Source organism: Lacerta agilis, chromosome 1 (genome assembly GCF_009819535.1).
Source record: "Lacerta agilis isolate rLacAgi1 chromosome 1, rLacAgi1.pri, whole genome shotgun sequence".
In the NCBI taxonomy this organism is placed as follows: domain Eukaryota; kingdom Metazoa; phylum Chordata; class Lepidosauria; order Squamata; family Lacertidae; genus Lacerta; species Lacerta agilis.
In genome coordinates, this window is record NC_046312.1 from 133,516,225 (window position 1) to 133,660,403 (window position 144,179).

At 43.7% G+C, this 144,179-nt stretch overlaps 2 protein-coding genes, 1 long non-coding RNA gene and 1 pseudogene across 3 annotated transcripts; 1 reads left to right on the forward strand and 3 right to left on the reverse strand.

Annotated features, from left to right (window-relative positions):
- Nucleotides 1-13,563: 13,563 nt before the first annotated feature.
- On the forward strand, nucleotides 13,564-73,249 carry TRPM8 (transient receptor potential cation channel subfamily M member 8). The gene is made up of 25 exons (XM_033172428.1): nucleotides 13,564-13,735; nucleotides 22,489-22,606; nucleotides 24,876-24,949; nucleotides 26,533-26,689; nucleotides 27,442-27,619; nucleotides 28,601-28,773; nucleotides 29,370-29,544; nucleotides 33,668-33,735; nucleotides 37,566-37,763; nucleotides 41,927-42,029; nucleotides 43,497-43,615; nucleotides 44,123-44,413; nucleotides 44,629-44,724; nucleotides 45,872-46,001; nucleotides 46,362-46,507; nucleotides 50,487-50,599; nucleotides 51,136-51,352; nucleotides 57,646-57,737; nucleotides 58,069-58,210; nucleotides 60,358-60,529; nucleotides 61,284-61,461; nucleotides 63,706-63,896; nucleotides 65,331-65,430; nucleotides 66,276-66,309; nucleotides 73,009-73,249. Exons 2-25 carry the CDS (start codon nucleotides 22,517-22,519, stop codon nucleotides 73,057-73,059), a joined length of 3,288 nt encoding a protein of 1,095 aa, XP_033028319.1. The 5' UTR covers nucleotides 13,564-13,735; nucleotides 22,489-22,516; the 3' UTR covers nucleotides 73,060-73,249.
- Nucleotides 73,250-82,399: 9,150 nt separating this feature from the next.
- On the reverse strand, nucleotides 82,400-83,882 carry LOC117061433 (protein S100-A11-like). Its single transcript, XM_033174259.1, is given in 3 exon segments — nucleotides 82,400-82,580; nucleotides 82,582-82,627; nucleotides 83,789-83,882. Coding segments are annotated over 3 exon segments (321 nt in total).
- A 29,381-nt stretch (nucleotides 83,883-113,263) lies between these two features.
- Nucleotides 113,264-113,624, reverse strand: LOC117061440. Its single transcript, XR_004428093.1, has 3 exons — nucleotides 113,595-113,624; nucleotides 113,430-113,494; nucleotides 113,264-113,316 (listed from the first exon to the last, which is right to left on the reverse strand). It is a non-coding gene; the product is annotated as an uncharacterized LOC117061440 (long non-coding RNA).
- Nucleotides 113,625-131,317: 17,693 nt separating this feature from the next.
- On the reverse strand, nucleotides 131,318-136,796 carry LOC117049400 (annotated as a pseudogene).
- Nucleotides 136,797-144,179: the final 7,383 nt, after the last annotated feature.

Below are 144,179 nucleotides of genomic sequence, written 5' to 3' on the forward strand. Positions count from 1 at the left end.
TTAGAAGGAGAGTTGAGTTAGTTGAGCAGCGTGAGTCAGGAGTGAGAGCTGGGAGTTTAAGAGTCTGAGGTGGAAGATAGCAGAGAGGATAAACAGATTGTGAAATGTGTTGTTATTGGTATTTAGTTAACTGTTAGAGGTAATAGGCCGGTATCATTTAGAGGTAATAGGCCGGTATAGGACAACTGTTATAAGCTTATCGAACATCCTTTTATTTATCAGCAACCACAAGCTTTTGTACTCAATAAACAACTTCTTTGTTCACATTATCCTCGTCGGTGGTATATGAAGCAAGCGGTTCCAGCTAGCAGTCTGGCAGCTGGGGACCGTTTGTCGTTGGTGCAGCACTCATAGACCATGAAACGTCCGGGGGTGGCTGTACAGGGTGGAAGGGCCCGCGACACAGATCAAGGGAAGTAATAGTACCACTCTATTCTGCTTTGGTCAGACCACACCTGGAATACTGTGTCCAGTTCTGAGTGCCACAATTTAAGAAGGATATTGACAAACTGGAGTGAGTGCAGAGGAGGGCAACCAAGATGATCAAGGGTCTGGAAGTCAAGCCTTATGTTTGAGGGAGCTGAGTATGTTTCACCTAAAGAAGAGGAGTATGAGAGGAGATAGGATTGCCATCTTCTAATATCTAAAGGGCTGTCCCATGGAGGATGGACCAAGCTTGTTTTTTCCTGCTCTGGAGGGTAGGATCAGAACCAATGGCTTCAAGTTACAAGAAAGGAGATTCCAACTAAACATTAGCAAGAATTTTCTGACAGTAATAACTGTTCAACAGTGGAACAGACTTCCTTGGAACATGATGGATTCTCCTTCCTTGGAGGTTTTTAAGAAGAGGTTAGATGGCCATCTGTCAGGGGTGCTTTAGCTGAGATTCCTGCATTTCTGGGGGTTGGAATAGATGACCCTTGGGGGTTCCTTCCAGCTCTATATTTCTATGATTGGGAAAATGGTGCTACGTGATTAAAGTAGCAAAGTAAGGCAGACAGCGGGGTGGAGAAAGGCTTATTGAATATTTTACAGTCATTTGTATTTGACCTCAAGGGTCCAAAACTTATTTTTAGGTTTCTAATCACCTTTCAAGTGATGGAAAATTGCTGGCCTTATGTTTCTGCATTGCTGTGTTGTAGCACAAGCACTTTTCCAAAGGTGATTGGACTCATTTTTAATGTGTGATAATGGAGAGCCAATTTAGAAAATCAATATGAAATGGCATGCTAAAAAAAGAGGGTTGATAGGCAATGTGGTATTAATTGTTTACCATAAATCCACATTGAAATTGAGAAACATTCTTCTCAAATTGTGTCTCATCAGTGTTGTGACCCAGTGGAACATGTACAGACACATACCACTTCCTGATCTGAGACAAAATATTTTGTACCTGAAGCATTCCTGAGATATACCACCTTGCTAAACTTCCAAACTTGTCTTGAAAATTTCCAAGGAAGGAAATTCAGTAGCTTTATATAATAGTCAACTTGTTTTGGTGGTGAATTTCTGCTTCTACTGTTAGAAAGTTCTTCCTTATTTTTGATGTCAGTGAATTTTTTCTTGGTTGCACCCCCCCCAAGAAATCCCAGTATATGAAATGAATAAATGACACCATTTGGAATATTTTAATCTTGTCTTAACCCTTAATCTAGGCTTTTCTCACTGAGTTTCCCTTTTAAACCCTTTGCCTCTGTTTTGAACTGAGATGCTCACCACTGAATCCAGAGAAGGTTGATTATTATTATTATTATTATTATTATTATTATTATTATTATTATTATTTCATTGTTTATATCCTGCCCATCTGTCTGGGTTTCCCCAGCCACTCTGGGCAGCTTCCAACAAAAGATTAAAAGTACATTAAAACATCAGTCATTAAAAACTTCCCTAAACAGGGCTGCCTTCAGATGTCTTCTAAAAGTCAGATAGTTGTTTATCTGATGGGAGGACATTCCACAGGGTGGGCACCACTACCGAGAAGGCCCTGTGCCTGGTTCCCTGTAACTTCACTTCTCGCCGTGAGGAAACTGCTAGAAGGCCCTCCGAGCTGGACCTCAGTGTCCGGGCAGATGGGGGTGGAGACGCTCCTTCAGGAATACAGGACCTAGGCCATTTAGGGCTTTAAAGGTCAGCACCAACACTGCTGAGGTACTACATCTCTGATCTCAGAAACAAGATTACTACAATTCAGAATTGTGTTGTGTCTTTTCCCACCACTCAATATGATAGCTGAAGGCATTCTTCATACTAAAAGCCTGCATCAGGGCCATGACGTGCATGTTATATTTTTGTGTGTTCATATTGTAAACTGCCCTGTCATCCTCAGGTGAAGGGTGATATAGAAGTTTATTTTTTTATTTTATTTTTTTTAATAATCTTTATTTCAAAATATTTTAAAAGAATACATTCACACACAAATATACAACAAAGAAAATGCAAATCATACAATACAAACACAATCACAAAAAAGATAACCAATAACCCCCCCCCAAAAAAACGAAAAAACAATGAAAAAAAATTAAAAACAATGACTCCCCGTCATTTGTATATCGTTTCCCTCTACGTTGTAACATTTCTTACTTTTCCTCACCATACAATACAATACCACCATCTAGCAAATGCATCAATCTGTCATATAATATACTATCCATCTATATATTCCCTTATGTGTCTCATTCTAGACAAATCACCAATTCTGTTTTCATACCTTCTTTAATCAAGTAATCCTCCACATATTTCCACTCACTTTTGATTTTTTGTTTTGGGACATTTCTAATTGCTGCTGTTATCTTTGCTAAATTCATATATTCTACTAATTTAATCTGCCAATCCTCAATTGTTGGGATCTTCTCCCCTTTCCAATTTTGAGCAATCAACATCCTCGCCGCTGCACATGCATATAGAAATACATTTCTCCTATCTTCCGGGATATTCTCAGGGATCAAGCTTAAAAGGAAGGCTTCTGGCTTTTTCTCAAACGTCACCTTCAACATTTTTTTCATTTTGTCATACACCTCGCTCCAGAATTTAGCAACCTTAATACATTTCCACCAACAGTGGAAATAACTACCTACCTTCTCCTGACATTTCCAACATTTATCCGAATTGTTTTTATAGATTTTTGCTAGTTTTTCTGGTGTCAGATGCCACCTGTATACTAGCTTCATCATATTTTCTCTAATTCCCATGCAAGCAGTGAATTTCATGTTTACCTTCCACAACCTATCCCACTGGATTCTATAAATTGTTCTTCCAAAATCCTGTGCCCATTTTATCCAAACACTTTTAACCTCTTCCTCTTTTAAATCCCATTCTAATAAAAATTTATAGATTTTTCCTAATATCTTATTAGAATTCTCAATCAATAACTCTTGTAATTTAGACTTCTCTTCTCTAATTCCTAGTTCCTTGTGCTTCCGAAATAGACTTTGAATTTGATAATATTGCAACCAGCTATCACAATGGCATTTAATTAGATGGTATGGTTTTAATACAAATTGATCATTCTCTTTCATTAGCAAATCTCTGTATGTTAGCCATCTTCCTTCCTTACTCCTGCTGTTAATTGATGTCATTTCTATTGGCGATGCCCACCACAGAAATTTGGTCTCCAATAAATTTTTATACTCCACCCAAATATTAAATAATGATTTTTTAAATATATGATCTCTAAAATTCTTACTATTTCCTTTCTTTTCCTCTAATAGATATGAATGCCATCCTCCTACATTCCTAAAACCTTCTACTTCTAGTAATTCCTGATCTTCTAATAGGATCCAGTCTTTCAGCCAGCATAGACAGGCGGCAGCGTGATATAATTTAAGGTTTGGAACTCCCCAACCGCCCCTTTCCTTTACATCCATTAACACTTTATATTGGATTCTCGGCTTTTCCCCCATCCAAATGAAATTACTAAAATCCCTTCTCCACAACTCAAATGTTTCTTTTTTCACCATAATTGGCAACATTTGAAATAGAAACAGGATTCTCGGTAATACAGCCATTTTTAATGCCGCTATTCTCCCTGATAAAGTCAGATTTAACCTCTTCCATCTTTCCAATTCTTCCTTAATTTCCTTCCATAATTTAGAATAATTGTTTTCAAACAAATTTATATTACTTGGGGTAACCCAAATCCCCAAATATTTAATCTTATTAACTATCTCCCATTCCAAATCTAACTTAAGTTTTTCCAATTCATTTTTCCTTATATTTTTAATAAGTATTTTGGTTTTCTTCCCATTTACTTTAAATCCCGCCAATTCACCATACTCTTGTAATTTAGTTTTCAAATTATCTATTGATACCCTTGGTTCCTCTAACATTAAGATAATATCATCTGCAAAGGCCTTATATTTATAAATATTTTTTCCTACTCTCATTCCTTTAATATTTCCATCCTCCTTAATCTCTCTCAATAGGAACTCTATCGATAAGATGAATAATAAAGGGGATAGCGGGCATCCTTGTCGGGTTCCTTTTGATATTTCAAATCCCTCTGTTATTTCTCCATTTATAATTAATTTGGCTGTTTGTTTACTATAGATTGCATTCACTCCCTTCAGAAATTTCCCCACTGCTCCTATTTTTTCCAGAGCTTTTTTCATAAACCCCCAAAGTAGATTGTCAAATGCCTTCTCGGCGTCTAAAAAGATGAATACCGCCTTTTCACTCGGGTGCCAATCCAAATATTCAAACAAATCTAAGAGGATTCTTATATTCCTGGACATTTTCCTTTTTGGCAAGAATCCCTGTTGGTCTTGTCCTATAATCCTATTCAAGACCCCTTTTAATCTATTAGCTAATATTTCAGCGAAGATTTTATAATCTACATTCAGCAGGGAGATTGGTCTGAAATTTTCCACTTGATCATTCTCTGCTTTCCCTTTTGGGATTAAAATTATAAATGCCTCCTGCCATGTTTTGGGGTATATTCCTTCCTCCATAATTTTATTCACCAGTTGTTGGTACACTCCTACTAGTTCCTCCTTGAATAATTTATAATGCTGGCTTGACAGGCCATCTGTACCTGGGGACTTCCCTAGTTTCAATTTGGCTATGGCTGTATATATTTCTTGTTTAGACACTGGTTTATTTAATAATTCTCTTTCCTCATCATTGATCTGGCTTATCTTATGATTCTTGAAATAATTCTCTAAGTTAACCTCATTTAATTTCCTACCTTTATATAATTTCTTATAGAATTTAACAAAACATTTTTGTATATCTTCCAGGTTTGTCCAACTAACCCCCCTTTAATACTCATAATTGTCATTTCACTTTGTCTTTTCCTTAATTGCCATGCCAAATATTTCCCTACCTTACTTCCAGATTCAAAGGTCCTTTGTTTTGCCCATTTAATTTTGTTTTCCATTTCCTGACTCACCAGAATATTTAATTCCTTTTGCAAAATTTTTAGTTGCATTGCTAATTTTGTGTCCTTTAGATTTTTTGCTAAATCTCTCTCCTTCTCCTCTATTTCTTTTTTTAATCTTTTCAACCTTTCTTTCCCTTTCCTTCCTTACTCTACTTCTTTGCTGAATATATATACCTCTGATGAAAGCTTTACTTGAATCCCAAACTGTTGTTAAGTCTACTTCCTCTGAAGCGTTATTGTCAAAAAACTCTTTCAATAATTCTTTAACCTTTACTATAAATAATTCATCATTGAAGATTCTTTCATCTAGGCGCCATCTTCTACTCTGCCCCGAATACTCTTTTACTCTGACCATAATTGGATTGTGGTCTGTTAAAGATCGTACCAGAATTTCACATTTTGTTGTCTTTGGCAACAATTTTGTTGACAGCCATATATGATCAATTCTTGCAGCAGATTTCTTAGCCCATGAGTAGTGTGTATATTTTCTCTCCTCCAGATTCCTTACCCTCCAAACATCCTTTAATTCATAATTTTTGACTATCTGGAAGAAAGTTTCCCTTCGCTTGACCGATCTAGTTCTGGTTTCGTTACCCCGTTGAAATCCCCTAATAAAATAATTTCTTCCCTTTTTTCCCTTCGCTTGACCAATCTAGTTCTGGTTTCGTTACCCCGTTGAAATCCCCTAATAAAATAATTTCTTCCTCATTCACATGTTCACCAATTAATTCCCCCAACTTCTTAAATTTTTTTACCTTACATCCATTTGGGGCGTAAACATTTATCACCACTATATCGCCTCTTGGTAGAGATATTCGTACTCCTACTACCCTCCCTTCTTCATCTTGAAATATTTTATCTGCTTTAATATTAGGTTTAACATATGTAACTACTCCCCTCTTCTTTCTCTTATCTGCTGATATGAATTCATTGCCCAATCTTTTATTGATTAATACTCTTTCATGTTTCTGTGGAACATGCGTCTCCTGGAGGCAGATTATATCCCAGGCATCTTTTTTCAATATATGTTCAATCTTATTTCTTTTAATTTTATTATTTAACCCATTAATGTTCCACGAAATGGTCTTAAGATCCATTACTTTATTTTATTACTTTATCTTTAATCTCTCAAAATCACCCTCGGGTTTGTCCCGATCAAAATCAAGCCAGTAATAAACAAAAAGGGAGAACGAACACAACGTAAAAGAGAAGCTAGAAAAAGGGTACAAGAATATCTAGTATGTCAACTTCTTATGCATTTGTCCACCTTTTACTCTACCAGTTGTCCCCGGTCTCCCTTGGTTTCTTCCTCTTCCCCAAACAGTTCTTTCTCAAATTTTTTGCTGAATTTTTCCGCCTCTTCTGTAGATCTTATGGTCTTCTTCTTCCCTTTAAAAATAAATGAAAGTCCTTCTGGGAACTCCCAAGTAAACCAAATCCCTTTCTTTCTCAGTGCATCCACTAACATCATATAATTCCGTCTCTTCAGCAACAACCTTTTCGGGACCTCTTTAAAAATGGCAATAGTTCTTCCTTCTATCATCAAATTTTCCTGCTTTTTCCTCTGCAAGATCTTGTCTCTGAGCAATCTTGAATTTAGAAAGATCATACAGTCTCCTAGTCCTTTGAAATTCTTTGTTCTCTCAGTCCTTATTCTGTATATCTTATCAATATCCAGCAGCAATTCATCCTCATTGACCTTTAGCCAGCTGGCCAACTCCTTCGATATCTTTGTCTCCAAATGCTCATTTGCCGCTTCTGGAACGCCTCTCAAGCGCAGCGTCAGCGATTTCTGTTTCATCTCCAGCAAAGCTAGTTGGTCCGCCAGCTCTTCTTGCATTCTCCTAATGTCCTGTCTCTCCTCCTCTTCCTTTTCTTGTATTCTTTTTGCCTCCTTGTTATCCGTCGATAATCTTTTAATATGGTCTTCTTGTTTAAGCACTTTAGAACTCAAATCTTTTATTGATTTATCCAACTCTTTGTTCTTGCCATACAGCTCCTTTATCTGTCCCGTCATTTCCAAAATTACTTTCGAATTACTTTCAATCTTGGCCTCCACCGAGTCCAGCTTCTCATTTAAAGATTTATTCATTTCAGTTATTAATTCTTTGATATCAGCTAAGGCATCATTGTCATTACATATTGATTGTCTTCTTGCTGCTGTTGCTTGTGTTTGTGCTCTTTTAGCCATCTTATTTTATTTAACACAGTCCAAATCTGATTAATCAGACCGTTGCTGGGATTTCAGCCTTCCACTGCACCTTTCTCTTATTTGTGGGAGCTCCCTTCTGTGTATATTCACTGGAGCATCAGCCTTGATTTATAAATGCTTTGGAGAAAAGTCACAATCTGGGGATACTTGCTACAGACAGGGTATTAAAGCCTCTATTTCCAAAGTATGCGTTAGATCTTCCTATGAGGTGAATCCCCCTTCGTCCAGTAGGTGTCACAGCAAAACAGTTCAGGAGGCTCTTCTGGGTGTCGTTATGCTTATCCTAACTTCCGTGAAGAAGCAGGAAGAGAGTACCTCTGTATGACACAGCTTAACCAGAATCCTCCATCTTAATTCCCCCTCTTTCTTAATTCCTCTGAGCTTCCTACTGTTATTATCTTTTCTTCCCCTTTTCTCCTAAAACGTTCTCTCCTTTAACTTTCCTTTCCCTTATTTCCTTCACTTTGAGTGAAAATGTCTTTGCTTTTGCTTTGGAGACGTTGGTTTCTCTTATCTCTCCTCCTCCACTCTCCTCTCCTCTCCTCCGTCCCCTCCGACCTCTTCCAACTATCAATCTCTATGTGATCTTTCGTCTCAGTCTCTCTGTTTCACAGGGACTCTCTATTAAGCAGTTCCTTCCCACGATAACAAATAACTCTTCGACTTAACTTCCCGCCTGGAGTCTGCAGTTTCCAGCTCTATACAAAGTTTCACCTTCCAAGTTTGCAAATTAAAACAGATCCTTTCTACTCACTCACAGGTCGGTAACAGGTTTCTCAGTCTCTTTTTGTCGAAGGGTCTCAGGTGCTTGCCAGTGCAGGCTCTTGGGCGTCTTGCCGGTGTGTAAATTGTTTAGTTTTGCGTCTGGCTCCTCTCTGTTGCCTCCACCATAAAAGGTGCCAGCTCAGAGTTCTGCCTTTTCCCCGCTGCTTTTCTCCTTTTCAGCAAAAGCCTCGTACTTACGCCTTTCCAGGGGGGTGTTAGACGCCTCTCCCCCCTGTAATTTACAACCGTCTGCAAGCTGCCTCACTGACTGTGAAGCTTGCTTTTAGCGACCTGCTCTCTAGCGCACCCAGACCGGAGTCTCCTGGTGATATAGAAGTTTAATAATTACCGCAAATAAATAAATAAATAAATAAATAAGAAAGAAAGAAAGAGGTGAGTCGAGGCAGCTGCCTCAGGCCGTGGAAGCCCACCAGCGGAAAATCAGTGCCAACAGTGGTGGAGGTTTCTGGCAAGATCTTGTGTTCTCTGTGAGTTCTTGTTGTCGCTGCCATTGTGGCTGCCACTTTGTTGGTGCTGCCACACAACTCAAGTAAGGGAAGCTTTGGGGTGGGGTGGGGGACAGTATTTTCCTATTTCACGTTAGGCGGTGAAATGGGATGTGCAGCACCGTGGCCTGCAGAAACATCAGTCTTTAATAATAATAATAATAATAATAATAATATTTATTATTTGTACCCCGCCCATCTGGCTGGATTTCCCCAGCCACTCTGGGCGGCTTCCAACAAAAATCAGATACAAAAATATCACACATTAAAAACTTCCCTGAAAAGGGCTGCCTTCAGGTTTTTTCTGAATGTCAGGTAGTTGTTTATCTCCTTGACCTGTGATGGGAGGGCGTTCCACAGGGCGGGCGCCACTACCGAGAAGGCTCTCTGCCTGGTTCCCTGTAGCTTTGCTTCTCGCAGTGAGGGAACCGCCAGAAGGCCCTCGGCACTGGATCTCAGTGTCCGGGCTGAACGATGGGGGTGGAGACGCTCCTTCAGGTATACAGGACCGAGGCCGTTTAGTAATCAAGCTTCACCAGGAAATTATCTGTCTATGAGAAAGGAGTCAAGGCAGATTCCTCACCCACAATTCTCTTTCTTTATGCACTATAGAGAACACCAAGCCTACTGTATGAACAGCAGCGTGTTGTGATATGTATTTGAAACAGGTGCACAATGGTTATGGCAATTAGGAGCTCCTGAGCTGCACCTGATAAGGCAGCCTCACCAGGGTTGTTGAAATCCATTGAGGGGAGCATCATTAATGTCTGCTAATAATGAAAGATGAGTATATAGAGGTTCCAGGTTCAGAGGCAATATGCTACTGAGGAGAAGTTGCTGAGCAGCAGCAAGGACAACCTGAGAGGTTATGACTGCCCTCCTGTCTTACTCATGGGCTTCCTGTAGGCATTGGTGGGTCAATGTGGGAAACAGGATGTGAACTAGATGGACCATTAGTCTGAGCATGGCCACTTTTTATATTTAACAATGACAACAAATATTTCAAACTACATTGTTTTCTTCACATTACATAACAGAAAAAAATTAAGTAAAAATTAAATCTAATGAAAAGAGCTCTGCTGGATTGGACCAAAAGCCTAACCACAGACTCTACAAGTATCCCCATTTTCCAGGGACAGTCCCAGATTTACAGAAGCCATCCTGGCTTCTGATTTCATGCTTTTCCTTAGGACATTCCTATTTTCATCAGAGAAATCATAGACTCATAGAATCAAATATTGGAGGGTATGGAGTTATCCAACCCCCAAGCTGGCTGAAGGGAAGTTTTTTTATACACGTGGAAGCCGCCCAGAGTGGTTGGGGCAACCTAGTCAGATGGGTGGGGTATAAATAGTAAAATAATGATGATGATGATGATGATGATAATAATAATAATAATAATAATAATAATGCCATCCCTATTTTCATCAGAGAAATGTTGGCGGACATGTAACCAGTCCCACATGCTGTTTCCCTGGTGGACAGCCAGATGACCATTGGAAGTCCATGAGTAGCACATGAAGACATTTATCTAATCCCATTTGAAGGCTGCCTAAATTGGTAACCATCAGCACACCTGGTAATTCCACAGTTTAACTATGTGATGTGTAAAGAGGTGTTTCAGTTTGTCTCTCCTACCACTCGGCTCCACTGGATACCCCCAGGGTCCACTATAAACATCTATCATTTTTTTTTTATAAAAAAAGTTACAACTTTTAAAAGTTGCACCGAGACCTGATAATTTAGCTTTTCTAAGCCTTTTGAGATATTAATCATTCATCAGATCAATCCAATTCTTTCTAATTTAGAGTTCTTACTATAGTACTGTAAAAATCTATCAAGGTGTTTCATCCTTTTACAATACTTATTTCTCTCCTTTCTCTCACCCTAATATCCAAGACCATCTCCTGGCTTCCCACTTAATAACCATTGGCGCCTCTGTTCTTTTACTGGACTGTCAGGACCCTTGCCACCATGAGTAATAATAGATTCACTCCATTTCTTGTTCTTAACACCAAGCTTGAGTCAGAAATAGCCCCTGTCCTATCCCTAGTTTCCAGCACCAAGTGTCCCCATGGATCAAAGGGCACATAGGATACCTGGCAAAGGGAATGGAATCCTTTTTGGAATCCCTGCTTCTCTGCATGCCTTCTCTCCCCCCGCCCCCCCCCTTTAAAATAAATTTTATTGATTTTCTTTTCTTATCACAAGCTTCATAGCTGGATGAAAAGGTCTTTGCTTTCAATGTGATTTTGTATTTTAAAACAACTTTTCTTTTTTCTACTTAAAAAAACCCTTTAAAAGCTGCTTCATGTGTTTATAAATCACCTTGGGATATGTGCAAATGCCAAAATAAATTAAAAACCCCCAAATCACTTAGGAAAAGCTATTTGCCAGCTTTACTAAAAATCCCTAAACTTAAGCAAACTGTTCAGATTTCTGACTAGATTTATTAAAAAAGAAAAAGGGAAGGTACAGGGTGCTGTCATGTTGCATACTGTGGTCATCAAGCATGATAAACCTGTTTAGATGGATAAGCAGGGGAGCAGGTTTCATGGGAAAGGAATTGAGGTGACAGAGAAGTTAGGTGTGGTTCCTGCATTGCAAGGGGCTGGAATACCCTTGGGAGTAATTTCCAACTCAACATTTCTATGATTCTACTAGCTGACCTGGCCACATGTTGCTTTGGCTGCTTTAGTGTAATGGGAAAGGAATATGCAGTATAAAAGAGAAATTGATGTCTTACCATAGGTCTTTGCGTTGAAGGTGAGGTTGTTTTGGTTTTCTTTTCTTGTTCGTTATTGTTTTTGTGTATATAACTCATTATTAGTATTGTTGTATTTTCTGATTCCTTTTTTTGAATTGTTTGTATGTCTTGGTTTGATGTTGTTGATGTGCATTGGAGGGCAGTGTATTTGTTTGTACAGTATCAGGTTAGGCTGCCTGAACCCGGAAATGGTGGACGGGACGTTTGCAGCTGGCCTGACTGTGCCGTTGCTCCGCTGTGTACCTGCCGCTTCTATCAGCAGGCTATCTTGGTGTTAGTGGGCGGCTTAGCTTTCCTATCGATCCGTCCACCCTCCCAAAAGGCGGACAGGACGTTTCCGGGTGGCGTGGCTATGGCACGGCTTCTCTCTATAGCTGCTGCAGGCAGCATCTAAAAGCCACCAACGCCAAACTCCGTCTTTGCCTGCGGGCTGCCTTTTGCGGGCGGTGTGCCTGTTGATTGGATGGTGGCAGTGATGTCGGGGGGGAGGAGGAGGGATCAGCAACGGGTGTTGTGTGCTGTGCTATTTAACGTCCACTGGAGGGCGCTGTTTTTTTGCACAAATTCACGGATTTACCTGGGAAAGGTGTGATATTTTTACAATCTAAGTACCTAAGATCCTTCCCATACAGCGAAGGCATGTTGTGTCCAAATCTGACGCCAATTGGTCAAGCAGTTACGGAGAAAGGCGAAAACAAACAAACATGCAGCTTGAAGGATTTTATGTATATAAATGAGGACTGAGGATAATTAACAAAGGACTTCCTGCTGCAGCCCTTTGTCCCCCAGCTATAGTCTGCAACTGGGAAGAAAAAACCTTCCCTGCCCAGTGCACATGAGGCATTAGGGAACCAATGCAAAATAATAACAATAATGAAGTAATTCTTAGAGCTGCAACCTTTTTTGACCTGTTACAAAAATAGCTACTTTCACTTATTAAAAATTTCACAGCTGAGCTTAGTTGCATAGCATTTTGAAACAACAGATAGCACTTAGCCTAAAAATATCAAGCTTCTGTGCATTTATGACCTAAGATGTTTGAAATGGGTTTAATTACTTAAGAGGCTATATAATGGATAATGGATCTCATCAAAAAAGACCCTTGCTGATGGAGTCAAAGGAAGTTCATAGGAACCATGTTCAGTCACAAACAAGAATGACTAATAGAGTGCATTTTCCATGTTGTTGAATAACATTTGCTTATTATTAGATCAAATAACTAATATTTGTATAATTCTACTTGCATGATTTTACCCACAGTGCTCTTGATTTTTCTTTGAGCTTCAGAACTTTGGCTTGGAGTAAATCCTTGGGAGCGTAGCGTCAGAAAAGGTACAGTGTCAATGAATGCACACTGCCAACAACTTCCTGCTGAGGGTTTTACTCTTATTCAGTTGAGCACAAGTAGAGATGATGCATATATAAAATCTACATGCTTTATGTAAATTCTAAATTCCACTCCAAATGTCAAAGCAGTGAAGCACACATGCACAACCCCCCCCCCAAAATCAACAATCCACAAAACTAATCAAAATATCTTGAGCCTAAGACTTTGAGAGTTAATTCTAATATTAAGCTTTGTAGTTACTGACTGTCAATCACCTATCAAGAGTCTCCCCCCCATACATTTTTTTAATGAGATGCTTCTCCAGTCAGTAGCAGGTTGCTGCTTTTTCATATCCGATTTTTTTAACAGCTTGATCAATATTAAGCAGGTGAGATGCCAGCTTGCAGTCATGCTAGCTTATTAATTTTCCTAAGGAATATTTTATATTTGTGGGGCTTGCAATTTTACTGGGAACAGCAAATATTATATCATAGCAGACTTCCACTTTTTAGATGTAAGAAAAGCAAATACTTTCCATTCTTATCAACATTGTTTGCAAATGTTCTCCTGCCATTAGTACTTATTACCAACATGATTTGTTGTGAACTCCTTATTTCCCCCCCTCTTACTTCAGCTCCTCCCACTTCTAAAAGGTGGAATGACACAAATGACCAGGCAGAGCAGTGGATAGTGGAAGTCTGTCAAAATCCTCCTGCTGCACACACTACTTTCCCAAGGCTGAGGAGCTTTTGCAGAGTGCTCTAATATTATCAAATAGGTATGTAATATTGTACTTTGCCTTCAGCTTCTTAGTAGTTATTCTTAGTTACTGCTGAACATTTCCTTTAATATCTGTGTTAATAAGCTTTTGTAGCCTGTTGTGTGCTTCCATTTATGTTTAGTTAGGAACAAAACATTACAGTTACTAAATACTGGCAAATATTGATATTAGGGGAAAATATGTACTCCCCTGCCTGGGGAGTGCTGCTGAGATACATTTATTTTTAGAGTATACCTGGCATTTTATAGTGATACAACTCAGCCGTATAAATCTTTGTGAACAGCTATGGCATGGGCTTGAGGTTGCCACTCTGTTCATTCACAAAACTTTTACAGCTCTCTATAATACATTTGTCTTTAAATAATTCATGTGGATGCTGAAATTATTTAAATCCTTTTGAGCTTTGAATGAATAATGAATCATTTTCACATCCAACTTAACTGAAGTACTGTCCACAGTTTCTTTTTTGGGTGTTAAGGCTATTAAATAAACCAGGCGGTGAAGCTAGTAATTATGACAGAGATAGACCAACAAATAATGTATGGACACTTTATCTAGAATAGTCATACTATGAAACTTACATTATGGTGGTAATTTTAAAAATAAAATGATGGAATAATTTGCTTTCCTTACTATGAGTGCAAATCAATTGTGTCAAGTCTATTGATTGTGGTCAGAATTCAGGACTATTTATGATTTAGGTGCGGGCAAATACAACTGGCTGTTTGGAATTTGTATTTTCCAAATGACCTATTTGCTCACTTGCTGAAATTGAATCTAAATCTTGGGACTGGAATTTCATTAGAAGCATGGAAGCAATATTTTACATGTATTTCTTAAATCCAAATGTGTTAAGCAGCCCTAAGTTCAAAATGCCCTGTAGCTTTGAAAGTTCTGGTAATCTTTTTGGAATCCCATCAAAATTATTTGTATTCAGCTCCTGGATTGGGACCCTCTACACAGGATTAAGGCCAGACCTAAGGTGAGTTGCAGTAGCAGCACTACTACCAGGTAAATTTATGACAAAAAGAAAAATATATTACTTGGGCCACATGTGGGTCCTGGGTCAAAAAAGGGTGGACTCTACACCCACCTAGAATGATTTGTTACCATTTTTAGGTGTAGGTGTGTGATTTCAGTTGGTTGAATATTTCTTTCTGTTATTCAATAGCGTGCCTGTGCTTTCTTCACTGAAATGTTCACTCCTGTGAGATATTGTTGGGTGGGTGCTAGTGCAGCTTATACTTATTATAGCAAAGAGTTCTCCCTATTTTGAAATTCAGTAGTTCTCATGGGGTGTGTACAAATGTATGCAGGCATTCCTACCGTTGAGTGAGCTTAGTTGTCCCCTGATTTTGGTGCTTGCCTTGGAGTCTTATCCTGATTTCTTCAGTGTGGTGTAGTGGTTAAGAGCGGTAGACTCGTAATCTGGGGAACTGGGTTCGTGTCTCCACTCCTCCACATGCAGCTGCTGGGTGACCTTGGGCTAGTCACACTTCTTTGAAGTCTCTCAGCCCCACTCACCTCACAGAGTGTTTGTTGTGGGGGGGGGGGAAGGGAAAGGAGAATGTTAGCCGCTTTGAGACTCCTTCGGGTAGTGAAAAGCGGAATATCAAATCCAAACTCTTCTTCTTCTTCTTCTTTCCTCTGTAAGTAGACAGTCTGTCATTAAAAAAACAAAACAAAACACCTTGTGATTTTATCCAAATAAATATTAATCAATATTTTGTTTGTTTGTTTAAACTGTCCTTTGCTGAAAACTAGCAGAACCATGTTCATTCATTCAGAAGCTTTCTTTGCCTGCCCTTCATGAAATGATTGCAGGGTGAGTTACAGTATTATTTAAAACAAATAACAAGCCAGGAAAAATGAGGTCAAGTAAAATAATCCAGAATTAAAAAATGAACATAAAAACCAGAAACAGTTACAGTAGTGAGCTTGCAAGCTGGGCAAACAGGTTTTAATCTGGTGCCAGAATATCAATACTTGCAGCATGAGGGGATTCCTCTAGCAGGTGCCATCACTGAGGAGATCCTATCCCTGGTAATGGGACAGAAATAAAGGTCTCCCCAACACTCGGGTCCTACGCAGGCTGATACAGTTCTTCTAGAATCAACACTGCAGGGAATACTGCACATCTGATCAAAATGACGTATGTGTGTACTGACTCACTTATAGAAAGTAGACCTGCTGTGCGTATACATCCTTTTGTTGTTGTTCAGTCGTTCAGTCGTGTCCGACTCTTCGTGACCCCATGGACCAGAGCACGCCAGGCACGCCTATCCTTCACTGCCTCCCGCAGTTTGGCCAAACTCATGTTACTAGCTTCGAGAACACTGTCCAACCATCTCATCCTCTGTGCCATCTCATTTTTTACCACATCCAGCTTTCCAAGGTTCATGGTTCTTACATTCCAGGTTCCTATGCAATACTTTTCTTTACAGCATTGGACTTTCCTTTCGCTTCCAGGCATATCAGCAACTGTGCGTCCTTTCGGCTTTGGCCCAGCCGCTTCATCAGCTCTGGATCTACTTGTACTTGTCCTCCGCTCTTCCCCAGTAGCATGTTGGACGCATTCCGACCTGAGGGGCTCATCTTCCAGCGTCATATCTTTTATATGCCTGTTGTCTTTGTCCATGAAGTTTTCTTGGCAGGGATACTGGAGTGGCTTGCCAGTTCCTACTCCAGGTGGATCACGTTTGGTCCAAACTCTCCACTATGACCTGTCCATCTTGACCTGTCCATAGCTTCCTGAGTAATTCAAGCCCCTTTGCCACGACAAGGCAGTGATCCATGAAGGGGCGTATACATCCTAAGTAACTGTAAAGCTCTTCAACCATTTTAGCAGCTTTAATATATACTTATTTTGTCAATGTTTCCACTGTGACAGTGGCCCTTAGGAATCCCACCCATACGGAAAAGACCTCCCCCCTTCTCTCTGCTTCAACACCATCAACAGTGTTCCGTAGCAAATCCTCCAGGCGACACTAGTGTTGCTATGGAAATGCTCATCTGAACCCCCCTTTGCAGTAATTCAGAGTGAAATCCATTGTAGATTATAATTGACTGCTACACAGGAGATAGTCAAATTGTAGTGCCATTTTTGATGGATTTTTAATGTTGTAGCCAATTAGAAAGGACTGGTGACATCAACTGGAAGATGCTTGTGTGAGCCAATTCTCAGAGGGTTCTGCTAGGGATATGGAGCACACAGGACAAATTGGTACATAATTACAGTAAGTTGACCCCCCCCCCGGCGTTGCTATGAAACATAGTGATTTCACAGTAGTGGCACCCAACGGTATCATTTCATGTACATTGGTAAGTGCTGTTGTTAAAATGCTGGAGAATGGAAATAGCTTAGATGTTTCAGGGGTGTCCTTTTTGGGTGTGTACAAATAGTTCCAGAAAAGGAGAGAGACAGAGAGGTTTTGTGGTCTCTGTTGATAGCAGAAGAGAAGTGAGATACTGTGTTCTGATGAATCAGACTATCAAAGCAGTCTGACAAATGAGCTATTTGTAAAGAGAGGTGAGACTGGAGTAGGAGTTGAAGGAAATGAAGGTATTCAATATTTGAAAGAAATGCCAGTTAATCTGATGACATGTTTTTATTGTCAAGGGATATGGCTGCTAGGGATCTTTGGGGTGTTTAGGTGCCTATCCTTCAAAATGAAAGAAAAATAAAGGACAGCCATACATACAGGTATATGTGTAGACTTCACAAAGGTGGGCCCATAAGCAAACACAGCTAGTAAGGACAGGGCTTCAATTGTGACCTTCTTCCTCACACAGCTCACCCTCTCTGTTTCACCCTCTCTTTACTTCCAGCAAACTCCACTGTCTTGAAGCAGCATTTTTGTTTTATTTTGCTTACTATACAGTACAGCTGAGAGGGGAAAAAATAAGCATTTTTATCTCACTTGTCAGCCAAAATATGCTTTCAGAGTGTCTTACAAAGATCAGTAACAAGATAAATCATCTTCATTAGAACAGTTAATTAAGAAAGTTGGGAATAGGTAAAATGTGCATGGAAGCAAAATTCTTTTGTGACAGTCTGTTCACATCATGAAATGTCTGTTTTGCTTTTGAGTCAGAAAGAAGACCAAATACTTCAAAAAGTCTGTTACTGAATTGATAGATTTATAGTGAGCAGTGTTAGTTCAGAGGACACAGCATGTGGGATAAACCCAGAAACAAGGGCATACCTCAAGACCAAGTTAAATAATTATTTTAGGGGTATTATTAATGATGCTGACTTTATGAAATCAGACACCCATATGTCCCTATTTTCCAGGGACATCCTGAATTTAATAAAGCCATCCCAGTTTTTTTATTTGATCACAGAAGGTCCCACTTTTCCTTTGTTGTTGTTCAGTCATTCAGTCGTGTCCGACTCTTCGTGACCCTATGGACCAGAGCACGCCAGGACCCCTATCCTTCACTGCCTCCCGCAGTTTGGCCAAACACATGCTAGTCACTTCGAGAATACTGTCCAACCATCTCATCCTCTGTCGTCCCCTTCTCCTTGTGCCCTCCATCTTTCCCAACATCAGGGTCTTTTCTAGGGAGTCTTTTCTTCTCATGAGGTGGTCAAAGTACTGGAGCCTCCACTTCAGGATCTGTCCTTCCAGTGAGCACTCAGGGCTGATTTCTTTAAGGATGGATAAGTTTGATCTTCTTGCAGTCCATGGGACTCTCAAGAGTCTCCTCCAGCACCATAATTCAAAAGCATCAATTCTTCGGTGATCAGACTTCTATATGGTCCAGCTCTCACTTCCATACATTACTCCTGGGAAAACCATAGCTTTAACTATACGGACCTTTGTCAGCAAGGTGATGTCTCTGCTTTTTAAGATGCTATCTAGGTTTGTCATTGCTTTCCTCCGAAGAAGCAGGAGTCTTTTAATTTTGTGACTGCTGTCACCATCTGTAGTGATCATGGAGCCCAAGAAAGTAAAATCTCTCACTGCCTCCTTTTCTTCCTCTTCTATCTGCCAGGAGGTGATGGGACCAGTGGCCATGATCTTAGTTTTTTTATGTTGAGCTTCAGACCATATTTTGCGCTCTCCTCTTTCACCCTCATTAAAAGGTTCTTTAATTCCTCCTCACTTTCTGCCATCAAGGTTGTGTCATCAGCATATCTGAGGCTGTTGATATTTCTTCCGGCAATCTTATTCTGGTTTGGGATTCATCCAGTCCAGCCTTTCGCATGATGAATTCTGCATATAAGTTAAATAAGCAGGGAGACAATATACAGCCTTGTCTTACTCCTTTCCCAATTTTGAACCAATCAGTTGTTCCATATCCAGTTCTAACTGTAGCTTCTCAGGAGACAAATGGGTTGATCCGGCACTCCCATTTCATTAAGAACTTGCCATAGTTTGCTGTGGTCGACACAGTCAAATGCTTTTGCGTAGTCAATGAAGCAGAAGTAGATGTTTTTCTGGAACTCTCTAGCTTTCTCCATAATCCAGCGCATGTTCGCAATTTGGTCTCTGGTTCCTCTGCCCCTTCGAAATCCAGCTTGCACATCTGGGAGTTCTTGCTCCACATACTGCTTAAACCTGCCTTGTAGAATTTTAAGCATAACCTTGCTAGCGTGTGAAATGAGCGCAATTGTGCGGTAGTTGGAGCATTCTCTGGCACTGCCCTTCTTTGGGATTGGGATGTTGACTGATCTTCTCCAGTCCTCTGGCCACTGCTGAGTTTTCCAAATTTGCTGGCATATTGAGTGTAGCACCTTAACAGCATCATCCTTTAAAATTTTAAATAATTCAGCTGGAATATCATCACTTCCACTGGCCTTGTTATTAGCAGTACTTTCTAAGGCCCATTTGACTTCACTCTCCAGGATGTCTGGCTCAAGGTCACCAACCACACTACTTAGGGTGTACAAGACCTCCATATCTTTCTGGTATAATTCCTCTGTGTATTCTTGCCACCTCTTCTTGATGTCTTCTGCTTCTGTTAGGTCCTTCCCACTTTTGTCCTTTATTATGGTAATCTTTGGACGAAATATTCCTTTCACATCTCCAATTTTCTTGAACAGATCTCTGGTTTTTTCCCATTCTGTTGTTTTCCTCTATTTCTTTGCATTGCTCGTTTAAGAAGGCCCTCTTGTCACTCCTTGCTATTTTTTGGAAATCTGCATTCAGTTTCCTGTATCTTTCACGATCTCCCTCGCATTTTGCTTGCCTTCTCCCCCCTGCTATTTTTAAGGCCTCATTGGACAGCCACTTTGCTTTCTTGCATCTCCTTTTCATTGGGATGGTTTTCATTGCTGCCTCCTGTATAATGTTACGAGCCTCCATCCATAGTTCTTCAGGCACTCTATCCACCAAATCTAAATCCTTTTCCTTAGGACGTCCCTATTTTCATTGAAGAAATGTTGGAAACCCATAGTAAACTGTTCAAACCCAGTACAGATCAGTTCCAAGTATAAAGCAGAGGTGAAGGTGCACTTAAGGGTACACACAGAGGAAAATCTGAAACCTTGCCCCCACCAGTCCATTTTCCTCCCACAACCTTTCTCCCCAGGCTCTTTTCTCCCACTTTCCCCCTCTAGTCAGCTGTGACTCCAGTTCTGGGGGCCATTATGGGGGAAAGAAGAACAGGCAGCCAAGGTCCAACAGTCTCTGCTCCAATAGGTCCATTCCCTGCTTCCACTTTGCATATGAAGGGGACAGATCCTCATACAGAGCTACTGCCATCACATGTGTTTTGAGTCTCAAGCACACTCTGTCACTGAACTAGAATATTGTTTATGTTTTCCAGATCCATTTACATTTTCCTGCTCCTGGTGGGTTTCCATTGAAAAAAATGCTTTCACATTTTTCAAATGTACAATTATTATTTTTATTGCATCATTTATCCATCAAATATTCAACCTGAGACCCTGTATTTAAATATCATTCATAGCAAAATGGTATAAAGAGAAGTATTCATCAGAAAAAAATGCAAAATGCCCAGGTAGCAGACAGGAATATGAGAAAATGATCTTTAGGGATGTTCCTTGCCAACTAAGAAGCATGAAGATACATTCAAGAAAGGGAAGGGAAATACTTGAAATAGAGCTAAACAAAGTGGAAGCAGTACTGGGACCCCTCCTTGCCACTTCTCATTACAATGCTGAATATGCAGTGGGAACCCCCCCCCCCCCATTCTAGTATGTGCTGACTGTTTTTGTAGGGAGTGGGGCTCCCACAAATCTATCATCTATCTAGCATCTATCTATCTATCTATCTATCTATCTATCTATCTATCTATCTATCCATCTATCCATCTATCTATCTATTTAACTGAAATATGAATAGCAACACTTAGAGTTTGTATAACAACTATGAGTGCACAAATAATTATAATAATAATTGTGTGTGTGTGTGTGTTATTACGCCTAGGGGAAGTGAGGTTCAGAAAGTGTAGCTTGCCTAAGGCTGTCTAGTGAATTCATGAGTAAGGTGAGGTCTGAACCATAGTCTTCCTAATTTGCTGCTTTTAGCTACTCTACTATATCCTCATAGGGGGTGTTAACTTTACTCATTGTTTTAAAATGCATTTCCTCACACATTCAAGGATAATTCAACAAACCCAAATGCTAATATCAACAGTAGCAGTTGTATGTGTTCATAGAATTGTAGAGTTGGAAGGGACCCCCACGGTCATCTAGTCCAGTCCCCTGCAATGCAGGAATCTCAGCTAAAGCATCCATGACAGATGGACACCCAACCTCTGCTTAAAAACATCCAATGAAGGGGAGTCTTCCATCTTCTCAGGAAGTCAATTCTGCTGTCAAACAGCTCTTACTGGCAGAAAGTTCTTTCTGGTGTTTATTTGGAATCTCATTCCTTACAACTTGAATTCATTGGTTTGGGTCCTAGCCTCCAGAGCAGGAGAAAACAAACTTGTTCCACCTTCCATTTGACAGCCATGTTGCTAACACTTGGTTAAATATTCCCTTTATGTGTAATTCCTAGTACCTTTTCTTCTTTTCCTTTTTATGGGTGTCTGCATAACCCTCTTCATCAGAGAAGAACCTTCACTTTATAGTTTTCAGTGAATGCTGAACATGCAGCTCTTCCCCCAGCCTTTGATGCCTGAAGTGTGTTTTTAGGACCCACCTGATACCTGTGGCTGTAATTTGTTTAAGCTGCTTTTAATATTGAATTTTACATTGTTACCCTAGGACCTACTGTTGAAGGGCGGAAAATAAATTTAATCATCTCCATCACTGTCATATCAAATAAAATATTCCTCAGTGGGGAGGTTACTGTATTCAGTAGGGGATGTGTGTCTGAATAGTGGTGACCTGTTTGCAGAGCAAACTGAAAAATGGACTGAAAAATGAATGAACCACAATGTGTCCCAACTACATTGGGTCTTTTAGGCTGTAATATGCTGCTGTGTTCAGAGATCACTATGCATTTCTGTCCGCGAAGGAAGCCATGGACAGTTTGAAGTAGCAGAACCTTTATTTAAAATAAAATGAAGAGATCATTATACTAAAGGAGACAGTTCTATAAGAAATGGGTGGGACCCTAGAGTGGCTGAACACCTTTGTGGATGGCATGCAGAGAATGCACACATCATGGGACACTCTCCAAACCTTTATTTAGAACTCACTGACATGATTATTAAAAAGAAAACTAATAGCAAATGAAATCACATTAAGCTAATTTTTGGAAATGACGGTTTGAATCCCAAAATACCATTTAAAATGTAAGAGATATCACTTTGGTTCTCTCCTTGGGCAGATGGTGTTACTCAGATTTTGAAGATACCATGAGAAGTCGAAGGAATGGTACCTTGGAGAGCTCAAAAAGTCTTTATTCCAGTATTTCTCGTAGCACAGATCTGTCATACAGCGAGAATGTAAGTAGAAGGATTCTATTCAACTTATATTTGTAAAATCCTCCTAGGCTCATTAGCTGATTGATGCAAAATGTGACTGGGCTGTGTGTGGAGAAAGCATATACTTGATGATGAACTTTCTTTGTTTATTAGTGGTCAGATTCTCGGATTTACAAAGCTTTTAAATTTTAAATTTACAGTGAGTATTGTGTAAAAGCTGACAGCGAATAGTTCAAGATACTGTAGGCAAGTAATCAGCTACAGCCAGAGTTGACCTCACGCTTAGCCATCATTGTATGTGTAGAGCTGGTATCATCTTATGCCCTTGTTACCATTTTCTTTGGTATAACATGTGACTGTCCATTGGTTTCAATGTGTCTACTCTGATACTCTGACTATGAAATAGATGGATTGCTCCCTTTATGTTTTGATTTTCCCTTTGTGAAACTCAGCAAATTTCAACTTTTGAATAATGAACCTTTACTTAACAGAGGTTTCTAGGCAAGATGGTTTAGTTGTGTTAGTCGTGAAGGGTGAAGTAGGGTCTGTCATATCCCATTCTTAGTAGCAGGTTGCATGTGGGAAGAGTTTGCACAGATTTGAAAAGGGTCAGATTGTTGATGGATGGAGGAGAGTATGGAAGGAAGAGAGTGAGAGAGGAAAGAAAAAGAGTAGTTCGCCTGTGAATTTGCACAGATTCTTGGATGAAAAGGGTCCCTCTCCAATGATCTAAATGAATAAATGAACTGCCCTGAGACCCCCAGGTATAGGGCGGTATATAAATTCAATTAACAACAACAACAACAACAACAACAACAACAGCTTCACCAGCCACATTCAATGTCTTCTGAAATCCTGGCCTTACATTTTTTTTCAATCATTAAATGACCCTAAGTAGTCCCTTCCTAGGTATCTTGCTCACAGATGCTAACAAGTATATCTAGAGAGCAGTTCTCCAGAACTGAACAGTACAGTTTGTGCAAATCTACCAATCAGTCTCACAAGTCATTTGTGAGCTGTCAGACTAGCAAGCTGTATACAGTATGAAAGGAGGAGCCTTTGGTCAGTATATTTTCTTTGACAAGTAGGGTTGGAATTCCCTGCTAAACATCTTCCAAGATGCCCACTCACATCACAAAGAGCTCATAACCCACCTACTCTCAGCAGCCAGAAGCATCATAGCCAGACACTGGAGAGACCTGTCAGGAGTAAGCATGGACCAATGGTACCAAGTAGTATGGGAAACAGCCTTTCTAGAAAAATTAACCAATAAACTGAAACTGACACAGGGAGAAATAGAAGAAGACGCCTTCACTCCAGTATGCCTCCCCTTTATCACACATACAGCCCAACAAGACAACAACAAGAATCTGCCAACAGCATGCGAATCAATCTGGCTGACCTGATCCAAACACACACACACTCACACACACACAAAAACAAATCTCACTACAGCCAACCAAAGAAAACCAAAGACAGCCTCACCCTAGGCCACCCCCAACCTCTTTCACCACTAAGGAAATACAACAAGCGAATAGTAAGAGAACCCACACAAGTGACACAAAACATACACGAAGTAGAAGAATAGAAGCATTGCCACGCAACCCCACCCCACTTGCCACCCTACCCCTCTTTTCTTCCTAACCTAACACTGTATGTATCACTAATGTCTCACAACAAATGAAACTGACCTTTAGAAAGCACAACTTGGAAAAAGAGACAATGCATGTATTTTGTAAACTAAAAAATCTTAATAATATATATATATAAATATTTTAAAGTAGGGTTGGAATTATTTTACCCTGACGTTCAGGCAAGAATGTGAGTTTCACAATTCATCTTTGTGAACAATTCAAGAGAAGCCCAATTTTCATTTTCTGCTGGGTTTTTGTGATACAGTTATAATTATACTAGATATTGCTAATACCCCACCATGTGTGAAATCCACACGCAAGCTGGAGTCATATTAAGTAGCAGTCTGTGTTTTGTTTCATTTACAGACAATTTCTGTCCACAAACTTTTTTAAAGGCTATCACCTAGGTTAAACTTAACAAAGAAGTAATTTTTTTTTTTTAAAAAAAAATAGAATCGTTTAAATAGTGTTCCCATTACAATTCTGTTCTGACGACCTTTTGCTCTTTGTGAAATAAAAATAGCTCTACCATTGCTAATTACCCTTTTGGAGACAATGTATGTATTTCAAAGAGTGTATTACACATGATGGTAATTTGTTGTTTGAGGAGTGTGCAATCGGATTTCACTCAACACTTTCGCATCTTGCTCCCATAGGACCTGGTGCACTTCATTCAAGAAAACTTTAAGAAGAGAGAGTGTGTCTTTTTCACTAAAGATACCAAGTCAATGTAAGCAAATATTTATTGCCAGATTCTGAACAAGCATTAAAATAGCTCCAGTGTAAACATTTACATACTGCTACTCATTGAACACATTTGTAAGAAATGAATCCCAGCTGTTTCTGATTCCAGCACTTGCTATGTCTACTGGCAAGAAATCAGACCCTGCCCCCCAAAAAAAAAACAACCAAAAAAAAACCCACAATATTTTGACAAAGACTGAAGATCCCATTCTGATAAGCCACAACAACAACAACAACAACAACAACAACAACAACAACAACAACAACAACTTATTTATACCCCGCTCATCTGGCTGGGTTTCCCCAGCCACTCTGGGTGGTTTCCAACAAAATATTAAAAATACATCAAAACATCAGTCATTAAAAATTTCCCTAAACAGGGCTGCCTTCAGATGTCTTCTAAACTCCAGATAGTCAGAACCTCTGCCTGGTTTCCTGTAACCTCGCTTCTCGCAATGAGGGAACCACCAGAAGGCTGTCAGCACTGGACCTCGGTGTCCGGGCTGAACAATGGGGGTGGAGACGCTCCTTCAGGTATACTGGGCTAAGGCTGTTTAGGTCTTTCAGGACTGGTGTTACGTGGTCTCGGTGGCCGCTCCCAGTCACCAGTCTGGCAGCTGCATTCTGGATTAGTTGTAGTTTCTGGGTCACCTTCAAAGGTAGCCCCACATAGAGCGCATTGCAGTAGTCCAAGCGGGAGATAACCAGAGCATGCACCACTCTAGCGAGACAGTCCACGGACAGGTAGGGTCTCAGCCTGTGTACCAAATGGAGCTGGTAGACAGCTGCCCTGGACACAGAATTGACCTGCACCTCCATGGACAGCTGTGAGTCCAAAATGACTCCCAGGCTGTGCACCTGGTTCTTCAGGGCACAGTCACCCCATTCAGGACAAGGGAGTCCCCCACACCCACCCATGCCTTGTCCCCCAAAAGCAGTACTTCTGTCTTGTCAGGATTCAACCTCAATCTGTTAGCTGCCATCCATCTTCCAACTGCCTCCAGGCACTCACACAGGACATTCACCGCCTTCACTGGTTTCGATTTGAAAGAGAGGTAGAGCTGGGTATCATGCGTATACTGATGAACACCCAGCCAAAACCCTCTGCTTATCTCTCCCAATGGCTTCATATAGATATCAAAAAGCATGGAGGAGAGGATGGAGCCCTGAGGCACCCCACAAGTGAGAGCCCAGGGGTCTGAACTCTCATCCCCAACACCACTTTCTGGACACGTCCCAGGAGGAAGGAGCGGAACCACTGTATAACAGTGCCCCCAGCTCCCAGCTTCAGATCAGGGGTTGTCAACCTACAGCCCTCCAAGTATTGCTGGACTTAAACTCCCATCAAGTATGTTTGGAGTTTCAGCCTCACAAGAGCATCTGGAGAGCCACAGGCCAATGACCCTTCCTTCTTTAATTGGCCAGCAGTCCTTGACTACTTATGTCCTTTTCATTTAGATTTTTGAATTATTTCAGATCACTTTGTTATGCTCCCTGTCAAAAAGGAAAGAAACAAAAGCTTTGATGGTTAATTGTTATTTCTCTTCCCCAATATACGTATCTTGATAGTGACAATCTATGTAAATGTGGGTACTCGAAATCACAGCATGTAGAAGGGACTCAGATGAGCAACCATGAAAAATGGAATTATAAGAAACACACTAAAGAATTCCCAACGGATGCCTTTGGTGATATTGAGTTTGAAAATTTGGGCAAAACAGGAAAAGTAAGTCAATTAAATGTCCTTTTCATTTTTCTATAGGAGTTTTGGTGGTCATCTTTTCTAAAGGATTAATTTCAAAAGACAAGAATGTTTTGGGGCTGAGAGTCTTATCTATTCTTTCTATCTAATTCTCTTGAGTCTGTGATTCTATGAAATTTATTAAGTCCCAATAAAGTACTCAGTCTTTCAAAATAAAATTGCCAGGAAACTTTTTTTTCCCATTTGGATAAATTCAGACGGGAGCTTGTAGGTGCTGGGATAACTGTTGGCACCAAAGAAAGAATAGAGTACAGTAGTTGTTTAAAACTAAGATTGAAGACTGAGGCAAAATCTCTGTTTGCATGCACACTCACACTGTGGAAGCATGAAGGGATAAATGCCAACCTGACATTGGAAGAGCTCTTAGAATGAATTGAGTTCAATGGGACTTACTGTCTGGTAAATGGGGTTAGGATTGCAGGCTTAGGCATTCATCATAAGTCACTAACAGGAAGGATAAAAGAAGACATCAAAGGTGAATAGGGCTGGTGCATCGATTAAGAATCCTTTAACTGAAATGCTGCACATCACAGAACCTTTTATACAGTCAGCATCTTATTTACACCAGCTCTTCGCTGAAGAGCTTAAAGCAGACATGGCAGCATCCCGAGCGTCATGCGAGTGAGAAGAGAAGGTCTTGACAAAATGAGCCATCTGCCTTTTGGCTTAAGTGGAATATTTTTCTTATTGTAAATATGATTTTCCTCCCTTTTAAGTATATCCGCCTCTCGTGTGACACAGACTCAGAAACACTCTACGACCTAATGACCCAGCACTGGCATCTGAAAACACCCAACCTCATCATCTCTGTCACTGGTGGAGCAAAAAACTTTGCTTTAAAGCCACGTATGCGTAAGATAGTCAGCAGGCTGATCTATATTGCACAATCTAAAGGTAAAAAACCAAGGCTTTCCTTCCTTTATTGTAAGCAAAAAATAGAAATGAGCCTCAAGGCCTGGAGGAAAGGAGGGAGAGTGTCTGAAGCATAAGCTGCTCTCAGTTCTGCATGTTTATGGCCACCCCAGCCTTTAGGAATTAATGGAATCAATTTTAGGCATTGCTGAAACTGACCACTGACCCTTCCCTTCCCCTTCCCTCTATCATCTCACTCTGGATCCTTCCCAAGCAGATGAAGGCCGCATTGAGAGGGTGGGCTCCTACTCTGGGCCTCTCTGGGCCATTTCTCAACTCTTCTTGACTGGGACTGTCCTGCTGCTGGGGAGCAAGGGCAACCTCTGTGCTCCTGCTGTGGCTCTCAGCCTCTAACCCTGTCCTGGAAGGGCCTCCTTCTCCTGATCGCTCAAATGCCATAGCACCTCCCAGCTCATCTCTTCCCCAGACTGTTCCTCAGTGTCCCACCACCACAATCTGGGGTCTAAATTGTCATCTACTTTGTCCTCCCTGGGGGGCTCTTGGGCAGGCGGCTCCCACCACTCCCACCAGTCCCTGACGACACTCCTGCAGCCAGGCTGGTGCCAAAGGTTCCTTTGCATTCCACATCAGTGAGGCCACCAAACGTGGCCAGGATTTATGGAGGGGGCAGGACACCCACTTGGCATCATTCTTTGGCTCTGTCTAGCAGATCCCAAATGCTGTTTTAAAACAGTTGCTTTAAATTACTTTCTTTTGACCCCAAGTGCTCAGAAAAATCTGTCAAACTTCCTACAATTTCTATTTTTTAGTTAGGTATTTTTATTTATTTACTTGATTAGGGAGCAGCTGCCCCTCTGCCCCCCGGCTACAGTCATGTTATAGTGATACACACACACAAAATTCGGGGTATGGGAAGCTTCCTTAAATGTTTTAAAATCCATGAAACAGTTTACACATTCAACGTGACCCTGTTTGGCCTGGCTTTGCATTCTCAAACTACAGGGGCCTGGATATTCACTGGGGGAACGCATTATGGATTGATGAAGTACATTGGGGAAGTGGTAAGAGATAACACCATCAGCAGGAGCTCCGAAGAGAATGTCGTTGCCATTGGAATAGCTGCTTGGGGGATGGTTTCCAACCGCGAGAGTCTGATTAGAAACTGTAGTGCTGAGGTACTGAACTGGATTAACACCCTGTTCCATCTTTCCTAGATTCCAACCCCATAAATGTAGCTTGTAGAAATGAGGAGGTGGCTTCTTCACTTAAAGCACACCCTTGTGTGCACTGATACCCTGGCTTAGTCTTCTTGAAGCTTAAACATTCCTGCATTTTGATGTATTGTTGATGAAATAGCTAAAAGTGCATTCCAACCTTAATGCATAATTTAGAAGGCAATTTAGTTAATTTTGTCTCTAGGAATTTGGAGAACTCTGGGTAGATGTATACTTAGAAGAGAAGGGTGTAAAATTTTAAGCTGCCAGGGCAGCAGTGAGCCTAGAAAGGGCACAACAAGCATAGGTTTCTGGAGGTGGGTCAGGCTAGGCAATACAAAAATGAGAGAGGAAAGAACAATGCTGGTGGTGACCATTTACAAAGGCTATTTACAAAGAGAGTGGAAATAGGTTGCAAATTTGCTATATGTACAGAAGAGTATTTCAAAGTTCTAAGAGGTAAAATAATAGGTGGCTAGAGGTACCCTGTTGCGCAACAACTGATAATCATTTGGTGGAAGTAGCTTAATTTTTATTAATGTGGCTGTCTTTTCCAGATGTATTATTCCGCACCCTATGTCATGGATGACCTCAAGAGGGACCCACTGTACTGTCTGGATAATAACCATACACATCTAATTCTGGTTGATAACGGAACTAATGGATACCCTGGCATAGAGGCCAAGCTACGAACCCAGTTAGAAAAATATATTTCAGAACGCATTATGCCAGGTCAGTTTCCAATGAGCACAAGCATTGGTACAATGCATTAAAGGAATATCTGAGGGTGAATGAACTGGTTTTAATTGTGAATTGTTTTACTTTGGGCTTCTTTCTTTCTTTGTATAAATAACTTTTTATTGAGTTTTATAAACAAGGATATTAATAATAATAAATACTACAAATAAGTAGAACAAGTCTTCACATACCATTTGTATGTCACAAAAATAGCATCATAAATTTGCAGTAATTTCTGCAACCTGGGTTCATTATTAGTGGTCAGTTTATAGGTTCTTGGTTTGTGAATTGGTTTAAACGAAAACAATAACAAAGGGCAAACAGGCTAGAAGAGACAACATTCAACACCTAATCAGGAGTGTTTTATTTGGTTTTATGGTAAAATACCTTCAAAGAAGTTATGCTTGAAAGGAAGGTAGGAATATATTAAGTAAGTAAATAAATTAGAATCATAGAGTTGGAAGAGACCACAAGGGCCATCCAGTCCAACCCCCTGCCAAGCAGGAAATTAAAGTTTCTTAGTAAAAGACCTTCTTTGCTGATTAAATCTGTTAACCCAAAACATTAATTTTATACTGTTTCTGGATGGAAATTATGGGAAATATTATTATTACTCTTTATAAGGCTTAGTCAGTTTACATAACGAAACACAGAATAGCTTAAGGCAGGGGTCAGCAGACTTTTTCAGCAGGGGGCTGGTCCACTGTCACTCAGACTTTGTGGGGGGGCTGGACTATATTTTGGAAAATAATAATAAAATAAATGAATTCCTATGCCCCACAAATAACCCAGAGATGCATTTTAAATAAAAGGACACATTTTACTCATGTAAAAACACGCTGATTCCCGCACTGTTCGCGGGCTGCATTTAGAAGGCGATTGGGCCACATCTGGCCCCCAGGCTTTAGTTTGCCTACCCATGGCTTAAGGTAACCTGAGGTTGCTCCCTGGAGGAGCTTACTGAGGAAAAATAATGAAGAGAGAAGAAGGGAAGGAGGGAGGGAGGAGAGACAAGGTAAACAGGGAAAATATCCAAAAAGTAACTTTTAAAACTGTTACAAAGTGGTGAGTACAATTTCAAATCCCCCCCAACTTCATCTGCACAACTGTATGTTAAGCAGAACCCAAATTAAAATAATAGGCAAACAAAACAAACAAACCAAAAAGGGTGGGAGAGAGAAAAGGTTAAGCATAATGGAAGAACCTCAAAGTTTATGCAGGAGTCTGAAGATAGCATGCAGGAGGTTTTACCTAGATAGTGGCAATAAAATATCGGTTTAACAACAATGCTCATAAAAATATGTCAGTGTTTAGTGAAAATTCTATGCAATTTTGCTTGATGTACACAGGGGCGTAGCAAGCCTCTGCGCTGCTGGGGGCGGCGGAGGCGCAGAGGCACCCCCCTGGGGGAGGGGCATGACGCGTGCGCCGTGACATTGTCGTGACGTCACGATGCATGTGGCTGCTGCTGAAAGGGGGAATTTCCCCCCTTCCACGGCTTTCTTTTGGCGCGAGGGGCGGGCCAGCGAGGAAGGGGCGTCATGCTTGTCCCTGGCACGACGGCCCCTCCTTGCTGGCCCACCCCCGCCGAAAAAAAACGCTGGGGGGGGGGGAAGGGAAGCAGAGCAGGCGTGTTCAAGTGCCTGCTTTGCCTCCCCCTTTCCCCCTCCCAGCAGTTTTTTACAGCCCGAGGGGTGGGCCAGTGAGGAGGGGGCGTCATGCTTGTCCCTGGCATGTCGCCCCCTCCTTGCTGGCCTGCCCCTCGCGCCGGAAAATAGCCGCTGGAAGGGGGAAAAGGCAACATGCCCCTGTTCGGGGCCCGCCCGGCGGGGTGGGGTGGGAAGGGCCAGCCAAAGTGTCACCCCCCTCCCCTGGAACTCGGGGCGGCCAGCCCCCCCTGCCGCCCCCTTGCTATGCCCCTGCATGTACACATTTTTGCAAGCCATTAGGAAATTTAAAAAGGAGCTGTGTTTTGGTTCATGTAAAGTGCAAATTAGATAGGCTCTCATTAAAATCCTAACCAAATCTCCCCCCAAGTGCCTTACCACACTACTCACTAGAGTGAGTTGGTTGGATCAGGATGCAGTTACAGAGGTTATAAGGCTGCTTAAGTGGAAGTGGAAGCAGTCAGGCTCCAGTTGGTGGTAGCAAGGAAAGCCATAGGCTGTGACAGTCTGTGGTCTCACATACACACACCTTCTGATGTTTAAAATTGGCCCTCGGCCCCCAGCTTTACATATGACCTGGGCCAGGGTCAGCCCACCCATGAGGCAAGGTGAAGTGACCACCTTGGGCAGTGGAACTGGCCTCCAAGGAATGCACCTGCTGCTGCTGCTGAGATGGTGGCAGCAAAGACTCCATGGACATCTGCAGGCAGGACATATAAGAGCTTTGTGGGGTGGAAAGATGGCAGACTAGTCATCAACTGTTGACCAAGATAACCAAAGCATAAATCTTGGTTACTAAAACTCCCTTGGGAGATAAGGGGGGTTGAGAATCCACATGCTCAGAAGAAGATATTAATCACACCGGAGACAAGGAAGTCTTTGTGTGCGGAGGAATATATTGAGCGCGGAACCTTCATCAGGCCCATGCACCACATAACAATCATTAATTGTTACATTATTGCCCCCCATTGCCCATTGCAGGGTCAAGCGGTAGGGCAATGGGGGGCAATAATGTCCCAACATCAGGTCAGCAAAACCTCATTCTTTTAATTTTTTATTGGATTATTATTAATTATGAATTTGAATTTTGGTGCTGGAGGAGACTCTTGAGAGTCCCATGAACTGCAAAAAGATGAAACTTATCCATCCTTAAAGAAATTAGCCCTGAGTGCTCACTGGAAGGACAGATCCTGAAGTTGAGGCTCCAGTACTTTGGCCAGCTCACGAGAAGAGAAGACTCCCTAGAAAAGACCCTGAAAGATGGGAAAGATGGAGGGCACAAGGAGAAGAGGATGACAGAGGATGAGATGGTTGGACAGTGTTCTCGAAGCAAATGGCATTAGTTTGGCCAAACTGCGGGAGGCAGTGAAAGATAGCCGTGCCTGGTGTGCTCTGGTCCATGGGGTCACGAAGAGTCAGACACGACTGAACGATTGAACAACAACAACAATTATTAGATTTTTTTTTATCCACCAGTTAGTTATTACCCAGAAAACAAATGGACAGCTGCTGCAAGATGAAAAGGCACTAATTGACAGGCTAAAAAACAAACCGAAAAATTTATCTTAATTATTGGTGACTATGAAAGATTACAATGGATAAGGCAGCTCTGAAACTGTTTAAAATCTTTATATTAACGGTAATCCACCAATATGTGCATGTGGTGTCAGCTGCAAAAGTGAAACTCAGTTTATCAGCGTGGGAATGGAATTCAGGATTAATGCAGGCTTAAAGAGACGGACATAAGTTTCTTGAAGCAGAGACTGCCACGAGGGAGATTAATAGAACCCAACATAGCAAAGATACTGCTGAATATCCCATTGATCGTTGGTATCATGCAACAACTGCTAGATGAACAGCTGTCAGAATTAAGAGCTGAGAGGTGCAGAATGATAAATGAGAATGGATCAGAGAAACCATTGGGAAAAGATGTGGGAAAAGATGTTGATCCAGATCTGCCTGTACAGGCAAAGTGGGAAACAGCAGATGATGAAATATCCACGTAGCTGTTTGGAAAATTGGAACAGATAAAGTATGCTGATGTGATGCTGGAAGAAATGAATGAAATTATGAACAGAGGTAGCAAGAATCAACATGAGATGGTAGAGACAGAGCTGGGAGAGAAAGGGCCTTGTGTACAAGTTGAAATGAACAAAGAAAAAGCCTCTAAGCATTGATTAACAAAGAGGACTGTAGACATTCCTTAAAATACTGAGAAGAGTGAATCTAGGAATCAAAATAGATTCAGTAAAATATTCTAGTGCTATATAAAGAGAGGTTATTTAAATTATGGATAGGTCAGGCACATTTTAATGAATGCCTGCTTTCAGAATGGAATACACAAATCTGGTCAAAGGATAATTCTGAGAATTATAAGCTGTGCAAGGTAAAACAGAGAAGTGTTCTTCTGGAAATGCATACATCTGTTTGTTACTGCATTTGTGTTTCAGATTCTAATTATGGTGGGAAGATCCCAATTGTGTGTTTTGCCCAAGGAGGTGGAATAGAAACGTTGAAAGTAAGTATGTTCCCCCCAAAATCTCCCTCTATCTTCTACATTTTAGGTTAGGTGTACATGGAAAGTAGCATTTTGCAGGTTCATTCATATACAGTGGAACCTTGGGTTGCGGACGTAATCCGTGACGGAGGCAAGTCCGCAACCTACAGCGTTGGCATCCTGAAGTGCCATGTCTGTGCCGGCCCCGGCATGATTTGACACTTCTGCGCATGTGTGAAGCGCGATTTAGCGCGTCTGTGCATGCGCAAGTGGCAAAACCCAGAAGTAACCCATTCCGGTACTTCCGGGTTTCCCGCAGTCCGCAACCCGAAAACACGTAACCTGAAGCGTCCGTAACATGAGGTATGACTGTAGCTGCAAGGACTGTGTGGTTAGGTTTCAGTAATATCCTGAGTGTTCTTGGCAATGGTTTCTGTTTTAAAAGGAAGGTGTGTGTGTGTGTGTGTGTGTGTGTGTGTGTGTGTATATATATATATATATATATATATTCATCTAAGTTTCTTGAGCAAGCAAGCTTTTTCAATGTCAACAGAAGGAGGCAAAAAGATCTCAATGGTTAATTCTAATTTATTTTTTCATGGGTGAAGCCCTGGTGTATGTGTGAGAGAGAGCATAAATGGTTGCTTATAGCCATTGTAAGAATTACTGGGTGGGTTTATTTATTTATTTACTAGTGCATTGTTAACTCAGAGGGCTATTTTGTGATCTCTAGGCAACTAGCTCAAAATCACAGATCCCTTGACATCAAAATATTCTTAAATGGGTCCCTTGTGCACCTGTTCAAGTGCTTGTGCACCTCCCTGCTAACCGTGCACCAGTTAGAGAGTCCAAAGGAGAAGCAGAAGACTTGCGTTATTAAACAGATGAGAAACAGGAGTAGCTCTGAGGCCAGAGTGAGCAGAACTGAACTAGAGGATGGCCAAAGTGCACACACACAAATGCCATAAATCACACCCTTCATATGTCATACCACCAAGCAAGCATGTTAAAAGAATATATGTCAGTCAAACAAATATTACTTACCTCTAGTATAGACTATTACTGACTTTTAGCAGCATGAAGTGAAGCAGATGAGGTAGTGATTGTTCTCCCCCACCAACCAATTTCTGTTCCTAAGGCTGAAGCTGGCAACTTCTCCACTCTCTCATCACAATGAGGAGACTAAAGCCTGCTCTTGACTGATCCCTTTATCGGGCAGAAAATCCAATTGATTTTTATCGAATTTACAATTCGCCTTCACAGAACTTTGCTCTGAAAGACCTTTACTAAGGGGATAAAGGTAAAGGTACCCTTGACCGTTAAGTCCAGTCGCGGACGACTCTGGGGTTGCGTCGCTCATCTCGCTCTATGGGCTGAGGGAGCCGGCATTTGTCCGCAGACAGCTTCCGGGTCATTTGGCCAGCATGACTACGCTGCTTCTGGAGAACCAGAACAGTGCACAGAAACGCCGTTTATTACTAAGGGGGAAGTCCTACCAAACACAGTGGAGCTAACTTCCAACTAAATATGCACATGATCATGATGCTGTCCACCCTTCTTGTGACAGAGGGAACTCTGCTTGTTCAGCATCAGAAGCTTGAGCTGAACAGCTAGTTTTCAGTAGTTAAATATCTAATAAATTCTGCTAAGGCTTGCAAGTGGAGGAATTCCTAATTAGGTAATTTGTTTAATTTGATATTATTTTGGCATTTGAAATATGCATTATTCTTATTTAGATTTCTTGAACATTCATTTTGCACAGTCAGTTATTTTAGGACCTTCAGTATAAAATATCAGGAGTCTCATATGATGTTTAAAATGGTTATAAAATGAGTTCATGCTTGCTAATTATATTAATAGCAGCTTATCTTACATTGCTTCATTAAGTTACAGTAAATCAGTTTGCATTACTAGATCATGAATCCGGATAAATGGTTGTCAACTTCACCTCTAGTATAAATGTTAGTGTTCATTCTTCTGTCTATATTTAATGGTATCTTCAAAGTTGTCTCTAAGTTCCATTTGTGGCAGTACTGCAGTAGACTATACACACCAAAAATTTCCAAGAATGATCCCTGAGAAATATCCTTGCTTATTAGGTCTAAATTTCAACATGTGGCAGGCTCTTACAGCTAGTCCTTATTTGAAATATTCTCATTATTTATGTGAGACGTTTTCAGGCTCCTTATGTTGCATCCTTGTGTTTGTGTTATTTGCTATACCTCCCCCTCTTCGAGTATTTCTGGTCCCATTAGCATTCGTTGTTATCTAAAGTATAATGAACATTTATGTGGTTTTTAGTCTGGACCACAGACTCAATTTTTGTTAAACACACACACAGAGAGACACACACACAAATGCATTTTCTATTCACTTGTGAACATTTCTGCCTGCAATGTGGTTAAATGTTGGTTGCATCCACTCAGAGATATTGTCTGCAAAATAGGATTGTACTGTACCAGGCATGCTGCATTAATAATATTCTGAAAGCAAATGCACCTAATAGCTTTGTGGAGCATGAGTATCTGTCTCATCATCCTAAAACAATTACTAATCCCATTGATTTGGTTGGCAACTGCCTCAGTACTAATACTGATACAGTACTAAAACCCTAACCACAACATATACTAAGTATTGTTGAATAATTGTATAAACATACATTTTGGTTGTGATAATTAGATTTCTAACAATAAAAGTTGTCACCAGGTAAAATAAACCACCACTGATGGTTCATATTTGTAATTCATTTCTTGTATCAGCTGAAAAATAACTCTTGCTTAATCTAATTTACTGTCAGCAATTGCTTTAGATATTTTAATGGTTGCTCACTATTTCTGGTCCTCAAGATAATTGGGGTATGGCCAGGAGACATCACAGCTACAGCAGGGTGAACAAATTGTCATACTGTGCCATATTCAAAACTTCCATTCTTTAAAGAACCCTGTAAATATTAAGGTGCTTCCCAATGAAAACCTGTCTTCCCAGGTGTACAGGAAGTTGAACGGAGAAGTTGTTGCAGATATTAATATTGTGCAGTTTGAAGTTACTGGAAGCATAAAAACTGACTTCTTTTGGAATAAATCATTGTCCAGATCCATAAAAATATTATTCAAACTTTTACTGGCAGAACTCTTTAAAATAAATCAGAATACATCAAATCATATATCCAAAATATCCATACAATGTCCTGTATGGCACAGGATCAGCATCTTAGGAACATAAAATAATGCATACAGACCTAAAAGGTCCCCCCTTCTCTCTCCACAGCCTGCATTCCAGCCTCCAGACTGTTTGCTCTCCCTTCAGGAGAGAGCATTATGGATATTTTTCAACCCAATGCCTCTCACATGATCTAAGGTTACAACACTCACATGATAGCTACTAGAGAAACTACAATCAGTTAGTCGTTAATCATTAACTTAGTAAGAGCTCCAAGTGCTCTCCTTGCTTTCAATATAGCCCCGTGGAAGAACTCCATGTTAAACCTTTTCACCAAAAAACATCTAGCCATTTCTCATTTCTGTGTCAATTAAACCATTATACTTAACAGAAGTACCTCAAACAAGATGGCTAGTTCAGTGTTGCAGTTGCTGTGTCACCTATGCTGAGCACAATATTCTGGAATATCAATGGCCAACATGTGGATTTGCATAGTCCCTGACCAGAATGATGTGCATGTCAAGAGTGACAATTTGTTGTGCCTCTCTTGCAAATGAAAATGCATTATGGCTGGCAGAATGGAGGCACCATTGGAGATCTGTCCCTTGCACTGGTCTGGAGAGAAGGACTGTTACAGCAAGATGACTGTTTTTCCCCTGAATCTTTATTCATCCTAATGGTTTATTCCATAGGCCATTAACACCGCAGTCAAGAGCAAAATTCCCTGTGTGGTGGTGGAAGGTTCTGGTCAGATTGCAGATGTGATTGCAAGCTTAGCAGAGGCAGAAGGTTCACTTACGTCCTCATCTGTCAAAGAGAAATTACTCAGATACTTGCCTCGAACCCTTTCTAGACTCACAGAAGAGGAGACTGAAAACTGGATCAAATGGGTAAGTCTATCCATTTGATAGGAGCCCTGTGTACACCTCTGTTTTCTTTAGAGGCTCAACCATATGCCAGCCTTCAGTGAATGGTTTTTGGGAGAGACTTATTGACTAGCTGCTAAGAAGATCTGGAAATTTCAGCACAACATTTTACTTGCATTAAAGGGAATTGTTAGTGGTTGTTGTTGATGATTTACTTATTTATACCCCACCTTTTTCCCTGAAGGGACTCAAGGAAGCTTACAGAGAAAAAACAAGAATCACTAAAAACATAGAAAAAACTATCATTTAAAAAACAATTAAACAGTAATAGAATTAAAACTATATAAATATATAAAATCTGTTTATAACATACAAACAATTAAAATAAAAACAGTATGGTACCAGCCCTTTAATTAAAAACAGTCAATTCCCAAAAGAAGGTTGTTTTTTTTTAAGAATTTATTGGTTTTTACAAAACAAAGAACAACACATCACCTACACAACACAAACCCAACCACAAACCCCACAATCAAACCACAACAAAAACAAAACACACCACAAATTCTTATTCTTGTTTACACCAAAAAAAAACTTTTCTTGTTCAATCACTACTTTGTGACTTCCCCCGTTTTCTCCCCTTTGGTTCCAAATCTAATTTACTTTAGTAACTTCTCATCTCTAAAATTAAATCATTCAAGAATCTAAACTGAACATACTTCTTAAAATCCTATTTTTACTCCAAAATAATCTATCACTTCTTATTTTACATCAAATCTATTCCAAATATTACTTCGTAATACTTAATAATATAACTTCATAACATCACATATTATTTCTTATATCAAATCATATCAAACATCTTCTTTCACTTAGACTGCTGCTAATAAAACAAAAATTCAAATATCTCTTCTCTAGTTCAAAAGCTTAAAATCTTAACACACCGGCTTCAGGGTACCATAACAAACCATCCTAATTTTATCCTTAATATATTTCAGCCTATCCCTTTTCTAACCATTTTCTTACACCAGCTCGGGGCTTCCCCCCAGGTATCCCTCCATCTTACACCCAAACCATTTTCCAGGATGTCCTCTTTTCTTGTAAGTCCACAGATCCAGACGTAGTCTATTACAGTCCTTGCAGGGAGCATCAGGGTACACAGATCATCATTTTCCAGCATCTCCGCTTCAAAGTTCCATTTATCTTTTGATTGTAGGTGAATGAATCTTTTCCCCATCATTCCTGGGCCCTCACCCCAGAAATTGGATATAAATTGTCTCTTGATCCTGGGACTCTCACTCCAACAGGACTTTTCATCTCTTCGGAGTTGCGAAAACATTGTACTTTGTTCTTCAATAATCCCCTTTAGCTCCCTGCCAAGGGTCTCTTCCGTTTTAGCCATATTCACAATAGTCTGTTTTGTAGGATATAACTGTCTTGCAACATCCTGGTTCAGCAAAGTTAATTTCTGGTTCAACAGTTCTAATTTCAAAAAAATTATCCTTTGTTCGTGAGTAAGACCCGAGTCTAAAACCAGCTTGAAAACAAAGCCCAACATGGTAGAAATGGGCACAGGGTATCAAATTTCAGTATTTGCCATCTTAGTCACAGTACTTTTCCATCTCTATCACACATCTCCGCAGCCATTTTCCCTGGAGTCAGGGCGAAAAGATTGCATTCCATCCATTTTAAAAAGAAATATTCCCACCAACTTAGATCCCCAAAAGGGGTCTAACCAATCTTGCTTGTAACAATCGAAACATTTGTATCCACCGCTGTAACAGCAGTCACCATCGACACAGTTACTTTCTCTTTCGCCAAAGGGAGTCAGAACGGGCTTCCTTTTCGTCTTTATTTCCCGAAGCGCCAAATGTCAAGATAGATCCAATAACAACGTACTCACGGCCAACGGGCTTCATTTATTTTTCTTCTGCCAGGTAGAACGATATCGCTCACCGCGAGCGGCGGCCGCCGCTTCGCCGGTCCGGTTGGGGCATGTCTCCTCAGCCCGGCTCCGTGGTCCCTTCACCCCCACTCCCCCTTTACAGGGGGAACGAGGGAAGGGTTCGGAGCCATAGCGGGCTCGCCGGAGAGCCCAAGCCGCGGGACGCTCGACCCGCGGCTCAACGGAGCCCCGCTTTGCGGTAGCGGGGCTCCAACCCCCGGGCCGGCCTGGGTCGCCTCGCTGCCGAAGCGACCCACGACCGCCCGCGATGGCGTCCTCGCCGGAAGTCCCCCCCCCAAAAAAGGTTTTCACCTGCCGGCAGAAGTACAGCAAGAAAGAAGCCCATCTCACTTCTCCAGGGAAGGATTTCTGGAGTTTGGGAGCAGCCACTGAAATCTTAACACACAATCTGTAGGTATAATAGCTCAATAAAGTCTGTCAGATTTACTTTTGCTTAACTGAAGAGGAAGAAGCAGAGGAGGACCAGATCTGTCTCAAAAGCTTTCATTCCTTAAGAGTTTGGCAGGGAAATATGAAAGACGAGCTTGTGTGCTTAAGCAGTTTTTGGGGGCTTACTCTGTCTGCCTTGCCCGTACTCTCACCTGCTGTGTCAGGCAGCTGAACCAGACCAGAGTCCCTCAGAATTCCACCAGAGGGCTGGACCGTTCTAAGAGAAGATGGATGATGGATGGATGGATAGCTTTGCCAATCAGTTAAAAAAGAGCCTTAGTGTAGTTGTTGCCTTTTCTTTTGAGATTGTTTAAGCATAATATATTTATGTGGGCTTATTTAGGCAAATATAGTAGGTAAGCTGGGCACTGTATATTTATTTTAAATTAAATTTTAACACAAGACAGAAAAGCTTCTCCAAAGCTGATCTAACCCAAGTGTTCTGGTGTCATATCCAGGATCTGTGCAGTTTGACTTAGTGTCAGTTGAGGTGGCCACAGAGATGTTCCAGAACCTAAAATTACCCCACTGCACCATTCTAGTTCTCTAACTAGGAGGTGGAGCAAGGGTGGTCCTCTCAATGGATGGTGTGCAGGAAACCTCTCCAGAGGTTACATCCATCTCTGGATTTTTGTTCTGTTTCAAGCACCAGAAAAAACCGAGTGCATGGAAAATCTTATTTTTAAAAAAAATTAGAATGGCACTAAGCCCTAGTGAAGGAGTAATTTAGTTCTTTTGGGGGGCAGGAGGAAATGGCTTTCTTACTTAACGGTCCAGTGTTTCATCAGTGTTTCTTTTTTGGTCCATTACCTGTTATCTATAATAAACTTAGAAGACAGAAATGGCTTCTCAGCACTGCTAATGAGGCTCTCTTATGTTTTGTGCTCACCGTTTTGTTTTGCTACTATAGATTTTTAAAAGCTTTGTTACATTTTGCTCCTTCATGGATATTTGCTAGGAATCGGGCAAAAATATTTACCTTAATCTCTTGTAACAGTAGCTGGTTCCCACTTTGAATGTTGACCTATTCCTGGAAATACTAGCATTGTAGGATGGGTCAGAAGGAAGATTTTATATAATCGTGACATCTCTAGAAGCTTGTTACTGAGAAACATGGTCTCGTTGGAACTCTGCACATGTCCCAATATTGTGTGTGTTGTTTTGTTTGGGTTTTGCTCTGAGCGATGAGAGGATCATTGTGGAAGGCAAGGAAAACTCCTATTGTGTGAGTCAACAGTGATTCCATCACATGCTGGTCAGAGGTTGCGCCATAACACTATGCTTCAAGCTTCCTCACTTAGAAAGTTCCAGGTTTTTCCTCTTCTTAGTTCTTTTTCCTCACAGCAAAGCTGGATCTTTGTGACTTTATCTTTATCAGGACACTGTCCACTTCTATTCTCTCTCCTCTATCTCTGCAGCAGTATATAATATTTATTTAATTATGTATGTATGTATGTAGTATGTACTGTATGTATGTATGTAATCCTGACCACATGTGGGTAAGCTTGCCAGTATGTGCATTGACCCAATCCTTCCTATATTTTTCTGTAGTGGCATTTCAAGCCACAGAACTGCTGTTGTGAGTTGTTTGTCCATTAGACACAGAAAAATATGCAATATTAAAATTGTTATGAAGACTAAGAGAATGATTCCTCCCTGCTCCACTTCTCTCCAACAGTGAATAGTAAGAGAGCATACATGTTGTGTAATAAGTTCTAGTTAAACTTGACAGGATATTCTGTAGTCAAAGGAAAGTAATTTGATTATGAAGATCCTCATGACTTTCCTTGCGCAGATTAAAGAAGCACTTGAAAATCCTCATCTGTTAACTGTGATCAAAATAGAAGAAGCAGGAGATGAAATTGTGAGCAACGCAATTTCATTTGCTCTTTATAAAGGTATGCTGTTGCTGGTTTTGTCTCTTAATATTATTAATTTGCTTACATTGCATTTTTAATAAATTTTGGAAGCCATCTAGGATGTTTGGGGTGGAAGTTCATAAAATTGATTAATTAACCAATTAATTAAACAACCAAATTTATTTTTTAAAAACACATATTGCTTGATTAATAGTTTCTACTTTCTCATTACCTTAAAAACAATGTACTTAGTAACCCATCAGTCATGAATTAGTTTGCTAGAATAGCACTGAGTGGCAATTTCTCTTTCCTTGGTATGGAACCATCTGGATTTTCAGATTCACACTGGAATTTGGAATATTATATGTGCATTGGCAATTGGTGGTGGTGTTCAGCAATAGCTTCCATTTCCATTGAGCTGAAACAATAATAAATATCATAGGAAATACAAGTGAGTGTGATCAGACACTGTAATGGATCAAAAGTAGTAGGCGGCTTATAGATTTGAACTTCTCCATAGTTTTCTATGTTTCGAAGCAAACTGGAATGGAAGTGCAGAGTACAACTTCAAACATCTAAAGGAGCCTTGGAATTTGCAGAGGTTAAAGGAGCTATTTTGTCTCTTTGTTCTGCTATCAAATGAATGCTGATAATTGTGAGAATACATGCATGATGCTTCTTGTATGAATTTTCAGAAGTACAGCCATGTAAGCCTGTTGCAGCAAAATCAACCGTTTTACAATGCCTTAATTCTTTTTTTAATGTTTCATATTTATTTGATTTGTATATATGAACAATTTATAATAAAACATTAACAGTTATGAGCTGTATCTTAAACTCGAACAAATGAACAAGAGTTCACTTTATCAGATGGGGGAGGGTTTATCCTCAGCACACACAATGGATGGGAATAGAGTACTGTATGTGGGGACTGAAGAAAATGAAATGTAAAAAAAATACTAATATAAACATAAAAATATGCACAGTGACTATTCACAAATACTTTCTGATCCATCATACAATCATGAAAACATGGTGATTATTATATTTTAAAATATGATTACCACAGTTCTCATGAGAAGTGCAATATTTATTTATTTTTAAAAATATTTTTATTAAAGATTTTCTTGATTTACAAAGGTGGTGCTATGTCTCTCTCGTATTTATCCGTATAACATTTTTACATATCAGTTTTTGTAGTTGAGACATTAGGAAGAAAAGGGGGAGGGAGGTGGGGCAGGGTGACGATGTTAGAATTCTCTCCTTTTTTTACATGATTGCTGGCAACGGTATTTCTGTTTCTTTTCAGAATAAAGCACATTCATATACAAAGAGATCTTCCTTTTGGTTAATGGGCAGGCTTGAGAGAGATGTTAAGGTTGGGGGGGTGTCATCTCCTCCTCTCAGCATTTCCTCATCCCACCCCAAGACTCAAATGAGAACTGGAAACAAACCAGAGAGTTGTTTTAATATTAATCAACCACCAACTTCTCTCTGCACTTATAGCTTTCAGCACAAATGAACAAGATAAAGATAACTGGAATGGGCAACTCAAACTGCTTTTGGAATGGAACCAGCTGGACCTGGCTAGTGAAGAGATCTTTACCAATGATCGACGCTGGGAGGTATGTAGAGCAGCTTATGTTGCTTTCACCTTGAAAAAGCCACCAGACAGGCAGGGACAAGGATGACAATCTTGGATGGAAAGGCTGGTGCCAGGAGTCCATCTGTTTAATGGCAGGAAAACTTGGAAAGGCAAGGCAATTAGTGTTGTGCAGTTGCAGTCAATCAATGTGTCCATTTCCTCTCCCCCCCCCATAATAGGATGGAACACAGGGTCCTATCAATTACTCCTAGATGCACACTAACATGAGAGGCTGCTCTGTAAACTTCTCCAAGCTTTAAATGGAGATAATTTTCTGAAGCTCCATATAGAAATTATTTTCACTGTGTGTTGACAATATGAAGCTACAGCCTGTTCTCAGGAGGAATATTTTATTCTGTTGAGAATATTAAGGCTACCATAAGAAATTAATCACAATTTGTGTAGCAGAAGAGAAACACAAGGGGCTAGAGAAAGACTTCTGCTTTCAAACTGGGTCAACATTTTGCTGTCTTTTGTTCCTTGCTAGTCTGCAGACCTTCAGGATGTCATGTTCACAGCCCTGATAAAGGACAGGCCAAAATTTGTCCGTCTCTTTCTGGAAAATGGCTTAAATCTGAGGAAGTTTCTTACTAATGATGTTCTAACTGATCTGTATACCAACAACTTCAGCAGTCTGGTGTTTAAGAATCTACAGATTGCTAAGAACTCATACAACGATGCCCTCCTTACATTTGTGTGGAAGATGGTGGAGGATTTCAGAAAAGGTCTCAAAAAAGAGGACAAGAGCAGCAAGGATGACATTGAGCTACAGCTGCTGGTATGTAACTCAGACGCGCATACAGCAGAGTACACCTGTTAACACTTAGAACCAAGTAAAACAAAAGGGTGGTATTCAGCTACGTTTTACTCAGATTAAATAGATCTACTCTGAGTAACAATTGAATACCACCGAAAGGGATTCAGAAAAGAGTCAATACCAAAGTTTCCTTTTTCAGCAACTTTGGCTTTATTCTTGTTTTTATATGCTTTCAGGATGCCTCCCTTATCTCAAGGCACCCCTTGCAGGTTCTCTTTATTTGGGCAGTCCTTCAAAACAAAAAGGAGCTATCCAAAGTGATCTGGGAACAGGTATGCTACACTTCCAGCATGACTGGCATTTTTGTCCATTATGCTTACATGTGAGTTTGACCTAGAGCTTGTTCAGTTAGAAAATATATACTCCTTAATTAATATTGAAGCCTCCCTGTGTGTGGAAATGGCAGTTTCCCTGCTTTTGAAATACATGAGAACTGTGATTGGAAAGTGGTGGGCCCTTGGCATTTTGCATTTGAATAATTTACTATAATATAAGATGAAGCATGCTCACTTTTAAACACCTAAAGGGAGACGAGAAAGAAGAGGGAAGCAGTAATTGGGTGTGAGGATGTAAAATGGTGGATGTAAACTTCAGGTAGGTGAATCTGGGTGAAATCTCTGAAATGCTTTCTAAAGTCAGCTCAGGGGAAAAATGTGTAGGGAAATGGTGGAGTCTCATTTCTTGGAAATTTGTAAGAAAAGACTGGTGAGGCTTTTGGCAGAGGTTTGTTTGTTTTTAATTAGTTTTTATTAAAGTTTTTGTGATATGAAACAAAAAAGCAAGAAAATACGTATTTCAATTCATAGAGTCATTTTTCATAGAATTTGTTTGTATTCAGTAAGACACTATTGTTATAGACACTGGTGGAAAAGAGGGAGGGAGAGGGGTTTTTCAGCATGTTGTGGGTAGGTCCTTTATTTGTATAGTTATTTGTTTTTATTGGCATTGTAAGAGATTGGATAGTGCAGGGCTTGGTTGATTGCATTCGGTTGGTTGCAGTATGGTTTGTTTGTATGTATGTGGGGGGGGTGGTTTGTTGTGTCAGGTTAGCCATATTGATTTGTACACTGTTTGGGGGGCATTGTGTGAGTGGCAAGGGTTGGAGTAGATTGATCAGTCAGGAAAGATTGTGCAGCCAACTCCAACACCCTACTTTAAGGCAGATGGCCTTAAAGTTTTAGCTTCCAGTTTAAGCAGCAAGATGTTTGACACTCCTTTCCAAATTTGAGAATTGTAAGATGAAAGAACTGCAGCACCCACATGATTTCTCAGATACAGCTTCAGGGAACAGAGTACTATTAAATTATGCAGTTGCCTTGCTGTTTTGGGATATGAACTGATGTTACTGGAATTGTGTCACAGTTACAGTAACTCATAAGTAATGCTGTTTTGTAACCAGGCAATTCTTTCTCTTTGCAGACTAGAGGCTGCACTCTGGCAGCATTAGGGGCGAGCAAGCTCCTGAAAAGCCTGGCTAAGGTAAAGAATGATATCAATGCTGCTGGGGAATCAGAGGAGCTGGCAAATGAATATGAGACAAGAGCTGTTGGTAGGTTTTGATCTAAAAGGCTAAAAAAATCATAATGGGAAAGCAGCAAATCAGCAAAGTTAAACTTTCAGATTTAGCTTTGAACTCAAAGCAATGCATTGCAAATTTTAGTAAATATTGACAATGATTTTTCTCTGATTAAGCACAACTTAGCCCATCTCAGCTAAGTCCAATAATTTTAACAACCATTCCTCCATGGTAGGTAATGATGAATCTTTCCATATATATGTATAAAAAATTCTCACTACTGCGATCATGTATTGAAATAATTTCCATAGTCTTTTTCTAATTGTATATGCATAAGGAAGAGCTCAAAAGACTGGTGATACTTCTTATTCTCTGTCCATTTATACTTTTTAGAGTTGTTCACAGAATGTTACAGCAGTGATGAAGATCTGGCTGAACAGCTCCTTATCTCTTCCTGTGAAGCCTGGGGTGGAAGCAATTGTCTGGAACTTGCTGTGGAAGCAAAGGACCAACAATTCATTGCCCAGCCAGGAGTCCAGGTATAATAGCCAAGATGAAAACAGATAATCAATGCTCAGTTTTATTCAGTGAAACAGAAATGGTTAAGCCAGCATTTCTATACCTATTTACATGGGAGTAAGACCTATTGAATTTTGTGGCACTTCTGAGCAAGTAGGCTGTAATGTCTTATATGATGCTATCTCCTGATGAATTATTATTTCATTCACAGAAAATACTATATTAAGAAGATAATGCTGTGATATGATTGCAGAGTTTCAAACTCTGCTGGCATAGTACTAAAGCTGAAACCTTATACAGTGGTACCTTGGTTAGGAACTTAATTCATTCTAGAGTTCCGTTCTTAACCTGAAACTGTTCTTAACCTGAGGCACCACTTTAGCTAATGGTGCCTCCCGCTGCTGCCACACTACCACCATGTGATTTCCTGCCCCAGTTTTTTTTTTTTTTTTTGCTGTTAAACAGATACAGGAAAATATGAACAACTCAAATTAACAAAAAAGAGGAATATTTAACAATACATAATCAAAGATACAAAGCTACAAAGAATATCAGAAAAGGAATAAAAAACAAAAAGAAAAAAGAAAAACAAACACACACACACACACACACACAAAAAAAAAAAAAACAAGGACAAAAGCAAAGGACAAATATAGATGAGCCAAAAAAGGACTGGAAGGCTCGTCTATTGTGCGCTTCCGTCAAAGTCACAACAGATCATTAAATCCTATCAGTTTCTTCTATCTGCATTCCATGGGATCCATCCTCATCTGGGAATCAGGGAATATTTCCCTATGTGGTATCATTCTAGACATAACCAGGTCTTTGTTAATGTACCCTTGCCCCTCAAATAATTATTTAGATATTCCCATTCTTCTTTCACCATTTTTTTTTGTTGATCTCTTACTGCATCTGTCAGTTTCACAAGCTCTAAGTACTCGCACAATTTGATTACCCAGTCATCCTTGGTAGGTACATTTTTATCTTTCTAATGTTTTGCCACTATAACCCTTGCTGCTGATGCTGCATACATAAATAACCTTATTTTATTTTTGGGAATATTGTTTGGAAAAAATCCCAATAAAAATTCTTCTGGTTTCTTGCTAAATGTAGTTTTAATCAGCCTTTTAATTTCTTCATAAATCAAATTCCAGAATCTCTGTATCACTGGACAGGACCACCACACCACATGTGGTAGTATGGTAGTATCAGATAGCTATCTGTACCTATCTGATTTCTGTTCTCATCCTGAAGCAAAGTTCTTAACCCAAGGTACTATTTCTGGGTTAGCGGAGTCTGTAACCTGAAGTGTCTGTAAGCTGAAGCGTCTGTAACCCGAGGTACCACTGTATTACACAGAAATACATGTAATGACCCTTTTTCATCCCTCACAATGTCTGGACAGTTTTATCCTAAAGTATCTGAGAAGCTCAATGTGTGAAGAAGTTTGAGCATAAGCTACTTGGGAAAGCTATTCCACTTAGAAAAAATGGCAGGCAGTGAAAGGTGGGCTAAAGGTGTCACTTCTCCATTTACAAAGCCCCCCACTGGAAGTGCATTTTCACACACCTAAAGGCTCATTACATCAATCAATCTTCTCTATTGGCATAGAAAAAATGCATCGTATACCTGGATCAGAACACAAAATAGTTAATGAAACATAGTAGGAGATACTTTAGGATAAAACTCGCTGAGATGGCTAGAGCGCAGGTAACAGAAAACTGGTTCTGAATTGGACCAGACACGGGTTAGAGCTCAACGTCGAGCCTACCAAGTGGTGATAGCGATGGCGAATAGGAGTTTCTTTACTGCCTCTATTGCATCTGCAGAAAATAGCAGCAGGAGACTTTCAGGTGGTTCACAATTTAATGGAACCATCTTTGCCATCGGAGCATGGTAAAGACCCCAAGATCACCTGCAATGATTTTGCAGTTTTTTGCAGATAAAGTTGCTGAGATTTGGAGAGAGGTAGACTCCACTGTGGGAGCAGGGTGGGAGAGTGCTAGAGTCCTGTCTAGCCAAGTTGCATGGAATCAATTCCAATCTGTTACCTCTGATGATGTGGACAGGCTGCTTGGATGAGCAAAACTGACCACCTGTCTTCTTGATCCTTGCCCATCCTGGCTCATAAAAGCGAGACAGGAAGGGCTGGGTGATGGACTCTGTGGGGTGGTGAATGTGTCCCTCTGTGAGGGAGCCTTCCCAGACCCCCTGAAAGAGGTGGTAATTAAACAGTTTCTTTAAAAAAATCTTTAGACCAGACCCATTCTCAAATCTACCATTCTTGGGTGATTGAGTGGATGGTTGCTGCTCCAGGCAGGCCTAGAGGATGCAGACCATTTGGATCCCTTCAGGCCTCATCATGGGACTGAAACTTTCTTGGTTGTGCTGGTCGATGATCTCTGGCAATCTAGGGGACAAAGGTGAAAGCTGTTTCCTAGTTCTGCTGGATCTCTCAGTGGCCTTTGATACCATCAACCATGACATCCTTCTGGATCGTCTAGAGGAGCTGGGAGCTGGGGGCACTGTTATACAGTGGTTCCACTCCTTCCTCCTGGAAAGTGGTGTTGGGGGGGATGAGTGTTCAGACCCCCTGGGCTCTCACTTGCCTCAGGGCTCCGTCCTCTCCCCCATGTTTTTTAAGGGGGGAGGCCACTGGGAGAGATAATAAGGGGGTTTGGGCTGGGTGTTCATCAGTATGCGGATGATACCCAACTCTACCTCTCTTTTAAATACCTTTTTAATGTCCTGTGTGAGTGTCTGGGGCAGTTGGAGGAGGGATGGTGGCTAACAGATTGAGGTTGAATCCTGACAAGACAGAAGTTCTGCTTTTGGGGGACAGGGGGCAGGTGGGTGTGGGGGACTCCCTGGTCCTGAATGGGGTAACTGAGCCCCTGAAGAACCAGGTGTGCAGCCTGGGAGTCATTTTGGACACAAAGCTGTCCATGGAGGCACAGTTCAATTCTGTGTCCAGGGCACCTGTCTACCAGCTCCCTCTGGTACGCAGGCTGAGACCCTACCTGCCCGTGGACTGTCTCGCCAGAATGATGCATGCTCTGGTTATCTCCTGCTTGGACTACTGCAATGCGCTCTATGTGGGGCTGCCTTTGAAGGTTTCAAAGGGCTGTCAGGGAACGGCTTGGAGCCGAGGTAGGGGTCAGAGCTGAGTGGGCAAGAGCCTTTAGAAAGAGGCAGGCAGGAAGGGAGAGAGACAGGAGAGAAAGAGTTAACAGAAGGGAACCCAGAGGAGGAAGGGGTCTCTGGTGCAAGCAAAGAGCCTCAGCAACAGCTCAGCTCAGGGACTGACGGAGAGGGGGTGCCCATCCTTTATGCACAAGAGCAACAGGGTTGGAAACGCCGGGAGGAGAGGAGGAGACTGGGGCTACCCAGGTTGCTCTGCTGGAGGCAGAGTTGCAAACCTCCACTTCTGGGATCTGCGAGTGAGGATTTGGACGCATGAATGTTTAGCTGTAACCTGTATATATGTATATAATAAAGGACTGTAAATATATCTCTGACTGAGGAGAGGTATTTCTTGTGGAAGGCTTCCAAACCCCTTCACAGCAGGTGACCTGGAAACTACAACTAATCCAAAATGCGGCAGCTAGACTTGTGACTGGGAGTGGCCACCGAGACCACATAACACTGAAAGACCTCTCAGTACGTTTCTGGCACAATTCTAAGTGTTGGTGCTGACCTTTAAAGCCCTAAATGGCCTCGGCCCCGTATACCTGAAGGAGCGTCTCCAACCCCACTGCAAGTTACAGGGAACCAACCTTCTTGGTAGTGGCAACTGCCCTGTGGAATGCGCTCAAGAGAATAAACAACTTTCTGACCTTTAGAATACATCTGAAGGCAGCCCTGTTTAGGGTAGTTTTTAATGTCTGATGTTTTATATTTTGTTGGAAGTCACCCATCAAAAGAAGTCACCCCAGATGGGTGGGGTATAAATACTACTACTACTACTACTACTGCTGCTACTGTATTTCTGTCTTTCAGAATTTTCTTTCGAAACAATGGTATGGGGAGATCTCCAGAGACACCAAGAACTGGAAGATTATCCTGTGCCTTTTACTTTTCCCTTTAATAGGCTGTGGTTTCATCTCTTTCAGGTAAATTACTTTTAGTTAATAAAGCTTTGATGAGTTTCCTCTCCAAAAATACAATTGCTGCCATCTTTTGTAGTAAGTATGCAGGCTTCAGGTTTGCTTCCACTGCAGAGAAATCTCCACAAATGCAAAGGGGTGGTTGTAATTCCTGGGACAGTTGTACCCTAAAAGGCACCCTAAAAATACTTACATAAATAAAAATGTAATCACTGTTAATGTCAGAATGATGTAGCAAGTGGCTGTGCAGCTCCCTGGACATCCATTGGATGGATGGGAGTCAGAATAACTTGGTAGTGTTATTGCATTGCCTAGATTGGTCTTGTTTGATAGTATCCAGTGCTTTTTTTAAGTATTGGCACCTCTTTTTGTTGTTAAAAAGTGTGACACTTGCTGCAACAACTTCAAGGTGAGTACCGGCACCTATTTTTCGGGGGGGGGGGAGCACTGATAGTATCCATTGCTGTTATTGTGTGCCTCCACTCAGCAGCATGCTCGTTTTCAGCTTGGTTATCCTGTTCTAAGCTGTTTCTCTTTCACAGGAAAAAGCCAACTGAGAGGAGCAAAAAGATGTTCTTGTATTATGCCTGGTTCTTCACTTCACCCTTTGTAGTCTTTTCTTGGACTGTCATCTTCTACATTGCCTTCCTCTTGCTCTTTGCCTATGTCCTGCTCATGGATTTCCAGAAGGAACCCACCATGCTGGAACTGATCCTCTACGTGCTGGTCTTCATCCTGCTTTGTGATGAAGTGAGACAAGTAGGGAGTTCTTGGAAATCAACAAAAGTTTTTATTTCCAGGAGATTAGTATATTCTGGCGTATAAGACTACTTTTTAATCCAGGAAAATCTTCTCAAAAGTCGGGGGTCGTCTTATACGCCGGGTGGAAAATCTGTGGTCGAGTATATCTCAAAGTCTATATTTTAACTGGAAAAGTTGGGGGTCGTCTTATACGCCCAGTCGTCTTATACGCCGGAATATACGGTATTCCATTTGCAGAAAAAAGAAGAGGCTCCAGCCCTATTCAGGTCTTCTGCTTCTGGGTTTAATCAACACATGTATCAGGAGAGAAAGGATGAACATGCTAGTTTCCTCAGTCACTGCTACCAGTGAGCTGAAGGGAGAACTTTTGCAGTGGGGGATCCTTCCCTGCATGTATTGCCTCCCAATGCTTCAAATATTGACACTCTAGCTTGTGGAGGTTGATGCTGAGTACACCTTTCATCACTTTCCCCTCTTGCAGGTTGATTTAACACGGAATTAGAACACCTGAATGGGGCTCCAGTGGAGTTGAAATCTAATGTTTTCTTGATTTTCCGTAGTCAAAACAAAATAAAAAATAAACAATTCCTTCCAGTAGCACCTTAGAGACCAACTAAGTTTGTTCTTGGTAGGAGCTTTCGTGTGCATACCAAGAACAAACTTAGTTGGTCTCTAAGCTGCTACTGGAAGGAATTGTTTATTTTTTATTTTGTTTTGACTATGGCAGACCAACACGGCTACCTACCTGTAATTGATTTTCCATGAAGGTCCCACTAGAGCATTTGGAATTATATCCAGGCTATTATTACTTAACCTGAATTCATGGATTAATTTAAAGTATCTGTTGAGGTTGCAATTTGCCACTGCTTCCATTGTAGCCTAGTCTATGAGGCTATACAGAATTTGTGGCTGGATTCAGATCCTTGTTCAGAGCCAGTTCCACTTAGTGTTAACCATGGGGAAGATCAGTGTCCATATAATGCTTAACCTAAGTTAAAGCCAGCCTGTAAGGGCAGGGAGAACTGATGTGTGCAAGGGAAGGGAAGTGAGCATGCATTCCCACGGACTGCTTTAAGGTAGCAAATCCTTTAAGGCAGTGTTTTTCAACCACTGTTCCGCGGCACACTAGTGTGCCGCGAGATGTTGCCTGGTGTGCCGTGGGAAAAATTGAAAAATTACTTTATATATAGTCAATATAGGCACAGAGTTAAATTTTTTAACATTTTTTAACATTTTCTAATGGTGGTGTGCCTTGTGATTTTTTTCATGAAACAAGTGTGCCTTTGCCCAAAAAAGGTTGAAAAACACTGCTTTAAGGTAGCAAATTCTGTTTCAGTGTATCTGAAGAAGTGTGCATGCACACGAAAGCTCATACCAAGAACAAACTTAGTTGGTTTCTAAGGTGCTACTGGAAGGAATTTTTTTATTTTGTTTTGACTATGGCAGACCAACACGGCTACCTACCTGTAACTGGAACCTTTTATCCTGGTAAGGTCTGTTATATCTGTGAAGGCTCTTGTGTTATGCTATTCTGAGAGTGGAAAAAATCTGAACAGAACAAGGAGTATGAATTCTAAAATGTGGTCCCTTCCTTTGAGCATACTTTGTCATGTCACAAGGTTTGTCCTCGAGATCTAGATTAAAAGAAATATCTGAAACTGTGAACATGCTGTCACAGATTTAATTCCTGAATCTGTGGAGCACATATCTACTTACTTCCACATATCTAGTTTTGTAAAACAGAGGAGCTGTTGTAAAGCAGGCTGGATCCATGTTGCATATGAGCAGTCTTGCAATACAGCTGTTTCTATGGAAATACTATGAAGTGTGGCTTGAAGATTTCTTGGTTTATTAGCATCCTACCCCTGCCATGGTTCAAAGCTTGAACTTTTGACAGCATTTTCATTTCAAATATATGTTGATCAGTAAAAACAATATAAGTTCAGTATACTGGATTTTCTTTTCTTTTTTTCAAAAATATAAAGCACTAGCTGGCCCGGCCACGCCTTGCTGTGGCTCTTCCCCCGCCCCCCGTTCTCACCTGGTTTCCCACACGTTATCCTGATGAACTTAAGCCTGCCTCCTTTCAGTCTTTCTCTCCCGTTTTCAACTGTTTTCCCACAGCTTCTCCTGTTGAACTTCCGCCTGCCTTCTCTCCATATTTCCCCCATTTTTGCCTGCCTCCCCACAGCTTCTCCCATTGAATTCCTGCCTGCCTCCTGCTTGTCTTTCCCCCCGTTTTCGCCTTCCTCCCCACAGCTTCTCCCGTTGAACTTCCGCCTGCCTCCTGCTTGTCTTTCCCCCATTTTCGCCTTCCTCCCCACAGCTTCTCCCGTTGAACTTCCGCCTGCCTCCTGTTTGTCTTTTCCCCGTTTCCGCCTTCCTTCCCCACAGCTTCTCCCGTTGAACTTCCACCTGCCTCCTGCTTGTCTTTCCCCCCGTTTTCGCCTTCCTCCCCACAGCTTATCCCGTTGAACTCTTGCCTGGCACCTCTCCGTCTCCCCCCCCCATCTTTCGCCTGCCTCACCACAGCTTCTCCTGTTGAACTCCTGTGGTGTGATTTGTTCGCCACCCCTGCACTCTCCCTGGTCACCCCGAAACTCTGTTGCTTACTGTTGTATAATTGCAAATGTCGCAGCCTGAGGAAGGAGTTGTCTTTGCGGCGGCAGTCGAAGCGTGTTCCGGCCACTCCCCCGCCAGCAGCCTATTGGCTGAGCTGACCTCAAGTTCTGCTCCCCCTCCCTCCCTGTTTGTTGTTTTATAGTGTGCTGCGTTTTACGTCCGCTGGAGGGTGCTATTTTTGTGTGTACAAAATCACATTTTTAGGTTTGATAAGTGTGGTTTTTCTTCAATGTAAGTACATCAGATCACTCCCATATTGCCATGGAACATTGTGTCAAAATTTGAAGGCAATTGGTCAAGCGGTTACGGAGCAAGGCTTTCACCAACAAACACCCAGCTTGAACATATATGTTCAAGCTGGGTGTTTGTTGGTGAAAGCCTTGCTCCGTAACCGATATATATGTGTGTGTGTGTGTGTGTGACTTTACTTATTTTACTAATGAGCTTATGGGCCAAAACCAGGCCTAGGCAAACTCTGGCCCTCCAGATGTTTGGGACTACAATTCCCACCATCCCTGACCACTTGTCCTGTTAACTAGGGATGATGGGAATTGTAGTCCCAAACATCTAGGGGGCTGGAGTTTGCCTGGCCAAAAGAGAACCAGAAATGGCTCTAATTGTATTATAGTTCTCTTTAGAGAAATGGTTGTCTGATAGCTTCACTGCATGGCCAGATGAGTTTTCAATTTTCAGACAATCCATTGTAATACCTAGTCCCAGCCCCTGAGAGGAACCACTGGAGTGTGCACGGCCAGATTTAGGTGTGACGTGGCCCTAAGTTAGTGAAGGTAATGGGGCCCATTATATGCCCAGCTGTCCTTTGCCAACAACAAATTGTTGCTGTTTTTTGTGTTGAATATATGCTATTTGGACCTAACAGGTATCTAAACCCATTTGCACATGCAGAATGTTGTTGTTGTTGTTCAGTCGTGTCCGACTCTTCGTGACCCCATTGACCAGAGCACGCCAGGCACGCCTATCCTTCACTGCCTCCCGCAGTTTGGCCAAGCTCATGTTAGTAGCTTCAAGAACACTGTCCAACCATCTCATCCTCTGTCGTCCCCTTTTCCTTGTGCCCTCCATCTTTCCCAACACCAGGGTCTTTCTAGGGAGTCTTCTCTTCTCATGAGGTGGCCAAAGTACTGGAGCCTCAACTTCAGGATCTTTCCTTCCAGTGAGCACTCAGGGCTGATTTCTTTAACAATGGATAGGTTTGATCCATGGGACTCTCAAGAGTCTCCTCCAGCACCATAATTCAAAAGCATCAATTCTTCGGCGATCAGCCTTCTTTATGGTTCAGCCCTCACTTCCATACATCACTACTGGGAAAACCATAGCTTTAACTATACGGACCTTTGTCGGCAAGGTGATGTCTCTGCTTTTGAAGATGCTGTCTAGGTTTGTCATTGCTTTCCTCCCAAGAAGCAGGCATCTTCTAATTTCGTGGCTGCTGTCACCATCTGCAGTGATCATGGAACCCAAGAAAGTGAAATCTCTCACTGCCTCCATTTCTTCCCCTTCTATTTGCCAGGAGGTGATGGGACCAGTGGCCATGATCTTAGTTTTTTAGATGTTGAGCTTCATTAAAAGGTTCTTTAATTCCTCATAAAAAGGTTCTTTAATTCCTCCTCACTTTCTGCCATCAAGGTAGTATCATCAGCATATCTGAGGTTGTTGATGTTTTTTCCGGCAATCTTAATTGTTTGGGATTTATCCAGCCCAGCCTTTCGCATGATGAATTGTGCATATAAATTAAATAAGCAGGGAGACAATATACAGCCTTGTCGTACTCCTTTCCCAATTTTGAACCAATCAGTTATTCCATATCCAGTTCTAACTGTAGCTTCTTGTCCCACATAGAGATTTCTCAGGAGATGGATGAGATGATCAGGCACTCCCATTAGGATTTTGCCATAGTTTGCTGTGGTCGACACAGTCAAATGCTTTTGTGTTGTCAATGAAGCAGAAGTAGATGTTTTTCTGGAACTCTCTAGCCTTCTCCATAATCCAGCGCATTTTTGCAATTTGGTCTCTGGTTCCTCTGCCCCTTCGAAATCCAGCTTGCACTTCTGGGAGTTCTTGCTCCACATACTGCTTAAGCCTGCCTTGTAGAATTTTAAGCATAACCTTGCTAGCGTGTGAAATGAGCGCAATTGTGCGGTAGTTGGAGCATTCTTTGGCACTGCCCTTCTTTGGGATTGGGATGTAGACTGATCTTCTCCAGTCCTCTGGCCACTGCTGAGTAGGTACTGAGTAGGCACAGAGATGAGCAAACCAGTAATATTTTAGGTAGCAGACTAGCAGACGGGGCCCATTACTTACATCATAGGAGTCTACACAACACAAAACACTGTTGCTGTATGTAGGTTTTATTTTATTTGTTTTTTTATCTTATATTTTGGAAATGATCATCCAGGTTTTTTCCTTTAATTTTTTTGGGGAGCCCCAAGTGAGCGGGGCCCTAAACTATAGCTTGTTTAGCTTATGCGTAAATCTGACACCGGGAGTGTGGCATATGTCAAGGTGAGTGGGGATGGAGAGACTGACAATGCACAAAGGAAGACAAAATCAACTGCATATTTGTTCTTGTTCTTGTTTAGTTGTTTAGTCTTGTCCGACTCTTCCTGACCCCATGAACCAGAGCACACCAGGCACTCCTGTCTTTCACTGCTTCCCACAGTTTGGTCAGACTCATGTTGGTAGCCTCGAGAAAACTGTCCAACCATCTCGTCCCCTGTCGTCCCCTTCTCCTTGTGCCCTCCCATCTTTCTCAACATCAGGGTCTTTTTCAGGGAGTCTTCTCTTCTCATGGGGTGGCCAAAGTATTGGAGCCTCAACTTCAGGATCAGTCCTTCCAAGTGAGCACTTGGTACATAAAAACAATATGATATACAGGGGAAATCTGTGCTTAGTTGAGGAGTCCAGAGAAGCATCTTAATCAATGTCCTTACTGTTTGACATCTTATGTATTGTCCTTTTGTTTGTATTTCATTATTTTAATTATACTACAAATGTTGCAGCTATAAGATATTATTAGCTAAAAAAAGATAAAAAATAAAAAAAATCCTTCCAGTAGCACCTTAGAGACCAACTAAGTTTGTTCTTGGTATGAGCTTTCGTGTGCATGCACACTTCTTCAGATATTTATTACACAGTTCTTCAGATTATTAGCTAGTTTGCTTTGCACACTTACTTGGGAGAAAGTCCTGCTGAACAAAGTGGGGTTTACTTCTGCATAAGCAGGCATGAGATCAGGCAACAGAGTATGTTATATCCCACCTTTCTTCCAAGGACCTCTCCATATTATCCTCACAACAATCCTGTGAGGTAGGTAAGGCACAGAAGCAGTGATGGGAACTCTGTCTGGCCTCCCAGCTCTTAGTCCAGCATTGCACTAGCTCTTCTTCTATTAGCTTCTTGAGTCATGATTTCTCAATGAGCAATGTTAATTTAGATAGTAAGACTATGCATTGTAAGTAGGGGTAAATAAGGTTGGTTTGTGGTATTGTAACATTATGGCAGAAGTAGCCAATGTGGTGCCCTCCAGGCTGTGACTCCCATAATCTCTGACAATTAGAGTCCAACCATTTCTAACAGCTTACTCTGCTCTGTGGGATTCTGAACTCCTACCTTTGTTTGGTGACTTTTGTCTTCTTTTTCCCCTTTAGTGGTATATGAACGGTAGTAAGTACTTTTCCGACTTGTGGAATGTTATGGACACCCTTGGGATTTTTTACTTCATAATAGGAATTGTGTTCAGGTGAGTTGTAACAGGTCCAGCCATTACTGCACCTGGGTTTGTTTTCTGCAAAACTACTAGACCGGTGGTCAGAGATGATGGGAATTATAGTCCAACAACAGTTGGGATACAAGATTGAGAGAGGCTGCACTAGACAAACATGTTATGATAATGATAATGATAATGAAAGGTGATGCTTCCTGGGGTGAAGCTGAGGTATTTTGGGGAAATGGGGTGGGAAGGTGTCACCCTGTCATAATATCTGACCTGACAGAAAACAAATTGTGCCCAAGTTGATATTATTAAGTGGGAACACTGAAAACTGGAATTTTTGTATATCTGTTTCTTTCAGGCTCCATTCTTCAAATGAGGCATCCTGGTATTCCGGCAGAGTAATTTTTTGCCTGGATTACATTATTTTCACTCTAAGACTCATCCATATTTTCACTGTAAGCAGGAATCTAGGACCCAAGATAATTATGCTTCAGAGAATGGTAAGGACTATGACTGATTCAATATGAAATGTAATTGTTGTTTGACTCAAGCCTGAGTCTCCCAGAGGTCTCTCTGTGTAAATAAAGGTTTAACCAGTCGTGGGGATATAAAAGAGAGAATGACTGTATGGTTTGGGCCTACAGTTTTCATTCTGTCATCCGTGTGCTGGTAGATTGATTCATGATTAATCCTCTGCAAGGCACATTAGTGCAGGAACTCTGCAGTGCCTGTCAGTCATACCTCTGGACAAATCTTCAGCAACCGCCCTGAATTACAAGACAGAAGATCCCTTATAGCAGTGTTTTTCAACCACTGTTCCGTGGCACACTAGTGTGCCGCGAGATGTTGCCTGGTGTGCCGTGGGAAAAATTGAAAAATTCAAGAGAATTACTTTATATATAGTCAATATAGGCACAGAGTTAAATTTTTTAACATTTTCTAATGGTGGTGTGCCTCGTGATTTTTTTCATGAAACAAGTGTGCCTTTGCCCAAAAAAGGTTGAAAAACACTGCCTTATAGGGCTCAGATTTGAGGCCAGCAATACTTTGCTGCTCTACAGCCAATTGCTGTGCTACAGAGAGCTGGAGGTTGTGTCACCAAGCCCCACCCCAGCTGGCAATTGGTTTCTTGTCATGAGAGGTGGGTCCGTGTGCATGTGCCACATCTGCAGATACTATTTGCAAAATCTTGCCATCATTGATCTTATACCTTCATTGAGCAAGGAAAGAAATGTGTCTTATGGTTTGGCAGCACTTACACAAGTGTTTTGGGCTGAAACTTCATTCTCACATTACTATATGTAGCAGAACAGGCATGGGAGCTGAGCACAAACCCTTCCCAAGCCAGGAAGACATGTACAGTCGGGGGTGTAGCACTCAGGAGGTCCAGGGCCCTGGGCACACAGTTTTGAGTGGGCGCAAACTAGGTGCCCCATGCAGGTGCTGGCTTCTGCTGTGATTCCTGTACCGCCCAGGGGCATCCTGCTGGGTCCTGTCCTTGGCCCCCTGTCCTTTCCTGCCTGCCGCCAGGGGCCTCTGGACTCCAGGGCCCAGCCTGGCCTCACTGCTGTATCCCCAGCCCCCTTGCTGAATGGCCACCCAGCCAACGATCACTGCTCCTTGCTCAGTGCACTCTCTGGATGGTGAGTGTGCGGAGATGGAGGGAGATGGACAAGGGGCGACTGCAGCATGACCACTCTTCTCTGCCGGTGTTGGGGGGGGGCTGCGTCGGCCAGCTGAGCTCCCCCCTGCATGGGCAGCAGGCGATGCAGCATGGTCCCACTTGGCTCTGGTGCAGGAGAGAGGTTGCTCCAGCGGCATTGGTGTTGAGGGCTGGGCTGGCATGGCAGGCTCCCTTCACCCTCCGCACCCTGCCCCCAGTATGCGTGCCCCAGATGCAGGCACATCATGCTACACTGCTGTGTAAACTACACTAGGAGTTAGGAGCCAGTGCAGATGTTGAATCATTTCCCATTTGTTATTCCACATGCTAGTTTTCATCTGATATGGGGACTTCTCTTTGGAGGAGCTACTTCTGTGATTTAGTGAAAGTATATATTGTGATTCAAAAATAAAATAAAACCCTCACCTTATCTAAGTAGCCACTGCAAGCTCTCATGAGCACTCATTTACATGGTTATATACTCAAGTGAATAGAGTACTTACTTGGGCAATTATGTGCGGGACTTAGCTGGCTACAGCAGCATCTGTCCTGGCTGTATCCTCTGGGGCAGAGCTGGTGCCCAGGAGCACAGGGGGGTGGGGTGGGGGTGGTGTCTGCTGCCTTCCAGGTGTTGTTGGACTCCAATTCCCATCATCTCTAGCTATCGTGGCCCATTGGCCAGGGACTGTAGCCAAATATCTGGAAGGCCATAGCTTCTGCATTCCCGTCTTGGAGGCATACTCATTGCTCTGATTTGCCTCAGGTGTTTTTGTATCTTTTCTTAATTGAAAGCAAAATAAACAACAAGGAGTGTATGGCCTCTGCAAAGCAGCCAAGCGAGATTTTCTCATAAATAAATGCACAGTGAGAAGCAAGAGATAGTTTCCTGAGTTTTTTAAAAAAAACATTTTTCCCCTTAGCCTTAATCGTGGAATGACTTAACAGAATCATCCTGACTTGTGTTTTAAATGTCCCCTTTCACAGCTGATTGATGTCTTTTTCTTCCTGTTCCTCTTTGCGGTGTGGATGGTGGCTTTTGGTGTAGCCAGACAAGGGATCCTGCGGAAGAATGAACACCGCTGGGAATGGATATTTCGATCTGTTGTCTATGAGCCTTACCTTGTAATGTTTGGCCACTATCCTACAGATATTGATGGTATCCATCTTAAGATACAATCCCAATGAGCAATGGGTCAGAGTAATAAGGAGATAGGAGCATAGTCCTTAAGGAGCCCAAAGCTCATCATCCCCCCTCCTGTTGTAGTGGAAAACATGTGCTGCTAGAATTCAGGTAGCTCTTTCAGTATCACAGAGGCTTACTGAAATCAGTCTGGTGTTCACAGATGACTAGGGCAGAGGCAGCACTAGAGCTCTCAGGTGGTCTTGTAATGAGATCCAAAGGACTACAGAGTCTAAAGTGGACTTATGTTCAGTTCAGGTCATGATCCATCCAAATTGAATCGGCCCACACCACCTGCACAATCCATGCTGGGACAATGCCAGTCACTTTCCTTGTAGGGCCAGAAGGAAGACTGGAGTGGCAAAAGTCTGCATGCTGAATAAAATCTCATACAGTTGTATTGTGAGTATGTTACAATGGGATGCAGTTCAGTCCTAAGTTGTGCAGCCAGCCACATGGGGATTCTGTTTTCTGGGCAAATCTTTACTCAGCAGGTATTCACTTCTGCACAGTAATCCCTACAGTGTACAATTTTCACAAAGTTATCTGTATAGGATTCCAGCTTTATGCACTCCTATTAGGAAACTAGATTAGCTCAGCAAAATCTAACAGAGACAAAGGTGCCGGTAGTACTAAAGAATGTGCTGACAACACATGTTATGAGTTTGGTGTCATAATCTTAACAATAGCTTTGGAATTTCAGGAGTCTTTTCTGTTCTTTTCATGATAGGTACCACATATGATTTTGATCATTGTACTGTCACTGGGAATGAATCGAAGCCTCTGTGTGTAGAACTGGATTCCAACAATCTTCCCCGATTCCCAGAGTGGATCACCATTCCACTAGTGTGCATCTACATGCTGTCCACCAATATTCTCCTGGTTAACTTATTAATAGCCATGTTTGGGTATGTAGACTGATGTGCTGGGTGTAACTCCACAGGGGGTGGCTGATGGTTTCTAGATCTTCTTAACATGAGTTCTAAAGTAAAGGTAAAGGGACCCCTGACCATTAGGTCCAGTCGCAGACGACTCTGGGGTTGCAGTGCTCATCTCGCTTTATTGGCTGAGGGAGCCGGCGTACAGCTTCTGGGTCATGTGGCAAGCGTGACTAAGCCGCTCCTGGCGAACCAGAGCAGCGCACGGAAACACCGTTTACCTTCCCACTGGAGCGGTACCTATTTTTCTACTTGCACTGCATGCTTTTGAACTGCTAGGTGGGCAGGAGCAGGGACCGAACATGAGTTCTAGATGCCTACAAATTGTTTGGGAAATGAATGCAGCAGACTGGATCACACCAGTCATCTATTTTTAGTTCTCTTTCAGTGGTTAAACTGTTTAGAATAGGATTAATTTCAACCCAACATATGATTTTAATCTCCACAAGGAAGGTTGTAATTACCAATGCATTTTAATTAGTGATGTGGTATCAGCAGCACGTCAGCATCCAATATTATTTGGTGAAATCACATTACCATCACAAACTGTCAAATTACTTAACTGTTTTCTGCAAAGTTATTCTTTGTTAATGCAATGTGATTTTGACTAGAAATGGGTTCTTATGCTGCAATCTTATGCACACACTCCTGGGCATAAACACAGCTGCTCCTCTGCTTACCACAGTTTCCCTAACTCTACCCTTTCTACTGTCAATATACTCAGACACAGATGAGTATCAAGCAACATATTAAAAATCAATAATTCATCAAATAATAAAGCTTCCCTAAACAGGGCTGCCTTCAGATGTCTTCTAAAAGTCAAATAGTTATTTATTTCCTTGACATCTGGTGGGAGGGCGTTCCACAGGGTGGGCGCCACTACCGAGAAGGCCCTCTGCCTGGTTCCCTGTAACTTCACTTCTCGCAGGGAGGGAACAGCCAGAAGGCCTTCAGCACTGGACCTCAGTGTCCGGGTGGAATGATGGGGGGTATACTGGTATACTGGGCTGAGGCCATTTAGGGCTTTCAAGGTCAGCACCAATACTTTGAATTGTGCTCGGAAACATACTGGGAGCCAATGTAGGACTTTCGAGACCGATGTTATGTGGTCTCAGCAACCGCTCCCAGTCACCATACTAGATGTTCCTAAATGAGGAAATGCATTCATACTTGAAGAAAAATCAACATGATTAGAATAAGGTATGGTAGATAAACAATAAGTATAAAAAGTGTTAAAAAGTGAAAATAACAATGAAAAAAGCCACATGTGGCTTTTGTATTTTTAACTGAAAGAACAATGTAGTAATTACTGTATTAATGATAGAATTTTAACCCGTGGTTACAGCATATAAACTAGGAAATAAAAATATGTGCCACCACTTGCTACTGAGCTGTAGCAAGATCCCAGGGGATTCCACACTAAGGGTTGTTTCCTTTGGGAAGTCAAGACACAGCTAGTGTCTTTAAGAAATTTACACCTAACAGCCTTCAATGGAGACCCCCACCCCGCAGAACATGACACCCCAAGAGAGGTTCTCCTTGCTCCTCTCTAAGCTTCAGCAAGCTTGGGTCCAAAGCAAGCAGTCAGTGTCTTGGTGCAGCCTCTCCCAGCCACACACAGGGAGTTCTACCCTGGTCCCCCAGTCCAAACCTCTTTTTAAAATGCCACAATTTTTCCTTCTGCCTATGTCACCACCCACTGCCCACCTGGAACTCCCCCTCCCAGCTTGCATCATCAAACAATGATAATCCCGAACCTGGCCTTTGCTCGCCATCCTCTCATGGGAGGAAGGACTCACACTCCATTGCTCACCAGCACAGGGTAACTGTTTATACCAGTCATTCATTATCTTCCTTTCTACTACATCATGGTTCTCCCTAAGAGATTCCTGGCCAGGAAACTGATTCAGCCTGCATTTTTATGTTGCTAAGCTGTCTTGCACCTGGGTGAAAACTTCAGGCATTTAGTAATCTCCTACAATTTTGGGGGTGGGGATTCCTGGGACTTTTAGGAGACTCTGCCCCCTGCAAACTCATAACACTAGTGTGACTGCCCCTCCAGCTTGGAAATCTTGAGGCTTTCATAGTCTCTGAAATTGATCCATTATCACCAACCCTTACTTAAAGGTGAAGTATGTGCTGATTTTGACATATTAGATAAGGAGCAAATGAAGATATGGAACTAATAACTCCGTGTGTTAATCTATCCATTAGTTATACTGTTGGATCAGTTCAAGAGAACAATGACCAAGTATGGAAGTTCCAGCGCTACTTTTTGATTCAAGAGTACTGCAGCCGCTTAACTATACCATTTCCTTTTGTCATCTTTGCCTATATCTACATGGTGATGAGGAAACTTTTAAAATGCTGCTGTAAAAATGAATGTAAACAGCCATCAATTTGTTGTAAGTAATGCAGTATTTTTCACAGTAACTATTTATGGGAGGAAGGGTAGGAGTCACAGAAGTGTATGAAGGCTTCTCAGACAATTGTTTGTCCAATGTTGCACTTTCATTTCGAGAGTTACTACATTTGAAAGGGTCCCCATGTAAAAATGGCCCTTCATTGGAACAAAGTATGGGGTGCTAAAGAGAAAACTAGCTAAAGAGAAAACTAGTTTCCAATACAGTGGTACCTTGGTACTCAAACACATTAGTTCCCAATGCCAAAAACCCAGAAGTAAGTGTTCCGGTTTTTGAACATATTTCAGAAACTGAACATCCGATGCAGTTGTCAGCTACTGTTTCCAGGGTGCATTCACCAATCAGAAGCTGCGAACATTTCGGAAGTCAATCAGGCTTCCAGAAAAGATTGAGTTTGGCACATTTGTTTTTGCTATTTATTTTGCGTTTATGTTTTTGAGGATTTTTCAGTTCATTTGTTTTTGTGACTGTGTGGAACCCAGTTCAGCTACCAATAGATTGATTGTGTGACTGCAGAAATGGATAAAAGCCCACCATCCAAACAATGACTATCATCAGTGCAGGTAAGAAAAAAAATGTAATTTTAATTTTTATCATCCACCCTGACAGTGCCAAAAATAGCATCCCCTTCCAGCAGCTTTTTTTCGCTGCGGCATGGAGGCAAGGGGCGGGCCAGTGAGGAGGGGTGCCACCCCGTCCTCGCTGGCCCACCCCTTGCCTCTATGCTGCGCTACGCACAGGCCAGCCGGTGGCCAAAAATAGCCTCTGAAAGGGAGGAAAGGAAGACAAAGCAGGCGCTTTAAAGCGCCTGCTTTGCTTTCCTTTGCCCCACTTTCAGTGGCTTTTCCTGCCGCTGGCTGGCTTACAGAGCCGGGGCATGGAGAGGGGCGGGCCAGCGAGGAGGGGTGACACCCCTCTCCCTGCCCCGACTTGCGCTCCGCTGAGGGAGCCTGGGCAGCGGCTTCGGGAGTCTCTGCAGGCTGCAGAGACTCCCGAAGCCGCCGCCCAGCATCCCCTGTGCGCGTGTGTCATGACGTCATGACGCACGCACACGCTGCGATGCCCTGCCCCCAGGGATGCCTCTTGGCTTCCCGCCCCGGGCAGCCAAGGGGCTAGAAACACCCCTTGGAAAGTGTGCCTTAATTTTGGAATGTTTTGGTTTTGGGACGGACTTCTGGAACGGATTGAATTTGAGAGCCAAGGTACCACTGTACTGGGTTAAGCTAAGACACACTTAGCTGATCTCAATAGGACTTTTTCTGAACACCTGAACATAGCTGGTCTTTCTTCTGAATTGGGCTGTAATAGCATCAGATCTTCTGAGATTACTGTTTTAGCTGCATTCAATAGCTCGTTGTCTGCTTTGTCAATAAATATGCCCATGTTCCAATTTGGTGTGGATTTTGTCTCTTGAAGGTTCAAAAAATGAAGATAATGAAACGCTGGCATGGGAAGCTGTCATGAAAGAAAATTATCTAGTAAAAATCAATATCAAGACTAATGACTCAACAGAAGAGTATGTTTTCTTGCTTTCTTTGTCTTTCCCATCTAATCAAACTTCAAAGCCTATATTTTATTCTGAAACCCATACTGGAGACCTTGCAGAGCATGTTCTTAAAGACTTCTTCACTTGATTCATATATATTGGCTTTCCATTTAAGAATGAACAGTTGGAAGAGTTCTGGTGCTAATAATACAAGCCAACTTGTAAAGATTCCAAAATATGGCTATAGATGTTAACTGTGTCCAACATTTTAAAGATAGCATAGGTAATTAACCCCAAAGCCACCAGCGCAATGTTGAAAGTATATTTTAAGTAATAGCACTAGAATGAAACAAAACTAGATTTGAAAGGAGTAGCTTTAGTTTTTATTTTAAACTCTATCTCATTTATGTATAATGTAGTGCTTCAACCCGATTTTAAATTTTTAAATCAATTAATTGTACAAGGCTATTAACTGATTAAATTTACAAATAGTTAAAACAAGAAGCACGGGTACTTTGTTTTTTACATAATGCACACATGTATTTTGTGGCAGGCAACATCTTAGAAGAAGCATCCTTTGACCCCCTCCCCCCATGGCATGCAGAGAGGGAGTAAGGACTCTCCTAAGGATTACATTATAGGTTACATGGCTGCAGTCATAGGAGCCGACTCCTAGGGGTTCCAGGGGCTTCAGGCTGCTCCCCAAATGGTGTGCATGCACCATGTCATGTGATTGATTATGCAGGGTGGGGCTTACCTGTCCCCCCCCCAACTAATATTTTATTCAGGTTGGCACCCCGGGCTAGATTTGTGTCTCTAGTTAAGACATCCATAAATCAAAGCTTCATTCCTGATGCTTATGTTTCCTTTCACAGAATGGCCCAGCGATTTAGACAACTGGATATGAAGGTACATTAATAATAATAATAGTAATAGTATGGGGAAAACATTGTTTTGTTTATACACTGTTGAAAACTACCGTATTTATGCAAATCTAATGTGCCATCAAATCTAATGTGCACCTCAATTTTCAGAAAATGGGAAACCAAACAAGTATTTGCTGGTGAATGTAAATGCGGTATCAAATCTAATGCACAGCCTAATTTCCCCAATGTAATTTGGCAAAAAAGGTGCACATTACATTTGAGTAAATACAGTAATAAAAATGTATTAAAAATAATAACAGTAGTGTCAGTAATATGCAGCCTTCCAGTATAAACCCATGAAGATCTCAAATGAATTGGGTATTTACAAATGCAATGCAAAAAATAGGATATTTCAGTCTTAATTTTTATACCTCCAGTTATAATGGAGGCTTCATTACATGTTTCTTAGTAAAATGCTTAAAGAGCCATTAAAAAGTGTTATAGGGTGTTTTTTTATTTAAAAAACCTGAATATTTTAGGGCTGCTTGTTTTTTATTTGCTTTTTTATTTAAAAACACTTTATCACTAAAAAAACCTCACCCAGGACCGGTGTTATATGGTCTTGGCGGCCACTCCCAGTCATCAGTCTAGCTGCCGCATTCTGGATTAATTGAAGTTTCTGGGTCACCTTCAAAGGTAGCCCCAAGTAGAGTGCATTGCAGTAGTCCAAGCAGGTGATAATCAGAGCATGCACCACTCTGGCAAGACAGTCCATGGACAGGTAGGGTCTCAGCCTGCATACCAGATGGAGCTGGTAGACAGCTGCCCTGGACACACAATTGACCTGCGCCTCCATGGACAGCTGTGACTCCCAGGCTGCACACCTGGTCCTTCAGGGGCACAGTTACCCCATTCAGGACCAGGGAGTCCCCCACACCGGCTCGCCTGCCCCCTGCTCCCCCAAAACAGAACTTCTGTCTTGTCAGGATTCTACCTCAATCTGTTAGCCACCATCCCTCCTCCAACCACCCCCAGACACTCACACAGTAACTTCACCACCTTCACTGGTTCTGATTTGAAACAGAAGTAGAGCTGGGTATCATCCACATACTGATGAACACCCAGCCCAAACCCCCTGATGATCTCTCCCCGTGGCCTCATATAGATGTTAAAAAGCATGGGGGAAAGGACGGAACCCTGAAGCACCCCACAAGTGAGAGCCCAGGGGTCTGAACACTCATCCCCCAACACCACTTTCTGGACACGGCCCAGGAGGAAGGAGTGGAACCACTGTATAACAGTGCCCCCAGCTCCCAGCTCCTCTGGATGGTCCAGAAGGATGCCATGGTCAATGGTATCAAAGGCCGCTGAGAGATCTAGCAGAACTAGGAAGCAGCTTTCACCTTTGTCCCTAGCCCGCCAGAGATCATCGACGAGCGCAACCCAAGCAGTTTCAGTCCCATGATGAGGCCTGAATCCCAACTGGAAGGGATCCAAATGGCCTGCATCCTCCAGGCGTGCCTGGAGTTGTTCAGCAACCACCCGCTCAATCATTTTGCCCAAGAATGGAAGATTTGAGACTGGGCGATAGTTGGCCATATTGCCAGGTCTAAATATTTTTTTAAAGAAGCTGTTTAATAACCACCTCCTCCAGGGGGTCTGGGAAGAGTCCCTCACAGAGGGAAGCATTCACCACCCCACGGAGTCCATCACCCAGCTCTTCCCGTCTCGCTTTTATTAGCCAGGATGGGCAAGGATCAAGGAGACAGGTGGTCAGTTTTACTCGTCCAAGCAACCTGTCCACATCCTCGGAGGTAACACGTTGGAATTGATTCCATGCAACTTGACTAGACAGGGCTCTAGCACCCTTCTGCCCTGGCCCTGCTCCCACGGTGGAGTATACCTCTTTCCGAATCTGAGCGACTTTATCTGCAAAAAACTGCAAAATCATTGCAGGAGATCTTGGGGTCTTTACCATGCCCTGATGGCAAAGGTGGTTCCGTTAAAGTGTGAACCACTTGAAAGAGTCTCCTGTTGCTATTTTCTGCAGATGCAATAGAGGCGGTGAAGAAAGTCCTCTTTGTCATCGCTATCGCCACTTGGTAGGCTCTTGGTTGAGCTCTTGCCCGTGTCCGGTCCAATTCAGAATGAGTTTTCCGCCACCGGCACTCTAGCTGTCTCAGTGATTGTTTCATCCCCCTCAGCTCTGGAGAAAACCAGGGGGCTCTCCGGGCCCTATGCAATCAGAGAGGGCACTTCAGAGCCAGACAGTCGATAGTTCTGGTTAACTCTGCATTCCAGCGGGACACCAGGATATCAGCTGAAAGGCCATCAACATGGGATAAAACTTCCCCTACCACTCTCTGGAAACCATTTGGATCCATTAAGTGATGGGGTGGACTATCTAAATTGGCCCCACCTCCCTGCAGAGGGGAAGGGTCGCAGAGAAGTCCAGTTGCACCAGGAAGTGATCTGACCATGGCACTTCCTTTGCTTCACTTTTACTTAATGTCAGATCACCCACATCAATAGAGGTAAACAACAGGTCTAAGGCATGTCTGCGACTATGAGTCGGGTCAAACCTATTCAGGGACAGCCCCATGGAGGCCATGCTTGTAAGGGGCTAGCAGTGGTGTCAGAAGCCTCTTCACCACCCAGGGCAGCGGTGCAGAGGCACCCCCTGGGGGCGGGGCATCATGGCGCATGCGTCGTGACGTCACGATGCGTCGGATGCACTGCGCATGCTCGGAATTTCTGGGCATGTGTGCTGGATCCGGCCAGAGCTGCTGTGAGCCGGCGAGTGAGCGGTGGGTAAGGCAGTCCCACGACCTGCCGCTCACTCGCCGGCTCGCTGCGGGAGCAACAGCGGCGGCTGGATGCATCCGGGGTGGTGCTGCTGCTGCCGCGGCGAGCAAGCAGCAGCTCGTGGGACTGCCCTGTCTGGACGGGTTGCTGGGCGGTGGGGGAGGGGCCAGGGAGTGTCACCCCCTCCCCTGGAACCCGGGGTGGAGCGCCCCCTACACCCTGCCCTTCCTACGCCACTGTGGGTTAGTGGCCCCTTGTAAGCTTGTGTTGGTGTGGATCTTAAAATCCCCCAGGAAAAACAAACTAGGTGTCTCCAGGAGAACATCTGCCACGACCTGAAGCAGCTCGGGCAGGGAATCCTTGTTGCAGCGGGGAGGTCAGTACACCAAAGGGAGTCCTGTACTGCCCCTATTGCCCAACTTCCAGAACATGCACTCAGAGAACTGGGTCTTCCCAATAGGACGTCTGGTGGTAGCTAATTACTTCCTAAAAATCACTGCACCCCCCTCCCCGCCCACATGACCTGGATTGCTGTGTGTAAGAGAAACCTGATGGACAAACAGCGGCAAGGACAGGCCCATCTGCTTCATCCAACCAAGTCTCCGTCACACATGCCAGGTCAAGTCCTCCATCCATGATCATCCGTGTATCTGAAGAAGTGCGCATGCACACGAAAGCTCATACCAAGAACAAACTTAGTTGGTCTCTAAGGTGCTGCTGGAAGGAATTTTTTATTTTTTATTTTGTTTTGACTATGGCAGACCAACACGGCTACCTACCTGTAACTGGATCCATGATCAAGTTGTGGATGACAGCTGTCTTGTGAATCATTGACCTGGCATTGCACAACACCACCTCTTGTTGAATCCAGTATCCACCCAGCGGAGACCAGGCCCGGAGGCAGGAATAGTCTTCAAACAATGACTAAACCTGCCTCCTTAGTAATGACATGGTCTAGTCTTAGCATAACCCCTCCTCCTATCTGTGATCACTGAGATCGGGCATCCCAGTGCATCCGCCCCCCTGTGGAGCCTGCCCCAGCCATTCTGTCAGCTAGGACACATTCCCCAGCAGCCCTGACCCTCTCCCCTTAAGAACCAAATACAAACTATATAAAACAATAGAAACTAATTAGAAAACAAAAACAATTCAGTTATAATAAATATTAAACTAACCCCCAGCCCCAACTAAACATTAATCCCTCCCCCAAGAAATATAGAAATACTTTATTGTCACTGTACCACATGTTTACAGTGAGATTAACACAGCAAAAACCAAACCACAAACCAAAATTTAAAACACCACAAATTAAAACTATTTAAAATCATTTAAAAACAGTCACTGGACTAGGGCAGGGTGGGCCTGGGTCTCGCTACATAGGCAAGGTGGAAAGGGCCTTTCAGGGAGCGGCCTTCAGCACTCACAGCTGGTAGGTTTGCAAATGCCCTGCTGTTGGTGTCATAACAAAGGGTTGTGTCAACCATATTCCTTTGTTGAATGCATACCTACCATAGTATGTTTGTTGTAAGGATTAATAAGATTATATCAGTGAAGCAATTTGAACAGTTTATATGTGCTGTTTAAATAACAAGTGTTATTGTTATTAATATCCCGACGTAGGGATTCAGGGCACAGTCCGACAATGGCTGCGCTCCTTTATCTCAGGTCGGGGACAGAGAGTGGCGCTAGGGAAGGAGTTGTCGCCACGACACTCCTTGGTGTGTGGAGTTCCGCAGGGCACAATCCTTTCCCCGATGCTTTTTAATATCTTTATGCGCCCACTTGCCCAGATTGTCCAGAGTTTCGGGCTGGGCTGTCATCAATATGCTGATGACACCCAGCTTTATCTGTTGATGGACGGCCGCCCTGACTCGGTCCCGGACACACTGGCCAGGTGCTTGGAGGCTGTGGCTGCATGGATGCGTGGGAGCCAGTTGAAGTTAAATCCTTCGAAGACAGAGGTCCTCTGGCTGGGTCGGGACGACATGGGGTTGGGAGGCCAACTCCCATCTCTTGCGGGGGCCCAATTAGTGCAAGCGCCTTCTGTCAGGAGTTTGGGTGTAACCTTTGACGCCTCTCTTTCCATGGAGGCGCAGGTTGCAGCCACAGCAAAGGTGGCATTTTTCCATCTCCGCCGTATTAAGCAGTTGGCCCCCTACCTCTCTCGCCCAGATCTGGCCATAATGATCCATGCGACGGTCACCTCCAGACTTGATTATTGTAACTCGCTCTATGGGGGCTGCCCCTGAAGCTGACCCAGAAACTCCAGCGGGTGCAGAATGCCGCAGCGAGGCTCCTTACTGGGTCTTTGCCGCGGGACCACATTCATCCAGTGCTCTACCAGCTGCACTGGCTCCCGGTGGAGTATAGGGTCAGGTTTAAGGTGCTGGTTTTGACCTTTAAAGCCCTATGCGGCTTAGGACCCTCGTACCTAAGGGACTGCCTCTCCTGGTATGTCCCGGGTAGGACCTTAAGGTCCTCAAATAATAATATTTTGGAGGTCCCGAGCAACAAAGATGCTAGGTTGGCCTCAGTGCCGTCTTAAAGGGATCGGGTGCCCTGGCGCGACGATCCCTCGGCGCCCCAGGTGGGCCTCCTCTCCGCCCACGTCCCTCCTGCGCTGGCCGTCCCTCGGGAGGGGGGGTGGCCAAGCGGGGGATGAGGGGCGTGGCGCTGCAAGCCGGCCACCCTCCGGAGCCCCAGCTGGAGCGCTGGGAAGGGCGCGCAAAGCCCCGCGCCGCTCCAGCACCACGCCCCTCATCCCCCGAGGGGCGGCCAGTGCGGGAGGGAGGTGGGCGAGCGGGGGATGAGGGGCGTGCGCTGAAGTGGCGCAGGGCTTTGCGTGCCCTTCCCAGCGCTCCAGCTGGGGCTCCGGAGGGCAGCCGGCTTGTAGCTTGCCCGCCGGCGCGCGAGCGCCCGCCCACCCGCCCATGGGGGCGAGCGAGGGTCAGGGGCGCCCCTGGGGGGCCTGGCGCCCTGGTGCACCGCGCCACCCATCCCCTATTACGAGACGGCCCTGGTTGGCCTCAACTAGGGCCAGGGCTTTCTCGGTATTGGCACCGACTTGGTGGAACAGTCTATCACAAGAGACCAGGGCCCTGCGGGATTTGGCATCTTTCCGCAGGGCCTGCAAGATGGAGCTGTTCCACCTGGCCTTTGGGTTGGTTTCTGTTTGATATTTATGCTTCATTCTTTTATTGGTGGGCTACGTATTTGGAAATGAGACTGCAGTTTTAATTTTGAATTTTTAAATTTGTATTTTAATCTGTATTTTAAATTGATTGTTTTTATGTTTTTGCTGTGATTTTAATTAGTGTTAGCCGCCCTTAGCCCGGTTTTTGGCTGGGAAGGACGGAGTATAAATAAAAAATTATTATTATTATTATTATTATTATTATTATTAAACTGCCCTGCAATCCTCAGGTGAAGGGTGATTAAGAAATTTGGGAAATAACAACAACAACAGCAACAACAATAATAATCCAACATGAGGATTAGATTTTAAGCCGTTATGGTGGTCCTGCTCTTAAAAAGTGATGCATCTGTGAGGGTGGCAGTTGTGGGAAGCAATGGCAGGTTTTGGAATCTGTCCTCCACTAAAGATAGGAGCAAGTCAGGACAGTGTCATTCCTCACTTGAATTCAGAGGACAGCTGCAAAAATGTAAGCTTCATTTTGGTGCACTCAGATTGCATGACCAGCAAGTTATTTTATGGTGTATGCCTGCAAACTAGAAAGTATTAGCTGAGTTACTGGAATCTGCTACTTAGTGGGTTAGTTTAAGGCTGAGCTTATAGACAGTTCTATGCAGTCTCTTCTACTAGTCAGGAGACAAATCCTGCGCTTGAATTGTAACAATGATTGCCATCACCTTATAAATCCATGAGCTTGTTACTCCCTCATGAGATGTTTTTTGTTTGTTTGTTTTTAATTTGAAGCTGAATGATCTGAAAGGTCTTCTGAAAGATTTTGCGAACAAACTCAGATGAAAGCTTCCTGGATTGAAGAAGAAACTTCTCCCAGCAGTGCAAGCTTGCCCAGAAGTGGAACATTACTGAATAAGCAACAGCTTAAGTGCTAAATCTGGTGCAAAAGGGAAGAAAGAGACTTCATTACACTCCACCTTCCTGTTTTGATCAAGAAAATTAACTCTTCAATACAATCTTTAGTTGTTATATGTAGCTTCCTGAGCCTATAGTCAGGAATGTTGATTTGTCTAAGCTTAAGCTTTCAGAAATTATCACACCATCCCCTGATTTCTTCTGAACAATTACTGGAGTCCAGAGAAGCTACAGATGACCCACCACCCCTGCAGTTAGGTAATTGTGCAAGTAAGGGCACATTCAAGCTTGAGGTCTTGCCGACTTCCTGTAATCCTAACACCCTTTGAACTTTTGTCTGTGGCAAGATTCATCATTTGGAATGATACTGCTCACTACTGAGTAACCATAATTTGCCTACTCCTTGTCTCTAAGGGTGCTGAGCTAAGCTTCAAGGTCTGCGGAAGAACTTTTAGGGAAGCCAGAGCTCCAAAATTAACTTTACAAGTAGTGATGTGCTGTCGCTCAGTTTTGAAACTGGTGGTATAGAAACAACTAGTTAAGAAATAGCTGGATTTCCTACATAAGGTTATTTGTAAGGATCACCGCAATTGATTCTCTCTCTCATTTTTCCAGCTAGTAGAACACACTCTGCACTAGCTCAGGGGTGGGGAACCTCTCCCCAGGCCACACCCCTCTCCACCCTAGCTAGGCACCTCCTTGAAGTGTTTTTGCCTCTGATGATCTCTTCCTTTCCTGGATGGAGGAGAGAGGGGTGTGTTTAAGAAGTTGTGTAGAAGCTAGTGTACTTTCATTGTGCTGCCCAAACAAATTTCTGGTCCTGCCCTCCATTTGGCTCCTGGGAGGAGACTGGGATTCTTGGTCCCCCACTCCTGCTGATAAGTGAATTTGAAGATGCATTCCACTTAGTGGGCAGATTGTAAAAAAAATGAGAGTTAAATGATATGTAAAATGCTACTTTTTCATGGGAAAAGGTCCATAGCTCTCCAGGGCCGTCCTTCCCACTTAATCAAACTTGTTGGGACAATGCCAAGCAGCTGTTTTCATTCATCCAGTTGTGTCACTTCCCACTCTGGTTGCATTTCAAAGCAAGTTACTGGAATGTTGCTTTTCCTTGGAAACAAGGGGATTGTTACAAATTGGTGTCCCCGTTGTTCACCTCTGATTTGGTTTCTCATTCTTTTTGTTGACATACATCGTATTCTGGGATTTCTGATGCCAGTCACCAAATGTTCTGCACATCTTGTCATTTGTTCTGATCTCCTTGTAGGATGTGCTAACATACAAATGTGGGCTGCCACATCCACACAAATATTCCTTGCCTTTGTATGCAGTCATATGTCAGGTTGAGAATGCTGCAGGTTACGTTTTTTCTGGTTGCGCTCCGCGCTGAGCCCGGAAGTACCGGAATGGGTTACTTCCGGGTTTCAGTGCTCGCGCATGCACAGAAGTGCTAAATCACGCTTCACGCTTGCGCAGAAGCGCCAAACTGCATCACACGTTTGTACAGACACCGTGCTGCGGGATATGAATGCTGCTGATTGCGGGTGTGCCTCTGCCACAGATTATGTCCGCAACCCGAGCGGCTGCTGTACTCCTGTACTCCTGAACCATGTGAATAAGACCATGACCACCCTGCCTCACATGGCAGTCGGGCTTCTGAAACATAGAGGACAACTTCTGAAACATAGAGGACTCTTTTGGAGGATCTCAGTGATTCTGCTAAGGTGGTCCAAATTATGCTGGAGCCAAGTTGTTCAGGACATTATACGTTAATAGAAAAAACCTTGAATCTGACCTGGTAGCATATGGGCAGCCAACACAGATTGTTTAGCAGAGGTGTTACATGTTGTCTGCCATCTGCCCCCATCAACAATCTACCCGCTGCATTCTGCATTAGCTGGAACTTCCAGAGCCAAGGGCAGCCCCACATAAAACCACAGTGGTAGTCAAGATTTCTGGCCCTGAGGTTACAATACTTGTCCTAGTAGTAGACAAGAAAAACTGGGGGAAACAATTTAAAAATTGCAGTGTGTGCAGAAGAAGTTGGACAACAAAATGAACAGTTTGGATTTCTCTATAGAAAATGTATCTACTGCTGCATATAATCATGTTTTGATGTAGTCTGTCTGTGAAAGTGGTATATCACCATGTTTAATAGGTCAGAATGGATTTTTAAAAATCTTAAATTAACAGCTGCTTTCTGTCATCATTTACAAGTGATTAGAAATAAATCAGTCACTGCATTTTTAATAACTTCAACCCACTAGGTAGTTTAAAGGATAATTCCTGATTTATCCTGAAGGGTAACAAATCCCACTCTCTCCTCCTGCTTTCTGCTTTAAATAGGTAACATTACTCTAGTTGCCTTATCCTTAGGTAGTAGGGAAACAGTTTATGCTCTGCAATGGAAATATGGAAATGAGTGAGCCTTCTTATATACAAATACCTTAAAATGAATGTACTTCTTCCCATGGTGGAAGGACATCTAGTGTCCTTTGTACCTGTATCTGAAAAATGTGTAGTCTATGGTGGGAAACAGGATTATGCCTATCTTCCCGAACCCCCTTCCCGACATGCCTGCCCTGCAAATTAATATTAATAATAATAATAACAATAATATTTTTTTATTTGAATACCACCTTTCCATCTTACGATACTCAAGGCAGTTTACAAGCAGAAGAAACAAAAAATGTACATCTTATAACAATCTAATGCAATAATAATAAAACAAAACTTTAAAATTAGCAACCTACATCAAACAGTAACATTCAACAATTATTAGAGTAATATAAAATAATATCAACATATAAAAGTTAAACAGAAATCCACTCAACATTTACAATAAACAATTTCTAAACTATTCAATAAAACGGCAAGCCACAGTACATAAAATAATACAATACAAATTGAGAAGCAAAGACTAGAGGGTGGAGTAAGGCAAGAGCCCAAGGGCTGACTGACTTCAGGTTACACTATTGTTCTCTCATTCTAATGATGCTCCAACCTGGGTTTATGTTGAGGTTGAGTTTCAGGAGGTTCAAGACAAATGAAATAAAGCACTTTTCCAAACACATAAATAAACTGTAGTGTTTGGTGCTGCAAGATGTGACCACAGGTTTACATAGTTTTGAAAGGAAGATTAAACGAATGTCTGAAGGGCTGATGGGAGCCAAGCAGAATTGAACCACCAAGTATGGAAGTGACATGCTTCTCAACTGAAGGTGCTGGGGACAAACATCACATCAGCTTCTTGTCCCACTGTGAGCTCCCAAAGGATTCTTGACCTACTGTAGTTACACAGGAAGTTGCCTTATAGTGAGTGAGATCATTGGTCCATCTTGCTAAGTGGTATTTACACTGACTGGCAGTGGTTCCCCAGTGTTCTCCAGCCCTACCTGGAGAAACATAAGAAGATCCTATTGGATCAGTCCAATGGCTCATCTAGCCCAGCATCCTGTTCTCACAGTGGACAGACAGCTGTCTCTGGGAAACCAGCAAGCAGGATTTGAGTACAAGAGCAAGCTCCCCTCCTGCAATTTCCAGCAACTGGCATTGCCATGGATTGAACCTGGACCTTCCACATGCAAAACATGAGCTCTTACCACTGACCTGTGGGGCTTCCACTGCTGGACTGCTGTTGGAAGCTGGATGCTAGGTGAAATGAATGTCCTATATTTCGAAGGGGGTGTGAACAAATTCCTATGCCCCACAAATAACCCAGAGATGCATGCATTTTAAATAAAAGGACACATTCGATTCATGTAAAAACACGCTGATTCCCGGTCCGTCCACAGGCTGGATTGAGAAGGGGATTGGGCTAGATCCAGCCCCCCAGCCTTAGTTTGCCTATCCATGGGTTAAAGCCTCCATAGCCTGCTATTATGCTTTGCTTTTTTCTGGTGCACTTGTCCCTGTTCTGAGTCCACATTGTCCTGAAAATCTGCATCTTTTTATGAATCAATTTGTCATTCAGAATTTCACTTAAAAATTTCCTTCTTTAATCCTAATTAAGTTTATAGCATCCTCCAGTTCATTTCCATCCTTTTTTGTGCCATATTTTTAAAGTAAGCTACAGCGCTCTCAGTTTTTTGTTTGGGATTTTCCAGCAGCTTGGTGATTTGTAGCTGATCTGCAGGGTTTCTGACTCCCAATTGTTTCCCAGATAGCAGCAACAAATATGTTCCCATCTACCAAAAAGAAAAAGGGAAGGGAAATTAAAAAGAGGCTATTAAAATACCTGATCTGCAAATTTGTATAAGGAAGCAATTGCTGCACTGATAGGGATGCAAAAGATAATTAGTTCCACCCCAAGCCACCATTTTGTAACTAGCTCCACCCCCTATTTTGCATATTGCCTTGGTTAGTTAATTTTGCAGTTATACAAAAAGCAAATGGAGGGAAAGGTATGCTTGATATTTCTCCTTGCCTGAGCTACAATATGTAAATCATTTGTATACCACTAGTGAATTAATTGGGACAAAAGAAAAGTTAGAGGATATTTGAAAGGGAATTGATTTGTATCTCATAGGAGCTGTCTTCAAAATAGGAGGTTATGAAGGAGGTTCACAATGAAATCCACAAGCCCCATCCTCTTGACACCTCCCATTTTATGTCCCCCAGAACCTCCCCATGTAATTTAAGTCCTGTTTAGAAAGTGAATATGAATATATCTGCGGTATATGAGGTAACAGAGAAATTAAGAGTTCTCAGAGGCATAGAGTAGCAGCAGGTGCACCATTGCAATATAGTACATCATACGTTTTGTCATCTGCAGGGTGTGTGTAATAATCAACGATGCCAAGAATGACAAATTTTTGCAAACTACAAATCACTCACAGTCTTATTTTCATACTAGCCAAGCAACAAGGCAACTGCTTTCAAGTAGTTCCTCCTAACAGCTGCCACACTTAATTTCTTTTTTTGCTTTGCTGTTGGAAGTATACATATGTTTGGCAAAGACAGAATTGAGAAACAATCACCTGAGATAGTATCAAAATATGTGTCCCCTTCCATCTAAGCAGAAATGCTTCTTCCAAAGACTGTGAGGTATTCAAAAGACAATTCTTTCTTATGAAAGTTGGCTTTTAGCTTACAGATACAAACTATATTAAAAAAAATTAAAGGAAGCCTCTTGTTCCCTTGCATAATATAATCCTCATACCAAGAAATGGCTGCAGTTCTCACAAACTTAGTTGAAAGCTTTGTCCCTCCTGTTCCTACTCAAAAGAAGATCTGAAAGTCAATATAAATGAATGAACAAATGAATAATTAATAACGTAGCTCAAACTAGAGTCCATCTGTTTTCTATGCTGGCAACTTCTGGGAACCTCATAAGCAGGACAGAAGGCGCTGGGCTCCAGCAGCTGGAATGCAGAGGTACATTTCTGTATACTGAGATTCCATTCGGCTATCTTTGTCCCCACTGAGTTTGAATCCTTCAGCCTGGCTTGCATCTTTATAGGAAATCGTTGATTGATGATTGATTGACTGAGATTACTTATATGTCACTTTCCCACAACGAACTGTGCCCAGAGCTTACAACAAACATTCAAAACATAGAAATATAGAGTACTGGAAATACCAATAGACAAAATACAGAACATATCAGTAAATTTAAAAATGACAAAAATAAACAATTTGGTACTGTTAGTTGAGTAGTAGTTGTTACAAAGTCCAAAATACCAAATATTTACTGAAAGAGTAATTGGACATATTGATTGCCTGGCCAAAATAAGAGATGTATATATACAGTGTATATATACAGATGTATGTATACAGTGTGCTATGTCAGGGACTGGCTGGCCTCTGAGGAGTGGGCGCAGGGAGAAGCAGGTTTGGAGACTGACTTGGAAGATGGGATCAGTCATATGGGGGAACCTGTAACAGTCATGAGATGAGACTGGGAGGGAAGAGTGAAGAACAGGTCCAGGAAGAGAGAGAGGGGGAGAGAGAGAGAGAGAGAGGTCAGGTTGGTGGAGAGTCAGGGGCTTCCACATCTCCTCCTCTAGCCCCCACCTCTCCTGCTTCCACTGTCTTGCAGGACCAGGAAAGGATTGAAGCAGGAGGAGCCCAAACAGGTGACATGCAGGCAGTGGCATACTGAGCCACTTGGCTGCCGGGAGCAGCAAGCGCAACGGCACCCCCCAGGGGCGGGGCGTTGTTCCGTAGCACATGCATCGTGATGTCATGGCCCATGCGCTATGGAGTGCACTCTGGCTGGGCTGCCTGGCACGAGTGACCCCCATCCGTGGGGCGGCTTGCCAGGTGAGTTGTCAGGCGCGAGCAGCCGCCGCACGGACAGGGGGGGGGCGCTCTCTCCCGGCCCAGCACATTTCCGCACATGCACAGTCCGTCCGCACTCCCAAGCCACCGCCCGGCACCCCTTCCATGCAGCGGCTGCCGGGCGGCAGCTTGGGAGTCACACTCACGGGGGGGGGGGGCGAGTGTCACCCCCCCCCAGGTTGGGACCCAGGGCGAAGCACCCCCATCGGCCCCCTTGCTACGCCACTGCATGCAGGGAGAGTCTTCTCCTGTTTGCGCTCAGCTCAGGTGGGGCCTCTCAGCAATTGCCTCATCGAGTGCATACCTAGAAGCAGCTGAGAGTTGTAGGACTGATGAACATGCCTTTGCCTAACTGGTAAGTGTACTTTTGGCAATAAAGTGTTAATTCTATGCCTGTTAGCACCATGACACTTTATTACAAGTTCCAGCTAAGTAATTGTAAACCTGTGGCAGAGGCAAGTTTTTTTCCAGCCCAGGAGCTCATCGAGCATTCTCATATCAGTATTATTAAAAGGTATATAGGTAAAGGTAAAGGGACCCCTGACTGTTAGGTCCAGTCGTGTTCAACTCTGGGGTTGCGGCACTCATCTCGCGTTACTGGCCGAGGGAGCCAGCGTACAGCTTCCAGGTCATGTGGCCAGCATGACTAAGCCGCTTCTGGTGAACCAGAGCAGTGCACAGAAACGCCGTTTACCTTCCCACCAGAGCAGTACCTATTTATCTACTTGCACTTTGATGTGCTTTCAAACTGCTAGGTGGGCAGGAGCTGGGACCGAGCAATGGGATCTCACCCCGTGGCGGGGATTCGAACTGCCAACCTGATCAGCAAGCCCTAGGCTCTATGGTTTAACCCACAGCACCACCCACATTGGTATATAGAGGATGGCTAATGGGACATCTGAATTTATTATTGGTTGGAATATAGGTGGCTTGAACCATTAACCTACTAACACATTTTTAATAAATAAAACAATACAAAATGTTGCATTTTAGATGTTATTCAAAGAAAAAGTTAGAAAAAGAAAATATTATGTTTCACATGGGAAGGGTAGTGTGTGTGTGTGTGTGTGTGTGTGTAGGATTTATCTGTACCTAATCTATGTTTATGTTAGGTTATCGCCTGTATGCATTTTTGCCTTTCAGGATAAAACTAATAAATTAGCCACTAGGTGGCGGAATTGGCAAGAGAGATTTCAGAATGCTCATTGCGTTTGGAACAGCGTAATACGCGGTTCATAATAGAACCAGAAAGTGTCCCTCTTTTAAAAATGAAACACATACACACACAAACAACATTTTCCTAGCTTCCATATCATCAGAGAAAAGCAGGATGGTTAAGAAGCTTGGAAAAATCAAATGTAAAGAAACTTGGGCTGGAAGTATAACTCAATGTTTTGTTGTTGTTGCTCAGTCGTTCAGTCGTGTCCGACTCTTCGTGACCCCATGGACCAGAGCACGCCAGGCATGCCTATTCTTCACTGCCTCTCGCAGTTTGGCCAAACTCATGCCAGTCACTTCGAGAACACTGTCTAACCATCTCATCCTCTGTCGTCCCCTTCTCCTTGTGCCCTCCATCTTTCCCAACATCAGGGTCTTTTCCAGGGAGTCTTTGTGAGGAGTGAGGGAGCTGAAAGGGTTACACTCAGCTCCAAAGCTGCGTCAGGCCACAGGAAGTGATGTTTCTGTGTATGTGATAGAACTGCTGTAATTCTCAGTGTTCTCTCCGTTGCTGTACCGAGAGAAAGCCATGCCGGCTCTCTCGCCCGGAATCTGATGTATGCTTTGCTGTAATAAATCTGCTTTGCTGAAAGAGGAGTCGTTTGTCTTCGTTACAGACTGTTTTTTCGCCAGACGCTTATTGCAGGAGGTTTAGCTTCCAGAAGCTGCGTTTCTTTCAACTCTGCTGAAGTGAAAGTGACTTTACGAACTGCGCAACCAGAAGCCTACCGGGCACCATTCTAGCCGTGATTTATGGTTTCTGGATGCGGGGGGGTTTTCTGCTAACGAACCCCTCGCAACATCAAAAGTCTTCTCTTTTCATGAGGTGGCCAAAGTACTGGAGCCTCAGCTTCAGGATCTGTCCTTCCAGTGAGCACTCAGGGCGGATTTCCTTCAGAATGGATAGGTTTGATCTTCTTGCAGTCCATGGGACTCTTAAGAGTCTCCTCCAGCACCATAATTCAAAAGCATCAATTCTTCGGCGATCAGCCTTCTTGATGGTCCAGCTCTCACTTCCATACATTACTACTGGGAAAACCATAGCTTTAACTATATGGACCTTTATGGACCTTTATGGACCTTTATATGAAGGTCATATAGCTTTAACTATATGGACTATATCTACCAAGAACAAACTCAGTTGGTCTCTAAGGTGCTACTGGAAAGAATTTTCTATTTTGTTTCGACTATGGCAGACCAGCACGGCTACCCACCTGTAACTGGATATATAGACCTTTGTCGGCAAGGTCTGTATAGTTAAAGCTATAGTTTTATTATTTATTTATTTATTAAATAATGACTCGATGTTATTATTTATTTATTTATTTCAAAAAAATTACACACTGATTGATTGTAAAGAAATCCCTTAAAGTAATTTACAAATAGATAAAACAATAAAATCAAGAAAAATTACAATACTTTAAAATACACAAGTTAAAATATAAAAACAGATTAAAATAACTCAACATTTCTAAGGATACAATGAAGGTGTCTGCTTGATATCAATAGGCAGAGAGTTCCAAAGTGTAGATGCTGCCACACAAAATGATTGAGTTCTTACAGATGTGGTGGGGGTATTATGTGGCACTTGTTTTTTGTTTAACCCATCCGTTTTATTGAGAAAAAAATAATATATGAAGAGAGGGTTGCTCGCTTTTCCATGTTGGATGTAGCTCGTGTTTTGCGGACTCACAGAAGTGCTAGATTTTGGAAGGTTTGGGGAAATGTAGGTTTTGGGTCGGAAAGGTCAAGAAATTAGGGTGTTTCATGGTTTTGGGGATACCACCAGTGAGGATGTCAACACGTGGCTGTGGCAGGCCGTGGCGAGAGCCCCAATAAGGTTCAAGAACTTGCCAGAGTCCAGCTGTCCATCATTGTTCATGTCGAGCTTCTTTATCATGCGATCAAGGACGCCTGGGTCCTTCTGATCCTTCCTGGAACTTGCCAGTGTTCATGAAGGTCAGGAACTCCTTTTTGGACAGTGAAGAGGCATAGAATCATAGAATCATACAGTTGGAAGAGACCACAAGGGCCATCCAGTCGAACCCCCTACCAAGCAGGAAACACCATCAAAGCATTCCTGACAGATGACTGTCAAGCCTCCGCTTAAAGACCTCCAAAGAAGGAGACTCCACCATACTCCTTGGCAGCAAATTCCACTGTCGAACAGCTCTTACTGTCAGGAAGTTCTTCCTAATGTTTAGGTGGAATCTTCTTTCTTGTAGTTTGAATCCATTGCCCTGTGTCCGCTTCTCTGGAGCAGCAGAAAGCAACCTTTCTCCCTCCTCTATATGACATCCTTTTATATATTTGAACATAGCTATCATATCACCCCTTAACCTTCTCTTCTCCAGGCTAAACATACCCAGCTCCCTAAGCTGTTCCTCATAAGGCATCGTTTCCAGGCCTTTGACCATTTTGCTTGCCTTCCTCTGGGCACGTTCCAGCTTGTCAGTATCCTTCTTGAACTGTGGTGCCCAGAACTGGACACAGTATTCCAGGTGAGGTCTGACCAGAGTGGAATACAGTGGTACTATTACTTCCCTTGATCTAGATGCTATACTCCTATTGATGCAGCCCAGAATTGCATTGGCTTTTTTAGCTGCTGCATCACACTGTTGACTCATGTCAAGTTTATGGTCTACCAAGACGCCTAGATCCTTTTCACATGTACTGCTCTCAAGCCAGGTGTCACCCATCCTATATTTGTGCCTTTCGTTTTTTGTTTTTTGTTTTTTGCCCAAGTGTAGTACTTTACATTTCTCCCTGTTAAAATTCATCTTGTTTGCTTTGGCCCAGTTCTCTAATCTGTTAAGGTCATTTTGAAGTGTGATCCTGTCCTCTGGGGTATTAGCCACCCCTCCCAATTTGGTGTCATCTGCAAACTTGATCAGGATGCCCTCAAGCCCATCATCCAAGTCATTGATAAAGATGTTGACTAAGACTGGGCCCAAGACAGAACCCTGTGGTACCCCACTAGTCACTTCTCTCCAGGATGAAGAGGAGCCGTTAATGAGTATCCTTTGGGTTCGGTCAATCAGGCAGTTACAAATCCACTGAATGGTAGCATTGTCTAGCCCGCATTTTACAAGAATATCATGGGGCACCTTGTCAAAGGCCTTGCTGAAATCAAGATAAGCTACATCCACAGCATTGCCATCCCAGCCAGCATAGCACTGGAAAATGGCAAGGAGCGACTCAATGCAGTGTTCTGTTTCCGTGGGACCGATGGGGTACTTCAATAACATAGCGCTGGAGAAAGTGAGTCAGTCGACAGGACGCACAGACTTGGCTGGCTGGCTGCTGGGTTGGAAAGCTAGCCTTACGTGGCACTTGTAGTAGTGCCAATTCTGTAGATCGAAGTGGTGGAGCAGGTAAGGTGATTCTGTAGGTAAACTGGTCCCAACTGCAGGAATATTGGGCCTGTAATAAACTAGAAATTGTTGTAGTCTAGCAGATGGCATCTAATCATATGTAACAATAATTCTATATAACTGTAAAAAAATACAGTTGTTGTCAGATCAAAATAAATTTTGTTTTGTTTTTGCTGAAAAATATGTTCTCTGAGAAGCAAATTTCACCAAATTACTCCCTGGTCTGTGTTGACCCCCTTCATCCCTTTTCTGGATGGAAGTGCCTCTGGTCTCAATGTTAGCTCTGAGCAATGCCATGGTCCAACTTCTTTCTTCTAAGGAACTGCTTGTGTAGCCTGTATTGATAACTCTGACAGCAGATTTTCTTTACATTTCATATTATATGTTTGGACTTGTGTCTTTGTGCTGAGTAATCCAAATCTTTGCTGGGCATGTCTCCTCTTCAGTTGACTCAGATGCAAATGTGATGTCTTGAACACAGACATCTTCTTGCCTCAGCTCCCACTAGGACTGGACACAGTATGACTCATGACCTGCTCTGGGGCCTAGCAGAAGGAGCAGACACTGCCCTCAGGTCGGAAGGCATCCAACATGCTACTGGGGAAGAGCGGAGGACAAGTACAAGTAGATTCAGAGCTGATGAAGCGGCTGGGCCAAAGCTGAAAGGTCACTCAGTTGCGGATATGCCTGGAAGCGAAAGGAAAGTCCAATGCTGTAAAGTAAAGTATTGCATAGGAACCTGGAATGTAAGAACCATGAAGCTTGGTAAGCTGGATGTGGTCAAAAATGAGATGGCAAGAATAAACATTGACATCCTAGGCATCAGTGAACTAAAATGGACGGGAATGGGCGAATTCAGTTCAGATGACTATCATATCTACTGTGGGCAGGAATCCCGTAAAAGAAATGGAGTGGCCCTCATAGTCAACAAAAGAGTGGCGAAAGCTGTACTGGGATGCAATTTCAAAAATGATAGAATGATCTCGATACGAATCCAAGGCAGACCTTTTAACATCACAGTAATCCAAGTTTATGCACCAACTACCAGTGCTGAAGAAACTGAAATTGACCAATTCTATGAAGACTTACAACACCTTATAGAAATGACACCAAAGAAGGATGTTCTTCTCATTATAGGGGATTGGAATGCTAAAGTAGGGAGTCAAGAGATAAAAGGAACAACTGGCAAGTTTGGCCTTGGAGATCAAAATGAAGCAGGGCAAAGGCTAATAGAGTTCTGTCAAGAGAACAAGCTGGTCATCACAAACACTCTTTTCCAACAACACAAGAGACGACTTTACACATGGACATCACCAGATGGGCAACATCGAAATCAGATTGATTATATTCTCTGCAGCCAAAGATGGAGAAGCTCTATACACACAGCAAAAACAAGACCTGGAGCTGACTGTGGCTCAGATCATCAGCTTCTTATAGCAAAATTCCAGCTTAAACTGAAGAAAGTAGGAAGAACCACGGGGCCAGTAAGATACAATCTAAATCAAATTCCTTATGAATACACAGTTGAAATGAAGAACAGGTTTAAGGATTTAGATTTGGTGGATAGAGTGCCTGAAGAACTGTGGATGGAGGCTCGTAACATTATACAGGAGACAGCAACGAAAACCATCCCAATGAAAAAGAAATGCAAGAAAGCAATGTGGCTGTCCAATAAGGCCTTACAAATAGCGGGGGAGAGAAGACAAGCAAAATGCGAGGGAGATAGTGAACGATACAGGAAATTGAATGCAGATTTCCAAAGAATAGCAAGGAGAGACAAGAGGGCCTTTCTAAACGAGCAATGCAAAGAAATAGAGGAAAATAACAGAATGGGAAAAACCAGAGATCTGTTCAAGAAAATTGGAGATGTGAAAGGAACATTTCGTACAAAGATTACCACAATTAAGGACAAAAGTGGAAAGGACCTAACAGAAGCAGAAGACATCAAGAAGAGGTGGCAAGAATACACAGAGGAATTATACCAGAAAGATATGGAGGTCTCATACACCCCAGGTAATGTGGCTTCTAAATTGGCTCAGTTGGCTTTTGGGGAGGAACGTTAAAAAGGAAGTCCGTTCCTCTCCCTGTTGATAAACGAAGAAAGTAACAGTGTATCTGGCTGTTGCTGCACTTGGCTGATATAATGTTTCTATTGGAGTTTTTCTGATCAGTTTGATCTGTCAAAACCCCTGTTAGGGGAGGACTGAGACTCTTAAAGCATTTCTTCTCAAAGCCGGTGGAATATAAAGAGAGAATTTTTGCACCCTGATTAGGGGGAAATGGCGGCTGCAACTTGATACTTGAAGATGGAAAAGTATTTCCTGCCTACTTCTGCCTTTTTTGGTTTCGCTTTTAAAATGATTCTAGACCCGGGAATGACCCAAGGACAAAGGACAATTCTTTTGAAATTAGAACTGTTGAATCAGAAATTAGAACTGTTGAATCAGAATGTCGCTGAATTTTTTGGGACTGGTAAGGTTTCTGAGAATTTTGCTAAGGAACTTGAGGAAATATCTAGAGAACAATATACAGTGACTACGCAACTCCAAGAAGAAGAAAAACCCTGTCGGTGTGAGAGGCCCAGGGCTGGACTTAGACATATTATAACGGCTTTCTGGGGTGGGAGCCCAGAAATGCAGGAACAACAATCTTGGGAATTACAATTAAAATTTGATTTGAAGATTGAAATGGAGATGCCGGATGGTGATGTATCATATTTCCTGAAGAGCTTTGCAAGGATGTTTTGGGACAAGGCTTTGGCTTTTAGATACAAGGAAAAAGATGACATTCTGGACAATGGTTTTGGAAAGGGTTGGGGGGAAACTTCGTGGGTGATTCCGAGGGGGGGGGGAGAAAAAATGGTAAGAAGGAGGGGTAGGGTGAAAAACTTTAGACGTGTAATCAGGAAGGCTTATCACGGTACCCCGAAGCCAGAGTGTTAAAAATTGATTTGGAATAGAGAAGAGATACTTGGACTGTTTTTAAAGAAGGATAGTTTAATATTTTATAAGGTATGAATTAGAAATATCAGCAGCAGTTTTAGTGAAATAAGAGATAGATAAGGTTATAAGAAGTTAAGATCTGTATTAAGAAGTTGTATTTGGTTATTTTGATGTTAAATGACATAAGTTTTAGAGATGAAGATTATGAATTTAGATGAATGAATTGTTAAAATAGATAGAAAGTTACTAATGTAAATTAGAACTGAAAGCAGAGGAGAGAACGGGGGAAGTCCCCCTAATTAGATTGGAAACAAGATTATATTTAAATTTATGGAGTGTTGGTGTTCCGGTGTAGGTATGTATTTTCTTTTATTTCTGATTTTTCTTTGTTGTATTTGTTGTTTTTTCTTTTGTTGTATTTGTATTTGTTTTGATGTGGAAAACCAACAAAATTTTGATAATAAAATAAAATAAAACAAATTCTAGTTTAAAGTGAATGGGCACATGCAGCTTCTCCATTGGTCCTAGTGCCACAGTGTGAATGAAACAATTGAACTTGAACTTAAGATTTGTTTCTTGCCAAACAAACCATGTTTGTTCTTGGCTTACTGCTTGTGGTTTGTTAAAGAAACAAACCTGGAGCCAAAGTTTGGACTATGCAGCAAGTCAGAGGAGCACCATGGAGGCATTTGTTCAGGATCCATCAGCATACAATTCATTTACACAGCTGGGCCAATGAGTTCTGAAAATTAAGTGAAATCATTGGGTTATCATTTTGGGATAATCAAATAAGTAACATAATGCCAGATGTCTCCAAATAAAATAAAATGTATTTGTTAGGAAGCAGATTGTATCTGGTTCCCTTCCTTTGGCTATGCCTAATAAATTGGGAAAGAGAAACCAGCCACTGCTCTTTCCACATCAGACTTCTGCAGATACAAACTTGTTTCCATGCAGATAAAAATGTCCCTTGAGGTTTGCAAGTTGGGATAAGATTATGCCATGATTGTTCTACTTTAAAAGCAATAAAATATACATTATGACATGTTTGTTAAACGTTCACTCCTTTTTAATTTTTTTATAAGACAGTACAGTACCATGATCTAGCCTCTGATTACCCTCTGCCCTCAATTTTCTCCCTAACTCCCCTCTTTAAATTAACACTGGTACATTTTCAAAAACCTGTTGTCATGTTCTACCACATAATGGGGCTGACTCTTTGGAAACTATTTGATTCCAGATCCCATGCAAAGGCCACCCCTAGTAGTCACCTGGTGTTGGTAGACAGAGACATACTGACATCCAACTGTGGGGGGTGAGGTGGAGAGGTTAGGCTGTATGCCTGAGCTCCTAATTATTGGATCCAGCAAGGGTTAAATTAATGGAGGAGTCAATTGTTGAAATAACCAGGCTAGCTTCTTGGTGAATTGTTGTTGTTGTTCAGTCGTTCAGTCGTGTCCGACTCTTCGTGACCCCATGGACCAGAGTACGCCAGGCACGCCTATCCTTCACTGCCTCTCGCAGTTTGGCCAAACTCATGTTAGTAGCTTCAAGAACACTGTCCAACCATCTCACCCTCTGTCGTCCCCTTCTCCTTGTGCCCTCAATCTTTCCCAACATCAGGGTCTTTTCCAGGGAGTCTTCTCTTCTCATGAGGTGGCCAAAGTACTGGAGCCTCAACTTCAGGATCTGTCCTTCCAGTGAGCACTCAGGGCTGATTTCTTTGAGAATGGATAGGTTTGATCTTCTTGCAGTCCACGGGACTCTCAAGAGTCTCCTCCAGCACCATAATTCAAAAGCATCAATTCTACGGCGATCAGCCTTCTTTATGGTCCAGCTCTCACTTCCGTACATTACTACTGGGAAAACCATAGCTTTAACTATACGGACCTTTGTCGGCAAGGTGATGTCTTTGCTTTTTAAGATGCTGTCTAGGTTTGTCATTGCTTTTCTCCCAAGAAGCAGGCGTCTTCTGATTTCGTGACTGCTGTCACCATCTGCAGTGATCATGGAACCCAAGAAAGTGAAATCTCTCACTGCCTCCATTTCTTCCCCTTCTATTTGCCAGGAGGTGATGGGACCAGTGGCCATGATCTTAGTTTTTTTGATGTTGAGCTTCAGACCATATTTTGCGCTCTCTTCTTTCACCCTCATTAAAAGGTTCTTCAATTCTTCCTCACTTTCTGCCATCAAGGTAGTATCATCAGCATATCTGAGGTTGTTGATATTTTTTCCGGCAATCTTAATTCCGGTTGGGGATTCATCCAGTCCAGCCTTTCGCATGATGTATTCTGCATATAAGTTAAATAAGCAGGGAGACAATATACAGCCTTGTCGTACTCCTTTCCCAATTTTGAACCAATCAGTTGTTCCATATCCAGTTCTAACTGTAGCTTCTTGTCCCACATAGAGATTTCTCAGGAGGCAAATGAGGTGATCCGGCACTCCCATTTCTTTAAGAACTTGCCATAGTTTGCTGTGGTCGACACAGTCAAATGCTTTTGCATAATCAATGAAGCAGAAGTAGATGTTTTTCTGGAACTCTCTGGCTTTCTCCATAATCCAGCGCATGTTTGCAATTTGGTCTCTGGTTCCTCTGCCCCTTCGAAATCCAGCTTGCACTTCTGGGAGTTCTCGGTCCACATACTGCTTAAGCCTGCCTTGTAGAATTTTAAGCATAACCTTGCTAGCGTGTGAAATGAGTGCAATTGTGCGGTAGTTGGAGCATTCTTTGGCACTGCCCTTCTTTGGGATTGGGATGTAGACTGATCTTCTCCAATCCTCTGGCCACTGCTGAGTTTTCCAAACTTGCTGGCATATTGAGTGCAGCACCTTAACAGCATCCTCTTTTAAAATTTTAAATAGTTCAGCTGGAATATCATCACTTCCACTGGCCTTGTTGTTAACAAGGCTTTCTAAGGCCCATTTGACTTCACTCTCCAGGATGTCTGGCTCAAGGTCAGCAACCACATTTCCTGGGGTGTATGAGACCTCCATATCTTTCTTGGTGAATTATTTGCCCCAAAGTATGGGTTGTTAGGGTTACAAAGGAAGTGGCTCTGTACCAGGGGGCAAGTTGGTGCCCCCTCCCTTACCTCACTGTTGGTGACAACAGGGGCAGAGTTGTTTGTGCCTGAGCTGGGCTAGAAGCTTGAAGCAGGCAGAAGCCAGAGAGACAGAGCCATGCTAGATTTCTGCTTGAATCCAAGGATGACTATGGGCACAGCAAGACCTCCTGGAGTGTTAATGCTGTGAGTCCCTCCACAGGTTGTAGGATATAAATAAACCATATATCCTAAAAACACCACAGTCTCTGCTGTCCCTCATTCTGAGGAAACCAAATCCTAAGTGCCTGGAACCCCTGGAATCAAGCCTGAAGAAGAGTTCTGGTCAATGTGAAAGTATCCTTTCCTTGCTTCCTGTCTTTGAATTGGTAATGATAAATATATTACTCAATTGCTAACTGTTGGTTTTGTAATTTATAATGGAACAAGATGGCCAGTTCAGTTTCTGTCTGTCTCAGGACAGCAATTTAACCATCCAGGAGAGAAGCCCTAGAACTGGTGGAAGTGGCCTTCTACCATCTAATGGTGGGACTTTGTCTATGTGGGAAGCAACAGGCATGCTAACCACTGTGCAACACTACCAAACCAGTGTGCTACCTATTAACTAGTGGCTGGGGAAACCCAACCAGATGGGAGGGGTAATAATAATAATAATAACAATAATAATAATAATAATAATTTAGGTATCACACTAATAGTTGTAGTAATAATCTATTACTACTATAATTATTAGTGTGATACCTAAAACCAGTTTCCACCTTTGCTAATATGTGTTCTTTTTTCTCCCCTCTGCTAGAGACAAATGCCCGTAACTGCTGGTCTTTGCATGTTCAGAGAGAGCAGCCATTGTTACTCTTTCCCACAAGCCTTAGAGCGGGGGTCTGCAACCTGCGGCTCCGGAGCCGCATGCGGCTCTTTTACACCTTTGCCGCGGCTCCGGGGCTCCGGGGCGGATACACCTGTCCACTTCTCCAGCTGGCCAGTGGCAGCGGCCGCCCTCCAGCTGGCCGGCGGCCCCCCCTCCGGAGGCTGAGGGTGCTGCTACTGTGCTGCTCTGCTCATGCGTCGTGCCTCGTTTCTGCCAGCGCAGGCGCAGCAGCAGACAACAGCAGTTTCCCTCCAGAGGTGTGGCTGCTGCTGCTGGTGTGGAGCTGCTGCTGGCTGCTGCATCGAGGCGACGACGAGGTAGGCAGCTGTGGGCTGGGCCAGGGGCGGCAGGTGGTGGGCAAGGGCGAGGGGGGAAGCCCTCCTTTTAAAAATGGTCGAGGAAGCTGCGCCTGTTTCCCTGCCACTGCCTCCTTCACTCCTGGTTCCGCTCGCAGCCTCAGACCTTGCCCGGGACTCGCCCTTGCCCGGGACCCGCGTCTCAGGAGCCAATGGGTACATGTGTCGCGAGGGGGCTTGGAGGCTCCTAGGAGCCCGAGCACGCACAGCAGGGACGTGGCTGCTTAAAAAGGCTGCATGGAGGAAAAGGCAGTTGTGCGTTCTTCCGCAGCAGCGTCGAGCGGAGCCGCCGCCTAACCTCACCAGGCAAGGTTAGTCACGTCACCCCCGCCTTCCAGGGCGCAAAGCTGGGCTGGCTGGGCAGAAACCACCGTCAAGCTCTCTGCCTGCCGTGGGCGGGGGGCTTTGCAACCCCCCAATGAGTCCCTTGGGGTGGGGGACTGGGACTGGGGAGGGGGAGTCCTCTGTCGCTGCTTCCTCAGGTGTGTTGCTTAGGCTGCCGGGCGGAGCGCGGGAGTGCAAGTTGGCCGCCTGCGCCGCGCCCTCCGGCTGTGGCCTCTCCAAAGTGGCCTCTCCAAATGCGCGGCACAAAGAGCGGCGCCTTGGCTTTGCCCCGGTTTGGTTGGGCAGCCTGTGGCTGGAGGAGATCCGGGGGATTCCTCCTCGGCGGCTGAAAGAGGGGCTTGTTCTCCCGCGCTTTCTTTTCTCCCAGTTCTAGGTCACTCAACCCACAATAGCACTTCTTTAGTCTCCTTGCCGCACGCGCTCTGGCAACTTTTCAGGCTCCGGCTTGCGTAAAAACTGGGAAAGCTTTCTCTCGCTTCCTTCCCCCCTCCCCCACTCATTTCCTTCCCCCCTCCCCCTCCGATGCTGCTCTCCAACCACCTACCTGCTTGTCACAAGTTTTGGAAAAAAAAAACCCACTCCTTGGAAGGGTTTCATTATTGGAGCTGAGCTTGTCCCCTGCTGAGGTAAATGACTTATTGCTCTGCTTCGACCGGGGTGGGTGGGTGGGTGGGTGGGCTGGTAAAGAAAACCAAACCTGAGTAACTTATGCAGAGGCAGAATTTACTAGGTGGGGGGAGAAGCCCCTGTCGTGACTTCCAGGTGTTTGGAAGCACGGACAGCCCACCAAAAAGAAAACTTGTGAAAATGCTTCCTTCACGAGGGCAAGGAGTAATAGGGGTGGAGATGGGCCGAAAGTCCAAAGGAAATGATTTCTTGAAGGGGGAGGATGTACTACGGGAGGCAGAATAAAGGGCTGGTTCTCACAGAGACATGGGTAGGAGAATGACGCCCCAAAAGGTTGCAGTTTTTCCTATGTCCTGAGTGTGTGTTAGGGGAGCCTTAACAAAGCACTTGTTGGTGTGGAAGAGAGGAGTCCTAACTTGGATCTGTGTTCATGTGCAAAATCTATCGCCATTGTCATTAAGGGGGCAGGGAACTCCCCTAAAAAGGTTTGAACACTTTGAACTACTACAGCCACCTGTATGCAAGTCAGCACAAACATCACAGGCTTCTCTGGTGCAATTCTGTGCTTTATTTAGCAAGAGAGGGGGTTGGAAGAGGTGAGCATAGCCTCTGGTCTGGAATATTAAGGGTAAAAGACACTAAGATTATTGTAAAAGCCAGCAGTCTTCAATTAGACATGGGACAAACATTTAACACAAGTGTGCAGTTGAGGACTCATTAAAAAAAATAATCAAATATTTGTATGCTGTTGCAACCCACCTTGGATCAGGCTGTGACCTGGTAGTGGTCCCCAGGTTGGATAAAAATGAATGATTAAAAAAAAATGGATTTTTTTATTTAAATCAGATTTTTTTATTTAAATCAGATTTTTTAAATTTAAATCGGATTTTTTAAAATAAAATGCAGTGTTATATTTGTTTTAAATGTCGCAGTGGTTTTGTGGCTCCCAGTTTCTTTTTTTTCCCTTCAGAAACGGGTCCAAGTGGCTCTTTTTGTCTTAAAGGTTGCAGACCCCTGCCTTAGAGCAATCAGGGATCCCCACCCCCCCAAGCCAACCTGAACCAGTAGGCAGAATGGGCAGCTGACTAATTCAGCACAATTCAATATACACTGGCTAGGAAAACCCAAAGCCAATTCTCCCCTCACTTAGCACAAAAGAGTCTGGGGCAAGGGGCACCTGTTTCCCACCCCCAAAGCATTTCTGAGTGCTGCTCTTGCCTCACTCTGTTCTCTCGTGGGTAGCAGGTTTGTATGTTTTGGGAGCATTAGCATTATTCTGTGGGCTGAGTTAGTTGGTGTTGTTAGAGAGATGCTCAATAGAGAGAGAAATGCTACTTCCAATGCACCCTTTTGAGTTTGTGGCTGTGGCAGAAGGTTTTCATAAATCCAAAGGTTGGAATATCTGGTTTTAGGGATACAGTAACACTGTTTCCTGAATTCATTGTATCTGTACATTCGAGGAACTCTTCTTTAGAGACAATGTTTCAAGGATGTTTAGTGAGGTCTGCATTTGACTTCTCCCTTTACGAGGTGAAGCAGAAAGAGATGTAATTATGAAGCAGTACAAAAATGCAGTTAGTCAAGATTTAGCTGGTGGAGGGTTGTCTGAAGAAGAATGCAGTACAAAGTTTTAAATCTAGGGAATTTTGAGCATGTCCAGGCATGTCTGGGGAATTTATCTGTTTAGAAGCACAAGCTCTTAAAAGTCCATAAAAAGCGTGACATACATGAGAATTATTTTGCATCAGGAACACTTTCAGGTGCGAGGATGCTGGGGGGAAATGCAGAGGAGAAGCTTCAGCCTTGCAAGCTTCTCCCTCTGATGTTAACACAGCCCAAGCAGTCATTTAAGCATGTGAGCCACTGTAGATTGCCTGATCTGGTTCTTGCTTCCTCAGTAATTTTTCCATTATTTTAATCTGTCACAAGACTGCAGGCTGACTTTGCATAAGAGGAGTTGTTGGGGGTTAATGCTAAATCTGACTGCAGCTGTGGCAGACTGCATGCAAAGCTCAGAGCAGATGGGCTCCTGTTACTGGAGGAAGTCCCAACCACCAGATAAACTTGTTGATACTTGTGACTTAGAAGCTCCCCCCCCCTCAAAAAATCCTCAATGACTTGTACTTTCTGGAAAGAAGTAAAACTAATGTTCTTAATGCCTCACTAACATTCACAGGGCTCTTCAAAAGAAAGACAGAACTAATAACAACATTCAGCTCATTATAATATTCAGTACAGGTATGCCACTTTCATTTCTCCTTGTACTGATAGCTATGGCTGATATCAGTAAGCTTCATAAAATATAATAATCCAAACATGGAAATGTTCCCCCATTTAGAAGAGTTTGTTAAAGAAAACACAATTCATTTCATATGGGAAGCTGAATCATCTTGGAACTGTTTCTTATGAATCACATGATTTATTTCTCAAATGCAAAGCTGCTTTAGTTTCTTGATCCAACAGCTGTGCACATTAACAATAAAGAGTTCATTGCATCGCAGAAACTTTACCATAATGTCTGTAGGCTTTCTTGGATTGTGGCAATCTCATGGTACTTTGGTAAGGGTATGAATTGTGTTGGTTAAGAGATCTTTATAAAGTCTTCCTTTGTTCTTCCTTTGACCTGACTTCTGTTGTCTCCTTTTGCATCCCTTGAGTACCTGACTCAGTGACCACAGCAGGAATATTGGGCCTGTAATAAACTAGAAATTGTTGTAGTCTAGCAGATGACATCTAATCATATGTAACAATAATTCTATATAACAGGATTTTGGAGTGTCAGCTGAGGATCAAATGCCAATATTAAGGGCCCGCATCAGTAGAAAGCTGACAGAAATTTACTCTCAACTACCCTTAGACAGATCTAGAGATTTTCAAGTTTTTAAAAAGATGGTCTTTGTGAGATTTGGAATAACAAGTAAGCAATTGAGGCAAAGGTTTCGTAATGTGCTCAAGGTGCGGGACGAGACATTTGCTCAGTTGGGAGCGAAAACCCGCGACAATCTAAATAAATGGTTAGAGCAGGAGGGGGCTGATTCAGTAGAAAAGATCAAAGAAGTGATTGCGTTAGAGCAATTCTACAATACCCTACTCAGTCACCTCAAATATTTAATTAAAGAAAGACACCCTGCTACTTTGCAGGAGGCGGCAGATTTAGTGGACCAGATAAACGAAATTAGAGACCATAAATTTGATGAACCAAATTTTGGCGGAAAACTTTGGGGGACTCCCAAAAGCAAAACTCAGCCGAATAAGGGAAACTTTACCTCAGTAACAGAAAAAAGAGACAGATCAATGCTCAGTGAACCAAAAGACAGAGCCCCTGGCAGCGCCAGGAGTAGTGAAGAGAAGGGAAGGAAAACTAATTACACTAACCCCAAAGAAATTAAGTGTGCAATCAATTTGGTCATAAAGGATTTCAGTGTAAGCATAAGACAGATAAAGCTTCAAGTGCTAACTCCCAGAAGCAGGCTTATTGTATCAAGTCCGCTGAGGCAATTCAAGCTAGCGAGGTTACTATGGCAACCGCAGCTTCTCCAAAGGCCCAGTCTGTGACAGAATCTGAAGATCCTATAGCACACTGCTATGCAATTTCCTATAACCATGAGTTGTTAAAGAAAGCTGGGGAATTTATTCGGGTAGACGGGAAGACGGTTGTGGGGATAAAAGATACAGCGTCACAACTGACAATTATCCATTCAAGCTTGATTAGTCCCACTAACATAATCCCTGGCAGGCTAGTGAAAATAAAGGGAATTTCACGACACCCTGAGATTCTACAAATGGCAGACGTACATATAACATATAGGGGAAAGTGGGGCACGTTGAGCCATTTTTTACTTTAAGCTCTACACACCTCAAAATAATGCACATAACAGAAAACTTTTGCATTTAATATTTATTAGGTACTATTCCAAACAAAATCAAAGGGTTAATGTTTCACATTTGATGGAATAAAATGACAAAAAAATCACATTTAAGTTTTTCAAAATAATGGATCAATGTGCCCCAGTAGTGGGGCACATTGATCCTTCATTTGGGGCACATTGAGCCATTCCAATTTAAGAGCAAAGAAGGCATTTTTACTACACAGTATAAACTTCCAAAATAGTTTCAAAAATATCTCAAAGTTCTTAAGAGTCAGCATCACTTCAACTTGTACTCATTAAGTAAACATGGAAATGTTACCATCCTAGAAGCACGAGCAGTTCCTCCGAAGCAGAGTGGTTTAGGCAACAATTTTACAAATCTGGTTCAGAAGAGGGAGTGAACTTGGGCTGGTCATTCACTTTGGACAGAACATGTTTTAGAAATTTTACAATGAAGTCCCCATATTCATCAGTTCCGGTAACTTCAGCAACATAATGGGAAATTGTGGTTTTTCCTAAAATCTTCACAATAACAAAGTTTCCCTCTTTCACATCAGTCTTGTTGAATTCTATATTTTCTTCTTCCTCTAGTTCATCTTTAGAAAAGGTTTCAAAATCAGTCGAGTCACTTTCAAGCAGCTGGTTCGCATTCAACTTTTCTTTCATAATTTTTGACACAGCCTTTCCTGCTTCAATGTCTCCATCACTTTCTGATGTCTCATATAAATTTATTAATTAAACATTTGAAGAAGTGTAAACTAACAGAATATAACACAAAAACTAATAAACTATGAATGATATTTTCTATGGGGTACATTGATCCATGCTCAATGTACCCCATTCCCAATTGGATCAATGTGCCTCACATCACCATTTCAGTCACAAATCTATTTTATGCAAAACAGGCTGGCAGCCATGACAAATATTTTAGTACATACTGCAGCTATGTTAACTATGATCACATAAATGAAAACATATTTCAGCTATCTTTACAACTTTTAGAGCTACATGGTTCACAATACATATAAAAATTTTTACTAAAGCTTACCTAATTTAACAAATCTGGATTTTTAAAAAAACTTCTTTGAAAACACAAACCCAAACACAATGACAGTATGTAGTATCACTGTTGTTGTTGTTGTGTTGCCACAAACTTTGTATAAAAGCTAAAGTACGGTTTTAAAATGGAAAGGATCAGTGTGCCCCATGGCTCAACGTGCCCCACTTTCCCCTAAGGAATGGTCAGGAAGGTGGGAAGTGGTGGTATCTGAGGAGATTCCCGCTGCAGTTTTAATTGGATGGGATCTCCTAGAGCATGTACAGAGTGCGTTTGTGGTGACACGTTCGACAGGGAGTCAGCAATTACGCAACTCTGAGGAGATGGCAACTGTTGTGAAGGAGGGTGGTGAAGGGAAAGATGAGGCCCTGTTGGTTCCTTTTAGAAGTAAACTAAAACCTAATTTTGTTCAGGAACAAAAAGGTGATGCTGAGTTGATAGAGTGTTTTGAGGCAGCCCAGGCAAATAATCCTCTAACCCCTGAGAACCCTGAAAGGTTTTGTGTGAGCAATGGACTATTATATCGTGAAGTCCTTGTTGGACCAAGTGAGATTAAAAGGCAGTTAGTGATCCCTAAAGTCTACAGAAAGAAGATTCTGCAGCAGGCACATGACAGTGTTTTTGGGGCGCATATGGGGATTACCAGAACCAAACAGCGAGTGGGGCAAAATTTCTATTGGCCAAACATGGGCAAGCAGATTAAACAATATTGCCAAGCTTGTGACATTTGCCAGCGAAGGGGCACAGGCAATGATAAAACTAAGGCAAAATTATGTCCTTTACCGGTGATATCCACACCCTTCCAGAGGCTGGGTCTGGATATAATAGACCTTTACCTAGAGCAACACAGAGGGGAAATCGTTATATTCTCACGATTATTGATTTTGCCACTAAATATCCGGAGGCAATCGCATTGAGTAGCCTAGACACTGAAAAAGTAGCTGATGCTTTATTAAGTTATGTGAGCCGATTAGGATTTGCCAGTGAACTCATTACAGATTTAGGATAATCTTTCACCTCACGTTTGATGAAAAGATTGTGGGAGATGTGTGGGATCCGACATATAACTTCCACGCCTTACCATCCAGAAACTAATGGATTAGTAGAGAAATTTAATGGGACACTGATAAGAATCCTCAAGGTGTATGCAGCAGACAATCCTAACGATTGGGATAAGAAATTGCAACCTATGCTGTGTGCATATTGCGACATACCTCAAGAGAGCACTGGATTTAGTCCATTTGAGCTTTCGTTAGGATGAAAAGTTAAGGGGCCGTTGGACTTGCTAAGAATGAATTGGGAAGACAAGATCCCAAAACAGTGCTAGATTACATGTATGATTTGCAAAACACCTTAAAAATATCACTAGAGATAGCTGGAGAAAATCTCAAGGCTGCACAAACTAAACAAAAGACCTGGTATGATAAGAAAGCCAGGGAAAGAATGTTTGAACCAGACAGTGAGGTGTTATTATTGAGACTCATTCAGGGGAATAAAATGCAACTGGCATGTGAAGGGCCTTATAAGGTAGTATCCAAGATGAGTGAAGTGAATTATGTCATCCAAAAAGGAGAGGAAGGGCGGAAAGTAGTACATGTAAACATGTTAAAGCCATATTTGCGATCTGAATGCTGGACGTTGTATGCTTTAAGGGAAGATGAGGAAGAGTCTGAGATAAAATGTTGGGAGGGGACAGGGGAGCAACAATGTACCATACAGGAAATAAAAATGGCTCCTACCCTAACCCAACAACAGCAGAAAGAGGCATTCACGATCCTGCAAGAATATGCCAGTACTTTCAGTAACACCCCAGGAAAAGCCAAGGGAGTGGTGCATTGTATAGACACTGGAGATGCCAAGCCAATAGCAATAAACCCCTATCGAATAACTGGGGAGTATGTGGATAAAGTGAGCAAAGAGGTCAGGGAGATGCTAATTCCATCAGAAAGCCCCTGGTCGGCCCCCTTAGTATTAATAGAAAAACCAGATGGCTCTTTGAGAGTGTGTTTGGACTATAGAAAACTGAACCACGTAACAAAGGCAGACGCATACCTCATGCCACGTCTAGATGACCTCTTAGAAGTGATAGCCCAATGCCAATATATCACTTGTCTGGACTTAACTAAGGGGTATTATCAAGCTCAAATGAATCCTAGAGACCAAGAAAAGACAGCCTTTAGGAGTCCACTAGGGTTGTTTGAATTTACCGTCATGCCATTTGGACTAAAAAACGCACCAGCCACATATCAAAGGCTGGTAGATAAAATCCTAAACGGGTTGAGAGCATTCTCCGTGGCTTATATTGATGACATTGCCATATATAGTTCAACTTGGGAGAGTCACAAGGAGCATTTAAAGGAAGTGTTATCCCGAATTAAGGAGGCAGGCTTAACTATCAAAGCTAGTAAATGTCTCGTGGCACCCAACTATGAGAAAGAGTTCACCATCTATACAGATTTGTCCAATACTGGACTCGGGGCCGTGCTATGTCAACCTGGTGAGGCGGATGACCTACACCCAATCACTGTCATCAGTAAGAAGTTGCTTCCGAGAGAGAGACATCTGACCACGGTGGAGAAGGAGTGCCTTGCAGTCATATGGGCGTTGCAGCGACTTCGGCCGTATATTTGGGGCCGGAAATTCACCCTATGTACGGATCATTCACCTCTACAGTGGTTGAGGACAATGAACAACAACAGTAAATTAATGAGGTGGGCCCTCCAACTTCAAGACTACAATTTTACCATCAAGACCGTAAAAGGGACCTTGAACATCATGGCTGACACTTTCAAATCAAATCAAATTTTATTAAATGGTCACAGACCAAATCGTCCTCTTCAACTGAACAACGAAGCTCACACAAGACAAACACACGAAAAAACAGCATTTCGAAATTAAGATCTTAAATAAAATTAAACGTTTTACTTTGCCTGCGCATTGTCAATGGATAGCTCATATTTCCTGCGTCTAATAGCAGAAACGCAGGATTTGGCAACATTAATCGTAGTCTCAGAGACCTTGTCTTCTACTAGGGCTCTCAAGCGTTGGGATTCTGATTCATTTTTAAACTTGTGAAGAACTGGGGTAATAAAAGTCTGTCGTAAATCCTCGTAGAAACTGCAATGCAGCAGTATATGCAGGTTTGTTTCCACCTCGAAGGAGCCACATGGGCAAACACGTGACTCATATGGTTTGCCTTCATACCTGCCTAGTAACAGGGCAGAGGGCAACACCTTGAATCTGACTAAAGTGAAGGAATATCTTTACTTAGGTATTTGTAGTTTGGTCAGATAGTCTGCGGGTGAAAACCCTCTCCCGAAGTCTCTTATTGAGGTATGTTTTTCCATTTTGCTCATGTGACACTGTAGCTCTGTGTCCCTAATGCGTTGGAGCACTTGACTTTTGGCTCTCTCGTAACCTGCTGCTATCAGAATCTGTGGGGAAAGTCCCAGGCTTCTTATCTTGCCAAAGAGGGAAACTTTCCAGTTGGAATGAAAGGTGTCTAATAGTGTTAGAGGTGCCAACCCAGCCGGGAAAAAGATGAGTTTTAACCAATAGTGTATCCTCATGATCCACATCCGTGCATCAATAGGTAATTGTCCGACTTCAAGGCGGACAGCCGTGTTAGATACACAGGGAGGGACTCCCAATAAGGAATGGTAAAATTTGGTTTGGAATGCCTCCATAGGCACGAGATTTTTGAAACTGCAGATCTGGGAACCATAAGTAAGTTGTGGTAGTATTTTTACGGCAAAAACCTGAGAGGCTGCCGGAACGTATTGGCCCCCTTTCCAGTAGTAAAATCTTATTAGGGCTTTGTTAGTCCTATTGCGTTGGCAATGGCATTATTCATCTGGTGAAGCCATGAGCCCCTTTCCTGAAAAGTTATTCCCAAATATTTGAAAGTTGCTACCTGATCAATAGGTTGGTTATCAAGTCTCCATTTGTGTTTTCTTCTCTTTTTTGAGAACACCATGATTTTGGATTTGCTGTGATTTAATGCTAGTTGTTTGGCTTGACAGTAATTGGAGAGTGATCTCAAAAGTTCCCTTAGGCCAACGCAGGAGAAAGAGAGGAGAACAGCGTTGTCCGCATATAAAAGCACTGGGAGGGACACATCTGCCAATTTAGGTGGATGGGCATTTTCTTTCACCATATTTTCTACTAGAGAGTTAATGTAAAAATTAAATAAAGTTGGCACGAGAACGCATCCTTGTTTGACTCCATTGCAAATATGAGTTTCTTTTGTTAGATGACCTAATCTATCGCATCTTACCCTGGCCCTAGTGTTTTCATATAGGCCACGAATGAGAAGCAATAATTTTTTATCTATATTTGTAGCGTTAAGCTTTTCCCAGAGTCTTTAATGCATTTAACAGAGGTATGTATTTAATGCATTTAACAGAGGTATGTATATAATTAATGTGACGGGGAGGTAGTAAGGAGAAAATCTGATGTGGGTTGGGGGGGAGGTAAACAGGGGATAGATACAATGTAAAGGTTAGAAATGTTATGTATTTTGAACTATTGCTGTTTGAACAGGAGAGTAACTGTGTTAAGTTAACCCTCCTGATTCAAACTTTATTAAGGGGGGAGGAGATGTGGTGTTTCACCCCTAAAGGTTCTCCAAGGGTTAACTTGGCAGGGAGAAGGTTGACCAATGGGAGCTCTCCAGGCAGTATGCAAGGGAGAGAGCATAAGGAAGGCAGTTAGAGGGGGAAGGAGGGCAGTTAGAGAGAGAGAGGGAGGGAGATAGAGGACATGAGCAGAGCTAGAGCAGATTTGAATAATAAATAGGAGGCATTAGGGATAGTTATTAATGGATGAGGTAGAGAGTTGGAATATACTTACCTGAAGAACCATTTGTTTATTTTAAAACGTTTTACCAGTTCATTTGACACCATTACGCTTTGTACCAACAATAAAGAAACTTATGTTTATTTTTACCACAATCCAAACATGAAGTGAGTTACTCAATGCCAGAGTGAATACTGGCTGGTGGCAGCGGTTATACCACATGTCATAGGGGTAGTCACCAATAGACCGTCAAACGTCCGGGGGTGCTGCTCAGGTCTGAGAGAGTGACCGCGACAGATGTTGAATAAGACTGGGCCCAAGACAGAATCCTGTGGCACCCCACTAGTCACTTCTCTCCAGGATGAAGAGGAGCCATTGATGAGCACCCTTTGGGTTCGGTCAGTCAGCCAGTTACAAATCCACTGAATGGTAGCATTGTCTAGCCCACATTTTACCAGCTTCTTTACAAGACTATCATGGGGCACCTTGTCAAAGGCCTTGCTGAAATCAAGATAGGCTATATCCACAGCATTCCCTTCATCTACCAGGCTTGTAATTCTGTCAAAAAATGAGATCAGGTTAGTCTGACATGACTTATTTTTTAGAAACCCATGCTGACTTTTAGTTATCACAGCGTTCCTTTCTAGGCGCTCACAGACCATTTGCTTAATGATCTGCTCTAGAATCTTTCCTGGTATTGATGTCAGGCTGACTGGGCGGTAATTGTTTGGGTCCTCTCTTCCCCCCTTTTTGAAAATAGGGACAACATTTGCCCTCCTCCAGTCTGCTGGCACTTCGCCTGTTCTCCAGGAATTCTCAAAGATTACTGCCAGTGGTTCTGAAATCACCTCTGCCAGTTCTTGCCTGCCCCAGCTGGGCTCTGAACTGCCAGGGTAGCCAGCTACTGCTGTGGTACTTCTTAGTGGAGTGGCAGAGTGGCAGAGTCAAGTTCAAGTGAGGCAGAGTAATGGCATAGTCAGGGGACTGGCAGAAGGGGCAATGTTGCTTTAATTGGACCCCTGGCCATTAGGTCCAGTTGTAGACGACTCTGGGGTTGCAGCGCTCATCTTGCTTTACTGGCCGAGGGAGCCGGCATACAGCTTCCGGGGCATGTGGCCAGCATGACTAAGCCACTTCTGGCGAACTAGAGCAGCGCACGGAAATGCTGTTTACCTTCTCGCCCAAGCGGTACCTATTTATCTACTTGCACTTTGACATGCTTTCAAACTGCTAGGTGGTGGCATAGCGAAGGTGGGGCATAGGGGGCGGGGTGCCCCATGTTCCAGGGGAGGGGGGTGACACTTGGGCCGGCCTAGCCCTGCCCCGCCCTGCTGGCAGGCCCCGAGCAAGCTGCAGAGCGAGGCAGCCTTGCCCCACAGTCTGCTCGCAAACCTGCACGGCAGCCTGCGAACAAGCCACGGAGCAAGGCCACTCCACCCCGTGGCCCGTCCAAGGCCCGCCTACCAGTGATGCTATGGCGCTGCTGTGCACGATCGGTGTCTCGTGGGGCTGCCCCGCCCCTGCTGCTTTTCACTCAGTGCCTTGCAAGGTCGCTGCGGAAGCAGCAGAGCCGGCCCGGATGGAGTGCGCATGCACGAAATCGGCACATGCTCACTCTACCCCCGGGCCGCCGCCACTACTCCCGTGGTGACCTTGCAAGCCACTGAGCGATAGGCGGCTCATGGGGCTGCTGAGCGCAAGCAGCGGGCATAAGGCCGTGCTGCTTTTCGCGCGCGGCAGCCCCATGAGCCACCGATCGCTCAGCGGCTTGCAAGGTCACTGTGGAAGCAGCGGCGGTGGCTCAGCAGCGGAGTGTGCATGTCTTGGATTTCGCGCATGTGCACTCCGTCCTGACGTTGTGTCATGACATCATGATGCCTCGCCCCCAGGGGGTGCCTCCGTTCACTGCCCCATGTAGCGAGGAGGCTTCCTGCGCGCCTGCTGCTAGGTGGACAGGAGCTGGGTCCGAGCAACGGGAGCTCACCCCTTCGTGGGGATTCGAACCACCGACCTTCTGATCAGCAAGCCCTAGGCTCTGTGGTTTAACCCACAGCGCCATCCATTTCCCAATGTTGCTTTAGCAAGGTGCAAAAGGCTTCTGAAGGCTGGCTATTTCTCCTGCTTGTGCCACCCCTCTGAGGTGATGTCTGTATTGTAGTCTTATTCCATACCCCCCCCCCCCGCACACCATGCTGCCCCTCCTCTGACTGTCACTGCCCCGCCCACTGCCACTTTACCTTTGCCGGTTCTATCTCATCTGCCTCTGTGGCAGCAGCAGCTTGGCCTTGGCCACCTAAGCCTTCTTACAGCCTCCTCTGCCTCACTGCGGCTGCCAGAAGTGCTGCGCTTGCTTCTGGGAGTGTGGTGGTGGTGGTAGCGGCAAAGGCCATTGTGGAGGCCACCATGGCTGCTGCAGCCACCACAGAAATGGAGGTCAGGTGGCAGAAATGGGGCACCTGGGATTTCAAACATAAATCAGGATGGCTTCTGTAAATCCAGGATGTCCCAGTCAAAGCAGGACTGTTGAGTGGTATGTTATTCTACAGTGCCATGAATAAATGTAAACCTTGGCGGCTGAATACGAAGAGTCTAACAAAGCCAGGTCTGAAGCCACTTGGCAGGGGAGACCCCACATCTCGATTTTCCACCAAGCTTGAGGGCAGGTCAATTAAAAATAAAAATTAATTCAGATTGCATTTGATGACTGCCCAGAGAATGTGGCTGAAATATATAGAAGTGTAACAAGGAAACAAAAACCAAGCAAACAGCACCTGAGTCATTAGTGCATCTGCCACAATGCATATTTAAGGCACCACAAGAATTCTTTCTGTTGCTTTCAGTTCATTACAATGCACATCTCTGTTCTCACACAGCTGAATACTCTAACCCACAAAGCAGGCATCAGAATTAAAAGGATATAAAAGGAGGGGAAGTATTACTATGATTTCATATGTGCAAAAGCCAACCCTAAAATTTACTGTGGTGATAAACTAGAGTTAAAGCTGTGGTTCTCAGTCTTGGTTGTGAATAAATACAGGGATTTGGCTTACACCAGTGCTGAGCTAGCACTATTTTAAAGAAGAAGAGAGAATTACATTTTTAGAAACAGCTGAAATTGCTTGTTCCTGAACCAGAGGCTGATTCTTTAGGCCTGATCATTTAAACTTGGCTGTGTTTCCTGCACACCACTTAGCACTATTGGTGCCAATTGCTGAGATGCCGTCATTGTCATTTATTAGTACCATGTTTCTTTCCAAGAAGAAGCCCAAAGTTAAAGATTGCCTGTTTTTCTTTTGCCTTTCTTATTGATTACCTGGATCAGCAACCCAGAGGAAGGTTGCTCTTAAGTCTTTAAATCTGTAAATGTATACTCACTTGTACAGAGAAAGCCCATTGAAATCAATGGGACCTACTTCTGAGTAGACATTGATAAGCTCATACTGTTTGCCTCCTGATCCAGCAGAGTTACAAATGCACAGCCTACTGTCACCAGCACCTGGGACACAACACTCCTAACCAGTCAGCAGCCACACAAGGTCCTGCTGGTGGTGCTGAGGCTTCTGACCTTTCTTGCAGTGCTAGTAAGGATATTGAGCTCCCTCCCCCCCTCAATTGCAGCCCACAATGACCTCAAGCATGTGCTAAATGAAGGCAGCTGATTCTCAGTGGTTAATCTGGCAACACTAGACTGCAGATAAGCTCAGACCCTGATAAGGTAGTTACCAGAGCAAAAGAAAGCATATTGTTGTATAAAACAGAAGTGTTCCAGAGTCCTGCAATAACTATTCACAAAACTGTTATGTGACCTCATAAGTGACCTCATTTGCTTTGAATAATTGACTAATTCAGTTAGTCTGTGAACAAATAACATTTTATTCAACAATCAATGGAGGCTGAGTACTTGTTAGTTCTATGTAGACCACCCACAGTCTAGAGCTATTGCATACTTTTTTCTCCTTGAAAAGTGCTTATTGAGAAACTGATTTCATTTTGAAAATAAAGGCTCGTTGCTGGCTGAATCTGCATCACCCACATGGGGTGTCAATTTGAAAATAGATGTAGGTGGTCCCAGCAATGGAGTGTGTGCAGTGGAATAGGAAGGGGGGGTGCGGTGGGGCCTGGGTCAGGCCTGACCTGGGGAAGGAGAGCAGGTGATTGGGCAGCAATGCTGCTGCCCACCCTCCTTGGCTGTGAGGCACCACCTGCCTGGCTGCAGCAGCTCTGCTGCCAGGTCAGACTGGAGCAGGAGGAGAGTGGGGATCAGCTTCCCCACCCCTCTCCTAACCCTGAACTGTGGAGGGTGTCCTCTGCACCCCACCCCCTTGGGGGTGTGCCCCCGCATTCCCACCCGGCAGTGTGGGCATATGCGCCACTGCTGAGTGTGTGTCCACACTTGTCCTATGACTTTGTATCATATACCAAGCTTACAAGCGCTTGTGATGGTAAGAAAAGGCCAGGGTAATCTATTCAAGAGAGGGGTTTTCAAGAGTATATCGGGTAACTACACCCATGATCATAGATGGCAGAATCTACAATCAAACTGCTGGAGAGCAGTGTTTCTCTAATATTTGTGCTTGCCTACTCCCCATTTTAACCAAACTGCAGGAGGCAGTGGAAGACAGGAGTGCCTGGCATGCTCTGGTCTGGGTCACGAAGAGTCGGACACAACTAAACGACTAAACAACAACACTCCCCATTTTTAATTTGATTAAATTAGTCTTCTGTCTGCTCCTCCCAATCTTCATCTCATAGCACAGCATGTCACAGATCCTTGCGTGCAGCTACTGTAAACCACCAAACATGTTGTTGTCTCTTATGTATGCAGGCCCAACAGTATTTACCCCTGGAACTTTTGGCTATTGACTATTTGGCTCTGAAGCGCCCTCTCCGATTGCATGGAGCCCAGACAGCCCCGTGGTTTTCCCCAGATCTGAGGGCAATGAAACAATCGCTGAGACAGCTAGAGCACCTGTGGCGGATAACTCATTCTGAAGCTGACCGGACACAGGTTAGAGCTCAGTGTCGAGCCTACCAAGTGGAGGTAGCAACGGCGAAGAAGATTTTCTTTACCGCCTCTATTGCATCTGCAGAAAACAGCAACAGGAGACTTTTTCAGGTGGTTCACAATTTTCAATTCAATAACCTTTATTAGGCACAACAGACCAGACGATTTCAGAGCAGACATTACAGTGGTGCCCCGCTAGACGAATGCCTCGCTAGACGAAAAACTCGCTAGACGAACGGCATTCGTCTAGCGGAAGCTGCCCCGTAAGACGAAAAAGTCAATGGGGCTGCTTCGCAAGACGAAAAATTTTCGTCTTTTTTTTCCTGTTTAGCGGAGCGCGGCTGTCATTGCCGTTTCGCTAAACGAAAAAACCGCTAGACGAAAAAATTCGCAGAACGAATTATTTTTGTCTAGCAGGGCACCACTGTATATATAAAATATTTAAGCTATAAACTCAACAAAATAAGGTTTGTATTAATTAAATCTTTAACACTAAAATTCACTACAAAATCCATAAAAAAATAACTTCAGACTTCTCATAACAAACCTAAATTAAAACATCAATTGGTATAAATGATATAACAATATATCAATTCCGCATTAAAGAAAGGTAAAGAGACCCCTGACCACCAGGTCCAGTCGTGTCCGACTCTGGGGTTGCGGCGCTCATTTCGCTCTATAGGCCGAGGGAGCCGGCGTTTGTCTGCAGACAGCTTCCAGGTCATGTGGCCAGCATGACAAAGCTGCTTCTGGCGAACCAGAGCAGCGCACGGAAACGCCGTTTACCTTCCCGCTGGAGCGGTCCCTATTTATCTACTTGCACTTTGATGTGCTTTCGAACTGCTAGGTGGGCAGGAGCTGGGACCGAGCAACAGGAGCTCACCCCGTGGCAGGGATTCGAACCGCCGACCTTCTGATCAGCAAGCCCTAGACTCTGTGGTTTAACCCACAGCACCACCTGGGTCCCTAATTCCGCATTACTATTTAATTAAGATCCTCTAATCCTCTGTGTGATGGCTTAATCTTTCTGCATGGACTGAGCTTAAAAATTTGACCACTGTTGAAGTAATAATAGTACCGTATTTGAATAGTTGGAAGCGTAGAGGTTGGCCTGTCCATTTGTAAAGCATTTAATAGTTGACTTCTAGCATTAGTGCCAAAATTACAAGAGAAGAAGATGTGGTCCAATGTATCAAGTTCATTCTTACTGCATTTACAGAAATGTTCAGATTTTAGGAGAGCTAAGTACGTTCCTCTTACCATCATGGAGGGAAACATGTTAAATCTAGCTAACATAAACAATCTACAGGATTCATGGTTCTTAAGATTTGTAATATATCCCTTTTGGGAATCTCTGCATAAAGGGAGATTTAAAGGGGGTGAAGCAAGTGCTGTGCTTAGCGACATCAAGAATGGAGAGAACACTATTTTCTAAAAGCTTCTTCCTAATAATTGCCCAAATATATTTAGGGTCAGAATTTTCAACGTCAAGCCTACCAAGTGGCAATAGCAATGGCGAAGAGGACTTTCTTCACCGCTTCTATTGCATCTGCAGAAAATAGCAACAGGAGACTCTTTCAAGTGGTTCACAATTTAGCGGAACCACCTGCTCCATCGGGGCCCAATATGGGCCACATGATCTCCTGCAATGATTTTGCAAAGTTTTTTTTGCAGATAAAGTTGCTCAGATTCAGGAAGAGGTAGACTCCACCATGGAGCAGGGCCGGGGCGGGAGAGTGCTAGAGTCCTGTCTGGTCAAGTTGCGTGGAATCAATTCCAACCTGTTACCTCCGAGGATGAGGACAGGCTGCTTGGACAAGTGAAACTTGTCTTCTTGATCCTTGCCCATCCTGGCTTATAAAAGCTAGCCGGGAAGGGGTGGGCGATGGGCGTCGAGGGGTGGTGAATGCTTCTCTCTGCAAGAGAGCCTTCCCAGACTGGCTGAAAGAGGTGGTTATTAAACCGCTTCTTAAAAAACCATCTTTAGATGCGGCCAATATGGCCAACTATCGCCCAGTCTCAAATCTTCCATTCTTGGGCAAGGTGATTGAGCGAGTGGTTGCTGAACAACTCCAGGCCCACCTGGAAGAAGCAAACCATTTGGATGGTGTGATGCAGCAGCTAAAAAAGCCAATGCAATTCTGGGCTGCATCAATAGGAGTATAGCGTCTAGATCAAGGGAGGTAATAGTACCACTATATTCTGCTCTTGTCAGACCTCACCTGGAATACTGTGTCCAGTTCTGGGCACCACAGTTCAAGAAGGATACTGACAAGCTGGAACGTGTCCAGAGGAGGGCAACCAAAATGGTCAAAGGCCTGGAAACGATGCCGTATGAGGAACGGCTTAGGGAGCTGGGTATGTTTAGCCTGGAGAAGAGAAGGATAAGGGGGGATATGATAGCCATGTTCAAATATATAAAAGGATGTCATATAGAGGAGGGAGAAAGGTTGTTTTCTGCTGCTCCAGAGAAGCGGACACGGGGCAATGGATTCAAACTACAAGAAAGAAGATTCCACCTAAACATTAGGAAGAACTTCCTGACAGTGAGAGCTGTTCGGCAGTGGAATTTGCTACCAAGGAGTGTGGTGGAGTCTCCTTCTTTGGAGGTCTTTAAGCAGAGGCTTGACAGCCATCTGTCAGGAATGCTTTGATGGTGTTTCCTGCTTGGCAGGGGGTTGGACTGGATGGCCCTTGGGGTCTCTTCCAGCCCTATGATTCTATGATTCTATGGATCCCTTCCAGTCGGGATTCAGGCCTCATCATGGGACTGAAACTGCCATGGTCGCACTGGTTGATGATCTCTGGCGGGCTAGGGAGAAAGGTGTGAGCTGTTTCCTAGTTCTGCTGGATCTCTCAGCGGCCTTTGACACCACCAACCATAACATCCTTCTGGACAGTCTAGAGGGGTTGGGAGCTGGGGGCATTGTTATACAGCGGTTCTGCTCCTTCCTCCTGGGCCGTGTCCAGAAAGTGGTGTTGGGGGGGTGAGTGTTCAGACCCCTGGGCTCTCACTTGTGGGGTACCTCAGGGTTCTGTCCTCTCCCTAATGCTTTTCAACATCTACATGCAGCCACTGGAAGAGATCATCAAGGGGTTTGGGCTGGTTGTTCATTAGTATATGGATGATACCCAGCTCTACCTCTCTTTCAAATCAGAACCAGTGATGCTGGTGAAGGTCCTCTGTGAGTGTCTGGAGGCGGTTGGAGGTTGGATGGTGGCTAACAGATTGAGGTTGAATCCTGACAAGACAGAAGCACTGTTTTGGGGAGACAGGATGCGGGTGGGTGTGGGGGGACTCCCTGGTCCTGAATGGGGTAAATGTGCCCCTGAAGGACGAGGTGCGCAGCTTGGGAGTCATTTTGGACTCAAAGCTGTCCACGGAGGCACAGGTTAATTCTGTGTCCAGGGCAGCTGTTTATCAGCTCCATCTGGTGTGCAGGCTGAGACCCTACCTGCCCGCAGACTGTCTCGCCAGAGTGGTGCATGCTCTAGTTATCTCTCGCTTGGATTACTGCAATGTGCTCTATGTAGGGCTACCTTTGAAGGTGACCCGGAAACCACAACTAATCCAAAATGCAGCAGCTAGTCTGGTGACTGGGAGCAGCCGCTGAGACCACATAACACTGGTCTTGAAAGACCTACATTGGCTCCCAGTACGTTTCTGAGCACAATTAAAAGTGTTGGTGCTGATTTTTAAAGCCCTAAGTGGCCTGGGTCCAGTATACCTGAAGGAGCGTCTCCACCCCCATCGTTCAGCCTGGTCACTGAAGTCCAGCTCCGAGGGCCTTCTGGTGGTTCCCTTGCTATGAGAAGTCAAGTTACAGGGAACCAGGCAGAGGGCCTTCTCGGTAGTGGTACCTGCCCTGTGGAACACCCTCCCACCAGATGTCAAAAAGAAAAACAACTACCAGACTTTTAGAAGACACCTGAAGGCAGCCCTGTTTAGGGAAGCTTTTAATGTTTAATAGATTATTGCATTTTAATATTCTGTTGAAAACCACCCAGAGTGGCTAGGGAAACCCAGTCAGATGGACGGGGTATAAATGTTGTTGTTGTTGTTGTTGTTGTTGTTGTTGTTGTTGTTGTTGTTGTTACCGGTATTTCACCACTTAGGAAAGTAATATACTGCATATCTATTTTCATGAAAGGTTTGAATGAATACTTGTAAATTCATTCTTGGCATTCACTTAAATGGGGCGGATTTTTTGGGTGGCATCTTTTGAAGCAAAGACTTCTAGCTAATCAACTTTGCACCAAAGAGTTGCCCCATTGTATCAGGAAACATTCTGTCCTTAAGGTACTAGGAACAGCCTTACTCCTTATCTTGTTTACCACATACCAGACTGTATGCATAAGAAGAAGAGGCCCACTCTTATGCACGTGCTGCAAGGTGATACTTAGAAAGAGTCTTTGTTCTGCCTCTAATGCATATGCAATTAGAGTTGCCCATATAAGGCTCTCATTAGCACAATGTGTAATTCTAGGATTGGACAGAAGCTTATGCATATTCATGCCTTAAGAATTGTATATCAGAGAGCACCCGCTCTGTTAAGTGCCGTTCAGAATTTAAAACTGATTCCTCTGAGTCAACTTTACTGGCCAATAAAGATAATAAACCCTTTTCTTCTCCTCAACGTGCATGGGTTTTCCTTTCAGCCTGTTAATTTGCAACACTTTGGACATGCAACATTATGTTTCTTGCCCAGCATAACATGTTCAAATATTAATACCATCTGTGGGATTAAATACAGTACATGCTGAAAACCCCTTTGTGAATGTGACTGGAGAAGTCATAAGAGCAGACAGGTATGTGTGCAACTACTGCCAGTCAATTTTAACTGCTCAGGTGTTGAATCATTTCAATGTGTTTTTTACACATGAGTGTCCAGCACACACCCAACCAAGGAGGAAAAACCTCCAAGAGTTAATTATTTATTGACAAAGAATGCACTGACAGCAGCTCCTAAGTAGCATCAAATACACACATACATCTGCAACTACTAGCTGGCATTAACTCTTCCAGGTTCGTGCCTGGTGGAGCAGTTGAAGCAATAGTAGGACCCTTACCCCATCCTCCACCCCTGGTAGGTGTGCACATGTAGCTTGAGATTTCTCCTGCATGGAAGTCGCTGCTGTGCTTCCCTCTTCAAGCTTCTCCTAGTTCTAGGAGACACTGGGGCCCGCCGCTCACCTGAACAGCCTCTCCCTCTGCTTCTGACATGTCCTGCACCTGCACCTCTGTCTCTGACTGAAGCTCTCTGGCTAGTTCATCATTGCCACCACCCATTTAAGAAGCACTACCCATGCAGAATGGGACGTGGGTGGTGCTGTGGGTTAAACCACAGAGCCTTGGGCTTGCCAATCAGAAGGTCAGCGGTTCGAATCCCCGCAAAGGGGAGAGCTCCCGTTGCTCGGTCCCTGCTCCTGCCCACCTAGCAGTTCGAAAGCACGTCAAAGTGCAAGAGGATAAATAGCTGCATGGTGGTTCGCCAGAAGCGGCTTAGTCATGCTGCCCACATGACCTGGAAGCTGTATGCCGGCTCCCTTGGCCAGTAAAGCAAGATGAGCGCCGCAATCCCAGAGTTGTCCATGACTGACCTAATGGTCAGGGGTCCCTTTACCTTTACCTTACCCATGCAGAATGAGGCAAAGCCCAAAGTGTCGTGTCTATGCCAGATCCATTTCATGATCCAGATCAGGATTCTAAAATGCTCTAGAGCAGCCAATGATAAATTGGTCCACATCAGGACCTCCAGGAGGTAGACAAGGGTAAAGGGATTTATGGAAGGAAGAACACCAGTATGCATGTGGATGCAACTCTGAAATAAACACCTCCATGTAATAAGCACATTCAGCATACAGGTTCTTATTTCTTTAGTCCCCACACCCACCTCCAACAGTCATGTCACGAGTTAAAATTCAGTGTCTCCCATGATTATTTGTTATGGAGTACATGCAAAATATAGTTCCCATAATTCCTCTGGGGAGAGAGACCACTGCATATTTGCATGTGTATATGGCAGCTGATCAGTGCTCAGACTGAGCTTCACCAAAAACACACACACACCAAGAACTCTGGCCAGAAATTTCAATACTAAGAATAAATCCTACTCATGAGTTGCAGTCAAATAAAGGTATATATTCTGGTAAGAGTTACAGGCTTGTAAATTCTAACAGAAAAACAGCTTTAAAGTCACATACGTATAATTTGTTACAATGTAGAACATAAGAGGTTTGACTCAACAACAAATGATGTATAAGTCCGTATCCAAAAGTATTCAAAAAGTCATTTTGTATGTGGAGCCGGAGTCGAGAGTCGATTCAAAGAAAGAACCCAGGACAGAGCCCTGTTTCAGTATGAACGCCTTTGTCAGCTGGGAATATCAATAATGCATACAAATATATCAACATTCTATAGCAATGCATCAAAATTCTAAATGATCATAAATTATAAATTTACAGAATTATGTGGCATTTGGTTCCTTACCTAATGTGTGAGTTCGTGTTAGTTAGTAAAGTACCAAGTGGTTCTATGTTTTTCAAATGTAGCGTCTGGAAATAATAAGTGCCAGCAATGATTATATGTTTTAAGTCAAAGTTAACATTATTAATTATGAATTGTAAAACTTCATATAATTGTGTGTTTCCTCACCTACGTATGAAGCGATCAACGTGTCTCTATGCATTTTCAGTTTGGAAGTAGGCTTATTGTCTTATATATGTTCTTCAGGGGGGAGGTGGAAGGAGGAGAAAATTGGTGTCTTAATCTCCTTAAAGGCATAAATTTGAAATTCAATTCTCAATTGGCAGAGAGTTCTAAAGTCCAGAGGATTACTTAATAATTAGATTTCTTAAAGAAAGGAAGTATAGTCCTGATAGCCATTCAGGCCCTTAGGGGACATCATCTCAAATAAGTGTATGTACCGGGCTTCCTGTTGTAAGAGTAGTCTATCAATGTCCTTCCGATTGTATAAGTCTGTTCTAGGTTTCCAAATGATAAAGAAGGTAAAATCATCTTCTTGATGCTTGTGTTGTATATAATGTTCCACCAGTGGAGCTTCCAATATTCTGTTACGAATCCGTTAACGATGTTCATTTATCTGTAATTTTATTGGTCTGGTGCTCTTGCCTATGTATATCTTTTGGCATGGGCATATCCATGCATACACACTGTTCTTAGTGTTGCAGTTACTGAAATGTTCAATCCAAAACTTGAAACCAGTCTGTACATTCACGAATTCCTTAACCTGGAGTACATATTTGCAGACACTGCAGTTGCCACACTTATAGTGTCCCTTAATTGTTTCTACCAGGAATGTGAATAAATCCGATTTGACCACGTAATCCCGAAGTGATTTGGTGTTTTTTAGTCCAAACAATGGAGGTTTTTGGCATCCTGGGATGTTTGATAAAAGGTGCCAATGTTTATAGATTAGCTTCTTGATGGTGGGTGTGTAAGGTGTAAATTGCAGTGCTGAACATATGCAATCTTCTTTAGGTTTGTCTGAAATTTTTATAGAAAGGAGGTCATCCCTATTTTTTGTTTCTGCTCTCCTTTGAGCTACAAGAAGAGTGTGTGATGTATATCCTTGTCTTAATAAAGATTGTGTATGTTGGTTAGCCGCTATTTTGTAATCACATTGTAATGATGCATTTCTTTTCAATCTTAGATACTGCCCATACGGTAGATTCCTAAGTAAATGTGGAGCATGGAAAGATGAGGCATGTAATAGTGAGTTGCGGTCACTCAGTTTGTGATATGGGTGGACTTTCAATTGTTGACTGAGCTTCAGACAAGTGTTCAGAAGGCAAAAAACAAAACAAAAACAAAACAACCACCCTTGGCTAGTTTAAAGCTGCAGAATGGTTTAAAATTGTGGAATGCTCCAAACTTAGTAGCAAAAGAGATGGCATTATTCTCTGATTTTTGGATCAAAAAGATACATGATCCTGGCTTTTATTTATACCACTAAACAGTTACATAACAAAATTATAGGGAATGCATAGAAAACATTTCTGCCCTGGTGGCCACTGATGATCATTATCTGCATATAAAAACCTGTTTGCTGAGAATGGGGAGCAGATATTTTGTTCCTGTGGCCAAAAAAGAAACAAGAGCAAAATAAAAGGGTAAAGGGGAAAAATAAACCAATTTGACAAAATATATGCCTGAGCTTAGTATCCTGCCTATGAGATGAGTTTTCATGAAAAGGGCGGTTTGTGGTTTCTCCTCCTCTGGCTTAAAATTATGATGGCCATGGGGAATGAGCACAAGTACACATTTGCAAAACAGTAGTTGCTTGTTCGTACAGTCCAATTACAGATGCCCCCAAGGTTTGGTCTCCTCAGCAATTCTGGCTCTTGTAATGAACTATTCCTTTCTGTTTGTTTCTGAGTGTGTAATGTGGATGCGAGGCCATGTGGATCTGAGCAATGCAGTGCTTATGGTGAGTGATTTCCCTGGTAATCCTGGGTATGATTCAGGTGATAGGAAGATGAAGCTGCCATTCCATGCAGTTTAGTTGCTGTTGCCCTAAAACAGTTAGCAGGACTTCTGCATTCTGAGGTGGTAAATCAGGTTCTACCTTGAGTAAGAGCACGTGTTGCGGTCGGGGCCTGGCAAGACACTTAATTGTCCTGTGGGGAGGGGCTGGACTCTGGCCTTAGCTGCAATAGGGTCAGGAGGTGTTGCTGGGCAAAGCTAGATGTAGCAATTTGTGATGGACAGGCCAGCGTCCTTTATAATCCTCTGCACGCAGGGTGATCCCTCTCTTGGCTGCGAGCTTCTGATCACACCGGTTGCTGAGCTGAGACTACTCAACCACGGCCGTATTGTTCTTCACTGCTTTACTATCTCACTAACTCTATCCTCCCTTACCTGATTTAGCCTCGCCTTCCTCCTCTAGTTAATCCCTTACCGCTTTAGCGATCCCCTTTTCTTTATATTTTCCCAATTCATCCCCCACCCTCCCCTCCCCCCATAACCCCCCTCGTTATTATTTGCCTTCATCCCATAGGACCTTCGGGGTTGCGGCTGTCATCGCCCCGTCATCCCCCCCAGCGCAGCAATATCCCCCTTCTCCGGGCACGTCTGGGCGGGTTGACTGGGAGGCCAGGACTTCTTGCTGGTGGCGAGGTGCCGTGCGGCCTCCTCGCGAGGAGGCTTCCTCAGTGGTGTTCCCCCCCGCTAGCGTTCCCGGTCTCTTGGGGCTCCTGCTGCCTCGCAGGGCGCTGCGCTCCAGGGGCGGCTGTTCCGGCCGTTGCTGGCTTCACTCAGGCTGTCCGGGGCCGTGGCAGCCTAGCGGCTCCCGTCGTGGTGAGGCCGCTGCTCTAGGACCTACCAGTGTGCCAGCTTCCCTCTTACCGCCCTCCCCCCCACTTGATTGTCATACCTGGGCTGGGGGGAGTTGCGGGTCCATGCAGTCAGCGGGTTTTGGCCGCCACTTGCTTGCGCGGCAGCCCTCCTCGTTGCTGGGGCCTTGGGCCACTCGTAGGCCCGATTCGGCCTCCTGTGCCCCCCCCCCAGGTTTTTCATGGTGGAGTGTGGTGCGTGGGTCGTGCCAAGTCGGCCCGTCCCGCGCTTCAGCTGAGCGGCGGCTTCCCAGGCTTCTCCTGGCACCGCAGCTGCTGCCACTGCCTTCCTGGCCCTAGTGCCCCTCACTGGTTCAGCTGGTGCGGAAAAGGAGGCTCAGCCCGGCAACTCCCAGCCCAGCGATTTAGCGGTCGTGGGGCTGCTTTACCCGGCAGGAGCACCATTTTGTGTGTGCGCTCCCCCTTCCCCCTCCTCACTCCTTGGTTCTCTGCTGGCCTCTAGTGGCCGATTTAGGCACTACACCAGCCAAAGTGTCCCCTTTGGCTTAATTGATACCGGTGCACTGCCACCTTGTGTTTGCAAGGGTTACTGTGGCCATAGTCTTAATTTGAGGAAAACAGCGTTATTATAGCTTGCGGTGGTGGCAGTTGGGAAGGCCAGGCAAAGGTCCACTTTATTTGTGGGCCCATTGCAGGATCGGCTGGATCTGTTGAGCTGTTTAATATTTCTCTCCTTTCTTGCCCCGCAAGGAAGATGGCATCACAGTCAGTCTCAACTCAGGAAGTGGCCGAGGTCACAGAGAAGAGAAGAATTCGCGGCCCGTCACAGGCTTTACGTTCGCCCACCACCAGCGGAACCTTGGGCCGTGTAGAAGCCTTTATGGCTACTTTGGCCACTGATCCCGCGGCACTGGCCCGCTTTGAGTTGGGCATGGAGGGTCTCATGCGCAGTTCAACCCCACAGAGCACCTCCCAGGCAGGGATTTCTCCGCCTGATAAGCCGTCACCTCAAGCTACATCTGCATCCAGCAATGACGATGACTTTGTCCCCCTGTCGGGGTTGATGTCAGAAGCAGTCAAGCCCCCTCATGTCTCGGCCTCACCCAGGACACAGGTCTGCATCCAGGATTCGGGGGTCCACAGGCAGGAGTTAGGTAGCGTCAAACAGCCCTCGCAAAAGCGGGTTAGGCGGACCAGAGCAGTAAAAAGTGGAACCTCAGCTCCCTCATGCCATTCTTTGTGTTCAGCTACTGTAGGTGCAGCTCCCCAGGCCTCACAGCCAGACGTCTCCACAGCAGACATCCAGTTATTGCAACCAGGGGCGGCGCCAGCCAGGAAACATCTACGCAAGTTGGTCAGTGGCAGACGCGCTGGAAGGAGTCAGGCCAACCCTCAAGCACCAAAGCCGGGTCCTGCAACTGCAGTTCAAATCATCCCAGCACCAGTGGTTGCGGGAGTTCTTAAGCAGGAGCCGGGCTCTGACTCCTCCCTGGAAGACAGCCTCCCGGTTCAATCTAAGAGCACGTCTGGAGGGAAACAACACCGCAGGCGCTGTTGTGGTCATCACACCAAGAAAAGACGGGCTGACGACTCCTCGTCGACTTCAGGTACGACCTCCTCCAGCCCTGACGAGGAACGTGGGGGTGACACTAGGCTTTACTGGGGCTTTGGTGAGACGGCCTCTGGCCTTCCCAGCTGGGCTTTACAGAGGCGGGCCAATTCACATAGGGCCAGGTATGGGGCCCCGTTGGAATACCAGGGTGGCGTCCCAGTACCAGAGCCCATTAGATCTACCAATAAGGCAAAAGACATTATTCCTGGGTGTCACCTGTCATCTAGAATTAGGAATAGGATTCTGGAAGGTCGCTATGTCGACATCTTCAAGCTGGCCCCGCCAGATGACGGTCGCCCGGATCTGGAGGGACCGGCCACTTCCTCCAAGAAACGGGCGGGCGAAGCCAAGACGGAACAGACATTTGAGCACTGGCTTGATTGCTTTCAAGTTTTTTCGGGGGTAGTTTCTGCCACTTACCCCAGGACAGCCCTCCATCTTTTTGTCTACCAGTCCATCATGAGGATGGCATTTGCGATGGCCGGGGAGACGGTGGCCATCACATACGACAGAAAATTTAGGACCCGGGCCCATTGAATCACGTCAGCCCGATGGGACCGTAGAGATATAGATGTCTGGTCCGCCTACGTGGCACCTCACATACAGAAGAAGGCCCCCGAGCAGAGAAAAGCTAAGCAGCCCACAACAAGGACGGGCCGCAGGTTCTGCTGCTGGAGTTTCAATAAGGGAATGTGCCAGCGCCCTTCCTGCACTTTCCCTCACATTTGCGAAAGGTGCGAGGGGCGCACCCTATGTAATCGTGCTTTTGGGGTGGGCCTGCAAAATCCTCCCAGCAGCCCGCGTCCAGCGCCTCCAAATAATGCCCTCACTGAATTGGCACCCACTCCGGTCCACCTTCAGCCCCTTCTACATTGGTTGTCCCTTTATCCCGATTGATTGGCGGCTACCTACCTGCGGGAAGGTTCCCCCCATGGTTTCAGGATTCCCGTGGCCTCAGATCCCGTGGCACGAAATCCTGCTAACCAGAAATCAGTGAGGGAGCTGCCCGAAGTAGCTAGGAAGAAGATAGCGAAGGAGATCGCATTGGGGTGTATGGCTGGCCCTTTTGAAGCTCCTCCATTTCCTAAGCTACACCTCTCCCCCTTGGGCATAGTGCCCAAGAGGGCCCCGGGTGAGTTCCGTTTGATCCATAACTTATCACACCCAAGGGGCACCTCGGTGAACAATATGATCCCCTCTGAGCTTTGCTCAGTGAAGTATGCCTCCCTGGATCAGGCGATTCAATTAATTAGGAAATTTGGCCCCGGGGCCCTTCTCGCGAAGTGCGACGTGGAGTCCACGTTTTGCCTCTTGCCCATCCACCCCCAGGACTTCTGGCTCCTGGGGTTTCAATTTGAGGGTGCCTTTTATGTTGATAAAGCCATGCCCATGGGCTGCTCAGTAGCCTGTGCAGCATTTGAAGCCTTTAGCACCTTCCTGGACTGGGCTCTGTGTTACAAAACGGGCCTCCTGGGCGTGACCCATTACCTCGATGATTTTCTTCTATCATCGGGGCTGGATACAGGTGACTGTGTGGCTCTATTGTAAGCCTTCGCATCGCTCACTGGGCGTCCCGTTGGCGGCGGCTAAGACTGAGGGCCCGACTACCCGGCTGGTCTATTTGGGCATTTTGCTAGACACAGTCGCCCAGATGTCTAGCCTGCCAGCGGATAAAATCGCCACCCTCAAAGAGGTGATAGAGGAAGTCCTTCCTCTTCCCAAATTAACTCTGAGGCAGTTCCAGTCGCTGCTGGGCCATTTGAACTTTGCCTGTCGTGTAGTGGCACCAGGGAGACCCTTTTGTTCTCGCCTGGCAAGGCTCACGGCAGGCATGAGGGCACCTCATCACTACATTTGTTTGCCCAGGGATGTGAAGGAGGACCTCCAGAATTGGTTGGTATTCCTTCAGGAATACAACGGGATATCCTTGTGGCAGGAAGTCTTAAACTTCCACAACAATTTCCAGGTTCATTTGGACGCTGCTGGATCGCTGGGCTTCGGCCTCTACTGGAAGGGCCATTGGTGCGCTGAGCATTGGCCAGAGGACTGGTTGGGGGAGGACATCACGCGGGACTTGACGTTTCTTGAGTTTTTTCCCATAGCGGTAGCTGTACACCTATGGGTCCAGGAGTTCAGGGACCGTTGAGTCTGTTTCTGGACTGATAACCAGGCGGTGGTGAGCGTACTGGCTAAACAGTTGTTGCGTTCCCCCAGGGTCTCGGCCCTGTTGCATGTTTTTGTGTTACATTGTCTCCGGCATAATATAGTTTTTTCTGCCCACTTCGTCCCGGACATTTCTAATGACATTGCCAACTCTCTGTCCCGTTTTCAGGCGGAATGGTTCATATTCTTGGCCCCAGAGGCACGGGAGCTTACGGAGTATTTCCCGGACCACCTGTGGAGCCTTGGCAATTAGTGCTGCAAGGAGTAGCAGTGTCCGTTGCCCCTTCTACACTCAGGTCATATAAGAAGGCCTGGGCTGATTTCATTAATTTTTTTTTTTTCATAATCTTTTTATTCGAAATTTACAAGCATACATTATATTTACAATACTTTCTTATAAAACATTTCTGTGTTCTGACCTCTCAAGGTCTGGACTTCCCTCAATCCTTCGTTCTGGTTTTCACAATATCGTTTCTTTGTTTTTATATTTATTCCATATATTATTGCTTTAATTTTCACAATCAACTTAATCTCTATTATATCATCATACAATAACATTCATTTTATGCTACAAAGCCTCCTGTAATCCTACAAACGTATTCAATTGTGTATATTTTCTCAAGTAATTAACAAATTTTTTCCAATCGTCGATAAATTTCTGATTTCGCTGTTCTCTGACTCTCCCTGTCATTTTGTCTAATTCCGCATAGTCTACCATTTTCAAAATCCATTCCTCTTTCGTTGGTAATGTTTCCTGTTTCCATTTTTGAGCCATTAATATTCTGGCTGCTGTAGCCATGTATTGGAAAAGTTTTATATCCTCTTTTTTAATTCCTGTATTAATGATGCCTAATAGTAAAGATTCTGGCTTTTTGACAAAATTATACCCTAATATTTTCTTCATTTCATTATATATTTCATTCCAATAATTTTTAACTTTTTTACACTCCCACCACATGTGATAGAAAGTTCCCACGCTATCTTTACATTTCCAGCATTTGTTGTCTCCTTTGTGCATTTTTGCCAATTTTGCTGGGGTTATATACCATCTATATATCATTTTATAGATATTTTCTTTTAACGCATTACATGCTGTGAATTTTGTCCCTTCTCGCCACAACCTTTCCCAATCCGTCATCATAACATTGTAACCAAAATCTTTTGCCCAGCTTACCATAACCGACTTTACCTCCTCATCCTTCAGTTCCCACTCCAACAATATCTTATACATTTTTGATAATGTTTTGTGGTTGTTATTTAGTATTTCCCTTTCAAATTTAGATTTTACATCGTCAAAACCTTTCTTCTTTAAATCATTTCTAAACATTTCGTTTATTTGGTGGTAGTGTAGCCAATCATTTACATGTTCTTTTACTTCTTCATATGGTCTAAGTTTCCACTTTTCTGCATCTTTTTTAAGCAGTACTTCGTATGTTGGCCATTTCTCGTTCATATTTGCTTTTTTAAGAGACATAACTTCTAGTGGTGAGAGCCACCACGGAGTTTTCCTTTCTAGTAGGTTGCTATATCTCTCCCACACTTCGTACAGAGCTTTCCTGAATATATGATTTCCGAATCCTTTATGCACTTTAGTTTTACCTTGCCATAAATAGGCGTGCCAGCCGAATCTATTGTCGTGGCCCTCTAAATCTAGTAGATTTGTATTTTTTAATATCATCCAATCTTTTATCCAGCAGAGGCATGCCGCCTCATAATACAATTTCAAATCTGGTAATGCGAATCCTCCTCTGTCTTTAGTATCCGTCAATAATTTAAATCGAATTCTGGGTTTTTTCCCTTGCCAAATATATCTTGATATTTTTCTTTGCCAATCTTTAAATATTGCTGTTCCTTTGAGTATGGGGATTGTCTGAAACAGAAACATCATCCTCGGCAGTACGCTCATTTTGATTGTCGCGATTCTTCCTAGAAGTGATAGTTTTAGTCTATCCCATGTTTCCAAATCTTCCTTTATTTTGTTCCAAACCGGATCATAATTATTTTGAAATAGATTTATATTCTTATTTGTCAGCCATATTCCTAGGTATTTAACTTTTTTGACTACTTCTATTTCTGTGACTTCTTCTAGTTTTTTAATTTCATCCTTGTCCATATTTTTAACCAATATTTTTGTTTTTTTCTTGTTTAATTTGAATCCTGCCAATTGGCCAAATTCTTCAATTTCTTGTAATGCCACTCTTGCGCTTTCTACTGGATCTTCCAATGTCAATACTAGGTCATCTGCGAATGCTTTTACTTTATATTGCTTCTTTCCAATTGTTATTCCTTTGATTTTATCTGAATCTCTTACGCTTTTTAATAAAATTTCCAGGACTGATATAAATAGCAATGGTGAGAGTGGGCATCCTTGTCTTGTCCCTTTAGATATTTCTATACTTTCCGATACCACATTATTCACTATTAATTTGGTTTTTTGTTCCTTATAGATTGCTTTGATACTTCTTAATATTTTCTCTCCAAAATCCATTATTTCCAAATTTTTTATCATGAAGTCCCAATCCACGTTGTCGAAGGCTTTCTCTGCGTCTATGAAGATCATCGCAGCTTTTTTTTCGTTTCTGACAGACAGGTATTCTATTATGTTCACTACGTTCCTCACATTGTCCTTTAGCTGTCTGCCAGGTAAAAACCCAGTCTGATCCTCGTTGACAATTGTATTTAGGACTTTCTTCATACGGTTGGCTATTATACTTGCAAATATTTTATAATCTGTATTTAATAATGAAATTGGTCTGTAATTTTTAATTTGAGAAGTATCCGAATCTGATTTGGGGATTAGTGTGATGTATGCTTCTTTCCAGGTTTGTGGTATTTCCGCTTTTTCCCAGATGTTATTCAGTACCTCCTTAAATGGTTCTAGCAGGATGCCACTTGTTTTTTTATAGAATTTTGCCGTGAATCCATCAGGTCCCGGTGATTTTCCACTTTTCATGTTCTTTATTGCATTTAATATTTCCTCTTTCTCAATTTTTTCATTCAGATGTATTTTCATTTCTGTTGGAATTTTTTGCACTCCTTTCCTATTTATAAACTCTTCTATTTTGTCTATTTTGGATTTCTCCTTCCTTTTATATAATTGTCTATAAAATTTTTCAAATCCTTGTCTTATTTCTATTGGGCTTTCAATCTCTTTTTCTTCAATTTTTATTTTATTTATAGTACTTTGTTCTTTCCTTTTCTTTATCTGCCAGGATAGCCATTTTCCGGGTTTGTTTGCATGCTCGAAATTCCTCTGCCTCATCCATTTTATTTTCCATTCTACCTCTTGATTTATAATCATTGCGAATTGACTCTGTAGTATTTTTATATTTTGGCTTGCTTTCAGATCGTTTGGTTTGGACGCCAGTTTTTTCTCGTTCTCCATTATTTGTTTTAGGATTTCTTCTTTTTTCTTCTCTTTAAGCTTCTTCTTTATACTATTTTTCTGTATGAAGAATCCCCTCATAACCGCTTTACTGGCGTCCCATACAGTGTGTTCTTTTGTTCCCTTATTCCTATTTAATTCAAAAAATTCTTTTAGTTTCTCCTTTGCTTCTTCTTCTATTTTTTGATCGTCCAGCAAATTTTCATTCAGTCTCCATCTGTATGATTTTTCTTCAATTCCTTTTATTTCGCAATATATTGGGTTATGGTCCGATAGCGTCCTTGGTAATATTTCAATTTTTTTTATTCTTGGTATCATCTCGTTTGAAGTTATTACATAGTCGATTCTTGCGTTTGATTGCTTTGATTCTGAGAAATGAGTGAATTCTTTTTCTAATGGGTGTCTTATTCTCCATGCGTCAACCAAATTACAGTTCTTCATCATTGAGAAAAAATTCTTAGGTAATTTCCCATCTTTTGCCTCCATTCTCTTTCTACTTCTGTCCATTTCTAATGAAATTACGCCGTTCATGTCTCCTAATATTATTATTTTTTGGTCCATATACTCAAAAAGTTTTTCTTCCAATCCCTCATAGAATTTTGATTTATTTTCATTGGGTGCATAAATTCCAACTAAAATTATTGTTTCTCCTTGCATTTTGACCTGTATTGCTATTATTCTGCCTTCTTCGTCCTTGAATAGTTGTTTGGCCTCTAGGTGTTGTTTTACATATATGACTACTCCTCTTTTCTTAGTTTTGTCCGATGATATAAATTCATTTCCTAATTTTCTTTTAATTAGAATCTTTCTGTGTTTTTTTGCGATATGTGTTTCTTGTAGGCAAATAATGTCCAATTTTTTTTCTGTAATATATGTTCAATCTTGTTTCGTTTTGCTTTCTGGTTTATTCCATTTACGTTCCACGTCCAAATCCGTAATGCCATCTTGTTTATTACTAACCTTGTCTTTTGTCTTTACTTTTACTGTTCCTCCTTTTCTTCTTTTCCTTCCTCTTCCTCTTCTTCCTCCTCTTCCCTGATGCTGTCTTCTTCTTCCTCTTCTTCTCCTCTTAGCGGTGCTGCAGTTGCTCCCTCTAGTAATTCTTCCTGTTTCTCCAGTTCTTTGTATCTTCTCAAGAATTTTGTCACCTCCGGTAAACCCTTCAGCTTGTGTTTTTTTCCTTTATAATAAAATGAGATCCCTTCCGGGAATTCCCATTTAAAGTCAATTCTGTTTCTTCTCAATATCTGTGTCAACCGTTTGTATTTCTCTCTCTTTTTTAGCAGATGCATAGGAATGTCTTTAAACACGATTGTCATTGTATTGTCTATATATATTTTCTTTTCTCTATTCTTCATTAGTATCATATCTCTCATTCCTCTATCTTTGAATATTATTAGACAGTCGCCTGGAAATTTTTTCCCTTTTCTGCTTTTTGTTTTTATTCTAAAGACATTCACTACATTTTCTGCAAACTCCTCTTTTTCTATCTCCAGCCATGCCGCTAATTCGGTAATAATTTTTTCCGCAATGTTTTCTCCCGTTGTTTCCGGGATCGATCTCAGTCTCAAGTTTTTTCCCTTGACCTCATGTCTTGCATTGCAATCATGTCCAGCATATCTTCTTGTGTTCTGCTTACCTCTAGTATTGCATTGCTTAGTTTGTCATCTTCCTTTTTCAGATCTTTAATATCTTTTTGCGTACGCTTGACTCCTTCTTCCACCTTTTGCGTTTTCTTTTCTACCTCTTGGACTTGCAATTTCAGTTCTTTAACTGTCATATCCCACTTCTGTTCCATTTTTTCTAATTTGTCTTCCACACTCTGTTTTGTTTCTTTTATGTCCTTTTTTAATTCTGCTAACATTTTTATTATTTCCTTGGAGTCCTCTTGTTTCGAACCTCTTCTGTCTCCTGGCGTTGCTGACCCTTTTGTTCCATTCTTTTTTTCCGCCATTTCCTCCCTTTTCTTTGTTCTATTATTATTGTTTTTTTTTCCCCTTTACTTGTTATTGTTTTTACTATTACCTTTTCCCTTTAGTATAGTTCTGTTAAGGGGTAATATTATTATTTACCCTATAACCACTTCTTTTACCGTCCAAGTCCAGATTGTGAAATATTTGAATATATTCTGCCAAAAGTATGATTAAAGATCTTATTTCCCCCTGACCCTTAATGTGTTGTTCCTTGATATGGGTATCTTAGAGCATATACAAATTATAAAGCAATATACAAAAAAGAAGCATTAAGGTTATTATATTGTTAGTGCTATATCTTCTTTTTTCCGCCTCTTGGATGGCTAAATCCACATGGGGTAGGGATAAGCTTCAAATGTTTGAGAGAGTTCAAAGGGAAAAAAGTTTAAATAAACAAGGGGTTTAGAGAGGTTAATGTTAAATGTTAAATGTTTTGTATTATCTATACCCCTTTTTTATGGTTATATGGTGTTTGTCTTCTGCCACTTGGTTGGCTAATTCCCAAACAGGTAGGAAGATAAGTCCCAGAGAGAAGGGAAAAAAAGGGTACCTAAAAGGCAAAATTAAAAACAAAACCAAAAATAAAAATGTAAAAAAGAAAAAAGAAAAAAAAGAAAAAATTGATTACTTCCAGTCTTTTCCCTTTCCACTTGGCTCCCTTAATTTGGTCCAAGGACTCTGTACTTTGCCTTATTTCTTCTGCCACTTGTATGGCTAATCCACATTGATTATTTTAAGGAGCCAACAAAAGGGAGTTATTTCCTTAGTACTAATAAAAAGTGAAACCGCAGCAAGTCAGGCGTGTGGCAAATGGGGGCAAAGGATTCCCAAAAGAAATAATAGAAGGGAGAGGAACGGGAATAAGGTCTTCCGCTTCTTTGTCTGCCCCCCCACTCCGTTATGGCGAAGTTCAGGGCAGAAGGCTTGCTGTTTGTCACGTAGGCACCTCCCGTCTCTACCCAGCGTAAAAAAGTTTTCCCCCCTTAGGATTTCTTGCGCAGTCTTTATTTCCAAACGAATTATATTAGGCTACTTGTTGCAGGGGCCAAATAGTTAAAAGGTGTCCTTTTGTAGCCTTATATCTATTTTATAGCTTTGAAAACTTTTAAGCTTGTTACAGTTACAGTTGCGGAGTCTTAGCAAAAGTGAAAGTATTCAGTGAGCTCTTTCTCCAGCGAGCTCCGTCTTCTGTTAAAGATCGCTGTTTCCAGCGTCTCTATCATAAACTGTCAAGCACGAAGATTTTATAAAGTCCTTCGATTTTCCAGGGTTTACCCGATTTTTACTATTCAGTCCCGTTTTTAGGCTTCAATTTTTGACTCTTCTCACCCTTTGCGCTTTTCTAATATATATAAAATCTCCCACAGTCGGGATTGATCTCCTGTTTATACTCCCGCTGTCCTCCGAATTTTTATTGCCAATTCCGGTTCGGTTACCAACCTTTTAATTTCAAATTCGGGTTTCTTTCTTCCTTTGGAGCCGGGTCGCGGAGCTGGGAAGACCTGAGGCTTCGCTTTAGACGGGTCGAAAAAATGGCTACCCGTATCGGTGTCTCGATCTCGCCACCGTGCAGCCTCCGAAAAAAAAGTGAAAAACCGGAGACCCTCTCGGTGGCGGAGAGACCCTTCGATACTGCTGGGTTCTTTGTCCTCAAAATAATCCTTTTGAGGCTTTATGAGGAGTTGCGGCGCCCTGCAATCTCCCCTTTTTTCCGTCTAAAACTGGACTCTGCCCGGAGGGCAGAGTCCCGTCTTCTTTCAGCTCCTCTCCCAACCGGAAGTCTCCGGGCTGATTTCATTAATTTCATTGGCTGAGCGGGGTCGCCTCGTTAGTTGTTCCCCCCACAGCTGCCCAGGTCCTAGAATACCTGGCTTTTCTTTTCCAGCACGGTCAGGCCACAAAGACTTCGAATTCAGGCAGCCGCCATTCCCCCCCCCCGGAAAATCCTTTTATCATGTGGATCCCTGTGCATCTTTCTTAGTCCGCCAGGCTCTCAAGGGTTGGGGTAGGATGGGCCCACCACGGGCCCCAAGGAGGCTCTCCATTTCTTACGACCTGCTGACCAGAATGCGTTTACAATTGAAACACATTTGCTGGTCGAAGTATGAAGCGCGGCTGTTTGCAGTGGCATTTTCCTTATCGTTTTTTGGGGCTTTAAGGGTAGGAGAAGTGGTTTTGGAATCCACACCGACTGGTCCCAGGGGTTTGTCGTTGCCTGACGTGACTCTTTCGCCCTCCGAGGTAGTCCTTTCCATCAGATATTCAAAGACTGACCAGCTGGGTAGGGGGACCCTCATCCGCTTGCCAGCAACGGGACATCAAGGCCCATGCCCAGTGCGTGATACGCGTAAGTACCTGGCGATTCGGCCGCCAGGGGATGGCCCATTTTTGGTGCATGAGAATGCCCTTCCCCTTACCAGACATCAGTTTGCCGGGGTAATGCGCAAGGCCATTGCCGCCTGTGGCGTCCCGGCTGACAATTATGCCCCTCATTCGTTTCGAATTGGTACAGCGACAACCGCAGCTCATTGGGGTTTGTCAGCAGATAGAATCAGGGAAATCAGAAGGTGGAGGTATGTGAGACCTCGGCCCTGATGTATAATTGATACTGCCTGTCTTCTGTTTCCAGGTCCCGCACCCATCCATGTCTGGATCATCGGGCACAGCATTGTGCACTGGGCTGGCGCCAGAGCACGGGAGTCGGGGCTTTTGCATAACCTTGGACTGTCTCCTCAAGTGCGGATATAATGGCTGGGCAAGCGGGGTATGGTGTGGCGAGAGCTTATCTCCCTGGTTGAGAATAGAGTGTTTTGGGTGGGTCCCCCAGATGTTTTGCTGCTACAATTGGGGGAGAACGATTTGCCCAGAATGGATTGCCGCACTTTGTGCCTTCTCATCCAGAAGGACTTGCGGGTTCTGGGGGCTTGCCTGCCCAACACGGTTCTGATGTGGTCACACTTGCTGCAACGCTGTTCCTGGCGGGGAGCTCGATCCCCGGCAGCAGTGGAGAGGGCACAAAAATGTGTCAATGCTGTGGCAGTTAATACAGTGCGTGCACTGGGAGGTTGGGACATTCCGCACCCCGGCATCACATTTCAGTCTGCCTCCCTGTTTCGAGGGGATGGCGTCCATCTCTCCCCTGAGAATGACCTATGGTTGGGGGCGATAGTAGAAGGCCTCAAGGTTTGGCTGGGTTGGTGAGTGGTTTTGGCGGGAGCCGTTGGCTCTGTGGTGGTTAGGCATTGGTTATTGTCTGGATTGCTGGAAGGGTGATGCCCACCTCCACAATCATGATGATGGTGGTACAGGGAATTCCGTTAAAGGAATCCGGTGGCTCTTATGCTTTGTCTGAACCCCCGGTAGGGGATAGGGCCGTAGCCAGAGCCCCCGGGACCGCTGGGGAGAGGGAGGCTTTGCCCCCAGCCTCCTTAACTCTCCCCAGCTGGCATTCTCCCGACGCTGACTGGAGGTCAGCAGCTGTCCCAGTTGGACAGATAGTCTGAACCAATGCCTACGCAACCACTCACCGAATTTGTATTTCAATAAAGTTGTGGCCTAAATTATTGCCAAAAACCCAAACAAAAATTAATGTCTCAGTGTCTATTTCTTGTGGGGTGGCTCGAGGATCTCAACATGCAATTCTTCTTCCTTCTGTTGTAGTAACCTGAGAACCAGCAAAAGATTAAGGAATCCTCTCCCAAAGCTATTAACACTGGGGGAGTGAGGGTATAATTCTCAGATCTCTGGCAAGCATGAAACTAAATGATTATCTAATATTAACACTATGCAACCAGTTCTGGAAATGTGCTCTTATTGTTTGGCATGGCAGATTGATAGCTTCATATGGCTATGTCCTGAAACATTCTCTAATCATTTTAGACCAGGGAATGGAAAGCAGAATGGAAAGCAGAGATCTGGTTTAGGAGGTTGGTTTGAGCGACTCACTACAGGCATTATTCACATACTCCAAGATGCTTTATTCTTTCATACTGTGACAACAATATTAGCTCAGCTAATATGGGCAGTTGGATGTTTCTAGGTCATTATCTCCTGTTGCTGCTTTATGTTAATCCACTATCCTCTTTCTGTTTGGAATACCTTCTTGATGAAAACAATGTACTTTCAGTTGAAAGCCTGCCCTTTACAATGACCCTTTCTGTTTTAAGTAAATATTGCTGGTGTGATAGTCTGTTTCAGCATCCTTTGCTCTTGACAGTGCCTTGGAAAGGTAATCCATTAATGGGAATGCAGAAGATTGTGAGCTGCCTTCTTGTCGACATTCCTAAAATATTTAACCAGCCTGACCTCTCATCTATCTTCACCAGGCCAATAAGTTCCAAAAGTAAGAGGCCAATTTGATGCTGGTTTCTTTTGCAATGTTGTGTATTGTTAGTTGCTATATTAGTTGCTATGTTTAAGTCAACTGCCACTGTCTTTGTAAATATGTTCATTTACTGAAAGCTCAGTCCTGTGTGTGTGTGATTAGTTTCATATTTACTCTGGTCATCCTGCTGCCTTTACACCTTTTGCATATGATAAAAGAACTTGGCTTGAATTTTGTTGTTTTCTTTTTGAGTGTGTAATCGAATATCTACAAGCCTCTCACTTGGGTGTAACCCACCCCAATGCACTAAGCCATGGGTAGGCAAACTAAGGCCTGGGGCCCGGATCCGGCCCAATTGCCTTCTAAATCCGGCCTGCGGATGGACTGGGAATCAGTGTGTTTTTATTTGAGTGGTAAAATGCATCTCTGGGTTATTTGTGGGGCATAGGAATTCGTTCATCCCCCCCCCAAAAAATATAATCCGGCTCCCCACAAGGTCTGAGGGACAGTGGACCAGCCCCCTGCTGAAAAAGTTTGCTGACCCCTGCAACTAAGCCATTGCTTACAATACAATACAAATACCTTTATTGGCATTACAAGTTAAGACATTTCAAGTCAGTGGAATAGATTTAAAAGGGACAGGAGTGAGGCTGTTGAGTATTAAATAGTGGGTGGGCACAGAACAGAACTGAACTGAAGGGCTCAGTAGCCTGCTTATATAGAACTCAGCTACAAGCAACAGTAACAACTTTCTGTAGTTACCCAATCCCTGAACATCACTTCCAATCCCTCATTTGCATGTGCGGACCTGAGTGAGAACTGCAGCAGAATGAACTATATACACATACACCTAGTGGCCTAGGGTGAGAACTTCAATACATAACACCCCTCCCCACCGAGATAAGTCATTAGGTTACAATCATAGTGGTTCCATTATATACAGCAATACTCTTGGTTCATTAAGGCACATAGCATATCAGTTTCAATTTTCCCAGTTTGCAAGCGTAACTAATTCTATTTACAATGCAGCATTACATGTGCAATTTGTTGGTAACATAGTCTTTTAAATAAGCCGGGTGTTTGGAAACCCTACCTAACCGCCGTGGGCCAGTATCTGAGTCCGGTTGGTTGCTCGAGTCCTGTTGCGACTGCAGTGCTACTAATGATGGCGTTGCGCCCGAGTTCCTTGGCTCCACTGCTGTTGAAGGGACTGCTGCGAGCGGACTCGGTGGAAACTCAGGCAAGGCAGTGGTCCAAGTCTCAAGGGAGTCAGGCAAAACCACTGCAGCGGCTCGGCTCGGCTCGATGTACGCAGTTTGTGAAGGGGGTGTAGGTGGAGCCTCGCCTTCCATTGACGTCTGTTCTGGAGCTGAGGCTGCAGTTGAGGGCACTGCGGTATCATCCAAATTCCCAACCCAGCGCCTTTGTTGGTCTATGTGTCGGTGCCACAAACGCCCATCCTCGAGTGCCACCTGGTATGAGTGGGGCCCAGTGACTCCCACTTTCGTGGCCAGCACCCAAGGAATGTCCCCCACATAGTTCCTGGCAAAAACCTTATCTCCTGGGATAAAAGACCTTGGCGCGTTGGCACAGCCCGGGGGCTTGGCTACCCCAAAGTCTGGATGCAACCGATCAAGTGGAGATCTGAGGCAACAGCCCATAAGCAGTTCAGCCCTGTGGCTGCATGCGGGGTGATGTGCTGCACGAGCAAGTATTCAGTGACCCGCTCATGCCAGTTCTTCTGGTCCAGGCGCGCCAGTGCCTCTTTTGCTGAGCACACCATTCTCTCCGCCTGTCCGTTGCTGGCCGGGTGAAATGGTGCTGTTAGGGCATGGCAGATGCCCAGCCCCAAGAGGTACCTTTCGAAAGTGCCTGATGTGAACTGTTGCCCATTGTCGGAGACGAGGACATCAGGACATCCATGGGTTGCAAATAGGCCCCACAGCACCGGGATTATGGCTTCGGTAGTGGTGGAGGGCATCAGGGCCACCTGCAGCCATTTGGAATAGGCGTCCACCACTACCATAAAGGTCCAGCCATGAAAAGGTCCGGCAAGATCGATGTGCATTCTCGACCAGGGTGCCTTTGGCATCTCCCTGGTGTTGCCCTTAGCTGCCGGTGGTGCAGGTCTCGATTCTTGACACGATTGACAGGAGGCAACCCAGGAGGTGATGGCATTGTCCATGTTAGGCCACCAGACGTAACACCGAGCCAACACCTTCATTTTGATGATCCCTGGGTGGCCGATGTGCAGAGCCTCAAGGACGCATTGGCGGAGTCTTTGGGGAACCATGACTCGGTCTCCCCACAGTAGGCAGCCGCGATGAGCCAAGAGTTCATGCTGTCTGGTTGCAAATGGCTGGAACTCTGGTGTGAAGGGCCCTTCTGGCCACCCCCTCCACACCCAGTTGAGCACACGTCTGATGGTGCGGTCCTGGGCAGATGCGGATGCCACATCAGCAGCTGACACTGGTGCTGCTGGGAGGTCCTCAATCAGGAGTAGTGATGAAGCAGGAGCTGGGTCTTCCACAAGCACTGGAAGAGGGCAACAACTGAGGGCATCAGCGTGGCCCAGCGATTTTCCAGGGCGATGGACGAGCTGGTAGCTGTAGGCTGCCAGAAAGATAGTCCATTGCAGCATGTGTGGCGAGAGGATCGGTGGAGTTGGTCTATCACCAGCAAGGAGGCCCAGGAGCAGCTTGTGGTCAGTGATGAGGTTGAAGGTTCTTCCGTAGAGATATTCGTGGAACCTCTTCACTCCAGCCACAAGCGCCAGTGCCTCCTTGTCGAGCTGGCTGTAATTCTGTTCAGCCAGAGACAGTGTCCAAGAGAAGTAGGCAAGCGGTGCTTCCCTTCCATCTGGAAATCGGTGACTGAGGACGGCGCCGATGCCAAAGGGCGAGGTGTTGCAGGTGAGGACCAGTGGTCTGGCTTCACTGTACTGTACCAGCACACTGTCTGATGAGAGGAGGGCCTTGACTGCGTTGAAGGCCGCCGTTTCCCATGACCCCAGGACCACGGTGCCTTCGTGCTGAGGAAGCGGTGGAGAGGTTTGGCTAGCGTTGCTTTGTGGGGCAGGAACATATTGTAGAAGTTCAGCAGCCCCAGGAACGCCTGCAACTCGGTCTTGTTCTTTGGGATCGGGGCCTCCTGGATGGCCCGGATTTTGGATGTTGTTGGGTGAAGACCAGAGGCGTTGATAAGGCAGCCCAGGAACTCCACCTGCAGAACGGCAATCTGGCACTTTTCTTTCTTCACCTTGAGCCCAGCCTCCTGGAACCTGTTCAACACGGCGCGGAGGCGCTCGAACAGCTGCTGATTTGAGTCTGTGGATACCAGTACATCATTGAAATACGGGACCACGCCTGGAAGCCCCTGCAGGAGGCTTTGAAAGATGCCAGGACCCACGTTCACCCCGAACTGTAGCCAGCGGCCCCGGAACGCTCCTTGGTGATCATCTGAGCTTCAGCTGTGGCATCATCAACAGGCAGTTGTTGATAGGCTTGGGCAAGGTCCAGCTTAGCAAAGACCTTGCCATCGCCCAGGGAATGCAGCAGGTGTTGGACGATGGGAACTGGATAAGCGTGCTGCTGAAGTGCCTTGTTGATCGTGCACTTGTAGTCTGTGCATATTCTCACCGACCCGTCCAGCTTGACAGGCGTGATGATAGGGGTTCCCCATTTGGCATGGTTGACCGGCTCCAAAACACCTTGCGTGATTAATTTGTCCAGTTCTTCGTCCAGCTTAGCCTTGAGGGCGAACAGAACCCGGCGTGGCTTTAGCTTGATTGGGGTGACTTGCGGATCAAGGCTAAAAGAGATGGGTGTGCCTATATATTGGCCCAATGTGCCATCAAAAACCTCAGCAAAGTCTTTGATTAGGGCTTCAACTTCCGTGTTGGAGATGTAGTTGATGCCAGTGACTTGCAGGCCGAGGGTGCCAAACCATTCTAGCCCTAGGAGGCTGGGACGTGGATCTTCGACTACCACGAGTCAGAGCAGGCCCGAAAAATTCTTGAACTCGACCTGGAACTGGCCGACACCTGCCACGGGAATGTCATTTCCCTGGTAGTCTCTCAGGTGTACGCAGTGTGGGTCGAGCTGCCTCTTAGAAAGCTTGGGCACGAGTCTTTTGATAGTGCTCCAGGACACAATGGACAGGGCAGACCCAGTATTGATCTCCATGTCACACGGAGCTCCTTCGATGAGCACCGTGATGTGTAGTTTGTGAGTCGGTTTGTCCAATCCGATGAGCAGCAACAGTTGGTGAGAGCGAAACAGCTACTGTTTGCAGACCAGGGTGACGACTTAGACTTACGAGATGGTGAAGAGGCTGTGACTGATGGAGCTGATTGGCAGATCTTAGTGATAATAATAATAATAATAATAATAATAATAATAATAATAATAATAATAATAATAATAATAATAATAATAATAATAATTTTATTTATACCCCGCCCTTCCCAGCCAGAGAACCGGGCTCAGGGCCGCTAACATCAATTAAAATCACAACAAAAAACATAAAAACGATCAATTTAAAATAACAGATTAAAATACAAATTTAAAATTCAATTAAAACTGCAGGTCTCAATTTCAAAATAACCCACCAATAAAAGATGAAGCATAAATATTAAACAGAAACCAACCCAAAGGCCAGGTGGAACAGCTCCGTCTTGCAGGCCCTGCGGAAAGATGCCAAATCCCGCAGGGCCCTGGTCTCCCGTGATAGGCTGTTCCACCAAGTCGGGGCCAATATTGAGAAGGCCCTGGCCCTAGTTGAGGCCAACCTAACGTCTTTGTTGCTCGGGACCTCCAAAAGATTATCACTTGAGGACCTTAAGGTCCTACATGGGACATACCAGGAGAGGCGGTCCCTTAAATACGAGGGTCCCAAACCGCATAGGGCTTTAAAGGTCAAAACCAGCACCTTAAACCTGATCCTGTACTCCACCGGGAGCCAGTGCAGCTGGTAAAGCACTGGATGAATGTGGTCCCGCGGCAAAGACCCGGTAAGGAGCCTCGCCGCGGCATTCTGCACCCGCTGGAGTTTCTGGGTCAGCTTTAGGGGCAGCCCCGCGTAGAGCGAGTTACAATAGTCAAGTCTGGAGGTGACCGTCGCATGGATCACTGTGGCCAGATCAGGGCGAGAGAGGTAGGGGGCCAACTGCTTAATACGGCGGAGATGGAAAAATGCCACCTTTGCTGTGATTGCAACCTGTGCCTCCATAGAAAGAGAGGCATCAAAGGTTACGCCCAAACTCTTGACGGAAGGCGCTGGCACTAGTTGGGCCCCCGCAAGAGATGGGAGTTGGCCTCCCAACCCCATGTCGTCCCGACCCAGCCAGAGGACCTCTGTCTTCGAAGGGTTTAACTTCAACCGGCTCCCACGCATCCATGCAGCCACAGCCTCCAAGCACCTGGCCAGTGTGTCTGGGACCGAGTCAGGGCGGCCGTCCATCAACAGAAAAAGCTGGGTGTCATCAGCATATTGATGACAGCCCAGCCCGAAACTCCGGACAATCTGGGCAAGAGGGCGCATAAAGATATTAAAAAGCATCGGGGAAAGGATTGTGCCCTGCGGAACTCCACACACCAAGGAGTGTCGCGGCGACAACTCCCTCCCTAGCACAACTCTCTGTCCCCGACCTGAGATAAAGGAGCGCAGCCATTGTCGGACTGTGCCCTGAATCCCCACGTCGGCAAGGCGGTGGTCTAAAAGATCGTGGTCGACCATATCGAAGGCTGCTGACAAATCTAAAAGAATCAGCAAGCCCGAACCGCCTCGATCCAGCTGTCTATGGAGATCATCTGTTAGCGCCACCAAAGCTGTCTCGGTCCCATAACCAGGGCGGAAGCCGGACTGAAACGGATCCAGAGCCAATGTTTCATCCAGAAATCCGCTAAGCTGTTCAGCAACCGCTCTCTCAATTACCTTACCCAGGTACGGAAGATTCGAAACTGGGCGGTAATTGGATAGATCTAAAGGATCTAAGGATGTTTTCTTTAAGAGCGGACGCACCACTGCCTCCTTCAATTCCTGTGGGAAAGTCCCCGTGCCAAGGGACAAATTTATGATCTCACCCAGAGGGGCCCGTACCTCGTCTGGACACGCTCTAATCAGCCAAGACGGGCACGGGTCAAGGGGGCAAGTGGTGGGCCTTCCAGCTTGGAGGAATCTGTCTACATCGGCAGGGACTATCCGATCAAAGTGGTCCAATACTGGACCCGAGGACAGTCGAGGGGCCTCCAGTTCCATTATTGTATCCAAATTGGCAGGGAGGTCACGGCGGAGCAGCAAGACTTTCTCCGCAAAAAAGCTCGCAAATGCCTCACAGCTATGAGTCGAATTTGTATTTAAATTTGGTTGTCCCTCTAGGGTTGTTAAAGACCTAATTATTCTAAAGAGTTGTGCTGGGCGAGAGCTAGCAGATGCAATGGAAGCTGAGAAGTAAAACTTCTTTGCCGCCTTCATTGCCATCTCATAGGTTTTCATAAGCATCCTATAAGATGTTCTTGAGGCTCCGTCGCGAGCACGCCGCCATACTCGCTCTAGCCGTCTGAGCTCCCGCTTCATTTTCCGGAGCTCCTCAGTAAACCAAGGGGTCCGGTTTCGGCGGGGTCGCAGAGGGCGCTTAGGTGCGATCTCATCAATGGCCGTCAAGAGTCGGTTATTCCAGTCTTCGACAAGGTCATCTAATGAGTCGCCAGGGGGCCCTTTCTGGAGCATCGCCGGCAGATGATGTCTCTGAATTGACACGTGACACGGGGGTGGTTGCCTCCTCAGCCAGCACATTCTGATTGGTCCTTGAACCTCTGTTTGAACTTCCTGCGCTCCCGCTTCGTCTGGTGCATGCCATCGTCTTCACTGGAGGATGCCTCATCACTGCTAGCCTCCTCGTGGTGCACTGCAATTGGCTTCTTAGTAGGATGCGGGCTGCTGGCCTTGCGGATCTCTTGGGCAGAGAGTTCAGCGGCTTCTGAGGCTGCGGCCTCCCTGATGGCCTTCTGCAGCGTGAGGTCTGGCTTGGTGAGAAGGTGCTGTTGCAGATGGTTGTCCCGGACTCCGCAGACAATTCGATCCATCAGGGCATCATCTAAGTCTCAGAACTCACAGCGCAGTGCGGCCTTTTGGAGTGCGGCAATGTAGCTGTTGATCGACTCCCCCTCTGCCTGGTTCCGGTGGTAAAACGCATGGCGTACAGCAATTTTGGATGGCTTTGGAGCATAGTGGCTGCGTAGCTTCTCTTGTAGCATGTCCCACGGCGCTGCCTGGACTGCTAGTGGTGCAACCAAAACTCGGGCCGTCTCGAACACCTCGGGCCCACAGAGGCTGAAGAAGAGGCCTCGCTTCCGCTCCTCTGAGCCTTCTGTCAGCTCGTTTGCTTGGAGGTAGCATTCAAACCGAGCGAGGTATGAGTCCCATGATTCAGCAGCTGGGGCAAACGGCGGTAGAGGCACGAATGAAGCCATGGGTCCGATGCCGCCATGGTGGGCGATGGATGGAACACAGTGCTCTAGACAGAACAGTCAGCTCTGAATTGGGTTCCCTTCAGTGATTTCGCTCAGTGTTTCAGCTCAGTGATTTCACTCATTGAGCGTCAGAATCTGTCTGTGCTCTGATGTCCATCAAATCCCACCTTTGTCACCAGTATTAAATAGTGGGTGGGCATAGCAGACGACACAGTGATTCTCTAAGCAGCTCTGTTTATTCTCAGGCTGGAACAGAACTGAACTGAAGGGCTCAGTAGCCTGCTTACCGTATTTTTCGCTCCATAAGACACACTTTTTCCTCCTAAAAAGTAAGGGAAAATATCTGTGTGTCTTATGGAGCAAATAGTGGTCCCTGGAGCTGAATTGCCCAAGGGCCAAAAGAGGATCTGTGGCGGTTCGCTCAACCTGCACAGGTCCCCCAGACGTTTAACGGTCCGTTGATACCTGCACTCACCACTTTATTAATTAACCGCTGCCACCAACCAGTTTGTCTGGTATTTACTTCACTCAGTTCAGGCAAGGAGAATATTGGAACAAAACTGTTTTATTTGAAGTTTAGTACATAAGCATGTGGTTTCTGAATAAACAGTACTTTCTTGGTTGTGTTCTTGTTAACAACAGTGCCCAACGAATTCTCCCACCCCTGCTCCTACTCCTTCCCTTGCCACCCTTCTACCAGGCTCTCAATACCCACAACAAGCCCCCTAGCTAAAGACCAACGACAAGCCTAAAGGCTAAAGAACCAAAGACCCAACGAACCCCAGACCAAAGAACTAAGAACCAAGACCTAAAGAACTCTCTTCCTTCCCCGGGAGGGGTTTATATAGCCCACATAACTCCGCCCCCTCAAGGTTCTTACTGGTTATTCCCTTTTAACACCTTCTATGCCAATCCGAAGTGTGGGTGAACGCCACATACCTCCCCCCTTTAGAAAGTTTGATTCAGGAGGGTACACTTTGCCAAGTGACCTCCTGATCAACTGTCAGTTGCAATACATGAACATACCTCATTATTCATGGGTGTCCACCCCCCAAAACAACATATATACACTTTTACTAAGGTTATTTCCAGTAGTTCACTCTTCTTCTTCAATTTCCGGTCTCCTGGATAGGGCATCGGCGACGATGTTAAGGGAACCTTTTACGCTTTTGATGGTGAAATTAAAATCCTGTAGTAACAAAGCCCAGCGCATTAACTTACTGTTGCCTTTCATAGTTCGAAGCCAAATCAATGGAGAATGGTCTGTGCTTAGGGCAAAGGCTCGGCCCCAGAGGTACGGTTTTAGTTTCTGCAGAGCCCATACTATTGCCAGGCACTCTTTCTCAATTGCAGATAAGTGCTTCTCCCTCGGTAACAGTTTCTTGCTGATGTAAGCGATAGGATGGTGGTTTCCTTCCGGCCCCGGCTGACATAGGAAGGCCCCGATTCCTACGTTGGATGCATCCGTAAACACCGTAAACTCTTGCCTGTAGTCTGGTGCTGCCAAAATTGGTCTTGTTGTCAAAGCATTTTTCAAACTGTCAAAAGACTGCTGACAGTCCGGCGTCCACTTCACATGGTCAGGCTTTTTTTTTTTTTTTCCATGTTAGGTTGGATACTGGTGCTGCTATGTCACTAAAATTTGGGATAAATTTTCTGTAATATCCCACTAATCCCAGAAATGCTCGCACTTTTCTTTTCGAGGTTGGGGTAGGCCACGTAGAAATGGCTTCTACCTTTGAGGTTAATGGTTTTATTTCCCCACCTCTCCATGTCACCAACAGCTGCATACGAACTGGTTGTCTGGCTTTTAAATGTACTGGGAACTGTTTTCATAAGTTTATGGATAGCTTCTTTTTTAATCAGCTTGCTGAAGCTTTCTATACCAGCGTGATCACTTAATGAAAGTAGGCTAAAAAGCTCCGATTGCTTATTGCTCATAGCAATCTCCTTTGCTGTCAGTCCACCTTTGCTCTGTATTGATTTAACAGTTCCCACTTTGAGCAATTTGAAGACTACTTTTTTATGTCTTTGCTGTGGTGGCCACATTAACGCTGTGTAACCACGTTTATCTTGGACATTTATTTGTGTTGCATAAGCAGCAGGGTTCCCATTTTCCCACCACACAATCTCCAGTGTAGGAAACTCTTTCACTTTCATAGCAAGTTGATGGGACACCATGCCAGCTATAACTTCCAGGACGTTTTTCTTTCTATATTTCCAACTGCGGAATGGTTTAGCATAAATACGACTAGTTGTTCTAACTGATCTCACAGATAGGTCACTGGTCACATTGCAGGTATACCCTCCTTTACCAATTTCACGGGCTTTTTTAACAACATGACTACTATAGTCTAGATTGGGTTGAAGGTTTAGTGACTTGACTGACTTTGATGCATTCAGTTGGACACTACGGATTTCATCGTCCATCCTGAATGTCAGGTATTTTGTGCTATTAATCCCCATGGGTGCACTAAACACACTGCTGTGTGTGTTTTGCAGGATCTTGCCCCTATATTCAGTCGGACCCACCAATTGTTGTTGTATCTCACCACCACCCCTTGCTGGAGTGATAAGGACTTCTTTATATAATAAACCTTGGTCCAACTTAAATCGTTCTGGGCTCTCAGGAGTTAAGGTTTTATTTATCTCTGCCGCCTCAAAATAGGGTTTTAACTCTAAATCCTCCTTTTGTTTTTTCACAAAGTTTGAGGCTTGACTATTAGTCAGGGGAAATAATAAAGCGTCTCTTGTTTCCATAGACACCCTTCCCCCCAGCTGCTCTCCTTCCTTAGTGGTTTCAGCAACTGTATCACTTTGTTCAGGCCTGGGCAACAATAACTTCCCTTGTGCTCTGGTGACTATAAAAGCACTTTGCACATGTTCTACTATATCCCAGCCAATAAGAACTGCAGTGGGAATCTCTTCAGAGATCGCAACTTCCCACTGTCCTGACCAACTCTTATATCCAATTTTAACTTTTGCCATCGGTAGTACCTCAGGTTGTTTGGAAATTCCCTTTATTCTTATAGTCTTCCCGGGAATGATGGCCTCCGATTTTAATATATCGGGGTGAAGGATTGTGATATGTGACCCCTTATCCTTCCCCTCTACCCAAATGTTTTCTCCAGCACTTTGTAATAGGTGTCCATCATGTTGGATTGTATTACAATGTAGCACCTTGGCCTCAGCTACCTCCTTAGGCCCCTGCTCAACTGTATTCCAGTTGGTTGCCACAACAACCGAGTCAGTTGGGCCCTGCTCTACAGCCTGGACACAAAATGTTTTCTTGGTAGTTGTGGGACTTTTTATTTTCTCTTTTCCTTGACAACATTCATCCCTCCGATGTTCCCTTTTCCCACATTTCCCACAAAAGATTTCAGGAGGATCTGTCTTGTTGGGTTTATTAAGTTTTCCCTCAGCACTCCCTGATTGTAGGGATGTCTTTTCATTGGGCCCCTTCTCTGAGGAGTAATTTCCCTTGTTGGAGTCTGAGGTAAATTTTCCTCGATGTTGTTCAGTCTTATTTTTATTGTTCTCCCACTTCCTCCCCCCATATATGGGTCCATCATACACATAGTCTCGGATTTCATTAATCTCATCTCCTAACCTTGGAGCTGCTGCAATGCTTGTGGGGTATCTATCTTTATATTCTGGGAAACGTGTTAACTCTATTTTCACAAGTGTTTGCCCATTGGTATTGTTACTGTTATTCTGCTTTTTTATTGCAGTCACTTCCAATCTCCTCATTTCTAATTGGAACTGCATTCTCTCGCTCTCACTTTCCCTCTCAGCTTTTAATTTTTCTTTTTCCTGCTCAGCTTTCAATTTTTCTTTTTCCTGCTCAGCTCTCAATTTTTCTTTTTCCTGCTCAGCCTTTAATTTTAATTCCATTTCTCTCAGTTTATATTCCTGCTCTAGTTTCCACTTTTCAAAACTCTCAGAGATTTTAGGACTCTCTCCCGCAGGTGTGGTTTCAATAGAGCCTGGTTCCCCTTGCAGGTCCCCATTTTCCTCTTCAGCACTTTCTATAGGTGATTCCCTCACCGGGTTCTTAGTCTTTTTGGGTGGCATTTTCTTAAAAATAGGAGTTCAAACAGTCTATTAAAGAAAAGAACGTTTTTCTCTGTCTGTTTTCTGGGCTAGGTTCTCCAAGACTATGGTCTCAAAGTCACGCCTAAGGTTCTTTCTCTAACCTTTTCCAGCGTACTTTGCCCCGACCACAACTTAAACCTTTCTGCCAGAATAACTTTTGAGATCACCAGTTCTTAATTCTTTCTCAGCCTCACGGTGATCAAGAGTCTCCACAATTACACCCTAGGACGGGATAATATCCTTTCCAGATTTATCCTCTCCCCCTTCCAGGTGTATTGCTCCTCTTTCCAGTCACTGGACTTTTTTTGATCCCACCGCTGCCACCACTTGTGGCGGTTCGCTCAACCTGCACAGGTCCCCCAGACGTTTAACGGTCCGTTGATACCTGCACTCACCACTTTATTAATTAACCGCTGCCACCAACCAGTTTGTCTGGTATTTACTTCACTCAGTTCAGGCAAGGAGAATATTGGAACAAAACTGTTTTATTTGAAGTTTAGTACATAAGCATGTGGTTTCTGAATAAACAGTACTTTCTTGGTTGTGTTCTTGTTAACAACAGTGCCCAACGAATTCTCCCACCCCTGCTCCTACTCCTTCCCTTGCCACCCTTCTACCAGGCTCTCAATACCCACAACAAGCCCCCTAGCTAAAGACCAACGACAAGCCTAAAGGCTAAAGAACCAAAGACCCAACGAACCCCAGACCAAAGAACTAAGAACCAAGACCTAAAGAACTCTCTTCCTTCCCCGGGAGGGGTTTATATAGCCCACATAACTCCGCCCCCTCAAGGTTCTTACTGGTTATTCCCTTTTAACACCTTCTATGCCAATCCGAAGTGTGGGTGAACGCCACAGGATCATGCTTTTTATTTTACAAAGAGAAAAGGGGGTGTTGAAAGGACCCCGCTCAGCAGCTGATCAGCAAGAGATCGGGAGAGAGATAAGAGTCCCCGGCTCCCTTTCAGCCCCGCCCTCTTGCCCAGGCCTCCATTGTTGAATGTGCTGCAGAGGGAGGTTGTTTGTTCCCCCAGGGCCATGTGACTGGCTGATTAGATTATCTGTCTGGAAACTGTAGAAAAGGCTCCCTTTCCTTTAGAAGCTGCAGAAATGTGAGTTAAACCCCATAAAAATGGGGCTTTTCCTCTTTGCTTTTCCCCCTTTGCAAAAGGAGCTTTGCTTTTCCCCCTTTGCAAAAAAGCTGCAAAACGTTTAGCTGATCCTAAAAAAAACAGGGCTGTGCCCTTTGCAAAAAAGCTGCAAAACTTTTAGCTGATCCTCAAAAAAAACACAAAAAACACCAGGGCTTTTAGAGGTGCGCCCTATGGTCCGGTCTAAAAACGAGGTGCGCCCTATGGTCTGGTGCGCCCTATGGAGCAAAAAATACGGTATATAGAACTCAGCTACAAGCAACAGTAACAACTTTCTGTAGTTACCCAATCCCTGAACGTCACTTTCAATCCCTCATTTGCATGTGCGGACCTGAGTGAGAACTGCAGCAGAATGAACTATATACACACACCCCTAGTGGCCTAGGGTGAGAAATTCAATACATAACATTGAGGGTTACAAGGCACTTGATTGTTCTGCTTCACCCTGTCCTCTAAGGAATCCTAGAGGCATGGTTCATTAAGAACCCTTTCAGGTAAGATGGAGATTAAAAAGGAAGCCAATGAGGCAGTAACGTCCTTGTCACTGTCCACTAGGAGGAGCCTCATTTGGCTTTCTCTCGGAGCTGTAGGCCACAGGTCCAACATCTTGCTCAGCATCTGTTTGCGGAATCTGCTGTGCAAATGGCAGTCCAAAAGAATATGGTCCAGTGAATCTGGTACTCCCTGATGGCAAGCACACATGTGGGCTTGATAAGTAATTTGTGAGTATCTACCTGTGGCCACTGCGGAAGGGAAAGCATTTAGTCTTGCAAGCATAAAGGCTCTTTTTTGGGAAGGAAGTAGGAGGTCTCTTAGGTAATTGGCACAAAATCCATAAGAAGTAGTTATGCCTAGGGCCTCTGGAAAACAGGGTCTCGGAGTGTGAGGAGACGACTGTCTTTTGTGGTCATAAAGCCGCTGCTTGATTGTTTGGAGTATGTAGCTTTCATCACATACTTCGAGGCACTCTAGAGCAATACCCAAACTACGTATTTTGTCCTGAATTGCTCTATACCATCTAGATGAAGTATGGTCTTCAAGCATAGAAGTTGAGAAGGAATTTAATGTTGTTCTGTAATATATTTTCAGTCAGGCCTTGATTGTAATGAGCCATGCTTTGGTTTCCATCAGATGTTGACTGGTTTCTGAGCATAAGGTTAGATAGCTTATGCATTTAGGGGCACCAAGGATCTTGCGAAGGAGAGTGGCTTGAATTGGTTCAACTTCTCTGTTGAATGCCTGTATCCAACTTGGAATGCCATACAATAACTGAGAGAGAACCTTGGCATGAAAGGTTTTTATTGCAGCAGGGACCAGCTGGTTGCCTCTACGGGGGGGGGGGGGGGGAGAGAGGAAGAATCGCAGAAGAGGTACATTTTGCTTGAATGATCATTTTGGCATCTCTCTAGTGTCCAATTTATATTTATATTTATATTTATATTTATATTTATATTTGGCTGGTATTTGAAGGATTTGACCTAGTCAATGGGGTAATCATAGTTTTAGATTTTCCATAGTTAATTCCCAGAGGTTTGATGTGGCAAAAGGAAGAGAACGGTTTCAAAGGTTTTCTGAGGTCGACCTGTGTCTGAGAGAGGATTGTAGTATCATCCAAGTATAGAAGCTGTTTTATTTTATGTTGGCCTAATGATGGTGGATGCCCATTTATGTCCATGAGCCAGGTCGTTTAAGAAGAGATTGAATAAGTGAGGTGCCAGGACGCATCCTTGCTTTACTCCTTTGGTTATATT

Bases quoted from the DNA above. Each gene is read 5' to 3' on its own strand.
- TRPM8 (XM_033172428.1), top strand. From the start codon at position 22,517: ATGAGAAGTCGAAGGAATGGTACCTTGGAGAGCTCAAAAAGTCTTTAT. The intron at 42,030-43,496 runs GTATGCTGTTGC...CTGCACTTATAG, and splicing joins TTCATTTGCTCTTTATAAAG to CTTTCAGCACAAATGAACAA. The intron at 44,414-44,628 runs GTATGTAACTCA...ATATGCTTTCAG, and splicing joins ACATTGAGCTACAGCTGCTG to GATGCCTCCCTTATCTCAAG.